General features: G+C 42.3%; 1 protein-coding gene and 1 pseudogene across 1 annotated transcript; one reads left to right on the top strand and one right to left on the bottom strand.

The window, feature by feature from the left end:
• Positions 1-28,604: 28,604 nt before the first annotated feature.
• LOC147433734 (oxysterol-binding protein-related protein 1A-like) lies at positions 28,605-83,691 on the bottom strand. The gene is made up of 10 exons (XM_086490363.1): positions 82,604-83,691; positions 82,016-82,375; positions 81,832-81,913; positions 81,315-81,748; positions 81,070-81,225; positions 45,595-45,762; positions 45,325-45,465; positions 29,291-29,521; positions 29,093-29,206; positions 28,605-29,016 (listed from the first exon to the last, which is right to left on the bottom strand). The coding sequence occupies exons 1-10, from the start codon at positions 83,258-83,260 to the stop codon at positions 28,849-28,851; spliced, it is 2,511 nt and encodes an 836-aa protein (XP_086346489.1). The 5' UTR covers positions 83,261-83,691; the 3' UTR covers positions 28,605-28,848.
• A 41,556-nt stretch (positions 83,692-125,247) lies between these two features.
• LOC147433733 (uncharacterized) lies at positions 125,248-125,739 on the top strand (annotated as a pseudogene).
• The last annotated feature ends 18,440 nt before the right edge of the window (positions 125,740-144,179 follow it).

Below are 144,179 nucleotides of genomic sequence, written 5' to 3'. Positions count from 1 at the left end.
GCACATACACACACACAGACATGTGTGGTAAAGAGAAATAGCTTGGATAGAAACCATTCGAACATTCGGTGCTCTCGCTAGTGAGCCTAGCCAGTGCTCACGTGGGCGATCCATCCTGCACGAGTCGAGCAAGCAATCCTAGGGGTGGGCAATGGGCGTTCACTCGTGTCGAGAGTGGCAGGGCTGGTCATCATACTGTAGGCTACCCTATTTGCTTGCTTGGCAGCGTGTAATAGGCTAAGTGGCATGTCATCATGTCGGCTCTCTTTGTTACCCATGAGATGCATCTCTTCACTTAGCTAGCTTGAATATGTAGCAAATTGCATTGCAAATTGAGTAGAGAGAGAGAGAGAGAGAGAGAGAGAGAGAGAGAGAGAGTTCTAAAAATGTGTATGAGGGTGTGTGTGTGTGTGTGTGTGTGTGTGTGTGTGTGTGTGTGTGATGAGGGAGAGAGAGAGGGAGATAGAGAGAAAATTTCACTAACGTGTGTGTGGGTTTGAGGGTCATGATGCTTCGCTCCTCTTCCATTTCCAGAGATGGGGATGTGTGACCTATTCTACAAGAGAGGTTAATTGTGTGCATTGTCTAACTTTTTTTTTCTCATGAAAATCTTGGCTAGATTCTGAGCTTGCAGTCAAGAAAATCAACAAATTGTACAAGTTTTAGTGTGAACATCGGCAAATGCTTCAAATTTGGACCAAATAATTAGAGTTCAAGCATGTCCTTATTTTAAAAATGCTTTTGGCAAGCATTGTTAGTACTTGATGTAGCAACAACACCAAGAAAAAGGTCAACGGTGATAAGTACAGAAGAGGTACACCTTTAACATGTAACGTCTTCAAGGAAGTCAATCGCTAGAATCACCACAAGTGTGCACAACACTCATCTTTAATGCCTTGAGAGCCCCTCAAGAGATTGTACCTTTTAGCTATCAATCAATTAATTTATTGTTTTTACTGATTCATACCCATTTTAACTATTTTGTAATGGTTTTTCTTGATTTTTGAAGGTGCTCACATACTTCACACCTCTCCCTTCTCCCATCACACTTGGGCAACGTCTCCTCTAGCAAATTGAAGAGCTAGGGATATGCTATTGAGAGACCCTTATTTACATGCCTAGAATGTCATTGAAGCCAAGCAGGATGCCCACACCCACCAGAACACCAAAAAAGAAAAAAGTAAAGGATAGAGTGAGAGGGGTTGGAGCGGCATAATAACACCATGGACAAACTTTACTCACCAAAGTTAGATATTTCACCAAATACCAAAATTTAAGCAAAAAAGAAAGAGCCTTGGAGAGGGTAAATATAAGTCCACGCACAGCCCTAGGAGAGAGATTAGAGAGACAAAGAAGGTTGAAGCTTTGTTTCACCAAAAGCTTTGGGAGGTGTATGTGGAACCAATGTATTAAGGGTTGTGAAGGGTTGGAAACACCATTCTCAAACCTTAGTGCTACACCTCCTTTTGTATTGAACTCTTCACACCTCCCATGGAATTTGCTAAAGGCTCTTTTACTGTACCTACAACAACAATACCATGCATTTTCCAGTACTATTATAGATTTTGAAAATCCATATTCATACCTCAACTCCAACTTGTTGTTCTACTGCAGAATCTGCTATCTAGAGTAGATCATTGTAGATATGATCACCACTTAGGATCTAAAAATTAAAGCCACCCAAAAAAAAGGCCAAGGATGATGACACTCCATTGTTCAAGAATCTTAGGCCTTTTGCCTCTTCTTTCTTTTTTTAATCATAGTTCAACATCCTAACTTTTTCACCAATGGACGCATAGTTCTACTGCATGGCCAAGCCACAAAAAGAGGGAGAAACAAAGAGAGAAGAGAGTTTTTCTCTTTCATAAAAACAATCCAAGAGACCCTTTATGTCCATCAACAACAAGTCCTCAAGTCAAGACGAGTAACTCAAAAGAAAATTGAGAGAACCAATCTATTGTACTTAGTTTAGAGAGAAAGAGAGAGAGATCATATTGTCTCTTCAAATATCAAATATGACCTATGGATCTAAATGAAACATGTCACATGCAATTTTGAGCTGATCAGAGACTCTCAAACTCGCAAGGGCATATTGTACATAGACTAAGGGGCTCAGCGCACTAATGCCATATCTCGCAAAAAAGAGTGTGGGAGATGAGCCAGATTGTTGCCATGATATGGATTACAAATAAGGAGATATATTTAAGCATGTATGGGTTGGGGGGGGAAGAGAGAGAGAGAGAGAGAGAGAGAGAGAGAGAGAGAGAGATTCCATACAGTAATAAGAGAAAAAAGAAGAAGAGGAAAATTTTTTAATGTCAAAAGAGCAATATAAAGAGACCTCAAAGCTTGAGGAGATACGATGTGAACTCAACACAGTGATACTCAATGTGGATATCAAAAAAGTGGATACTCTACGTGGATACCAAAAAGGTAGGTTTTCTCTTAAGCACTGTGACAATGCGCGGATCACATACTAGTACTATATATAATGGAGCCAAAAAATTTCAAGGAATGAGAGAACCTCCACATGTCATTCATCGGTTCACTTCAAAAAAAACCTTAGAGAACATCTAATCTAAAATTCAAACGTCAAGAGTAATATTATAAAATATAAAGCAAAGGTAAAATTGTATGAAATGAAAAGCTTTTTGATGTAAAGTCAAAAGATTTTATTTTTATTTTTTTGCAAAACTCACAATTGTGAGTGGATAGTATTAAGAACGTCAAAAATATACACCAACCTCGAGCCCCGATCGAGCCTTGAGAGTCAAAGGATTACAAGTTTTTTGCTTGACAGAGAAACCACAACTACTCCTAGGCTTTACTTATCATCATGACATGTATTGTTCATGAACAGTCCTCTAAAGCTTCTTTGCCTCCGATCCTGTGGATCGTCACTCTACTCTCTTGTATGATTTCACAAAAGCTTGCCACAACCGGATTCCCCTCAAAGACGCGGCGGTGCCTTGCTTGCCAAATATGGTGAAAGAAGTAGTACATGATTGTTTGAGTACAGACAAGAAGAGCAGGACTTCCCAACCTGTTACTACCAAAGAACAGATCAGTCTTAAATAACTTAATTTGCCATGTCCTTTGAATCCACTTGCATATTTTCCCAGCTATGCCATTGATTGTCTGGCATCCCATGAAAAGGTGGGCTAGGTCTTCACTAGATATTCTGCACCCCGAGCAATGATCGGACCCGATTCCTCTTTCTTGTATCTTTACGCCCGTCGACAGAGCACCCCACATAATTTTCCACAAAAATATCTTCATATACTGAGGCCACCTTGGCTTCTAGATGTTCTCCATGACTCCCTCCCACCATTTTTCCGTCCAGTGCCTCTTTCGTAATTTGTTGAGGGGGCTACACCAATTAGCCTCGTGCATTAATGCATGGTAAATGCCTTTAGAATGTGGTTTCCAAAAGAGGCTACTCCCGGGCCATCTCCAAGCATCCCATTCAAAGTTGGATTCACAAATTGTCATCACCACCTTATCAAGCTCTTTCATCACCCTGCAGACTAGTAGGATCTCAAAGCCATTCACTTGAAATTGGATGGCTAAAGAGTCAGCAGTTTTCTAGCATTTCCTTTTGCCATCCCAGAATTGCTCTAATCGAACGAGCCCCTTATTATTCACATCCCTAGCCATTTCTATCCAATAGGGGATTTGCGGCGGCCCCAATATTTTAGAGAGCCAAGGGGACCAGTGCAAAGTGGAGTTCTTAAAGTATCTGGTTGCTTCCCCCCATTCCAAAACCTCAGCTACTCTTTTGCACTTCCTCATTAGCTCCCTTGAGAGTCCACCAGATCTAAGATAAGACCACTTCGGGGCAAGAAATTTGTCGTGCATCACAACCCCCTTCCACTTTCCCCCTTTAGATCCCAGTTTTATTGCATCAAGCATTTCCTTGGTCATGTTAGCCCAAGCTTGGTCCTGTTTAGCCAATGAGACCATAAATTTGGCACAAAGGGCCTCAGCATGGGATACATGGTTAAGAATGTTGAGCCCTCCTTGGTCTACCAGGCGAGCAACTACCTCCCATCTAGCCCACTGCCATGGCTGGGAGGTTTTCGTGTTGTTCTTCCAAAGAAACCTTTTCATTGGTTTTAAGAATTCTTTCCAGTTACACTTAGCCATCTTGAGCACGGGGCTGAGAAAAGCAATATACAGGATCATAAAAGCATTAATCACTCTAATCCGGCTTTGGAAGGGGAGGAGAACAAACTCCCATCTTCTCATTTTTTAGCTTACTTTTTCAAGGACCCATTGAAATCTTTGCATGTGGGTTACGTCCACCCCTACGGGGGCTCCCAGGTGTTTGAATACACTCCCTTTTAAGATAATCTCTCCTGTCCAGACTGTAGGGTCAAAAGAAGCCAGTGTTGCGCGGAGAGAGATTCAAGGTCTAGCATTACCGAGCAACGACCAGCTATTGGCCAAAATGTTTGCAGATGATTGGCTCCTATTCTTGAAGTGTGCCCTCAAGTTGTCAAGAGAGCTCTAAAGATTGGGCCTCGGGATCCAAGCAATATAGAAAAGATTTTATATTTTACCTTACAAAACATATAATCTAAAATGCAAGAACCAATGAGTGACATATGGAAGTAGTCTCATTCCTTAATTTAAACTCCATTATATATAGTATAGATATACCACTTTAAATGCACATAACAAAAAAAGATAATTTTAGTGGAGATTTTGTTATTTAATGAAAATTTGATTTTGAAGATAAATTTGGGTTTGTTTTGTTGAGGGGAATTTTTCAAAATCAATACAATTGTGTAATTTTTATTCTTTTAAAGAGATTGAAAAAAGAGAGAAAGCTCTCATATTCATCCATCAACTTGGGGTTGTCTCGCTTTGAGGACATGTACGCGAATGAGGACATGTCTCGCTTTGAGGACATGCACATTATTGACCATGTGTGTGTGTGTGTGTGTGTGTGTGTGTGTGTGTGTGTGTGTGTGTGTGTGAGAGAGAGAGAGAGAGAGAGAGAGAGACCATCGCATTGTGTGTGTGTGTGTGTGTGTGTGCACGCGTGAGAGAGAGAGAGAGAGAGAGAGAGAGAGAGATCCTATTGTCGAACTTATAGGGACTTGGTCTCACCAAGTATACCCGTGTCTTTTAAATTTCCAAGATATTATGATTTCATGTCATTATAATGTGTTTTTGAAAGGTAGCTAATGTTTTTCACCCACAAAAAACAGACAAATTGCCTTCAAATGAGTAAAATACCCGAATTGGGGGAGGATTTCCTCAGTTGATTGTCTTTTATCAGTTTTGTGGAATTTTGTCCTTTTTATTTTTAAGAGTTGAATTGTGGGTCATGCTTGAAAATCTATAAATGCTTTGAATTTTGACAAACAAGGGTGCCTATCCAAAATTAATCCGACAGAGAGAGAGAGAGAGAGAGAGAGAGAGAGAGAGAGAGAGAGAGAGAGAGAGAGAAGAAGAAGAAGAAGAAGAATTTTTATAGGACAATTCTTCAACACTTGAATACCCACGAAAATGGGGAGAGAGAGAGAGAAAGAGAGAGACGAGGAGGAGAAAAGAAGAAGAAAAAGAGAATTTTTGATTCCATAGGAACTATCCCAAAAGATATATTTGATAGCTTGGTTGAAAATTAAGCTATTCATGTTTCATCTCCTAATTCTCTCTCTCTCTCTCTCTCTCTCTCTCTCTCTCTCTCTCTCTCTCTCTCTCTCTCTCTCTGTGTGTGTGTGTGTGTTTTTTCCTCTTATCAAGACGAGAGAGAGAGAGAGAGAGAGAGAGAGAGAGAGAGAGAGAGAGAGAGAGAAATCATAGCCCACTGTATTTTTCTCTAAATAAATTGAGAGAAAGAAGATTTCTCACCCTGTTCACACATCGAATTGGGGTCATGTCTTCAGCCGCAATGCCAATTTGTCAACTTACTTTGCCACAATGACAAGTTGTATGTGTATGCACACATGAGATTTAGACAAGCTGCTATCCATCCAACACATTTGTGTGTGTGTGTGTGTGTGTGTGTGTGTGTGTGTGTGTGTGTGTGTGTGTGTGTGTGTGTGTAGCAGTTCTAATTATATATACCTAAATATATACGCAAACGAACACTACAGTTCACAGACCAATAATTCTAGGATAATACAATGAATTTGTACAATAATTTATTTGCAGTTGAAAATAAATTTTGTACAAGGCAGTAAAGATATCAAAGTAAAACATGGGAAGCAGTCATCCCCAAATTTGGAGTAATGTTGCTTCAAGGTAAGCGAACATCCACCCATCATCAATAACATAGAACTGAATGCTTTTATCAAAGAAGGTAGCGCTCACCTGCACCCATAGCCACAAGAAAACAATTTGTTAGCACATGACTATACGCAGGTGATGCTGGGCATCCCAGTTGTTATCCATGTCACAATAAAAAAAGACACACGGTTCTTTAACATGTATTTTGTTCTTTTTCAAAAAAAGTTCCTTGGCTTTTGCCAATTTGAAAAGGAAAGTGAAATTCCCATATAGCAGCTACAAATCAAATTTTTTTTCGATAAAGTTTTTTTTTGCCTAATCTTAGTTTTAAGGAGTTTTAAGGAGATTTTCAAAACTATAAAAAAAAAATCCGATCGGAGAGAATTCACTCTATAGAAGTAGGCACAAGAAATCTCGAGCCAGATATCAGTTTATTACGGACTACCACCTCCTTAGTAATTTGAAGTATAGAAGAAGCAATCTTTTGGAACACATCCTACTTCAAGAAAGTTTTATAAAAAAGCTGAGATATCCCAAAAATATCCAGGTAAATTACCGATTTCCAAATACAAACCAGAATCGTTTTTTTGTTCAGTTATATTTACTGCTTTTATAAAAAAAAATAACTCGGTTATTATGTCAAGTATGACATATTTTGCCAAAGCCAGCCATAAACTATTTTTCTTACCATAATATCATAGATCACTCAGTCACAGAGCCAGCTCAGAGATAGCCCGAGAAAAATTTGAAGTAAGACTAACCAGCTAGGATCAGGTAAATAATTGCTTTTTTTTGTTGCACTCATGCCTTGCCTTTAACCGAAGTTATGTTAACCAGGGAAGGTCCTTTTTATAAAAAAAACTACGGCTGCGTTAGTACAGATAAAACACTTAGAGACCATGCCACTCTTCATAGGAGTGCCCCGCAACTAAAGGTTTAAACACCAAGTATGGTCCAATCTTAGTTAGACCAGTCGGGAAGGTTTACAAGCACGGGATAGGCAATCTGCCAAAAACAGGTGTAAAAAATCATCATAAGCTTTAAAAAATCAGCACATATTAGAGAGTACGAAATATATCGTTTGTATGACATTAAAGCCTAAACATGTTATTGACTTTTAAGATGTGAACCATCTGGCCTTCAATATCTGTAGGTAAAGAACATTCTATTTTTGTATCGAAACCCATTCAGAAGCTTATACCCAGTTCATCAAATTTTTTCTTATCTGGCTGTTTACACATTAACTTAATGTTGAAATAGTTTCGAGATTTCAGCATACCTTACCATCAAAAGAAAGCCCTTAATTTTTTTTAAATTAAACCAGCTGGGGTCACATCTCCAGAATTTAAACAAAACAACATATCAAATTTTCAGCAATTTCTTTTTTGCTAAACCATCCAGCATAACCTGTTTTTAAGCTTCAAGAAAGCTGAAAAAACTAACCCAGAAGACCAGTAGATACAGCAAATCAGCTAGCCCAGTCAAAAGATCAGGCTTTCACAATATCCAAGTTTGTAAGCGACCAAAAGCAAAGAACCATGCCCACTCTTTTCTATGAGTAGTTCATTAGGTAGGATCTGACCCAATCTCAGTAAGTCCTACAAGGAGGGTCTACTTCCCGCGAACAATAATCCAGCCAAAGACATACACCAAGGCATATCATGGCATGGAAAAAGTGACCTTTATGCATAAACTTGAGTCGAAATTTTTCCTTCAGTCAAAGTCTATATAGTAAGCTGGAGAGATTAGAAAAAATATATATATCACCTTGCAGGTAAGCACCCATACTCCCAAGTACAGATCGAAGACAGACGGTATAGGTCAACATTGAAATAGCCATCTCTAGGATTTCTTACAGTTGGTGACTTAATACTTTTTAAAGAAATGTGCATTTAGCCTCCAAGTTACAACCAGTAAGAAACAACCTCGGCAAAAAACATGTCTGCAAAAACTTTCAAGTTTATAAGCTTCTAATCAGAAACGTTTATTGATATGAACATCTTTAACAACCTCAGCAAATCAAATCCAACGTGGCTGTCCTGAAGTGAGACACCACTCTTTAGTCTCTAATTCTGGTAGCAATATGCCCCAGTCAGGATAACCAAATTACATCAAGTAACCAGTCGAATCCACTTCTCAAGCCATAGATCAAATTGAAAAAACAGTTAACGCCAATCAACTATTTGAAGCATCATCACCCATTTAGCAAAAGGCACTTCAGATTCACAATTTCCCCTTTTTTTTCAATATTTAGAAACCAGTAGTAATAGATGACCAGTAGATTTGATGCAGAAGCTTCCATCACAACTTTCTCAGTTTTTATCGGCATGATGAAGTCACCACAGCAAAGCAGGATTGAATGCAAAACAGAAGTCACAAAACACAGTGCTAAGTGAGCATAGGCGCTCAACTTATGAGGTATTTATAGGCGAGATATTGTCATGCTTCAGAAGGGCCCCGAAATCTGCACGTTTCCCCCGCCATCGAGGCCGGCCTTCAAGACCATCTATTCCGGGATTACACTCAACAGGAGATCATGGAATTTTGAAGCAAGTGCAGAGCTCAAATGCGTATCATCACAAGCAAGCTAAGGCAGTCCTTACAAGCGGCAGAGCGAAAGCGTGCGACAGGAACAACCAGAGAACGTACTGCAGAGGTGTTCTAATAACCTAATACAGGTATTAGGTTTTGTAAAAGGGATTTTTTTCAACTTATGTACAAGGCATCCCCCCTTTTTTTAATAAAAAAACTTCAAAAAAATAACAAAACATATTATGTGTCCTATGTGTTTAATTGAGAGTGGCAGTAGACAGCTAGTGTTTTTTTTGCCATCTGTCGAAATACCGATACTCGGTCTACATACGAACTAATGCTCCCAACCTTGGGTGGATATAAATCGACGATAAACCATAAAACCTACATCACACATGAGTCTATGGTCACATAGAGCATTACCCGCTCAAAGACCATGTATGCAAGCCACAACATTGCAGAAGAACCACTCAACTACAACTGGCAACACCTGTGGGAGTACTAGACTCAACCTGTACCTGTGAGTCAAACCCGATCTTGTAACATCTGCAAATGCTCACAATCGAGAAAATCAAACCAATCCACCTCATATGTGCCTGCTACCTGCAGTGTGGACGGGTAAGCTGTCTGCAGCAAAGAAACCAACAGAGCCCAAAAATGTCCTGAAAAACAGTCTCTGTGTTTTTAATTTCAGACCCACCTACACTCTGAATCAGAAAATGATTCCTTCTACAGAGTCGTAGAGCTTGAAGCCAGCTCCATTTTGAACCAAAAAGTTTTGGAATCGAAGCTTTGTAGCTCAAGTTATGAGCAAAACAGTAGACTGCTGTCAACAAACTGCCAAAAACTGAGCGACTTTCTTCTGTGCTTCTTTGAACTCATAGATAGGCTCAAACTCACTTCCCACCTCAATGCGTGAGCTGAATGTATCAATCTCACAATGCTTCCATGTCTATGGAAGCTCCAAGCTCCAATCTGTCACCGATATAGCCGTTGCAAACCTTGCCGAGAAGAGGGAAAATGCTGTACACAGTGGGCTGATCTGTAGAGGAGCTGTGGACTGATTTGTGAGCACTAGGAAGCTCTTGAGAGCTCTCCTGCAAGCCTCTGTATGGATGTCCACAATCCTCCTCTATTTCTTTGCTCAGATCTGTGACCTCTCCGCCATAGCCGACGAGTTCATCGCGAAGCCGTCCATCTACGCTCTCACACCTGTCGCTCTGATACCAATTGAAGGGGATCGGAGAGCACCACAGACGGAGAGTCAAAGAGAGAATGAGACACACGACACACAGATATGGGTGGGGAAACTCAAAGAGTGAGCAGCCCCCTATACACTTATGCTATGTACAAGGTATACAAGTCAGTGGACGCCCAGACTCTGGGCGGCCAGGCAAGGCACAGGCACCTATACCCCAACAACTTTGCCTTGTGTGTTGTGCACACAAGTCATCTCCTTCTCCAAGCTTGAGAAGTGGAGAGCCTACACCAACACCCCTTGGCTACGGAATGAAAATCCAACCAAGAGTTATGCTCAAAGCAATGCTTATCAATCTCTCCATCTTCATTATCACTATGCTAAGCTATGCTCTAAGAGTGATTATATGTGAAGAGACTACTTCTTTCTCGTAGAGATACATCTTCTTCTCTTCATCTTGCTCATTCCTAGCTAGCTCTCTCCACCTTTGAAGGTTTTTGAGGTCTTGGGATTGAGGGCGGGGACAAGTTGATGTTTTTGCAAGTTAGTTACGGGCATAATATGGGTGCATAAAGCTTACCATATTCATGTCATCAACAAGGTCTCAAGGAACACAAAGCATGTATTATACCAAGCCTCTCTTCAAGGGAGAATCTATAATACAAAATCTTTTTAAAGGGGGGACCAACTCCAAGTAAATCCGGTCCTCAATTGTTGTCAGTTTCTCTAATTTTATCTCTCTTTTGCAAGTATTGTTCATGCTTATGTGGTGAGCAGTAGATCTTGTGAGCAAGTGTAGAGGCTAGTTGTGGATGACATGTATGGTCACCTGTGGTACTCTTTGTGAGCATTTGTTGGACACAGGTTTGCAGAGCTTATGCATGTATGTTGAGTGTAGTTTGATGCGCATTGATTGCTCATTGTATTGAGCTTGCAGGACAATGGTTATTTTGTGTTGATAGCCACTGTGCATCGAAACTCTGGCGAAATTTTCCCAGGAGTTTTATGCGCATCATTTATGTGATCTAGGTAGAAATTGCGGGTTGCACTCAGCATTTGCGTGCGGTGTTCTTTGCAGGTGGGAGATTTGTATGTGTGTATGCATCGATACCGCACAGTGTGGGATTGGTGATTAGCTCACGGTTTGACAGGTGTATAGTTATCTTGGCACACTCACAGGAGTGAATATTGTGATGTATGCTTGTGTGGCCACGAGCTAGGTAGCCGGATTCGAGCACTAATGGCTTGAGGTTTTTCAGCAAGTTTCAGCTACAGGTTTACAAGTTCCAGGCAGGTTTGAGGGATTTTTTGGGTGTTGAATTTTCAGCCATTGTTTCCTCTTTGCAGGTGTCCATGTATGGCTCAGTTGTAGACTGACCTAGGACACGTTTGTGACTTGTTTATGCAGTTGTTTAAGAGCTTAATTTTGAGGCTGTTTTGGGGTTGATTTGCAGCCATATAGGAGCTTGGTTTACTCTACAGGAGCCTCGTACACTTAGCATTTGGGATTTGCATCATTGCCATTTGTGGAGCACAGTGTGGTTACACTACTACGAGAGATTTTATGTGTGGATTCGCATGAGCATTGTAGGTGCTGGTGAGCTCTTTTTTTGAGAGCATTTTCTCGTTGCAGGTTGCTTCTTTTGGATTAGTTGAGTGCATTTCATTGCTACCGTACCTAGAGTAGAGTTACAGCTCTTGGTTATTTTTGACATTCACTTATAGTAGTCAATATGTGTGAGACTTTCGAGTCTAGGTCAATGACTCATGACAGACGGCATTCTCGTTCGTGTCGACACTTGAGATGTTGGCATTGTGGTCACACAGGGCACATTAGACAGCGATGCTTTCATTGTATGAGACAGCACAGGAGACAGGCTAGTCTCAAGGGTGCAGTAGATGATATAGGCTCCGTTGACTTGACAGTTTGCAGGATCAGATACAGTGTCTGAGTACCCTAGTGACAGTGAGGTCACATTTGCTTCATGTATTACTCCTGATTTTTTGACGTCTGAGAATAGTGCACTTCTTTTGCAGTGGGTGCTAGATAGGGAAGCTACTTTTCATGTCACTCCGTATCGTGACTGGTTCAGTAGCTATTCTAGCAGAGTGCATGGTAGTGTGCAATTGGGAGATGGGTCACTGCATGAGATTGCTGGTTCAGGAGATGTGAGACTGTCATTACCGAGCGGTGCATCGTATGTGCTCAGAGATGTGCGTCATGTTCTAGATTTGACGATGAGTTTGATCTCCGTTGGTCAGCTCAGGGATAGTGGATGTCGGGTATCGCTGCTTGAGCGATCTTTTGCGTTGCATTTGGGTTCGCTACTAATTGCGAGAGGTGCTAGAGTTGGCAAATGGTACCCATTGCACGTAGTACTGGTGCGAGATGGTCGAGTCTCAATCTTGTTACAGCCATGCACAGAGCGAGAGACCCGGACAGTCTCTTTTGCTCATGGGTTGCAGGGTGCTTTGCATGGAGTGAAGAGTAGTGAGCTCGTTGTGCACATAGTTGGGGCACGACTTGAGCAGTCACACAAAGAGGTGACAGATTCAGACATGCATGCTTCGCTAGTGACTGAGCAAAGCAGAGAGTCAGTTGTGCGAGATACTTCTCTGCAGGATAGACAGGTAGAGAGGTCTTGCTCTAGTGAGTCACGACAGGAGGACGTTGTGCAAGAGTCTATGCATACAGAGTTAGAGCATGAGAGCTCTAGTGAGTCACAGCAGATTGAGTGGTCATGTTTGCAGTGGATGATTGCAGAGGAGACTGAGATGTCAGCGATTATGCAATCATTCCTTTCTATGCTCGACAGTGAGCATGGGGATATAGTTGTGCAGGATATGTCTTCCAGCAGACACCTAGAGCAGCTTGTTTTCTCTGAGACTGCACGACAGGTTGATGCGTCTTTTACGGACAGTCAGGAGATGCATGTGGCTGACACGCCTTGTCAGTCAGAGATGCCTATTTCCAGGGATATATATGTTGATGCATGCTCTATAGAGCAAGCAGGGCCCGCTAGCATTGCATCGGCATTCGGTGGTCTCATGTATGAGATGTTGATCTTGAGACCAGATATCGCAACTGCAGTGGGAGCATTTGCAGTTGGGATTATCAGTCGTTTGTTGACTGATGATGGCATAGTGCATGAGGGAGATATGCAGGTATTGCGTACATACTTGCAGTACGTGTGCGGTACGTCTGGTGGTATATGGACTTACACTGGAGCAGGACAGCCGGATGCACACGATCACAGCCAGGCATCGGTTGAGAGTGATTTTCTCTCACCTTTTGTAGCCTTTAGACTAGGTTCCCTTGCTTAAAGGCACAGTCGTCTTTAAGTGGGAGGTTGTTGGGGTATAGGCGCTTGTGCCTTGCCTGGCCGCCCAGAGTCTGGGCGCCCACTGACTTTTATACCTTATACATAGCATAAGTGTATAGGGGGTTGCTCACTCTTTGAGTCTCCCCACCCATATCTGTGTGTCATGTGTCTCCTTCTCTCTCTGACTCTCCGTCTGTGGTGCTCTCTGATCCTCTTCAAGAGTGTGTGTGTGTGGCTTGTGGAGTATATGAGAGAGAGAGAGAGAGAGAGAGAGAGAGAGAGAGAGAGAGAGAGAAAGAGCAAGGGGTGTAGCATTTGGACAAGTGTCCTCCTTTCCTCCTTTGAGAGAAAGATCTTAATTATTTAACTGTAGCATTCAAACAAGTTTTCTTATTTTCCCCTTTAAGAGAAAGATCTTAATTATTTAATTGAATCTAAATTCTCATTGGACCTTCCTATAGGTCATCCAATAGGATTCAGAAACATTATGAGGGCAATATCGCTAGGGACCTAACATGTGGCCTTAATACCTCTTGTCTTCGGATTTCCGAGAGAGAGAGAGAGAGAGAGAGAGAGAGAGAGAGAGAGAGAGAGAGAGAGAGTGGGGGGGGGGGGGGGGGGGGAGTGTTCTCTCTCTTGCCCCTACCTTTAGGGCTCATCTTTGACTTGAACACCTCAAGTCAAAGATGAGTGAGTGTGTGTGTGTGTGTGTGTGTGTGTGTGGGAGTTTTCTCTCTTGCCCCTACCTTTAGGGCTCATCTTTGACTTGAACACCTCAAGGACCTTGGTCATCAAGCACGACAAGCACCTAAAGCACCTTAGTCATTAAGCACGACAAGCACCTCAAGCATAGGCTTAGCTTGCCTAAGGTCTAAAGTACCTAAAGGTCCTAGGTCTAAGGACTTTTAACACTAACCCTAAGGTCTTTTAAGCTCCATTAGATGCACGTTGCTCTTTGATAAACTATCTCCTTTTGGACCCCTATTAAGATCTAACTATCTCTCCTCTTCGTCCCTTGCTTAGATAAGTCTAGAAGCACTTATTGCACATTTCTCTTTGGTAGAACATCTCCTTTTGGACCCCTATTGAGATGCACCATGTCTCCTTTTGGTCCCTTGCTAAGATAGGTTTAGAATCACATATCTATATCCTAACTCTTGTTCCTCTTTTATCTTCCCGTATTAAATGATCAGTTTAATATGAGAAAATCATTTGGTAAAGTTAGATATTAGATTTTATGACATTACCTCTCTCTTGAAATCATAGTCGTCCTCAAGTATGAGGTAGAGAAGATAAAGCCTAGTCATCAGTCCATGTTTCTTAGCGGGTAGAGGATCCCTTTTTACCCTACGACATCATTCTAGAATGGATGACTACTCCATTTGGTGCTCAAGAGACTTAGCTGCCACAAACATGTCTGCTCTTTAGTCCATATCATACTTCCAAAGTATAGTGACAAGTTTTACTTGGTGTTTGGGAGACGTCGTCGCCACAAACATGATCCTAAGCATGCATACTTCTTAAATTTTTTGCACAATAAAAGAAAGAGAGATTCTTATAGGACAAAAACATTGTTCATTTAAAATGCATTTTCATATGCTTACTCTAAGGCATCATTGTAAGCATTGACAAGGTTCATATTATCCTTAAGCTAGGTTCCTTGCATCCATCTAGCATCTTTAAAAGGACAATTCTTAATAAGATATCATCGAATAATTTTACCATGTCCTAGCACCTTGTTGTCATGTCAAAGGATGGATTTGGGTTGGATCACCTCTTCTTGATCTTCAGTTTTTGGAGGGTTTACAACTATTGCTTCTTTTGGTGGCGCTCCTTTGTAAGGCTTAAGTAGGCTCCCATGGAAAACATTGTGCATGAGCCAATGGTTGGGCAACTTTAATTGATAATCCATCTCATTGATTGGCTTAACAATTCAAAAAGGACCATGGTATCTTTTTGCTAGCTTAGCATAATACTCTTGGTAGCCCGTAGCATAGGCTTGCCCATAGTATGCCTTAGACGAGCCTTAAGAAACTTTAGCAAGACTCGTCATTTTCCTTAAAGGCTAATGCTCTTTTGTGCTTATTAGCAACAGCCCTTTTTGCTTTTGCTGTGAGATGGATATAACCTCTTTAATCTTTGGAAAAGATTCTTGTAAGTCTTGGGTATATTCAACAGCAACAGCAAAGATCTTCCCATGTACTTTAAGTAGTAAGGTATTTTTTTCCCAATATCTCTTATCATACTATAAAACTATTGAATATAGTGCTTCCCAAACATGTTCTTTATTGTTCTTGGTTGTTCCATCCGGTCCATGGTCCAAACCAAATATGCTTCTGTAACTGAACACTAAAATTCTTAGTATGTTTCCCATGTCTTGGATTTAATGCTCTTCTCATCAAGATTATTGACTCTCTCTCTCTCTCTCTCTCTCTCTCTCTCTCTCTCTCTCTCTCTCTCTCTCTCTCTCTCTCTCTAATTTTATATTCTTGATAATCTCACTCTCATCTAGTTTTATAACAAAACTAGCAATACCAATCACCTCAGAATGTTGATCATAAAACTTTATCATTGTTGTTTGAAGTGTCTTCAAATCAAAGAATATGTTGTGGAAGTAGTTGAATTTGAGGTATTTCTTCGTGCCATGATAGATTTTATTAATGTGGAAGGGTTGACCAAAGATTCCATCACCCTCTGATTGATCCTATGCTTTGCCTTTTGTACATGTGATGGCTTAGGAAGCAAAGATCCCTTCAAGTTTGATTACTTTAGCTTTGTTTTCATGACATTGAGAAGAGCATCTTTTAACTCTCCCTAGTAATTCCAACCTTGTCCATAGTGCATTGTCTATCCTCAATGTCCAAGGAAGAGACCTACAAGAATCCATTAATGCACTCATGTTTGGCCTTTCTAAATTTATTGTCATGTATCATGTTTCTGGCAATCACATGTGGAACCACATCACAAAAATATACAATTACTCCCTCTATGTTCCTTTTTTAATGATCTAGTAATCACACACAAAAAAGGCCTTATATAAATCAAATTACTAATAAAAATCTCTTTCATAATCATCAATTGAAAGATATAAGCAAAAGACTTTACATAGACATAAGCAAAGGCCTAATATAAGCACATGCATAAGCAAAAGTTCAAAGATATAAGCAAAGACCCTTCAAAAAACACATGCACAAGCAAAATTTTGAAGACATTAGCAAAAGACGTAATATAAACACAAGCATATGCATAAAAGAAGACAAGCAAATACACAGACATAAGGCATAAGCAAAAGACCTAACACATGCTTATGCAAAGATTCAAGGACATAAGCAAAGGCTTAACCACAAAAATAAAATGCAAGCAAAGACCAAACCAAGCACAGACATAAGCCCAAAAAAAAAAAAAAGATAAAGAAAGACATAAGCATAGGCACATTTTCCTTACCTTGTTGCCTTGATTCTTCTTTTGTAGCCTCCACCTCCTCGTTTAAGACTCTCAATGTTCAAGGCGTAAGCAAAAGACCTAACACATGCTTATGCAAAGAGTCAAGTACATAAGCAAAGGTTTAAAGACAAAAAAAATAATACAAGCAAAGATCAAACGAAGCACAGGCATAAGCCAAAAAAGAAAGAAAAAAAACCATAAGCATAAGCACATTTTCCTTACCTTGCTGCCTTGATTCTTCTATTGCAGTCTTCACCTCCTCGTTTAAAATTCTCAATGTTCTTAAGTCATCTCTCTCTTTGTCGAATCCCTAATTTGGTTTTCTTTCTTCTTGTTGTGTTTACTTGGTTTGCAATTTCTTTATGGCCTCCTTGTCTTCTTCAAGCTGCTTGTTCATAGAAGAACCTGTTGACATAGGAAATTGTTGAAGATGATGAAACAGGAAACAGAAGGAAGATAGCAACTCAGAGTAGGAAGAAGATGGAGAAGGAGAAGACACAGAGCTTGCGTAGGAGATCTCTGTAGTCTATCTCTCTGTATTAGAATAATAGAGTATATACAAAATCAGAGCTACAAAGCTTATATGAGACCCTAAGAGATAAGGTGTCCTTTCACACCAGATGTCCAAGGGGAAAAACCCAATGGGAGAAAAGTGCCCCTGGTGAAGCGCGTATACACACTAACACTACTACATGTCTACAAATCCCCCCTGTAGTGATAGTGTGAATCCGTACAAGGTAGCAGATCATCATGTGTATGAGAGTAAGCCCAAAGCTTTTCGGAAAGCTTCAAACTTTTCTCGTGATAACGCCTTCGTAAATAGATCTACAATGTTATCCTGTGTAGGACAGTAAGTTAGTGTGATCTTCCCTGCATGTAGCCTTTCCCTGACATAGTGGTAGTGAACCTCTATGTGCTTTGTTCTTGCATGAAATACTAGATTCCTTGCACCTGCCATAGCACTCTGACTGTCAGTGAAAATGGTAGTGGGTGCCTGTTGACACTCACAAAGATCTTTCAATAACCTGCGTATCCATACATAATCAACTATTGCCGTGAAAGCTGCCCTGTACTCAGCTTCACAAGTTGATGTAGCCACTGTGGGTTGCTTCTTGCTTAGCCAAGATATACATGCATTTCCCAAGAAAAAACAATTCCCACTTGTGGAATGTCGTGTGTCAAAATCACCAGCCCAATCTGAATTGTTGTAACCAAGAAGCTGCATAGAACTTTGCTTTCCATACATATCCCCCCTTGGAAAGAACATGGAAAGATTAGGGGTACCTGAAAGGTAACGAAGTATGCGCTTCATAGCCTGCCAATGATGCATACCTAGGCTGTGCATAAATCTGCTTGCTTGTGAAACCCCAAATTGAATGTCTGGACGAGTGTTGCCTGCCAAATATATCAAGCAACCAACCGCTGCTGCATAAGTATGTACATCAAAAGGTTCTCCAGCATCGTGCATACTCAACTTTGATCCAGTTTCTACGGGTCTAGAGATTGGTTTACAATTTTGCATACCAAACTTGTCCAAAATTTTATGCAATATTTTGCCTGCAACATGTATATGCCATCCTCTGATTGCACAAACTGAATACCCAAGTAATAATGTAGCAAACCAAGATCAGACATCTCAAAGGTTTTTCTCAAAGCATCGTTAAACGCTTCAATTTCATTTGCAGTATTGCCTGTAAGAAGCATATCATCCACATAAAGTGTTAGCATAACGAGAACTCCATCTCTCTTTTTGACATACAAAGTACTTTCTGTTGGACTATTTTGAAATCCCTGGCTAATCAAATAAGCATGTATCTTCTCATACCATGCTCTTGGAGCCTGTTTGAGACCATACAAAGCTTTACGCAATCTACATACCTTTTGCTCTTGACCTTTTACAACAAAACCACTTGGTTGACTTACATAAACTTCTTCCTGCAAATCACCATTCAAAAAAGCAGTTTTGATATCCAACTGATGCACTTTCCAACCATGATGAGCAGCAATTGCAACTAGTGATCTAACTGTGGACGCACGAGAAGTAGGAGCAAAGGTTTCATCATAATCTATGCCTTTCTGTTGCGCATAGCTTTTTGCCACAAGCCTTGCTTTGTACCTGTCAATAGTACCATCTTGTTTCCTTTTTACCTTAAAAACCCACTTTGTACCAATAGGCTTTTTACCTGTAGGCAAGTCCACTAGATCCCATGTATGATTCTTATGAATAGAATCAATTTCTTGCTGCATAGCATCTTTCCACTGAACACACTCTAAAGCTTGTTCAAATGAATCAGGCTCATCTGCATCACAAAGAGTGCTAAAGCAAGCCAAATCTACTTGCTCTCTGCCAAAAGTAGTACCAGCACGTGTTTTTCGTGGCAACGGTGCATCCAACTTGCTATCCTGCAAAGTTTTTTGAACCCATTTAGGCAAGGTTCTTTCTTCCCTGAGAACTTCTTGCTCTTCACGCACAATTTCCTCTACATCATGAGTTGTCACATGCTGATCAAAAGATTGATCAAGATTATCAACCTGTTGTGATTCTTGATTCTCCACAAAAGAAGGAAGCAAACCTTCAAATACATCATGTGGCTGCATATGAGGTACATCAAAAGCAACCATAGGTTGAGCAGTAGTTTCTGCAAAAGTTACATCACGACTTTCAAAAATCTTGTTTGTACCAGGATTGTAAAGTCTATAACCTTTACTTCCACTACTGTACCCCACAAATATACATTTGATTGCCTTATCATCAAGCTTCCCACGTAACTGCTGAGGGATGTGAGCATAAGCAAGACAACCAAAAACACGAAGATAACTAACTGAAGGTTTTCTGTCATACCAAGCTTCATATGGACTAATGGTCTTCAAGGCACGAGTAGAACACCTGTTCAAAACATGTGTTGCACAAGCAACTACCTCCATCCATAGCTTATGAGGCAAACTCTTAGCCTTGAGCATACATCTAGCCGTCTCCATTAAAGACCTGTTCTTCCTTTCTGCAAAACCATTCTATTGTGGTGTGTATGGCATAGTGCATTGGTGTTTAATGCCTTTCTTTCCCAAAAAATCCTTAAATGCACCTGACATGTATTCACCTCCTCGATCAGTACGAAGAGTCTGTACTTTGCAACCTATTTCATTTTCAACCATGGAGACATAATGTTGAAAAATTGCAAACACATCTGACTTTGCTTTGAGTCGATACATTCAACAAAACCTGAAAAAGTCATCAATGAAGGTCACAAAATAAAGGTTGTTTCCTATAGATGGCGTCCTCATAGGACCACATACATCACTGTGTACAAGCTGCAACTTTCGTGTCCCTCTAACTGAACCATCCTACGAAAATGCAAATCTGTGCATCTTTCCAAGAACGCAACCTTCACATACATATCTTGGTGGCATCTCCAATAAAGACAAATCATGCACCATATTATGACGTTGTAAAGTCATCAAACTGCCATAACCAACATGCACAAATCTAGCATGCCACAACTCAGCATCCTGCATGGCCTGAGTCTTTGTTTATGCAATACATACCTGAATCTGCTTTTCATAACGATCTAGCACAAATAGTCCATTTTCCAGCGTACCTGTAGTGATAAGAGAATAACCATTCTCTCGATCTCGTACAACACATCTGTCATCCTCAAAAATGACTCGAAGACCATTTTTTGCAAGAGAGGATACAGACAACAAATTCTTCTTGATCCCTGGAACATATAATACATCTGGCAAGCATAAATCAGAACCATCTGAAATGGTAATCAAAATCTTACCAACGCCTTTGATTGGATAAGAAGCATTATTTGCACATGTCACCTTCTTTCCTGCTGGAGCTGCATCCAATGAACAAAACAAATCCTTCCTTGAAGTAATATGCGTGGATGCACCACTATCAAAGTACCAAATCATTTGTGTCTCGTCAACACTATAAGCAGAAAAATCTGAACATACTAAGAAAGCATAAGAATCCTGCACAAAGTTTGCAGACTCTTCTTTAGCTATAAAAGAATCACCAGAAGCTGAAACAACCAAACTTGACTCTTTCTTCTTTTCTTTAGCAATTCGCTTTTTACACTCACTAATGTAGTGACCAGGTTTCTTGCAGTAGTGACATTTACCTTTCTTCTTGGACTTGTCGGAATCACCTTTAGACTTCTCTGAAGACTGTCCTGCACCAGACTTGGAGTGATGAGCACTCTCTTTACCCTTGTTTTTGTTATGTACAACAAGAGCATGATCCATACCATCCACCTGTAAAGACTTGTTCTTACGTGATTGATCATCCTGCAATAGCAAAGCCACTAACTCTTCAAAATGAAGAGGCTCAGGATTAGCTCGCAAAGACAGAGTCAAAGAAGTCTGAAAAGTCAAATAAGATGGTGGTAGTGAATTGAGTGTTTTGGAAACCAAGTCCTTCTCTGGAATTACTTCATCAATGCTAAGCAATTGCTCTTTAAGATCCCTGATTTTTGTAAGATGCTCGAAAATATCGTCACCTTCGTCCATCTGTATTTTGTCAAGTTGTTTCTTCAAAAACTCTATTCTGGCAGCGTTTCTTCCTCCAAACATAGCTTGCAGAGTGTTCCAAGCATCCTCAGAAATTCTACAAGATCTGATATGTGGTGTGATTGTCCTCTTTATGGTTAAGGCAATCACAGCCATAGCTTGTGCATCTTTAGTATCCCATTTCTTTTTCTCTGGAGTGACTTGTGAGGGTCCTGCACCAACAGTTGCACCATGACCAGGCGTGGCAGGTGCAATGCTACTTGGACGAACTTCATCTCCAGATACATAATCCCACAATCCTTTACCAACCAAAACATTTTTGGCCATAAAAGACCAAAGAGAATAGTTGGTACCATCCAATTTGTCTTCGGATGTAAACGCACCAAAAATCTCTTTCTCCGTAGATTGAGCCATACTGTGGATACACACAAGGGAGCAAAAGAACCTCCAAGAGATTCACAAATCTCCTCTCCAATGCAAGCAAAACTCTATACAAAATCTCAGCACAAAGCTAAGACAAGCTGCTTCCCAAAAGAACTGTTTACCTGAAGAAAATCTGTCAAAAAGCACACCCTCTTTATCTAAACGCCTCCGAAAAGTAACTTCTGCTACACTGCTCAGAACAAAATTCTGAGGGCTCGAACGGCTTCAAAAGGGGGGTAAAACAGCAGGTCACCTGCTTAGAATACTCCCGGAACGTCGAGGATGCTCCCACGAGCAAATGTTTCAAAAAATTGTCTGAAAACTGCGATTGCGCGCGCGGACGCGAAAACGCAAGTAGAGGCTCTGAAAATCACCTTGCTCTGATACCAATTGTTGAAGATGATGAAACAAGAAACAGAAGGAAGATAGCAACTCATAGTAGGAAGAAGATGGAGAAGGAGAAGACGCAGAGCTTGCGTACGAGATCTCTGTAGTCTATCTCTCTGTATTAGAATAATAGAGTATATACAAACTCAGAGCTACAAAGCTTATATGAAACCCTAAGAGATAAGGTGTCCTTTCACACCAGATGTCCAGGGGGGAAAACCCAGTGGGAGAAAAGTGCCCCTAGTGAAGCGCGTATACACACTAACACTACTACATGTCTACAGAAATGATTCTCAAGCTTTAGAATGTCTCGCTCTGTTGTGCAAGATTTTGGGTATACCCTAGTAGGACTCTCTGTTCTCCTACAAATTGGATCAAGGAAGAGCAGTTAGAAAATGCGAGAGTGCTTCTCTTGATAGGACCTAAAGGATACAATCTACCATTTGTCCATAAATCTAAATACTTTCTTCCCTCTGATCTCAATGAAGCACATGTTGAAGCCTTGCAAACTTTCCTTCTCTTTCAAACCGGTCCATATACTTCGTCCAACTTGATGTGCAGGTGGTAAAATCTTCTTTTAATAGAGTTCATGTCTAAATGCAAAGAAGGAAAGCTTGAAAATGATGAAGAAGCTCGGAAATAGTAAAGAAGGTGATGTGCTTGCAGAGAATCTGAAATTATTCTCTTTGAAGTGCAACGTGCAAAAAAAAAGCTTCCTTCTTTTCATGCAACATGTAAAGAGGAAAACTTTTGGATGATAACAATTTTGAAAGTGAAAAGAGATTCGAAAGCAACATTTCACATGATACTTTCTTCAAATCCTAGAAGCAAGGTAAAAAAGTAGATATTCACCCCAGCATTTTATTAATTTTTGGTATTTCAATTGATTTTCTCTCTCTATGAATTCTTACAGGAAAAAAAACTGACCTCAAACTTCTCCTAATGTGTACCCCGAACCATGCAAAGCAGGCACACCAACAAAGATAATAAATCTCAATCCCACTTACCTTTTGCAATAAACAAAACCTTTTGTAGATTACTCAAGGACATCTCTTCTTAGGCAAGAAAAGGAAAACCTTAGCTTTGATACTAATGTCAAAGTCTCTAGTATTTTTCATGCTATCACAACAAAACTAGTTAATGAAACGAGAGTTTTTCATTAAAAGGATTCTTTAGAGGAGAACCATAGTTAGTGCAGGATTGATTTTGAAGCAGCATTTATACATTGGAGCATCAAATCATGCAGCATAACTTGAAGAGAAAGACACATTAAGATGGACAACTTGTTGAGGACGGGATTCGCGTGGAGCCGATCCCTCCTCCAAAAGAACTTTTGTATTATGATTCTCTCAATAAGAGCTTAGATTACAATACAAGCTTGTACTCTTGTGCGGAGATTCCTTGAACCTATGAAGATGATGAGCTTAATGATTCCATTAATCACATGGTGTAATCCTCCTTCCCAAGCCCTAAACACCCCAACGGGGAGAAAGAATTGCAAGAATGGAGGTCGATGAAAGTGGAGAGAATTATACCTTAAGCAAACAAGTGATCTTTTCTAGTATGCTTACTCTATGCGCAAGCTTTTAGGATAACTAAGTAATAGAGAATAAGGAGAAGAACTGTCATGGATGTACTTGTTTGGATTTATAGCCATAGCCAAGTGCTTGAGTAAGGAGACCATCTCTTGAGCTCCCGTGTGTGTGTGTGTGTGTGTGTGTGTGTGTGTGTGTGTGTGTGTGTGTGTGTGTGTGTGTGTGTGTGTGTGTGTGTGAGAGAGAGAGAGAGAGAGAGAGAGTACTTTCTTGGACACTTTGTGTACATGAGAGTGAGAGAGTATGTCCAAAAACCCCACGAGCCCCCCCCAACACACACACACACACACTTGCCGAAAATGCTGGGTACATGGACCAATCAATGAAAGAGCTTAAAGAGAAGCTTGATGCATAAGCTAACACATGCCTACCACCTTGCCATTCTTGAAAAAATTCGGCCTTGCTTCCTCCTTATCTTTGAATAAAGAACACATGCACGCACTTGCCCTCTATCTATTAAGCAAAAGTGAGCTACTTTGGGCATCTAGCTTAGCTAAACTTGGAAGAGAAGGACTACAGTCAACTTTCAAAAATGGGTGTATATAATCTTAGCCTCTTTTTCTTCTCCCTTTCATTAATTAAAAACCATAGACTTACCTTCAATTTAACTAGCTCATGTGCAATGCCCTTGTACGTTCCTTTAGAGGCAGTCTAAGAAATGGACCAGAACTAAAGTCCACCTACTAATTTAGGACTTGCTAAATTACGACAAGCTCTTGTAAATATTAAACATGTAATCCTTAGGTTTTGGAGATTTACCTCTTGTGCAAAACCTTTGCACAATCCTTTGGAGGTACAATGAAGCTAGTCCCAAAACCTTCTAAATTTAGACTGACAGATAAGTTTTAATTTTACCCTAAAGCTTCATACTTAGAAGAGTCTAATGAGTAAATTTGATACTTAAAATTTAACATGTTTAGACTTCTACGATTGCTCTAATTAACTCCCTTTGTTCTATATCTATAATCAACGTTGTTGTGGATAGCCTTATCCTTCCTTTTGATATGTACCTTCAATCGATATAACTAGATAGCAAATTAACTTCACTTATTCTCTTTTTTTTTCTACACTTAAATGATCAATTTAAGTTGTAAAATACTTTTAGAAGGTTAGAAATTAATTTTCATGACATTTATAACCTATTTTAGAGTGGTTAATGACTAACCCACTTGCCAAATAGAAGGTATCTAAACAAGATAAAAAAGAAGAGATAGTAATCATCATTAATCATAATGGCATTTAGTATCATATGCAAATGTTGAAAACAAAGATATTTGACCACCTCGTATTTTAACCCCCTTGATTTCATCCTTTCTCATAGTATCCTTAATAAGCCAACCTAGAGCATCTAATACAATGGCAAAAAGAAGAGGAAGCAAAGAGCTTCCTTTTTAATGGAATAGAATTTGTGAGAAGACAATTCATTGCCACTTTGGCATGAGCATTACCAAAAAGAATTTGAGTAAACCTGTTGTAGCCTCTACAGAGACCCATGTACTGCATATATTGAAATATGATGTCGCATTCTACACGATCCTCGCTTTTACAATTAAATGATCTTCATTTGAAAGGAAGCTACCTACCAAGATTCTATTTACATTTTAGCACACTTAAATCGGGGTGTTTCTTCAAGGGGTCCTGGCGCGGACGGCACCGGCTCAGGAGGGCCCGGCTCGGACGAGACCGGCTCGAGTCGAGGTGTTGCTTCAAGGGGTCTTGGCGCGGACGGCACCGGCTCAGGAGGGCCCGGCTCGGGTCAAGTTGCCTTCACGGGGGCCCGGCTCGAACGGGACCGGCTCGGGCGTGGTTGCGTTCCATGGGTCGACGGTCGTTTGCGTTTCGCGGGTCTTCGCGGGTCTTGCGTTCCGGGTCCCTAGCCCCACGTAGCCTCAGGCTCCGCCGCACTGACGGAGGGTCATAGCGTGCCCCGGGGAACCTTGCGTGGAGTCCCCATGGTGCGCGAGTGCGTGGAGTGAGGCTATCGTGTCTAGGTGGGGGGTCCCCTTCCGTGGCCGTTCTCGGCAGGCTCATACCCCTTATATACACCCCCGGTTGAAGAGAGTTCGACGACCGCGTCGAACGTGGGAAAAGAGTGTTCGGCTATGCATGAGGCCGTGGGGACAAAGGGGTGCATATAAGTGCAAGTGATCAAAACTGTTCCCAAAATGCAAGTAAGTAGGCATGCTTTGTTTTTGTACTTTTGGAATGAGAGTGTGTGTATTTTTGGGGTTTTGGCAGAAGGCTGAAAAAGTATGCTTTGAACACCCAAGTAGAATTCCCCGTACTTGAGCGTTCCCCGAATAGGTAACCCAGTGTGCGCGGAGCCACCTGCTGCGTTGGCCCGCGCGGAGGCTTCTTGCAAGCCGAATCTGAAGTAGCGTTCCGTCGCAATGCAGCACTTGCGAGTTGGTCCCTGTTTGGACGTCATTTGGAGGGCAAGCTCGGGGCCCTGTGGTCACTTGAATGGGTCTTCAGCTCAGCATGGGCCACAAAAGTGACCGGGGCGCGACGAACACCGTTGGCTTGGTTCGTCGCGTTTTTGGTGGTTCTCTGTTTTTGTCATAAAGAGCCCTGTCTGGCTCGCATCTGCCTTTTCTTCATGTGGGGAGCCCTGTCTGGCTCACATCTTTGCTTTTTGGTGTCTGGAGGTGCCCGGCTCGGATCGGGGCCGGCGCGGGTCACGGGTGACGGCCCGATGTTTGGACGCGTCACGGGGAGCCCTGTCTGGCTCGCATCTTTCTTGTTTATCATGGAGGTGCCCGGCTCGGATCGGGGCCGGCGCGGGTCACGAGTGACGGCTCGGTGTTCAGGGAACGCGTCACGGGGACGGAGGGCGTGTGGTTGCTTTCTGGAGCTCTCTTCACCAAGATTTTGACGACCCGGGCCATTGCGGTTGGAGTCGTCGTGAAGATCGTGCGCGTCGGGCACGTCGGTCTTCGGCTTGTTTCTAGGAGCTCTGATACCAAGTGACGTCCCAGAATGTGGGCGCGTCGGGGAGGGACCGTTTTCCTTTGCTCTGATACCAAGTGTGACACCCCAGAATGTGGGCGCGTCGGGGAGGGACCGTTTTCCTTTGCTCTGATACCAAGTGTGACGCCCCAGAATAAGGGCAAAGGCTCTAGTGATGTATACTTTGTTTCCTAATCGGGAAAACCTCTTTCAAATTTCAAAAAGCTAAGTGATAGTGATCATTTGTTGACAAGCATAGTCTCGATATGTGAGATTCTCCATAAATACATGCTAGAAAAGATGAAAGAATATTGGAAATGATTTGGGGTATTTAGGCGTGGATTTGCCAGAAAATGATACTATTTCTTCCACTTTCAAATCAACTTTTCTCTAGTGAATAGAAAGGCCTTTTATACATTTTTGCCACAAAATGTGTAGACAATAGGAGATTTTTTACATTTGCTACTTCTATCATTTTCTTTCATTAGCTTTTGTAAATAGCATTCCCATTAACATACACACTTCCCTTTGACACTAGATTGATAACAAGACACTTTTACATTCTCTGACACTTATGACCTCTTAACCAAGCAATTTCCTAGAATTATTACAAGGGATGCCAATGAGGTAGTGTTTAATATCCAGAAGGATAGCCTATGAGTTGAACAGAACTCAGAAATTGTTTGGAGATTCCAACTCTAGAGTTGTCTTTCGTAAGCATTTTCCAACCTAAACTATGCCAAAACAAAACATGTGCGATTTTTGCACATTTTTCATAAAATTCATCATAAACCACCCTAAAAAGCCTCTTGGTGAGTTCTAGGGTGCTACATAAGTAGCATTGATCACTATGAATGTTTTCAAATGTTTTGAATGCATGGATACTCTATGTATTTGAAGTTATTGCCTATTTATAAAAATCAAGCCATGCAAATTTATGGGCGATTTTGAAACTTTGATCAATTTTCGACAATCTATATGCAATAGAAAGACAAGTTTGATTATGCATATAGACTCATCACTATGTATTGCATCTTTCTTGAATTTTGAGAACACAAAGGCAAGAAAAAAAATCCATTCAACAAAAATACAACCGGATTGTCCCCAAAGAGTTGGTCTAACGGTAAGGCTTTGGCCTCTCAACCTATGGGTTGTGGGTTCAAATCCCCCGTTGGATCACACTCTAGAGGGACAGCTTGTGCTCACCTGGTGTTCAGGTTGCTAGGGCTCTTGCCCTTGGACACTCGAGTGCATCCTCCTCCTGGGGTGGGTCACCCGAGGAGGAGGTTCCTAGCTGGTTGCTACGAGTTCTCTCCGCCGTTCCCAGCATGTGGTGCATCAATTAGGTGGCCATGGTGATGCCTACACGTGGCTCTTGCCCGATGGTACGCGGTCCTTGCCCGACCATGTAACATGGCTAATATTTGGAAGGGATAAGCACCTCCCCTGTGGGCCCTATGGTGTGTCAAAAAAAAAAAAATACAACCGGATTTTAGTTAGAAACGTAGAAAGAGAGAGAGAGAGAGAGAGAGAGAATTTCACCCACGTAGGAACAATCCCGGGAGATCTATCCAACGATACTTGGAAGACCTGCTTCAAAACCTATCCGACGAGTCTTAAACTCAAAGATAGGGATATTACCTTCCACACACGCGCACTAGAGACGCAGAATTGACGTCAAAGGAGAGACCTTCAAGATCTATCAGCATTTACTAGCTTGATGTAAATATAAGCACAGAGCAAGCCAAATGCTTTTGTACCCTTCGAGCAGATGTCTACTACTCAGTATCGACATTGGAGAACGCACAATGAAAAAGATCGTTCTGCGGAAATGGACAGCAAACCCATACCCTGACTTTTCAAGAAAAGGAAAACAGATAGATTTCCTTGACCAGTACGACAGACATTGCATAATTTCCAGCTGCTCATTAGTGGGACAAAACTCGTTAGTACACAAAAGACTCGAGAACACCAGCTGCTGTTAGCGAGTGCTTGATGTTTCTTTTGTCAAAGGCATGGGTTGATCCCAAGCTTCTTTTATTTGTATTGAGAAACACTGTATTCCATGTAGCACAAAGCTACCCCATATGTAACATTTCAGGAAGGGTAGTAATTTGCAGGTTTTCACGAGTTTCCTTTAATAAAGAATGCAACCAGATAAGATAGTGGTCTCTCACCTGACTCTTCTCTCTCCCCAATGATACACTAAATTAAGTTTATCACTAGCCTGACGCAAAACTCCTTATTCCTGTGGAAGCTCAGGTAGTCCTGGACCAAATATGTCTGGACAAGCGGTCCAATCACTCTTACTTCTAGCCTCCCAATAACCGCCTACATATTCATAAGTATCCATCCCCTTCTGTTTATGGAACCATCGAGGTCGCCATCCTCTTTCTTGCAGCTTTCGAGCCTGCAAATCAAGTCAAGTCAGATGCACATACGCTTCCCCCTTTTCAAACACATTTGCTGCAGCATAGACTTTGTACCATTCGTTGCTTCTCCTCCAGACGTAACTTCTCCGCAAAAGCTGAATCATATTCGCCATTCTCCAGGTGTCGCTGATCCGGTCTCAATCGTGAATCTGTTGGCGGTAACTTCTCCTGAAAAAATGTGGCCAAGCTCAATCACACCGGAAAATAAACACTTGTAACATCGTTTAAGGTGCAGTGATGCCAAACATGAACCTTCAGTCCAGGAGTAAGCTCATTCAAGGTAATTGCAAAGGAGGTTAAATTATATCTGGTCGTAAACTTCGATGGCTTGTTGCGCTCCCACAACAGCTCAGCATCTGCCATGGGATCGTAGCCTTTGGGTTTGAGAGCCAAATCCCCTGGTATGTAGTACATGCTCTCATCCCACTTTCCAAATAGGGATGCAAGCTTCTGTCCACTTTTATCATGCACAAAACCTTGGACCTGTATGGAGCTGCTTGTGTTAATATTCAGGTAAATCATGGAAGTATAGCAAAAGAGAAAAAACTTGTTCTGTTTAGGTGCTGTTTCAGCAAGTACATGCCTTCTCAGTGTGTTGTGCATTTTATCAGGGGGGGAAGGCAGTGTGCATGTGCACGTGTGCATGTGCGTGAAAAGAAATAGTGGACCAAAACAGAATACAATGGAACATATCTCTTACAACAGAAATATAACACAGTCTGAATTAAAAGGCGCAGGCGCAAAATTGCCTAGTTTAAAGTACATCCATACTCCAAAATACACAAAATTTCACTGAAAAGAGCTCTCTCTCAGCGAGGTCTCTCTCCCATTGGAAGATAAATCTCTATGTGAAATGCCTTAGCATCTTCCTCCTGTGCCCCTATATAATACTTCTGATCTGTCTATGATGTGGGTGTTAGAGTTGGGTGTGGGTTCTCTCACCCGGCTGACACCTCTTGAAGATGGAGCCCCTTGATGATGCATCACTGCTGATGTCAAAGAAGCTCGCATGGTGTCAGCAACCATCCTCGTATTTGGTGATGTAACAATGAAGAAGTCAGTAATTGCACTATGCATAGATTGACCTTGCTGATGAGGTCTCTTCTTTCATGGTATAGCTGTCCTGCTGCCCACGTCTTTGGAATTCCACTGGAAACAACCGACACAACTGAAATTAGAGGGAGAGACAAGAAGAGAGACGACATGACACGGCGGAGTTCCACACCCAGACGCACTGGTTCCAAAGACTAGCGCCCCTTCTGGGTATTCCTTTATTTATTATGCTTCTTAAGGCACAACGTCCGAGGGTCGTCCTCTCAACACGCCAACGCAAAAACTGAGCAGAAGTGAGACCCTGGGCATGCTTATAAAGGCCCTTGGCCAAACTCAAAAGCACTTACTTGAAAAGCTGCTTTTCTAAAAGCATCTGGTTCTCAAAAGCAAGTGCCTCATGGCTGAGCGTGAAACGCAGAAATCCATACGGTGCCACGTCAGCAGTCAGCGTTAAACGCAGAACGTCCGTACGGCAGTGCCATTGCAGCAAGGCTACGCAGATTTGGTCCCCTGCTTTATTTTTACAAGTTTTAGGCCCCTCAGCCAGGTTCCATAAGTTGGGATGGGTTAGGTTTTTTAGACCTAAACCCCCCCCCCCTTTTGGGTCACTCGGCCATAATCTGCAAGTTGGTAAAACTTCTTCTGCATGTTTCGCAAGGGTTTTGGCCCCTTCTGTCCGGGCTCAATGTCCTTTAGGCCATGCCATATCATCACTTTTTTTTTGTTGGGACCCCCCCGGGGGGGTTGGAAGACTCAACTATTGAGACTCAAACATATGGGACCACATTGTCAATACTTCCTTCTTTCCACTTGTCGTCCCCTCCGTGGAAGAATGCCATTTGTTTGTAAGAATTGAAACCATGTGATCGAGCAGAGATCAAACTCACACATGGCATGACTGTTGGGATAAACATAGAAACGTAAAATGCCCATTTCGGAACTGAGGAACCTCAAAACATTGGTCGCAATCCTGTGGTAATGGCATTTCATTCATTGTCTGCTTTGCCTTATTCAAACGAAGTGCCCGTCTCGACTCTCAAAGGCCCACTTTAACAAACTTGGACACCCCAAGTCAAGATTCTACTGCGACACAGTAAAGATTCACTTCAAAATAATTCACAGTTCACAAGAGGATCGACACGGCCCGGCATAGTTCCATGCCAAGAGATATTGGCCCCAAAGACTGGCGCCCCTTTCGGTATTTATTTTTATATTAATTTGTGAGCGAAGTACAATTGAGCCCGCGGGTGCTCCCTCTCAAACTCTGCGTCCAGATGCCCTGAGGAGTGAACCCCTAAGGCCACTTATAAACATTACATGGGATGCCAAAAGCAGAGCCCAAAAGCAGTTAACAACACAAAAGCTTTAATTTCCAAAAGCAACTGGACTTCAAAAACTGCCAAAAGCGGTCAACATAATTTACGGAAAATGCGTAGGACGACATTCAGTGCATTTTGCAGAGATCCGTACGCTACCACGTCAGCATGCCAGCACGAGAGACGGGCGTCCGTACTGTCTATCCGTACACTGCCACGTTAGCAATCAACGCATTTTCCGGTGGCTCTGCCACGTCAATAATTGTGTTTTGTGTCTGGGGGGTCTTTGCCACGTCACCAGTTTGTGACATATCCCCCTCTTGAAAGAATTGTAATCGTCCTCAATTATGACTGTAAAAAAGACAGAGGCCATAAGCTATCTTAGTAGGCACTGACTGTTAGTACCGACGCACTAGGCACGACACATCTAGCACTTCTACAAAAACGACAGTCACATCACAAGACATTAGCCACGTTCCATAAGTTGGGATGGGTTAGGTTTTTAAACCTAACCCCATTTTGGGCCACTCGACCATAATCTGCAAGTTAGTAAAACTTTTCTGCATGTTTCGCAAGGGTTTTGGCCCCTTCTGTCTGGGCTCAATGTCCTTTAGGCCATGCCATGTCATCACTTTTTTTTTTTTTGGGGGGGGGGGGGGGGGGGGGGGGGGGGGGGTGAAGAGTCAACTCTTAAGACTCAAACATATGGGACCACATTGTGAGCACTTCCTTCTTTCAACTTGTCATCCTCTCCGTGGAAGAATGCCAGTTGTTTGTAAGAATTGAAACCATGTTATCGAGCAGTGATCAAACTTACACATGGCACGACTGTTGGGATAAATGTAGAAACATAAAATGCCCATTTCGGAACTAAGAAACCTCAAAACATTCGTCACAATCATGTGGTAATGGCATTCCATTCATTGTCTGCTTTGCCTTATTCAAACGAAGTGCCCGTCTCGACTCTTAAACGCCCACTATAACCAACTTGGACACCACAAGTCAAGATTCTACAGTGACACAGTAGAGACTTACTTGAAAATAATTTACAGTTCACAAGAGACTTGACACGGCTCGACGTAGTTCCGTGCCAAGAGTTATTGGCCCCAAAGACCGACGCTCCTTTCGGTATTTATTTTTATATTAATCTGTGAGCGAAGAACAATTGAGCCCGCGGGTGCTCGCTCTCATACTGCGTCCAGATGCCCTGAAGAGTGAGCCTTTAAGGCCACTTATAAACATTACATGGGATACCAAAAGCCCCAAAAGCAACTGGTCTTCAAAAACTGCCAAAGCAGTCAGCATAATTTGCGAAAAATCCGTATGGCAGTTAGCGTGTTTTGCGGAGATCCGTACGCTGCCACGTCAGCATGTCAGCGCAAAAAACGGGCGTCCGTATTGTTTATCCGTACACTGCCATGTCAACAGTCAACGCATTTTCTGGTGGCTCTGCCATGTCAGCAATTGTGTGAGTTTGTGTCCGGGGGTCTCTGCCACATCACCAATTTGTGACATACCCCCCTCTTGAAAGAATTGTACTCGTCCTCAATTACACCTGCAAAGCAAACAAAGGCCATAAGCTGTCTTAGTAGACACTGACTGTTAGTATCGATGCACTAGGCACGACACGTCTAGCACTTGTACAAAAACGACAATCACATCGCAAGACATCACAGGAACATCACTTGACATCACAGGACAACACATGACAAATCACAAACAAATTCATTCCAAATCTCAGATGATGACCATCGGCAACATATTTAGTAATCGCATCTAGATCCATTCCGGACCGGATGCTTGATTACCTGATCCTTATTGCAATCATATCTATAGAGATTTATCATTTATGAGATCGAAATGCTACAGTCATTTCGTCTTTCAGTTCCTGTACTCAAACAAGTCAAGTACAAATCAATCATATTCATTTTCGGGAATTCCTATCATAAAGTCATACAGGAGAATACTCGTCAGCCCATTAGTATCCCTGAAACCCAAAGGGACAACAGTGACTCTATTCAAAATCGGGGTAATCCGTTGACAAAGGAGCGGTGTGACTCCCCTCTTGTGTAAATCCGCTGCATTAGATTCACCCTCGCTGAATTCGGGGTTCTATCGGAGTAGACTATGCTAAACCGAATGCTTCAAGGTAAAGTTCCAAAATTTGAGGAGTGTCTACTAGGTACTCCTCCATCCACTTCACATCCAATGCAGGATAGTTCTTGAATTTAACAAAGAACCGCCTAATCGCTTTGTCTTTTATCTTTTTGTCCTTGTGTGCCAAAATCTATTTTGGAACGAGTAACCCCTCGCTTTCCTCCACTTCGGGTTGCTCATCAAGCTCCCCATCAACAACTGGCACATCGCCGCCTTTAAAAGGCTTCAATAGACTCACATGAAAGGCATTGTGAATCTTCCAAGTATCGGGAAACTTGAGTCTAAAGGAGACATCATTTATCTTTTCTTTTATCTGGAAAGGGCCATAATACCTCATGCTGAGCTTTGGAAAAGCCGCTCCTTTCCTTTTCGTTTTCTTAGGCGTGCCTTCTTAAAAACTCGTCTTCCTTTAATTTCAAATCGAGTCGAGTCGATCTGCTGCCTTTTTATGTCGTTCCTTGAGATTTCACTAAAGCCTCCCGGACCTTGGTAAAAGCAATGTCCAAGTCCCTCGTATGCTGGTCGGCTTTAAAAATCTTATCCTTAGTGCTACGGAAGGGTGGAACCTTCGGAGCACCTTCAATGATCTCAAATGGCGCCTTCCCCGTCGAAGAGTGGATCGTGTTATTATAGGCAAATTCCACCAAGGGCAAAAAAAATTCCCATTGAGTCTTTTGATCAGAAATGTAAGACTTCAACAAATCCAGGACAACTGAATTTGCAATCTCAGATTGCCCATCTATCAGCGGGTGGAATGATGATGAGAACTGCAAACGTGTACAATTGTTCTCCCAAACAGTCCTCCAAAACAAACTCATGAATCAGGGATCTCAATCGGAAACTATTGTATCAGGCAGGCCATGTAGTCGGAAAATCTGTGCAATGAACAGTCTCGCTAAATGATCCGGCTTGATTGTTTTCTTCACTGGAATGAAGTGAACTTGCTTGCTAAATCTGTCGATGACAGTCCAAATGCCATCATGCCCACTCTGTGTCTTCGGGAGATCAAAAATGAAATCCATGGCAATACTTTCCCAGAGGCGGGTGGGAATGGGTAAAGGCTATAACAATCCCTGTGCCTTATGCCTGTCAAACTTGACCTTCTGGCAACTACGAACAAAGTCATCCATGTAACAGACTTGGACACTCCAAGTCAAGAATCAATCGCGACAGCACCAAATGTGATCTGTGAATTGTTTGAAGTGGTTATTTGGTGCTGTCGCGATTGATTCTTGACTTGGAGTGTCCAAGTCTGTTAGAATCCACATCTTTCTTAAGTCTCGGCCAAAAGAAGTAATACTCCATACCTTTCAAGGTGGTGTCTATGCCGCCGTGACCCTTAAAAAGTGGACAATGGCACTCAGTCGAAACCTTTTCCCTCAACGGCTGTGTGACGCACAACGTCGTTTTTCTTCATCAAGTAGCCATCCCACATAGACTATCCCGCTACTACCTCCCATTCTGTATTCGAGTGAATACATCGGAAAAATCCTGATATGTGGCGTACTGATCAACCATGTCCTCGAAGCTTCTGTGATGAATCGCAGAAATAGCCAAGACTAGGGCTTCCGAGACAAAGCATCTGCCACCAAGTTTTTTTATCCCTGAACATGGACAATCTGGAACTAAAACTATGACAAGATGTTAGCCCACCGCATCTGCTTTTCCGAAAGCTGCTTCTGTGACAAGAAGTAGCGTTAACTCTGATGATCAGTGAAGACCGTGAAATCGGCTCCAAGTAGGTAGTCTCGCCACTGAGTAAGAACATGGGTCACTGCCAAAAGCTCTTTCTCATGAATCTGTGCTGTCAATTCCGGCCTTGAAAACAATCGGCTTTCGTAGGCAATGACACGGCCTTCTTGCATCAAGACCGCTCCCAAACTACGACCACAAGCATCACAATATACTTCAAAGGACTTTTGCAAATCCGACAAAGTCAACACTGGTCCAGTAGTCAGTTTTTCTTTAAGTGTCTGAAAGGCAGTCACCTCTGTCAGTCCCCACGAGAAAGGGACTCCTTTCTGTGTCAATAAGTGCAAAGGGGAAGCTACCTTTGCAAACTTTCGAATGAACTATCGGTAGTAAGAACACAAGCCTAAGAAGCTTCTAACTTCATGAACGTTCTTCAAATCTGACCAGTCACGTATAATGTCAATCTTGGTCGGGACCATCTGTACTCATGTTGCTGACATGATGTATCCCAAAAAGTGTATCTCCGGCAAGAAAAATTCACTCTTTTTGGCATTGATAACTAATTTGTGATCCCTCAATGCATGAAAGACCTGTAGCACATGGTGTCAATGTTCAGCTTCACCCTTAGAGAAGACTATAATGTCATCAAAGAAAGTGCCGACAAAAGATGGAAACTCTCGGAAAATCCTATCCATCATTCGGTTGAAAGTCGCTAGAGCATTGGTAAGGCCAAAAGGCATCACCAAAAATTCATACAAACCGAAACTTGTCCAAAAGACTCTCTTGTAGACATCACCTGGAGCGATTCTAATCGGATGATATCCGTTGAAACAAAAGGATCCCTGAAGTCGTTCAAGAATATCAGCAATCCTTGGAATCGTTTGATAGTGATTTTATTGAAAGCTCTGTAATCAATGCACATTCTCCAAGATCCATCCTTTAATACCAAATACCCCGGAGAGCAATAGGGTGAAGTACTCGGTTGGATAAGACCCTTTTCCAGGAGGTCTTTCACTTGGTTCATGATCTCTTCACTATGGGCTTGGCTAACCCAGTAAGGTGGCCGGTTCGGTGGTGTGCTTCTAGGAATTAGATCAATGGTGTGATCCTCAGGACGAGATGGGGGTAACTCGCTTGGCAGGCCCTCAGAGAAACGATCAGCATGTGTGTGGAGAAAATCTTTGCGTTCTTTGTCAAGCTCAGACATGTTTGATTTGAGTTCATCATTTAACTCTTTCAAGTAGATCGAGTAAACAAAGAAACTGGATTTCATTAATTTGAAAATGGCCGAAGCCGATACAATAGGGACGACTTGCCCTTCAGTTTTACATCAAGTACAATTTGTTGGCCCTTTTCATTCGTCAAGGTTGCTTTGTTTGCCCGATAGTCGATCACGGAGTTGTTCTTATGGTACCAAGGTCCAAGGGACTCCTAGGAGGACATCACACCCTTCCAAAGGCATGATGTAGAAGTCCTCGTGCCCTAAATACCCCTGGCAATGCAAACGAAGTTTACCAATGATAGGTGTAATGGCTATGTTCCGTGCGGGCGCCGCTAGAACTGCCTTTGCTAGTCATCCCATCCTGTCGGGTGTAATCTCGAGCCGCGCCGCCAATTCAGGTGGAATGAAGTTGGCCTTGGCTCCTCCATCGAAGAAAATAAGGGCTTCTTGATCTTTCACTTTGCCCCAAGCTCTGCAAAGTTCTATACTTTCATCAATCAGGCTTGGGTCAGTACCCATGCAATTTGTATCAGTCCTGCTTTCATCTTGCCTTTTCTGCCACGTTCCTCTGCTGCTCTAGAACTCTGTGACATGTCTTCACTCTGTCCTTGTGCCTTTTTGGGGCACCTTACGGAGATGTGCCCTTGTTTCCCGCAATCAAAACACTTCCCTTCTTTGATATAGTTATCCCTTTCTCAAAGAGTCAGTCGGGGTCGTGTATCCTTATCCTTCTTTTCTTGGGAACTCTTCTTCTTTCTACTCTCATTGTCAGAGGTCTGTCAAGTTCTTGGAGTCACAATCTCATCAATGGGGTAAGTAAAATTTCCCGAATGTATCGAGAAACCCCGTGTCGCATGACCCATTAATTCTTGGATAGAATTTGACTTTTGTTCCAGGTAGTAGTCTCGAATCTTTGTAGGGAGTCCGCAGCAACACCGCTCAATTTGTTCCTTAAAAGTGACCTTCTTAAATGAAGAGGTTGGTAGAAAAGAGTCCCAAAACCTCTCGCAATAGCGTCCGAAGAATCTCCCTTGGTCATCCGAAGATGGTTTCAAGCAGTTCCTATATCCTGTTCGTACTCCCAAGTCAGCCAAGAAGAAATAAAGAGCCTTTTGAATTTTAACCACTTGCTGGAGCTTTTTCCCTCAAAAGAAGAGTGGACCACCATGTTCGAGCATTTCCTTTGAGAAAAGATGTTGCCCTCCTAATCTTGGAGTGTTCTGAGTAATGCCCTCCAGAGAAGGCTATGTCAAATTGTTGGATGAAGGCCAAAGCCCTAGGAGCATCTCGGACTCCAAAAAAGGATTCAAATTTTATCGATTGTCCACCTTTAAATTCTTTTGCTTTCATGCTCGTCTTTGAGAAAACCATATTGGTTGGCTCTATAGAAGTGCTTCTTCTTTGCATAAAACATATGGTCATCACATCCGAACTGTCAAAGAATGACTCCTCCGTAGAGCTAGCAGAAATTGGACGATATCTATGTTTCAGGATAGTCAGTCCTCTTCTTACACTTTTTCACTTTCTTTTTTATTTGATTTTTCGTGTCCAAAAGCTGACTGATCTGAGTCTGAACCACCTCTTGAAGTTCTTGTTCCGTAAACATCCTCAGAGGAGGAGGTTTCTTGAGTGCCAGTTTGATTGGTGGATCAGTGGCTTTCTACCACTGAGTGTGCACTTCAGCAATGGATTGCTGAGAAAAAAATTTGCAAACTGATGGTCTTTCGCAAAATTAATCATCTGCTTTGTGCACTCGTCAACCTGCTGTCAACGCTGTATCTCTTGAAGTTCATACTGAGTAGGCGGAGGCCCGTACTCTTCCTCTATTAATTCGTTTGAATCTTTTGCATAGTCTCTTCCCGCATCAACAGATGCAGAAGAAGTTGACTGATTCTTTTCGGAATCCATAAGTGTCGCGAAATAAGGGATCGGATTTCCCGGTAGAAGAAGAATCGGTCGTGCTATGATATCACTGTAACAAACTTGGGCACCCCAAGTCAAGATTCTACCACGACACAGCAGAGACTCACTTCAAAATAAATCACAGTTCACAAGAGAATCGACACGGCCCGACGTAGTTCCGTGCCAAGAGATATTGGCCCCAAATACTAGCGCCCCTTTCGGTATTTAATTTTATATTAATCTGTGAGCAAGGTACAATTGAGCATGCGCATGCTCGCTCTCAGACTCTGCGTCCAGATGCCTTGAAGAGTAAGCCCCTAAGGCCACTTATAAACATTACTTGGGATGCCAATAGCAGAGCCCGAACGCAGTTAAACTCAAAAGCTTTAATTCCCAAAAACAATTGGTCTTCAAAAACTACCAAAAGCGGTCAACGTAATCTGTAGAAAATCCGTACGACAGTCAGTGCGTTTTGCGGAGATCCGTACGCTGCCACGTCAGCATGTCAATGAGAAACGGACATCCGTACTGTTTGTCCGTACACTGCTACATCACCAGTTTGTGACACCCACGTTTAAGACTGAGCACTAGGTTTTATGTGGATTCTATAAGTCACATTCTATTTAGGTAGTTCTTGTGTAACAGACTTGGACACTCCTAGTCAAGAATCTACAGCGACAACACCAAATAACCACTTCAAAACAATTCACAGTTCACAATTGATTCAACATTGGCCCGACGGAGTTCCGTGCCTAGAGATATTTAGCAAGTGCCAAAAAGCTGTCCATATTTAGCTTTTAAAAATAAAGCAGAAAAAGCTCCCTCTCTCTCTTTCTCCCAACTTGCGTGGAAAAAGCAAGTCCAACTGCTGCCGCAAATCACGAGGGTCCATACAGCCTTCCACGTGGCAGCCTTTCCGCGTTTTACGCTGCAACCAGCCAGTCAGCATTTCAAGGTTAGGGTTTCAGCAGAATGAGAGTTTCTGATGGGTTTCAGCGGAATTAGGGTTTCTGATTTTAGGGCTAGGGTTTTCCGCAGAGCGGGCAGCCACGTCATCACTTTGTGACATACCCCCCTCCTAAAAGCATTGTAATCGCCCTCGATTACGCCTACAAAACAGACAAAGGCCATAAACCGTCTAAGCAGACACTGACTGTTAGTACCTACGTACTAGGAACACACATCTAGCACATGTACCTATCGACAGTCACATCACACGACATCACAGGACATCACTCGACATCACATGACATTTAACATTCATTCGGATCTTAGACCATAATTTATCGGCAATGTAGCTAGCAATCGTATCTAGATCCAATCGGAACCTCATCGATGCCCGATTGACTAACCCCTATTGCAACCATGTCTATTCGAGATCATTTAGACCAAAATGCTGCACTCATTTCGTCTATCAGTTCCTACACTTAAAAACAAGTCAAGAACAAATCAGTTTCATATTCAGGAATTCCATTTCATAAAGTCATACAGTAGAATACTGTAAGCTCTCAGTATCCCTGAAGGTCAAAGAGACATCAGTGACTCTAGTACTCTAAAATCTCTAGTACTCTAAAATCAAGGCATCTGTTGACAAAGGAGCGGAGTAACTCCCCTCTTGTGCATCCCACTGCACAAGATCTGCAGCCAAGCTGAATTCTGGGTTCCATTTGGAGTAGACTATGCTAAACCAAAAGCTTCAAGGTAAAGTTTCACAATCTGAGGAGTATCTGCTAGGTCCTCCTCCTCCATCCACTTCGCATCCAATACAAGATCTTGAATTTAACCAAGAACCGCCTTCTTACTTCACCCTTATTCTTCGTGTCCTTATGTGCCAAAATCTGTTCAGGAACAAGGATCTCCTCATTTTCCTCAGCTTTGGGTTGCTCACAGGCTCCCCATCGTCAGGCACATCACCTTTGAAAGGTTTCAAGAGACTCACATGGAATGCATTGTGAATCCTCCAAGGGTCAGGCAGTTTCAGTCGGAAGGAGACGTCGTTGATCTTTTCAGAGATCTGGAAAGGTCCGTAGTATCGCATACTAAGCTTTGGAAAAAGCCTCTCCTTTCCCTTTTTCTTTCTAAGGCGTGCCTTCTCAAAACGTAAGAGGACCCAATCATCCTCCTTCAATTTCAAATCGCGACGATGTCGATCCGCTGCCTTTTTCTATCGTTCTTGAGATTTCTGCAAAGCCTTGCAGACCTTGGCAAAAGCCGTGTCTAAGTCGCGCGTATACTCATCCGCTTCAAAAATCTTATCTTTCGTGCTTAGGAAGGGTGGAACCTTCACAACACCTTCAACAATCTCAAATGGCGCCTTCCCCGTCGAAGAGTGTATCGTGTTATTGTAGGCAAATTCCACCAAAGGTAGATACTTTTTCCATTGAGTCTTTTGATCCGAGATATAAGACTTCAATAAATCTAAAACCACTGAACTGGCAATCTCGGATTGCCCGTCAGTCTGCGGGTGACGATGAAGAGAACTACAACCGCGTACCAATGTTCTCCCAAATTGCCTTCCAAAACAAACTCGTAAATCTGGGGTCCCTGTCGGAGACAATCGTCTCAGGCATGCCATGTAATCTGAAAATCTGGGCCACAAACAGTCTGGCTAAGTGATCCGGCTTGACTGTTTTCTTCACTGGAATGAAAAGAGCATGCTTACTAAATCTGTCAATAACAGTTCAGATACCATCGTGACCACTCTGTGTTCTCGGGAGATCAAAAATGAAATCCATTGCAATACTTTCCCATGGGCGGGTGGGTATGGGCAAAGGTTGTAACAATCCCTGTGCTTTATGCCTGTCAAACTTGACCTTCTGGCATACCAAGCAACTGCGCACAAACTCTTTCACATCCTTCTTGAGTCTCGGCCAAGAGAAGTATCTCTCTACCCCTTTCATGGTGGTAGCAATGCCGTGGTGACCCGTAAAAGGCGGACAATGGCATTCATTCATAACCTTTTCCCTCAACGGTTGTGTAACGCACAACATGGTTTTCCTCATCAAGTAGCCATCCCGAATGTAATATCCTGCTATTGTCTCGCCATCCCGTATCCGTATGAAAACGTCTGCAAAATCTGTATCCGTAGCATATTGGTCGACCATATCTCTGGAAGTGAAACTGTGACAAGCTGTTCGTCCCCGCATCTGCTTTTCCGATAGCTGCTTCTGTGACAATAAGTAGCGCAAACTCTAATGGTCTGTAAAGACAGTAAAATCCACTCAGAGTAGGTGATGCCGCCACTGAGTAAGAGCATGGATAACCGCCAAAAGCTCTTTCTCATAAATCTCTGCTATCATTTCCGGCCTTGAGAACAATCGGCTCTCGTAAGCAATGACATGGCCTTCTTGCATTAAGACCGCACCCAGACTACGACCACAAGCATCACAATATACTTCAAATGACTTCTACAAGTCCGGCAAAGTCAAAAATGGTCCCGTGGTCAATTTATCTTTCAATGTCCGAAAGGCAGTCACCTCTGTGGGTCCCCACGAGAAAGGGACTCCTTTCTGTGTCAAGATATGCAAAGGGGAAGCAACCTCTGCAAACTTTTGAATGAACCGCCTATAGTACGAACACAATCCCAAGAAGCTTCTAACTTCAAGGACATTCTTCAAATTGGGCCAATCACGAATAGTCTCTACCTTGGTCGGATCCATCTATACTCCTGCTGCTGAGACAATGTGTCCCAAAAAGTGTATCTCTAGTAGGAAAAATTCACTTTTCTTTGCATTGATCACTAACTTGTGATCTCGTAATGCTTGAAAGACCTAAAGCAGATGATCTCTCTGTTCTGCCTTTTTCTTAGAGAAAACAATGATATCGTCAAAGAAAGTGCCAACAAATAGCCTATACTCTCAAAAAATCCTATCCATCATCCAATTAAATGTCGCAGGAGCATTGGTTGAGCCAAAAGGCATCACCAAAAACTCAAATAACCCAAAAGTCGTCCGAAAGGCTGTCATGTAGACATCTCCCGACGCGATTCTGATCTGATGATATCCACTCTTCAAATCAATCCTGCTAAAACACGAGAATCCCTGTAATTTGTCAAGTATGTCACCGATCCTAGGAATCGGAAATCTATTCTTGATGGTGATTTTATTGAGAGCTCTATAATCAATGCACATTCTCCAAGATCCGTCTTTCTTCAAAACCAACAACACTGGAGAGCAATACGGTGAAGTACTAGGCTGGACAAGACCCTTTTCCGAGAGGTCTTTCACTTGGTTCATAATCTCTTCATTCTGTGCTCGGCTCACACGATAAGGTGGCCGGTTCGGTGGTGTGCTTCCAAGAATCGGAACAATGGTATGATCTTCAGGACGAGCACGTGGTGACTCGCCTGGCAGGCCCTCTGAGAAGCAATCGGCATGAGAGTGGAGAAAATCTTGGCGTTCTTTATCAAGTTTAGACATATTTGTCCTATCCTCATCACTCAATTCTTACATAAAGATCAAGTAAACAAACAGACTGGATTTCATTAATTTAGAAATGACCGAAGCCGATACAATATGGACAGACTCGCCCTTCAATTTAATGTCAAGTACAATGGTTCTGCCCTTCTCTGTAGTTAATGTCGCTTTCCTTGCCCGATAGTCGACCACAACGTTGTTCTTGTGGTACCAAGGAATTCCCAAGAGAACATCAAAACCTTCCAAAGGCATTATGTAAAAGTCCTCATGCCCCAAATACCCCTGACAATGCAACCGAAGTTTGCCAATGAGACAGGTGTAATGGCTACGTCCGTGTCGGGTGCCGCTAGAACTGCCTCCGCAAGTGGTCCCATCCAATCGGGAGTGATCTCGAGCCGCGCCGCCAATTCTGGTGAAATGAAGTTGGCCTTGGCTCCTCCATCAAAGAAGATCAGGGCTTCTTGGTCTTTTACTTTGCCCCAAGCTCGGTAAAGTTTTGTACTCTCGTCCAACGTGCTAGGATCGGTACCCACGCAATCTGGGACCAGTCTTGATTTCATCTTGCCTTTTCTTCCACATTCCTCAGCTGCTCTCAAACTCTCAAACCTTTCGTCGTCCTTATCATTCTGTTCTTTCTGTGCCTTTTTAGGGCACTTCGCGGAGATATGTCCAAGTTCCCCACATCCAAAGCACTTCCCCTCCCTGATGAAGCAAGCTCTCCTGAGGAGTAAGCTTGGGTCGTGCATCTTTCTTTTCTGAGTTGCTCTTTCTCTTTCTACTTTCATTTGTTGAAGTCTGTTCAGCTCTTTGTGTCATGATCTCATCGGTGGGGTAAGTCAGACTGCCAGAGTGGATAGCAAAACCCCGTTTCGCATGACTCATCAACTCCTGAATAGAAGCTGACTTCTGTTCCAAGCAGTGATCTAGGATCACTCTAGGTAGACCCAAGGTAAACCGCTCAATCTGTTCCTTGAACGAGATCTTCTTAAATGAAGAGGCGGGTAGAAAAGAGCTCTAGAATCTCTCGCAATAAGCGCCCACTGTATCTTTCTTGGTCATCCAAAGATGGTTCCAAGCAGTTCGTATATCACGTTCATACTCTCGAGTCAGCCAAAAAGAAATAAAAAGCCTCTAAAATTTCAGCCATTTAACTGGCGCAATCTTGCTTAACAGAAGTGTGGACCACCAAGTTTGAGCATTCCCCTTAAAATAAGAGGCAGCAGTGCTCTGAGTAGCATCCTCCCGCGAAAGCGACGTCAAACTGCTGTAGAAAAGACAAAGCCTTCGAAGCATCTCTATATCCCGAAAACGTGTCAAATTTAATTGACTGTCAACCCTTCTTAAATTCTCAGACTTTCTTGCTTTTATCTTTCAGAAAGTCATACTAGTTGGCTTTGTAAAAATTCTTCTTCTTTGCATAAAAGTCGCTCTCATCAGAGTCTGAACTGTCTGTAGACAAGTCCTCTATAGAACTGTCACTCACTGGGCAAGATTTAGACTTCTTTGCCTTTTTCTTGCCCTTTCCAAAGCGTTGCTTAGAATAGGGTGTCTCTCATGCATGTAATTCATTATTGCCTTCTAAAGATAAAGTACAGCACTTTTGAGAGGAAGCATTAAACAACAAACATGCAGCCAGAATTCACAAAACTTGAAACCTTGCAGCAAGCTTAATTACCCTACTTGCTTGAGCATGAAGCATGAAATCTACCTAGATGAATCCAGGATAAGCCCAGATTCACCCTTGAAGGAAAGTGAAATCATCCATTCTGTAATACACAATCTGAAGCATGAAGCATGAAGCATGAAATCATCCATTCTGTAATACACAATCTGTGCAAGAGCTACTACATTTCTAATTGCCTCAACAGCACCCGATAATGCCCAATCTGAAGGTGAAGGGTAATCTCAGCAGTAATCAGGAGGCAAATGCTGTGAAGGATTCCATAATTAAGGAGGGTCAAGAAAGGCCAAATCTCTCAGCCTAAACATCAAGCGCTGGCATGTCTATTTTACTTAAAAAATGCAGGTTTCTCTCCCTACTGCTTTTCTGGCTGCTTTGCCCTAGGTGCCCAGCTTAAGACCGATATGATGCTTTGCTGTCCTTGAAGGCTACTGAGTACCGATAAAAGCAGGGCTTTGGAGCCACTTTCTGTCATCATATCTTCTGCACAACTGCACTCTGTGCTGCTCAGGCTGTGATATCACGAGTTGTAATCATCTTGTATTCAGCTGCTGTGTGATAGCAAAGAAATATTTTGAAAAGGGGGCTAATTGTAAATATTCAAGGGTACCAACTTTCACTTGTGCAGGAGCAATCAAGCTACCTCCCATACGTCAGATTCTGTAGCCCTTCTATCTTCTCTTTCAGTTCAATTTATTCAAAAGGTTGTGTTGTTCAAGTTGTCTATTCTAGATCTTGTATCTCACAGTCTTCACCAATGGAAGTTGGTAGAGGCTTGTTAAAAAAAGAGTAGTATTATTTGACAACCATGCAAGGAACATAATCAAATGTATAGCTGGCATAAGTACCTGGTGAGGGTTTCGGTCGATTATAGACTGTTCCTTGAACTTTAATCGGCATGAAAGTTCCCTGTTCCCTTGGATGCGCATAGTACCATAATGATCACAATAGAGCTTCCCAAGAATAAGATTGTATATGGAGGTTGTGACCTATTGATGACATGTGCTTTTCTTATTGATGCTTATCAAACAAAAATAGCAGCCTATTTTACCATCATAAAAGAACTTACCTTTAAATATTCAATTTTTCATGATTAGAAAGCTGAAAATGAACCTCACCTTACTCCATTGGAAAACTTCACCGTCCTCGAACTCCAAAGTTAGGATGCCGACAGGATCCAGTTGTATAGATCTTCCCCAAAATTTACTTTTAACAGTGCTGTCACCCCAGAACTTCCATCCCTTGCCATCACAATGGCAAGCAACAATCATTGGGTGATGACTAACCTGTAGCAGTTGAAAGCATTCGACATTAGGGCTTCCTTCCTCTTCAAATGCCTTGCTAGTCAAACAGACATAAAAGAAAGCCCTGCCCTCTTGCCAATTCAAGTATACACAAAAACACCATTCCCAAAGCCAATTTCATTAAGGAACGACCTTATAATCATCCAAAAAGTTCCAAGCTGCATGAATACCTAATACCTCCATTGTATGTAAATTATCACTGCTAACAAAAAAGAGGGGATGTCAGGTCAACGATCTTAGAGAGAGACTTCCTAAGATCAATCACTGGACTACAAAAACCCTCTGCCGTCATCTGTGATATACATAAGACTGGCAGAGGGGTTGTTTTTAAGTTAAGAGATTTAATTTTAAGGAGCAATCATCATAGGAAGAGAGGAAAAGGGGCGGGGAGGGGGTGTAGCAATGCTATAGGTTAAGAAATACAGGAAGCATCATTTGCATGGGTTAAAGTCACAAATGACAAAAGCCACCGATAATTGTTGATATCCAAAAAAGCAGAACATCTCACATAGGAAGGTTCAATAAGAGACCCTTTGATTTACTACCATTCGTCACAAAGGGCCATCAGCTTTTAATCACTCAAATAGTAGCTAGCTGCAAACTCTTCACAGCCTGTGAAGAGTTCGACAGAACTTGAATCGTTGAGAAGTGAAAGACCAACAGCCAAATAACCAACTGAAGTAGATATAATCAACTGCACATGACAGGCAGAGTTCCTGAGGAGAGTATCGGCCCCCAATATAGGCACCCCCTGCAGTAATCCTTTCATTATTGATTCAAGAGTCTTACAAAAGAGAGTGCGCCTCTGCAAAACTCTGTTGGTCTGCCTTACAACTGAACCCCTCCCTTGGGGTTACTTTCAAGGTGCTAAAGCACAATCAAAAAATTGGGCACACAAAATCTGGTTTAAAAAAATATGAACTAAATGTGCTTTTCTGACTAAAAAGCAGCCACCGAATGATCTCTAATGCTTGGAACATGGGAAGTCAGACAACAAGAAAAAAAGCATTAGTTCTCAGCCTACTCTTCGACTTGATACCCACGTTACTCTAGCTGCCACATCATCATTTGCCGCATCACTTGCTGGTGACAAACCCCTATAACTCACAAGCGGTCATGCACAGAGAGTTCTTCCCACACCATGATGGTTTTGCAGCATCAAGTCGATTTCTGGCACATCAATTTAGTGATGGCTTTTGCTTGAGTGATTCAGGCATTTGACAAAACAATCAAGGTTGGATTGTGCCAATAAAGTGCCAACACTGTAAAAATTTATACAACCAAGCCGCTAGGGCGAAATAATAAAACTAAAGGAAGGCCATGTCCCAAGTTTGTGACATGGCATACTCAGAGGGTTAGAGTTTAATAAACCTAACCCTTCCCAACTTAACAGATTGGTCGAAGGGGCTCAGAGGGTTAAGGTTTATTAAGCCTAACCTCCCAACTTATTGAAGATTGGTCGAAGGGGCTCAGAGGGTGAGTTTAATAAACCTAACCCTTCCCGACTTAAAAGATTGGTCGAAGGGGCTCGGAGGGTTAAGGTTTGATAAGCCTAACCCTCCCAACTTATAGAAGCTGACCAAGGGGCCTAAACCCATAAAATAAAGCAACTCGCAAATCCCGCACACATGGCCAGTCATGCAGAATTCAATGCAAATCACGGAAGCTGCTGACTTGGCAACCGTAGGGATTTCCGCATTTTATGGAGCAGCCCCCTAGGCGCTAGCTTTAGGAGTAATAGCAGTTGCTTTTAGGTCAAGGGCCTCACGTAAAACGTTTATAAGCAGAGCCAAGGCCTCTTCTCTGTCAGATTTTGTCACGTGCACATCTAACCCTATGTGCATGTGGACAAGCACTTCATGACAAGGGTTCAATCAACCTGGCTTAGGAAGTGTTCTGGCACCTTTGTGAATCTATTCGCAGACCCTGCATGTCCAGACATTTAGAGTAGATGCATACCCTCTAGTTGCACACAGCATGATCATCAGATTACACTTAGAACCCATCAGGGGAATTTTTACAGTGCATAGACCTATTTTCCCTATTTTAGCCATTTTTCACTTGTTATTTTTAAGTGACTTTTGTTGGGAAACTAGGTAGGGCAAACTTTGCAAGTCGGTATATAAGGAAACCTAGCGCTAGCACTTTCTGGCAGAAGAGGCAACAAGGACTTGTGTCCAACAGTGCACCTTCTCAAGCAAGACCCCCGACAATCAACCTAGCGTTTTTAGCCACCACCAAGAACCAACGTTTTCATGCAATTGCAGATCAACCCAGCGTTTTGCAACTTGCAGATCAACCTGGCGACAGCAAAGCATAGCAGTTCACCTAGTGTTTTTGCATCAAGACAGCAAGAGGCCTAGCGTTTCTGGATCAGCAGGACTTCCTAGCGTTTTGCCGATTCGTCGCGACAAAACAACTAGAAGCATCAGCGTTTTCAGTTTTCAGCAGTTAGACTCCGCAGTAGAACCCCCAAACCTCGCAGATCTCACCCTCCCGCAGCAGATCCTCGCCACACAATTGAATCAGCGGAAGTTTGCAGTTTCAGCCCGGAAAACGCAGATTTCAGCACGTCGTCGTCGCATCGTCGTCATCGACATAGAGTCTGAATTCAGCAGATAAAGATTTGCAGATTTCAGCCATTAGCGTTTTTAGATTTCAGCCCGTCTCGTCGACATCCTCATCGTCGTCGACATCGTCGCCAAGTCCAAAGCATTGTAGAGATTTGTGCAATCAATAGTAGACCACTCTCTCCATAGAGAGTGGGGCCTTCGGAGGAGGGTTTGACAACAGTCTGGTGTCGTATTCTTCTCTCTCTATCTCTCAGTCTCAGCACCTCATTCACAGTGTTTATCCACTTCGTTTGTGACCACTTGCACTCTCTCACTAAAGGAACAGAAGGCTCTCCCTTCCGTAAGTAAAAGAAACCTTGAGCACAGTTCGGAGCACTCATCTTGAGCAAAGTTCAACATTCACATCCGCTGCACCTTACAGATTTGCTTGGGAGCATTGCAAAGAGAAGACCCTCGGCCATTGTACCTTGTGTAGCATCAATAATAAAGAAATACCGGAAGGGGCGCCAGTCTTTGAGGCCAGTGCATCTAGAAAGAAACACCACCTCTCTCTCTCTCTCTCTCTCTCTCTCTCTCTCTCTCTCTCTCTCTCTCTCTCTCTCTCTCTCTCTCTCTAGCACTTTATGGCACTTGTCTTTCATAGCTCCATGAAGACTTTCTAGTGCGCTTCTGCATAGCTCCTACTGCACCTACACGCTACCCTGATGTTGCGTTGCTGCTGTTGCACCTACGTGCCGCCCAATATGCCTCTTATCCGGTCAAGGGAGTTGGAAAGATTATGCTAACTGCTGCGAATGGCGGTTCTTTCACACTTGTTGATGCACTTTATGTATCAAGGATTAAAAAAGAACCTTTTGTCTATGTCTACACTTGCGAGACTTTGTCTTGTTGTCAAATTTATGGATGACAGATGTAACAAGCTTGGACACTCCAAGCGAGACATCAATAGCAACACGCGCACAGAAACTTCAAAATCAATGAACTTTGAGAGAGAGAGAGAGAGAGAGAGAGAGAGAGAGAGAGATGATACGGCCCGGCGGAGTTCCGTGCCCAGAGGTATTGGTCCCAAAGTTTGGTGCCCCTTTCGGTATTTCTTTATCATTAATCATTGCAAAGTACAACTCCCGAGAGACCTTTGCTCTCAGACTCTGCGTCCAGATGCTCTGCAAAGTGAGACCCCAAGGGCTCTTATAAAGAGTACAAGGGATGCCCAAAAAGCATTCAGTTCAAAAGCACTAAACCCAAAAGCATCTACTCTCAAAAGCTGTCAACGTGAATTGCGGAAATCCGTACAACCTGCCATGTGGCACGGCTAGCGCAAAATGCGGGATTTCCATACAACTTGCACGTCAGCATGTCAATGACATTTACGGAACCTCTTTCAGAGTGCAAGGTTTTGGTCTTGAGGGTTTTAGGCCCCTCGACCGCGGTACCATAAGTTGGTACAATTTTGAGCTTCAAGTTCTTTAATTCTTTGTGTCCCTGGGCCCCATTGAATGGGGACCCTTTAAGTTAGAAACAACTTATAAAATCATTTTATTTGCCAGGGATTGTCCGGGTGGAAATGCCACGTCAACACTTTGTGACATACCCCCCTCTTGAAAGAATTGTCATCACCCTCGATTACGCCTGTAAAATCAAACACAAGCCAGTTCAGTAGACACTGACTCTTAAATACCAACACACTAGACGACACATATCGAGCACTTGCACAAAGACGACAGTCATTGAACATTCAAATCAAACCACATAAAGTCCATCGAGATATCGGACCATGATCTCTCGCCAGTGTGTTTAGCAATCACATCTAGATCTATCCCCAGATCTCACTGATGTCGGATTGACTACTTCTTATTGCTATCATGTCCATCTCATATGAATCTCAAGACCGAAATGTTGCAATCATTTTGTCTTTCAAACATGCACTCAGACACGACTCGCATGAGAGAGCACAGGTAAATCAGAGTCATTTTGGGAATTCTCATGTCGAAGTACTTCTTTCATAAAGTCGTCCAACAGAATATTGTAAGCCCATCAGTATCCCTGAAATCCAAAGGAAAATCAATGACTTTATTCCATCGGGATAACCTGTGACAAAGGAGCAGAGTGACTCCCCTCTTGTGCAGTCCTATCTACACCAGATTCAACCCTGCTAATCCACGGGAGATCTCGGAATAGTCAAAGCTAGACCAAAAGCCTCGAGGTAAAGTTCCAATATCTGAGGAGTATCTGCTAGGTCCTCCTCCTCCATCCACTTTGCATCCAATGCCGGATAGTTCTTGAAATTCAAGAACTAACCAATGCCGGATAGTTCTTGAATTTCACTAAGAACCACTGTATCACTTTACCTCACTTTCCTTTTCTTGTGAGCCAGTATCTGTTCAGGAACGAATATCTCCTCGCTCTCTTTCACTTCACATTGCTCTTCCGTCTCGGACTGGCACCTCTCCATTGAAAGGTTTCAAAAGACTCACATGAAAAGCATTGTAAATCTTCCAAGTATCAGGCAACTTCAGTCTGAAGGATACATCATTTATCTTTTCTTGAATCTGGAAGGGCCATAATATCGCATACTTAGCATTTGAAAAAGCTGCTCCTTTCCCTTTCGTTTCCTTAGGCATGCCTTCTCAAATCGTAAGAGCACCCAATTATCTTCCTTCAACTGCAAGTAACGTCGATGTCTATCAGTTGCCTTCTTATGCCATGCTTGAGACTTCTCAAGAGCCTCGCGAACCTTGGCAAAAGCAGTATCCAAATCTCTTGTATACTGATCCGCTTCAAAAATCTTGTCTTTGGTGCTTAGAAATGGGGGAACCTTCTTAGCACCCTTAATTATATCAAATGGCGTCTTCCCCGTCGATGAATGAACTGTGTTGTTGTAGTAAAACTCCACCAAGGGCAAGTAATTTTCCCATTGAGTCTTCTGATCAAAATGTAAGACGTCAATAAATCCAAAACCACTAAACTGGCTAATCTCAAATTGCCCATCTATCTGTGAGTGGAACAAGGACGAGAGCTGCAACCGCGTGCCAATGTTCTCCAAGATTGCCCTCCAAAACAAACTAGTAAATCGGGGGTCTCTGTACGAGACTATGGACTCAGGCATGCCATGTAATCGAAAATGTGTGAAACAAATAGTCTCACCAAATAATCAGATTTAATCGTCTTCTTACCGGAATACCTTTTGGCGTACTAAACAACTACGAACAAACTCGTCCACATCCTTTTTGAGCCTCGGCCAGTAAAAGTGAAGCTCAACAGCCTTCAAGGTGGTATCTATGCCGCGGTGGTCCGAAAAAGGTATACAATGGCACTCAATCAGAATCTTTTCCCTCAAAGGCTGTGTAACACAACATCGTTTCCGCATCAAATAGCCGGTCCCATATGGAATAGCCTGCAATTGTCTCTCCACTCTGTATCCGATGAAGATATCTGCAAAAATCAAGATCTGTGGCGTACTAATCTACCATATCCTAGAAGCTTCGATGATATATCGTAAAAATAGCCAGGACCAAGGGCTTTCTAGACAACGCATCTGCCACTAATTCTTATTTGTGACAAGAAGTAACATAAACTCTGATGGTCTGTAAAGACGGTAAAATCAGCTCCGAGTAGAAAGTGTCACCACTGTGTAAGAGCATGGGTAACTGCCAAGAGCTCTTTCTAGTAAATCTGTGCAACCATTTCAAGACGTGAAAACATCCTGCTCTCGTAAGCAATGACATGGCCTTCTTACATCAAAACTACTCCCAGACTGCAACCACAAGCATCGCATAAACCTTAAATGGCTTTTACAAGTCTGGCAAGGCCAATACTAGTCCCATAGTCAACTTTTCCTTGAGAGTCTAAAAGGCTGCAATCTCTATCAGGCACCATGTAAAAGGAACCCCTTTCTAAGTCAATACATGCAAAGGAGAAGCTAATTTTGAAAATTTTCAAATGAACCATCGATAATATGAGCACAAGCCCAGAATGTAAGGTGCAGCGGAAGTGAATGTTGAACTTTGCTCAAGATGAGTGCTCCGAATTGTGCTCAAGGTTCCTTTTAGGGAAGGGAGAGCCTTCCGTTCCTTTAGTGAGAAAGTGCAAGGGACACAAACATAGTGAATGGACATTGTGCGTGAAGGTGCATGAGACTGAGAGATAAAGAGAGAAGAGAATACAACACCGAGAAGTTTTCAAACCCTCCTCCAAGGGCCCCACTTTCGATGGCGAGAGTAGTCTACTATTGATTGCACAATCTGGTACAATGGCTTATGCAATGAGTCTAAATGCTTGCTATGTCTATGTCGACGATGTGGACGACGAGGGCTGAAAACTGAGTGCTGCGAATCTGCAATTGTCGAAGTGACGGGCTGATCTGCTATTGCAAAAAACGTTGTCCTTGCTGCTCTTCTAAGTGTTGATTGCTGGATCAAAAATGCTACTTAGGCTTATGAAGACGCTGAAGTGGATGGCTGAAAGTCTGCTTCAAGTCTTGACTGGAAACACTGGCTTATTGAAGCTGAATACGCTGGTTTAGGGGCTGCAAAAACGCTGTATCAATGGCTGAGTAAAACACTGTTATGCTGCCTGAAAAACGCTAGGAAGCTGGTGCTGAAATCGCCATGGTGCTGGCTGAAATGCTGGTGCAGAATCGCTTCTTGCAGGCTGGGAAAACACTGATGAGGCTGGCTGGAAACGCAGATTGCAGGAGCTCCAAAAACGTTGGCCTAGCTTTGGTAAAACGCTGATCAGGTGCTTCTTGTCTTGCTTGAGAGTCAGCCTGTTGAGCAATGCTCCTGTTGCCTCTTCTGCCAGAAAGTGCTAGCTCTGGTTTGCTTATATATTATCTTAGCAAAATTGCCCTACCTAGTTCCCAACAAAAGTCGCTTAATAAATAAGTTAAAAATGTCAAAAATAAGGAAAATAGGTTTTAATGCACTGAAAAATTTCCTGATGGATTCTGATGGGAATGCTTATGATCATGCTGTGTGCAACCGGAGGATATGCATCTATTCTACGTGACTGGTCATGCATAGTCTGCGAACAGACTCACAAAAGTGCCAGATCACTTCCTATTCTAGACTGACTTGACTGACTGAACCCTGGTCATGTTGTAGCTTGTCCACGGACACATAGGGTTGGATGTGTCACGTGGCATCCCCTCCTTTTCAAAGTGAGGTATCGATACCGAAGTGTATGGCGTCGAGGGAGATCGCCAACAAGGTCTCAAATCCTGGGAAGGACTCTTCGCCGGCCCACTTTGAGGTGTGGGTCGTACAATACTTGAACTTCATAAAGGTCTACAATGCTTGCTTCTTTTGGCCGCGCCGAAAGTGACACAAAGTCATCTCTGGCTCCTTCAATGCTTGAACTTTGTCTATGGACGTAGGTCCATCTTCTTCAAGAATCTCCAAGGCTGAAAATTATTGAAACCACTTCCAACACAAAAACATGAATATACCTATTCCATGTAAAGTGATTGGAAAAAATCTCGTCTTCTCAAAAGACTGTGCATGCAATGTGAATGAACAAATAGACGGAGTGCCAAACCGTTCATCCAAGACATGCAAACAATGAGATCGAATCTTTTATTTTTTATCTAAATCAATCCACTGTGGCAATTCACAACAGAAATACCCGTGCTTGGTGCTCATACTTTCATGTGCTCTTTCTACAATTGTGTCGTGCCAAGGAAGAGACGTGGAATGTGACTTGCTTGAATGCATACTTTTCAGCTTTTCATGAATAATCCGCATACATCCATGCTCATTTATAAGTGAAACGTGCTCAACGTACAATATGTCATGCCTAGGAAAAGGGATCACATAAAGACGCTGACTAAAATACAGAAAACGATCACGAATGAAACACTCGAATAATGCGTGCTGACGAATCATTCGAACACATAGTACTTCCTGTAAGAATTCTTTGGACCTAGGCTCGAGAGCCAAGGTCGATTCTTCGGGATCTATCGAATCTTCTTGTGGGGTTTTGTGGACCTCGACTCGAAAGCCAAGATCGATCCTCGTGATCGATAGAATCTGCAACGAGGTTAGCTTTGCTAGAAAAAGCATCAACTACCCCATCATCCTTGTGAACAATCACGTCTTGATCATACAAATCATCATGCTCGTGAGGAATAACATCGTGATCATGCAAATCATCATGCTTGTGAGAAAACACATCGTGATCATCATGCAAATCATCATGCTTGTGAGAAAACACATCTTGATCATCATACAAATCATCATGCTTGTTATTGTCATTCAAATCATCATGTGTATCATTATCATGTAATTCATCAAGCTTACCATCATGCAAATCCTGTGTGTCATGCTTTGGAGACGAAGAGGCTGAGAGAGTCTCCTGCTCGTGAATCCTTTCAATCTTCGCCTGCACATTAGAAATGAGAGATGGAGAATGAACAACTTGCTCTCCACAAATGACAATGGGAGAGTCACTTTTGGCATTGAAATTGAACGTATTTTCAGCCCAATCAATGAGAGGGTTATGCTCACGAAACCATCGAATGCCCAAAATCATATCACATCCTGAGAGAGGAGAGACTACAAATTTTCTATGGAAAACAACTTGTTGAACTGTAAACAACACATCAAGGCACTCTTTCGTGATGAGAGAATCCATACCGGGAGCGAAGCCAGAAACCTCGAGAGGAGATTTCGGACTAACCTCTAGGCGGGCTTTCTCAACAAGAGAGGGACTAATTACATCTTGCATATTGCCTGGGTCAAACAATATGACAAAACGCTACCCCGTCATATGACCATAACATTTAATGAGAGACTCATCAATGGGAGGGTCATGAGAAACTTGGGCCACACTCGTGTTGTCTTGATTGCATTAACAGAGGAGAGAAAGGGGGTTCAGTGGATTCTTAAGATTCATTCGATTCAAGCTTAGGACATGTTCTTTTTACGTGACCCTTAATGTGACAATGAAAACAACGACCTTCCTTAGAATAAGTGCTTTGCTCTTCCGACGTGATGTATCCCCCTAAAATTCCTTGTGCTACTGTCACGAGGACGTGGCAGTTATTAACCATGTCACAGAGATGTGGCAACTGCTAACCTTGGTTGTTGGTTTCTTTCCAATGGGGTTTATTTTATTTGTTTAAGACCCTCTTTTTGAAGTAGCAAACGGTCGGACATTGTATGGCCAATGTGAACGGTAGATTCACCCGCAGACGGGAAGGGGTCGGCACTCGAATTCGTATGGTAAGAGGATGTCTAGGCTCAGAGCAAGATCATATAGGTCCCCCCGTCGCACTTAGCAAGTTGGTGGATACTAGGAAGTGAACTCAATTAAGGCGTAAAGTCAAGGTGGGACTACCAACCAAAAGTATCCGACACTTGGGCCACATTGCATTTTTTGGATGCGGTCCCAATGAGGATAGATGGTCAGAAGACCAGTGGGAGCCCAACGGAAGCATCTCCTAAAATTTAGGGAACTGCTATTTTGGGCCACGAAATGTGTTCGCGTCATTACCTTCGGTATGACTAGGGGAACACTTTACAACTCTGCCGCGAAGTCAACTGACGCACCAGTTGAGATATTTTTAGCAGGGAAAGCCCAAACTCGGAAACTGGGCGACGTGTCATCTTGTGAGCGATTCTGCCACTCTGGGAGGCAAAAACGAGCTGCATATCATCAAAGGGGGCGCCATTTTCAGCCACAGGTGGATTGCAACAGGTACAGAAGCTATGGAATGCTTACCTTGCCCTCTATGTACAGTATGGTGACGGGAGTGATGCCCCGCACGCTACATACTGCTCTCTTTCTCCCCTACGTGCAGTTATGTGATGCCCCACAAGAGGGCTACTCATTTGACTGATGTACAGTTGTGTGGGTTCATGCTTTTGTGCTGAGGCAAGAGCCTCCTTGAGCAGGAACAGGGGTAGCTAACTGCTGCTCCAAAGCAGGCACTGGTGAGGGTCATAACCTCACCGTACAGGTGCAAAATCAGCGCTGTGTATGCGCTGTAAATTCACTGTTTTTCAGCCATATGGACGCCAAGATCATTGGGAATCGTGCCCCACTGGCAAAGGACAGTTAGGGGACTGTTTGGGACTGAAAACAGGGCAAAAACCAGTAAATACAGCGTGCTGAATTTACTGTTTTTGGACAGGAATCAGAGGGTATACGACAGTGCAAGCGAGTTCCAGCAGGGGAATTGGTTTCGCGCAAGTTTTGGGGCTGTTATGCTGCCGAAATTTGGCCAAATCAAATGGTATCTAGGTGGATACACGTGAAGGATTCCCAGGACCTTACCTTGTAATTTACCCTCCTAAAGAATAAAGAAATACCGAAAGGGGCGCCAATTTTGGGGCCTACAGGTTGTCGGCGTCTGCTCGGAGCATTCTAGCTTCCGAGCCGTGTGTGTGTTCAAGTGTTAACTCCCGTCGCAAGTTCTCTTTGCATAGTGCTCTGTGTGTGTGCATAAAGTAAAGAATTTCGGGTGAAAGCCAACGCCTACCGCCCTACGGGCCGGTTTCATGGTTCCATTGCCGGGATATCAATCACTTTTTCCTCAAAGAGTGAGCCTGGATTGTTCAGGGTAAAGACACACATTGCAAGAACGCGGGGATTACACTATGACCGACAAGGGGAAGGGAATTATGGAAGAGGGTTCCTCTCCAAAGGACAGGCAGGAGATTCCTATGGTTTTTGAGATTGGCGAGAGCTCACGGCCACGTCAGTCTGTACCTCCTGTCAACGTGAATGTCCCTCCAGTAGTACAGGGCTTTATGACAGGGCAACTTGAGGATGATGCGTTTAAGACTCAGTTAGTTGCCGCGGTGAATGTCTTTTCGCAGCTGGTGCAAAATCCGAGGTTTATGGAATTCTTGCAAGCGCCACCAGTGCAACATCAAAATAGGCAACCTACGCCGCGTACAGAGCTTGTTGAAGCTCAAGCCCAGGTACTTCATGAGGCGCAGGAGGAAAGGGAACACTCGCATGTTGCGGAGTCGGGGGCTCCAAAGCAGGTTCCTCCCGTGCTTGAACAGGTGGCTAGAACGCCTATTCCACAGGTTATGCCAGTTCAGCCCGCCACCTTTCAGAGCCAGCATGCTGTCTTGAATGGACAGGGAGCTGGATACCAGGCTATGCACTCAGTTTTTCCACCACCCACGGTACATCCTGGGTATTTCGGGGGTGGATCAGTGTTCCAAAGTATGGCTGGTTATGCGTCTGGAAGTCAGCCGTACATGCCAGGAACAGTGTTCGGGGGTATGCAAGGCATCATGCCAAACCCCATGTATGGTACTATCGGCATGCAGCAAGGTTTCCACGGCAACCAAGGCCAGTTTGGGGTGCCACAGGGTCATTTTGGCATGGCTGGTTTTTCTGGACAGCAGCCAGATATCGCACCTCTGACGCAAAATGTGAATGGCCAACACGTGCCGATCATGCCTAGTACAGTGCCCATGTTGCAGACCATCCCGTATGACAACTTGGGGGCACTAGAGAAGCCGAAGGCTTACAAAGAAGGTGGTGCAGCAGTAAAGTTCAGTACCTTCAGTGGTTTCGAGGATAAGACAAAGGCACTCACTTTCCTCCAGCAGTTTGATACAGCTTATGCGGGAGGGAATTTTACAGAGGCCTCGAAGGTCGGAAAGCTGCCACTTTCTTAAAGGACAATGCGCTTACATGGTGGACCACATTGTTAATGCAAGGACAGGCACCCGCCACTTGGGTTTACTTCAAGCAAATGTTTGCATCTGCTTGGCTATCAAATGAATTTGAAGCCGATGTCCTGACAGATTGGCACCAGCTTACTTCAGCTTCGTGCAAGAGCTTGCTGGAGTACAATAGGAGGTTTTGTAAAGCGTTACTCTCAGTGACCTCCTACAGATTTGTGCCACTGACAGAGCAGATAGAGAAGTATTGTTGTGGGCTGCCTAAAGGGCTTCGTGATTACTGTACAAAGAACAGAGTGGCTACCCTTACTCAGCTTATGGAAGTTGCGAACACTGGTCTTGCCCTGTTGAAAGGAGAGGACAGTGGATTTCCGAGCAATGATAAAGGAGGGCAGCAAAAGAAAAATTCAGCGAAGAAGCCCTTTGTGAAAACGGCTCCTGATGCGTCACAGGGGTCTGAACAGGCCACCAAAGACAAGGATTCAGCTGGGACTTCTGGAGCGCAGGCAAAGAAACAGAAAAGGAAGGCTTTTGTGCGCAAGTCGCTCGAGGAAAAGAAGGTCCTAATGGCTGAGAACAAATGCTTTATATGCGAGCAGCCTGGTCACTTTTCTATCAATTGTCCACAAAGGAAAAGGCCAGCTGACTCAGAGGATAAAGAAGACCAGAAAGGCAAGAAGCCTAAACCCACGGCAGGTTTAGTGCCAGACATGGTGGGTGACAGGCCCAGCACAGATGCCAGTGAGTTATGCAGGGCATGGGGTAAAGTTAGGGATCAAACGGCACTCATCTTCTTTGATCCAGGTGCCAAAGCCAACTTTATCTCACCAGAGTTAGCTATGAAGCTCGGCATCAAAGCTGAAGAGATGGGGTACACAGCAGAGGCAGGGTTGGCATGTCCTGGCCACTCAGAGTGTGTTACTCCCATCATTGGAAAACTGCGTCTGCATATTCAGTCGTATGTGGACACTGAAGAGTTTTACATCATGCCGCTGGAAGGTTGTGACGCCTTGTTGGGGATCCCGTGGATGTTCCGAGTGCATGGAGTCTTGGATGCCTACAACAAAAAGATCACTGTACAACATAGGGGCAAAACTCACATCTTGGATGTAAAGCTTAAAGGAGAGTCAGTCCCTATTGTATCTGCTTCTGCTATCACTTCTGTAATAAAGAATCATCTTTCTGTGTACTTGATTTTTGCACGTGATGTCTCAGATAGGGATCAGTCAAATTTATCTGTGTTAGATAAAGAAAGGTCAGCATTTTTGCAAAAGTTTAGTGACTGTTTTTCTGATTCATTACCGTCGCAATTACCGCCAGAGAGACCTGAGGACCATCGGATAGATTTGGTGCCAGGGTGTAGCCCACCAAATAGACCTCCCTACAGGGTTAGTGCGGCACAGCAGAAAGAGATTATGGGCCAGGTTGAGGAGTTATTAGAGAAGGGGCTGATTCAGCCTAGTTCTTCACCCTTTTGCTCCCCAGTGCTCCTAGTGCAGAAGAAGGACGGCTCATGGCGCATGTGTATTGATTACCGTGCGTTGAATAAGAATACCATCAAGAATAGGTTTCCTATTCCTCGCATTGATGATATTCTCGATCGTTTAGAGGGTGCTGCAATTTTCAGCAGGATAGACCTGAAGAGTGGGTACCATCAGATTCGTATAAGCCCAGAGGATGTGCACAAGACTGCGTTTAGAACGACATTTGATCTTTATGAGTTTCTAGTGATGCCGTTTGGGCTAACAAATGCTCCAGCCACGTTCAACAGAATGATGGACCGGATTTTCCGCTCGCATCAACAGTTTGTTGGAACATTCTTCGATGACATGATTGTGTATTCGAAGAATGAAGAGGAGCATAGGCGTCACTTGACCATTGTGTTCGAAGAGCTGCGCAGTCACAGGTTACTTGTCAATCCTAAGAAAAGTGAATTCTTCCTGGAAGAGATCCACTTTCTGGGCCACATAGTCTCAAAGGATGGTGTTAGAATGGATCCCGCAAAGGTCGAAGCTATCAAGACATGGCCAGGCTTGAAGACTGTGCACGATGTCAGAAGCTTCTTGGGATTGTGTTCCTACTATAGAAGGTTTATCAGAAATTTTGCAGAGATAGCATCGCCTCTTCACGCATTGCAAAAGAAAGAGGTCACTTTCAGATGGACCCAAAAAGAGATTTCAGCTTTTAGTCTCTTAAAGGAAAAGTTGACTTCAGATCCAGTTATTGTTTTGCCAGATCTCAAGAAGTCATTTGTGGTCCAATGTGACGCGTGTGGCAGTAGCATCGGAGCAGTGCTAATGCAAGATGGACGGGTAGTAGCATATGAAAGCCGAATTTTGCAAGGGCCAGAGAGGACTATGCAAGTCTATGAGAAAGAACTCTTGGCCGTTATTCATGCGCTTTCTAGCTGGAAGCACTACCTCTTAGGTGCTGATTTTGTTGTCCAAACAGATCATCAGACCTTGCGATACTTCTTGACACAGTCAAAGTTATCCGAAAAGCATATGCGATGGGCAAACATTCTTTCCATGTTCCACTTCCAGATTATGCATGTGGAAGGCAAGAAGAATGTTGTGGCTGATGCGTTATCAAGAAAGCCACAAATTTCAGCTGTGTCAATTCCTTATCATCATGAGTTAGATGACATGAAGGAACAGTATACTGCTGATGAAGATTTTGCAAGGATCTTTGAACAGTTACAAGAGGGGCAACATCACGAGCACTACCTCCTCAGAGACGGTTTTATGATGATGCATGGCAGACTTTGTGTCACTAGGCCACTGCGACATAAGGTCATGGAAGAGAGTCATGTCCCACCGTATGCAGGGCATCGTGGCATTGATGCAACAGTTAAAGCGGTAGAGACGTTCTTCTATTGGCCTACCTTGAGGAGAGATGTGGATGCCTTTGTGCGAGCATGCATAGTTTGCCAAAAGGTCAAGTTTGACAGGCAAAAGGCACCAGGGTTGTTACAACCACTGCCGATTCCGGATAAGCCATGGGAAAGCATTGCTATGGACTTTATCTTTGATCTTCCAAGGACGCCAACAGGGAATGATGGTATATGGACCATTATCTGCAGGTTCAGCAAGCAGGCCCATTTTATCCCTGTCAGGAAGAAGATAAAATCTGATCAGATGGCACGCTTGTTCATGTACAATGTGTTTAAGTACCATGGTATGCCACAATCGATTATCAGTGATCGTGATCCTCGCATGACCAGTTTGTTCTGGAGAGGATTGTTTGAGAACATGGGTACTACGCTCAAGTTCTCGTCTTCGTTTCATCCACAAACTGATGGACAGTCAGAAGAGGCCAATTCTACTGTCTTAGATCTGCTGAAATGCTATGTGTCAGATAATAAGGGCAAGTGGGAACAGTATTTGCCTATGCTTGAGTATGCGTACAATAATACGGTGCATTCGTCTACTGGCAAAGCACCTTTTGAAATTGTTGAAGGCGGCAAAAAGGTTCCTCCCATTTTGCACACAAAGGACAAGATCTTTGAGGCAGATCGATATGTTGAGAACATGGATGAGATGTATAAGAAGATTAAAGTTGCCTTGGAGAAAACTCAGGCAAAACAGAAAAAGGCTGCTGATCGTCACCGTCGTGAATTGTTACTATCACTTGGTGATTGGGTTCTCTTAAAGTTCGAAAAGGCAAGGTTAAAGAAGATGAAGGGCAAGGAACGGCTGTTTCCTAAGCTCAGCATGCGTTACTATGGGCCTTTTCAAGTGCTTGACAAGATCAACGATGTGGCTTACAGGCTGAAATTGCCTGATGCATGGAAGATTCATAATGCGTTTCACGTGAGTCTTCTAAGACCCTTCGTGGGTGATGTGCCAGAAGATATGCCAGTTGAGGATCAGCCAGAAGTTGAGGAACTTGATGAGATCCTGGTACCTGAGCAAGTTTTGGCACATAAGGACAGAAAAGTTAAAGGACAAGTTGCAAGACGCTATTTGGTGAAGTTCAAGAACTATCCACCTATGGATGCAAAGTGGATGGAAGAGCATGAACTGTCAGAGTCACCAAATGTATTGCAGCTTTACCTTGAAGCCTTTGGGTTACAGCCTACTTATGCCCCAACCCAACGTGTGCAAAGGAGGGGTAATGATAGAGCTAGTACATCAAATGTACATATGAATTCAGTGCCATAGATGGAAATGGCAAAAGTATGAAGGCCTCATTAAGTCATTTGTATCTATGTATGTTACGACCTTTCTTGCGGATACATGCGATGATAAAAGAGTGTTAATAGCACAAGATCATCAGTGGCGTGTATTTATGGTATGCAATCGAGGACGTTTGCGATTTCAAGAGGGGGGTATGTCACGAGGACGTGGCAGTTATTAACCATGTCACAGAGATGTGGCAACTGCTAACCTTGGTTGTTGGTTTCTTTCCAATGGGGTTTATTTTATTTGTTTAAGACCCTCTTTTTGAAGTAGCAAACGGTCGGACATTGTATGGCCAATGTGAACGGTAGATTCACCCGCAGACGGGAAGGGGTCGGCACTCGAATTCGTATGATAAGAGGATGTCTAGGCTCAGAGCAAGATCATATAGGTCCCCCCGTCGCACTTAGCAAGTTGGTGGATACTAGGAAGTGAACTCAATTAAGGCGTAAAGTCAAGGTGGGACTACCAACCAAAAGTATCCGACAGTTGGGCCACATTGCATTTTTTGGATGCGGTCCCAATGAGGATAGATGGTCAGAAGACCAGTGGGAGCCCAACGGAAGCATCTCCTAAAATTTAGGGAACTGCTATTTTGGGCCACGAAATGTGTTCGCGTCATTACCTTCGGTATGACTAGGGGAACACTTTACAACTCTGCCGCGAAGTCAACTGACGCACCAGTTGAGATATTTTTAGCAGGGAAAGCCCAAACTCGGAAACTGGGCGACGTGTCATCTTGTGAGCGATTCTGCCACTCTGGGAGGCAAAAACGAGCTGCATATCATCAAAGGGGGCGCCATTTTCAGCCACAGGCGGATTGCAACAGGTACAGAAGCTATGGAATGCTTACCTTGCCCTCTATGTACAGTATGGTGACGGGAGTGATGCCCCGCACGCTACATACTGCTCTCTTTCTCCCCTACGTGCAGTTATGTGATGCCCCACAAGAGGGCTACTCATTTGACTGATGTACAGTTGTGTGGGTTCATGCTTTTGTGCTGAGGCAAGAGCCTCCTTGAGCAGGAACAGGGGTAGCTAACTGCTGCTCCAAAGCAGGCACTGGTGAGGGTCATAACCTCACCGTACAGGTGCAAAATCAGCGCTGTGTATGCGCTGTAAATTCACTGTTTTTCAGCCATATGGACGCCAGGATCATTGGGAATCGTGCCCCACTGGCAAAGGACAGTTAGGGGACTGTTTGGGGCTGAAAACATGGCAAAAACCAGTAAATACAGCGTGCTGAATTTACTGTTTTTGGACAGGAATCAGAGGGTATACGACAGTGCAAGCGAGTTCCAGCAGGGGAATTGGTTTCGCGCAAGTTTTGGGGCTGTTATGCTGCCGAAATTTGGCCAAATCAAATGGTATCTAGGTGGATACACGTGAAGGATTCCCAGGACCTTACCTTGTAATTTACCCTCCTAAAGAATAAAGAAATACCGAAAGGGGCGCCAATTTTGGGGCCTACAGGTTGTCGGCGTCTGCTCGGAGCATTCTAGCTTCCGAGCCGTGTGTGTGTTCAAGTGTTAACTCCCGTCGCAGGTTCTCTTTGCATAGTGCTCTGTGTGTGTGCATAAAGTAAAGAATTTCGGGTGAAAGCCAACGCCTACCGCCCTACGGGCCGGTTTCAGCTACCTTTTCATCTGGAGTGAGCTTAGGTTTAACAATTGTGTTAGCCTTACCCTTATGTTCATTTTGAGAGTTCTTTTCTGAGAGACTATTGGAAAATTGGTTAGAAGAGTTACCGGTCTTACCATTCTTAACACTCTTACCATTCTGAGGTATCTGAGAAGTCTGAGAGGTACTTGTTTTACTTGGGCTTTCCCTTGTTGTGCTTCACCTCCTGTGCGAGAGCAATCGCTACCGCCTTGTTGAGATCGAATGGATCCAGCACCTCGACATCATACTTGATATACTCGTCCAATCCATAAAGGAATGCCTCCTTGCGCTCCGCATCCGATTTGCGTAATTGAGTGCCGAGCTGCAAAACACGATTAGAGAAAGACATAATTGGCATACCATTTTGCTTGAGACCGCGCCAATCGTCCTTCAATCGTGCGAGGTACTGGGGTGGCATAAACCGCGCCTTGAGCTTGTCTTGGAAATCAACCCAACCGAAGGAAAGGCGCGTGAATTCGTCGGCTTCCTCTAGGTGCGCAGCTAACTATGCCTCTTGCCATGCGTGGTACCAATTGATGGCATCAACGGCAAGGTACATAGCTGCCGTCAAAACCTTGCTATTTCCTGTCTTCTTAGTTGTCGCAAAATAAGCATTAAATTGATGCAACCAAGAATGAATGACCGTAGCATCCATCTTACCATCATACTTACTCAACTGGATCTTCTCTGTGACTGGGTTGTTGGAGTCCGAATCTCGCCTTGCGCCACTGGAGGAACTACCAACATCTTTGGTTGGTTCTGACTTCGAGGCGAGAACATATCGTACAAACTCTTGCATGCGTTGTTCACTCTGTGCCGCATGCTCTACATGTCTTTCTTCAGCCGCCAAGCGCGCTTGATCACGCTCACGCTCAAAGGTATCTTGTCTGAGCTGACGTTCACGCTCCAAGGTTTCTTGTCTGTCTTGGCGTTCACGCTCCAAGGCTTCCTGTCGTTCTGCTTTTCTTTCTAGTTGTGCCATCGCAACGCGAGTCATTTCTTGTTGCGTTGTGCCATCATCTCTATCATCGACTTAACCATCGCCTCCATAGGATTTGGTACAATCCGTGGCGTAGATGGGGAAGGGGGAGGGTTGGGAAAACCTCCTGGTAGGGAAAACGCTTCTTCGCCACTCCCATGCTCACCGCCTCCATGCGAAGTATCCATTCCGCTTAGGGTGATGACCATACACTGTGATCTTTGGTTCTTAAGTTCACGAGGAACTTGGGTTCTTGTGGGTCTAGGGTTTTTGAGGGTCTTGAGGTTCTTGGGGGTCTTGAGGTTCTTGGGTTCTTGCGTTCTTGAGGATCTTCTTTTGCTTGCAATCTGTGTTAGAGAAGGATCTTCTCTTCACCCGAGTTCTGCTCTTTTCCGCAGGCGCACCCCTTGGCGGCCTTACGCTCACACCAAGGTTGCTTTTTCCCACCTCACGTCGATTGGCCGGCCGCTAAGTGCACGGTCTCAATGAGTGAAAAGAGGCACAAGGGGAGACTGGGCAAGCCCTTCTTTCTTGGGATTCCTGTCACTCTTCAAAAACACGATTAGGAATAGACACGCCCAAGTGAACTTGGGTTACGTGCGACCGCAACAAGCAAAAAAATTCTTGTGGTTCTTGTGGTTCTTTCCTTGAGTGATACAGAACATTGCCAAACCTCTGATACCAATGTAAGGTGCAGCGGAAGTGAATGTTGAACTTTGCTCAAGATGAGTGCTCCGAATTGTGCTCAAGGTTTCTTTTACTTAGGGAAGGGAGAGCCTTCCGTTCCTTTAGTGAGAAAGTGCAAGGGACACAAACATAGTGAATGGACATTGTGCGTGAAGGTGCATGAGACTGAGAGATAGAGAGAGAAGAGAATACGACACCGGGAAGTTGTCAAACCCTCCTCCAAGGGCCCCACTCTCAATGGCGAGAGTGGTCTACTATTGATTGCACAATCTGGTACAATGGCTTATGCAATGAGTCTAAATGCTTGCTATGTCGATGTCGACGGTGTGGACGACGAGGACTAGACTAGGCTGAAAACTGAGTGCTACGAATCTGCAATTGTTGAAGTGACGGCCTGATCTACTATTGCAAAAAACAATGTCCTTGCTGCTCTTCTAAGCGTTGATTGCTGGATCAAAAACGCTGCTTAGGCTGATGAAGACGCTGAAGTGGATGGCTGAAAGTCTGCTTCAAGTCTTGACTGGAAACACTGGCTTATTGAAGCTGAAAACGCTGGTTTAGGGCTGCAAAAACGCTGTATCAATGGCTGAGTAAAACGCTGTTATGCTGCCTGAAAAACGCTAGGAAGCTGGTGCTGAAATCGCCATGGTGCTCGCTGAAATGCTGGTGCAGAATCGCTTCTTGCAGGCTGGGAAAACGCTGATGAGGCTGGCTGAAAACGCAGATTGCAGGAGCTCCAAAAACGCTGGCCTAGCTGTGGTAAAACGCTGATCAAGTTCTTCTTGTCTTGCTTGAGAGTCGGCCTGTTGAGCAATGCTCCTGTTGCTTCTTCTCTTGCAGTTCTGATTCCGTCATCCACTGAGCATCTAGAGGAGAGTAATTCGTGAACTTTACTAAGTACTTACGATGAGTTCTTCCAGACTTTAATTGGCGTTCCTGATGATGAATGATCTGTTCTGGAAGAAGTATCTTCAGTTTCATCTACCTCCGGAGGATCTTCTGTAACTGGTTCTGCAGGAAGTTCGCCAACGAAAAGGTCAAAGAAGGCTCGTGTGAAAAGCATTATGGATTTTCCAATTCTCTAGAAGATCCAATCTAAATGTACGTCATTTATCTGTTTGTAATCTTAAATGGGCCATAATATCTACTGAAAAGTTTTACAATCTTCCCTTTTCGATTGGCCTGTTTCTTAAGTCGCACTTTCTCAAACTTAAGAAGAACAAATTGTCCTTCAGTTAGCTTGAGATCAAGACGATGCTTAATTGCTACTTTCTTATGCTTTTCTTGAGATCTAAGGATAGTGCGTTTCACTTGCGTGTAAGCGGTATCCAGATCTCGAACAAATTCATCAACTGTAAATATCTATTCCTTAGTGAGAAGGATTGAGGGAAGATGTGGTTTGCCATAAATAACCTCAAACGGAGCTTTTCTTGTAGAGGAATGTATGGTGTTATTATAGGCAAATTCTGCAAGAGGTAGATACTTCTCCCATTCTCTTTGGTTATCTGAGACATAGCACTTCAAAATGTCTAGGACTATGGAGTTAGCGATTTCGCTTTGTTTATCTGTCTGAGGATGATAGCTTGCTAGAAATTACTGGTCATTCATAGGTCGCGATCATTGATAATCGTTTCAAGCATACCATGATACTTAAAAATCTAGACGAGAAAGATCTTGGCCATGTGATCAGCTTTAATGATTTTTCTTTACTCGAATGAAATGAGCTTGCTTACTGAATCTGTATATAATAGTCCAGATTGCATCATTTCCATTCGGAGTGCGTGGTAAATCCGTTATAAAATCCATGGCACTACTTTCCTAGGGTACCTATGGTACCGGAAGGGGCTGAAGCAAGCCAAGGGTCTTATTATGTAACCGGCCCGTGGTGGGGCGGTAGGCGTTGGCTTTCACCCGAAATTCTTTACTTTAGACACACACACAGAGCACTTTGCAAAGGAAACCTGCGACGGGAATTAACACTTAATCACACACACGGCTCGAAAGCTAGAATGCCCAAGCAGACACCGACAACCTGTAGGCCCCAAAATTGGCGCCCCTTTCGGTATTTCTTTATACTTTGAGAGGGTAAATTTACAAACTGGGAATCCTTTGTCTATATCCAACTAGATACCACTTGATTTGGCCAAATTTCGATAGCATAACAACCCCAAAACTTGCGCGAAACCAATTCCCCTGTTGGAACTCACTTCCACTGGCATAAACCCTCTGATTCCTGCCCAAAAACAGTAAATTCAGCACGCTGTATTTACTGGTTTTTGCCCTGTTTTCAGCCCCAAACAGTCCCCTAATTGTCCTTTGCCACCAGTGGGGTACTATTCCCAATGGTTCTGGCGTCCGTATGGCTGAAAAACAGTCAATTTTCTGCGCATACATAGCGCTGAATTTGCACCTGTACGGTGAGGTTATGACCCTCACCGGTGCCTGCTTTGGAGTAGCAGTTAGCTACACCTGTTCCTGCTCAAGGAGGCTCTTGCCTCAGCACAAAAGCATGAACCCACACAACTATACATCAGTCAAATGAAGAGCCCTCTTGTGGGGCATCACATAATTGCACGTAGTGGGGAGAGAGAGCAGTGTGTAGTGTGCAGGGCATCACTCCTAGCACCACACTGTACATGAGAGGGAAAGAAAGCACTCCATAGCTCTTAACCTGTGATGACAGGTTCTCAATGAAGTATCCCCCAAGCATAAATCGAGCGCCCCCTCTATTGCCCTTGACCTGTAATGCATCTGTAAACAAATAGATGCAAAAAGGGGAAGATTTCCATGGCTGCCAAAACTTGCGTATCGCTAAAAACGCAGCAAAACAGCCCTGTAAACACGCATCTAATGCCTTCCAATGCTGAAAATGAGCTCCTTAGACTTAGGTAAAGTCATGGGAAGCTCAAAAATGGAGAGAAATGGCTGAAAATCACAGTTATCAACCTCCAAAACTGCTCCAAAAAGTCAGTTACGGGTTCTGTTCTCCCAAACTTGGTAAATTGACCAAAAAGTGCCACTTGGCACTCATACATGCAATTTCCCCGCATTGGGCTTCCTGCTTAAAAATCTCTCAACTAGTGCATCAATTGACTTTGCAGCAGAGTAATAAAATGTTCCCCTTGTCATTCCGAAGGTAATGACGCGAACACCTTTCACGGCCCAAAATAGCAGTTCCCTAAATTTTAGGAGATGCTTCCGTTGGGCTCCCATTGGTCATCTGACCATCTATCCTCATTGGGACCGCATCCAAAAGTACAATGTGGCCCAACTGTTGGATACTTTCTGTTGGTAGTCCCACCTTGACTTTATGCCTTTATTGAGTTCACTTCCTAGTATCCACCAACTTGCTAAGTGCGACGGGGATACCTACATGATCTTGAACTGAGCCTAGACATCCTTTTACTTTACGAGTTCCAGTGCCGACCAACTTTTCGTCTGCGGATGAAACTACCGTTCACATTGGCCATACAATGTCCGACCATTTGCAACTTCAAAAAGAGGGTCTCAAAAATTAAACAAAAATCATTGGAAAGAAACCAACAACTAAGGTTAGCAGTTGCCAAGTCCTCGTGACATCTTATGGCGATCATACTTAGCTTTTTGGCATGGTACACGTTCTCTGACATATTTATCTATGTCAGTTTGTAGTGTTGGCCAATAAAAATATATTTCTAGGACTTGTGTCGTAGACATTATGCCTCTATGGCCTGCGTAAGGAGAAGCATGTGCTTCATCCATTACCTTTGTTCTAAGTGGACGCGCCACACAAAGAGTTTGATGGAAATAAAGGTAATCATCCTTAATAGAGTAGGAAAAGAGTTCGGTACCAATCTGTAGCTTGGAGAGAAAATTGGCCTACCTCATCTGTTTCTCAGACAACTTGCGTTCAGAGAGAGAATATCGAAGGCTCTGATGGTCTATCTTGATCGTAAAATCTGCTCCCAGAAGATAAGGGAATGCACGGACATAGTGGTCCACGCTGTTATTAAGGAAACAAGCCCCGACAAAGTGGTTGAAATTTAAGAAACTCTTTATTTCTTCATGGCTCACACAAGAATACGAATGAGACATGATTACTAACTGGAACCATGTTCGAATGGTCAAGACAGAATCTTTGGATTCTTATCGTGAAAGATTCTGGGAAATTTTTCTATCTGTTTCATCCTTTAAGAAGATCAGTTTTAAGTAGCAGATTGAACGATTTTGTTGTGGACTTCCCAAAGAAATTCGAGACTACTGTCTCGAAAGGAAGTCTGAGTCTATACAACTATTGATGAGACGCGAAGCGGAGATTTGCAATACATACGGGTAAATTGACTTACCCATCAGATGAATGTCACGTTTGTGACTTAACTACATTACAATACTTACTCATTGATGCAAATACGCGAAGTGCCATGCCAAGGAGGACCCCTGCGCTTGGATGGTCACACCCCTTCGCCCAAGAGACATGCCTCTTCGCCAAAAGCCACACTCCTTCGACGACTGGTCACACCCCTTCGGTGTACGAGTGCGACTCTTCGCCCAATGGTTGCAGCTCTTCGCCGAAAGGATGTGTCTTTACGTCTAAAGTCATGTCTCTTCACCAGGAGACATGTCTTTTCATTTATGTCTCTTCGTCTCCTATATAAGGAGCCTATTGTACTCAGTTTTAAACAGATCAATCAATCAAACACAGAGTCTTCTAAGTCTTGTCTCGAGTACAGTTCAAGTTTCTTAAGTCTTAATCATGAGTTTAAGTACTTAATAAAGGATTAGTACCTAGAATCCTCACAGTGGTATCAAAGCAAAAATTTTCCGAGGACCCTACGATTGTGAGCCTCTCACCCTTGACGCTACACTCTATCCCTTTCCCGGCGTTGTATGGAAAAAACTTCTTCGCCGATGGTCTGAGGTACCTGATTTAATTCTACGCATATAAAAGAAGCATAAACAGAACGGGATAGCAGTGTGTGCGAGTGTGTGGTGTACCTAGAGTATGTGTATCGCGTACCCAATTGTGCACGGCGTATACCCGAAGGCTCGTGTATACAACCGGTACATGGAGTGTTGCGCATTTTCACCACACCTTTTCCCTAGCAGTAGAGCACATCACCAAGTGGTACATCACCAAGGGTCACCTCTCCAAGCGGCACGCTGAAACGCTGGCCTGGCTGCGCTACTGGAAACCTTACACTGGCTGCATTTAACACTTTATCGCTGGATGAAATTAACTGGCTGAAACGTCACCCTACTGCTGAAACATCAACTTGCTGGGCTGAATTCAATGCAAAATACCCAGCGCTGGTTCCTTTCTTACGCTGATGATATTTTTTTACGCTGGCAGCAACTTACGTTAGCACTTAACTTTATCATAAGTTCCAAAAACACTTTGGCTGGCCCAATTGTCATCAGCCAAAGGGTTTTTTTAAAAATTGGCCGGTCAGCCTCATATAATAAACCCCATGTGAACACCCTTATTATACATCAAAAAAAGTGCCAAAAAAAAGGCAGCAATTTAAACTACCGCACGCTGCTCTTATCCCCTCACTCAGTGTTGGCCTCTTCTCTCCCTCTTGCCTATGTACTGTACACGGCCATGGAAGATGCCCATACCTGAGTGCCCATTCCGCATCTCCGGAACACAACTGAGATTGCTGATGAAATCTTACCGGAGAATTTCCCTATACACGAAGTGATTGTGATTCCAGATTCGCCGTACTCAAAGCCAGCAGTGATAATTATTCCTAATTCCCCGACTCCGGAGCGCCAACTTATTCCAGACGCAGTTTCCGCTCACGAAGTACCCGTCCCAGAACCTGTTCCCGACCTAGAACTTGCACCTGTTCGAGTTCCTTTTAAGGCGTAACCATGCCGAATTCTCAGGATGGAGGTGGTCAGTCTGACGATGCCCTTACTATTATAAAGGAGCATATGGCCACACTTTCCACAAGCCTCGCATCACTTCACACTGGCTTGGATGAGATGCACACGGAAAACACTTCTCGAAGTCGACCTGTTGTTTCTCGAACTACTAATGCAGCATCTTCAACACCTTCCGAAGCTTCAGTGGACGAACAAACCGAACCAGATCCAACTGAAGAGGTAGACAATCATGAACTTCAATCACTTTATAAAAATTTTAATGCTGCACAGAAGAAAAAGCTGGATGTTAAACTGCCCGAACCATACAATGGTCGCCGCGACAAGCGCATGCTGGACCAATGGCTATTCAAAATGGAGGTCTACTTGTCCAACACGAACTTGGTCGAGAGTAAAAAAGTTGCACTTGCAAGTTCTCTGCTCAAGGACACCGCATTTCTTTGGTGGCAATGACGGGTAAACACACACCTTCTTGGAATAAATTCCGGCGTGCTATTCGCAAGGCGTTCGAACCTGCCAATGCGGATTTTCATGCCCGGTCCTCTCTTCGCCGCCTGAGCAGCCAGACAGGTTCCTTGGCCGCGTACATTACAGAGTTCCAAAGGTTAACTCTGGAGATAGAGACCCTTAGTCCCTCTGATAAACTTCACAACTTTATCGACGGACTCGAACCCAACCTGAAGGACGATGTGCACAAATACAACCATACCACCTTGAATGCTGCAATTGCCTGTGGAGCGTCTAGGCGATAATAAGCGCCCTACACGGAATTTTCTCCCTGGTGACAGATCTTCAAACAGCGCTCGCTTTTCACAGCGCGATCGCAGAGACAGCTATAGCCAAAGTCAGCAACATCAGTCTCAGTTCAGACAGCAAGCAACGCAACCTTATTCAACTTCAAGGTTCTATTCTCAAGATCGATAATCTGAAAGCAAATCTTCTTCACATGTTCCTCCACTTGATCGTGGTAAAGGATGTGATTTTTCTCAAGATCGGCATACCAATACTCAGCAAGGCTCTTAGTCAAATGCATCTTCGACTTCAAAGAAGGAAGGATTATGTACAATTTGCGGTGGTGACCACAAATGGTATCAATGTCCAAAGAGACCAAATCCGTCTAATTCGAAAAGAAATTCCAACGCGGAAACATCATCGAATGATGAACAACCAACCAGATTCTGCTAAGGATAAAGGAAAATTTGTGGTCAATACGATTCGTGTCTCAGAGGATACGAGTATTCTTATGAAGCATGCTCAGTGCAATTCTTTAGTTTTGGAGCCTCTCTCAAAGCAAGTTTTGAGCCTTCTTGGAACACTCAATGGTCGCTCCATCAATATTTTGGTGGAGAGCGGATGCTCGAATAATTTCGTCAACACTCAAATAGTTCAACAGCTTCGTTTACCAACTCCAAAGACATCTCACTTATATGATGTGGAATTAGCAGATGGATCAATTTTGACTTGTGATCAGACAGTTCGACAGTTGCGGTTCGAGATTCAAACTTATGCATATCAACTGGATTTAGGAGTCATGCCTTTAACTTATTACGACATGATTCTTGGTCAGCATTGGTTATTCCAATATGATCCAGCAATTAGCTTTCGAGGACATACTATCAATTTGTTCAAAGATGGACATGAATTGACTTTACACGGGCTTTCTCATGCAGAAAGAGCGATTCAAGCCTCACGTATACCAGTCAAGCGACATGATACAGTGGATTATGAAGAGAATATAATTTCCGATGCAGATGCAGATATTATTATTGATGAATTTTTGAATTCATTAACTTCTCCTGACTCAATTGATGAAGACAAAGATAAGAAGATAGTTGCAAATTCCGAGTCTGAAGACGACTTGCTTTCTTTAATTCTTTGCTGGATAATGATATGCCAATTGCAAGTCATGAAATGACAGTTTCTGAAGATGATTCTGAAGAATTTTGGGATTCGTTATTGGAAGATGATTACAGTCTCAAGCCAAAATCCTCTCCAGTGATTACTAAAGTTGAAATTATCCCATCTGAAGAGTACCTTGAGAAGATTTCCTCTTCCCCAAATATTTCGAAGTTATTGGAAGATTTTGAACGAGAAATCTTACATCACGTGAAGAATTTTGAAGATCAACCTCTTGTTGCAGTTAACCTCATTATGCCAGATTCCTCTAAAAAGTCTTTGAACAATGCAATGATATGGGACTTAGCAGTCAAAGCAAAAAGGTTTCGCAAGAAGCAAAGGTTCAAGACAAAGGTTTCCGATAACTCAAAGATTGAAGATTTTCGAGAGTTTTATCAACATCAGAAGTCATTTCTTTGACACGGGCTCTCATTTTAAATGGGAAAGAATGTCATGTTTGTGACTTAACTACAATGCAATACTTACTCATTGATGCAGATACGCGAAGTGCCATGCCAAGGAGGACCCCTGCGCTTGGATGGTCACACCCCTTCGCCCAAGAGACATGTCTCTTCGCCAAAAGCCACATTCCTTCAACGACTGGTCACACCCCTTCGCTTTACGGGTGCGACTGGTCGCCCAATTGTTGCAGCTCTTCGCCGAAAGGATGTGTCTTTACGTCTAAAGTCATGTCTCTTCACCAAGAGACATGTCTTTTCATTTATGTCTCTTCGTCTCCTATATAAGCAGCCAATTGTACTCAGTTTTAAACAGTTCAATAAATCAAACACAGAGTCTTCTAAGTCTTGTCTCGAGTACAGTTCAAGTTTCTTAAGTCTTAATCATGAGTTTAAGTACTTAATAAAGGATTAGTACCTAGAATCCTCACAATGAACCTTCAACAAGTCATAACAGAAACAATCAACCAAGAGATAGACGACCTTCTCTCACAGAAGACCAAAGAGATGAATATTTCGCAGGAAAGTGTTTTGAATGTGGAGAACAAGGACATATCGCTACACGGTGCCCCAAAAGGGCACAAGAATCAGGATGACTGCCAGATTAAAAGAACAGCATGACCAGGCGATACTCGTTCCAAAACAGATTTTTGAATTGGCATTATTTTGCTTTATGAATTTATGAAACAAGACTTTTTAAAAGATGATTTTAAATTTTGAATAAAACTAATGTTTTATGAAAGAATCCGTTAATTCTGGAAAAAGAGCAAAATTAAGAATGAGATGGAGCAGCGACAGCTCCCGAATGAACTTGATAACGAATCAATGGCTAGACCACTCTGTTCAGTATGAACTTAGTGATAAATTGGAATCCCCGGAAATGATTCTCGCACATGACAGTGCTTGAGGCGACAGATTCTCGCACACGACAGTGCTTGAGACGAATGACTACTTGCACACGACAGTGCTTAAGTCAAAAAATCTTTATAGACATAATCGCAATATGCGATTAGTTAACCCGATATCAATGAGGTTACTAAATACGTTGCTAGCAATCATGGTCTGAGATTTGGAATGAATGTTTCTGTGATTGATTGTCATGTGATGTCATGTGCAGTGATGTGACTTTCGTCTTTGTACAAGTGCTAGATGTGTCATGTCTAGTGCGTCGGTACTAACAGTCAGTGTCTACTAAGACAGTTTATGACCTCTGTCCGTTTTGCAAGCGTAATCGAGGGCGATTACAATTCTTTCAAGAGGGAGGTATGTCACAACCCGGTGACATGGCAGCCCCCCGAACAAACACACACACATGCGCGCTGACTGCTGAAGTGGCAAGCCGAAAATTATGCTGACTAGCCGATGACGTGGCAGCTGTACAAACGCTCGCAATTCGCGCTGACATGCTAACATGACAGCTGTACGGAATTCCGTAATTTGCGTTGGCAGCTTTTTGCCAGTTTTTAAGAACTAGTTGCTTTTGGAGCTTTGCTTTTAAGGTTGAAGCTTTTGGAACCTTTGCTTTTGAGTTTAACTGATTTTGGGGCTCTGCTTTTGGCATCCCTTGTAAGAATAAAAGAGTCCTAAGGGCCTCACATATAAAAGAAATACCGAAAGGGGTGCCAGTCTTTGGGTCCAATCTCTCTGGGCACGGAACTACGACGGGTCGTGTCCACCAAATTGACATGTGACTTTAAAGTTGTGAAGTATTTCAAGTGAATCTCTCTCGTGTCGCGACAGATTCTAGACTTGGGGTGCCCAAGTTTGTTACATGATCTGCATCGAACAACATGCCAAATGATACAAGAGAAGGAGGGGGGGGGGGCTATAAAGGGCATTGCCCTACTCAGCTTGGAAACCCCACGACCCCACAAAATGGCTAAAAAGGCTAATAAATATGTAAGCTCACAAAAAGTGACTTGGGATACACATTTAGTAGCATAACTGCAGAAGACTCGAGATTCTAACCCCGAGAAACCCTAGGAACGGGGGTCGTGTCTCATGCCAGCCTACTAGGTGGGCATCACAGTGAAGTGCACCGCCGAGAACAGGTACGTCTATCTAAAGTACGGCCGGGCACAGCCACAAAACAGCCCTCACTCCTAATCTCCTCCCGGGAGATACCGGAGCTACCATCGGACAGGAAGATGAACTCTAACAAATGTATAGTCAAGAGTCAAGCTTTGCCACATTTGTTTTGGCTTGAGGCTATTATGTGTGCTACCTATGTACTTAACAGGTGCCCTGCCAAAGCCTTGCAGTCTATGACTCCTTATGAAGTTGGCATAATAAAAAACCATTTATTGATCACATGCACGTTTTTAGTTGTTTAGCTTACGTTTTGGTACCACAAACACGGTGGAAAAAATTGGATGATAAGGCTCTTAAATGCATTGTTGTTGGTTATAGTACTAAAAGCAAAGATTACAGGTTATACTATCCACAAACAAAACGTATCTTGGTTTCACGAGGAGATGTTTTTGTGGAAGGTTTTGTTCAACCTTTGTTATCATGTGCCAAAGACAGTAATATAAGCTCACATAACATTTATAACATATACCTAGATGAATCCAAGATAAGCCTTGAAGGAAAGTGCATTCCAATGAGGCAAATATACAGCCTATGGGGGTTTTTGAAACTGTTACGGATCAACCTATTACTGATGCAGATGTACATGACGTACCTGATGTGTAAAGGGTTGAGAATGAGAGGTATGCCAAAATGGTTGGTTGGTGCATGCTTTGAGTGATAGTAAATTGGATGCACCTATGTCTAGTCGTACTCGTTCAGGTTCTCGCCATGCATCTTATGCGTCAAATAGTTATGCTTTGGCTATTTCTAGTTTATGTGATGAGAATGAACCTCGATGAAGCACAGAATTTAGAAAATTGCATGGTAGAATATGATGCACTTATAGAAAATGACACATGGATTTTATGTGATTTATCTCCGGGCAAAAACGGCATTGGTATGAATTAGGTTTACAAGTTGAAACGTAAGCAGGATGGTGAGATTGTTCGCTACAAGGCTAGACTTGTTTCAAAAGGTTATGCACAGTCAAAAGGCATTGATTATGAAGAGACTTTTGCTCCCACTTGTCGTATGACTACTATTCGTTTTCTATGTACATTGACAGCTCATTTTGGATAGAATGTATTGTTACTGCTTTCTTGAATGGTGATATATTTCATTGTTACTGCTTTCTTGAATGGTAATATATTTCATTGCTACTGCTTTCTTGAATGGTGATACATTTGAGGAAGTTTATGTAACGTACCCTTGCGGTTTGTCAAGAAAGGACAAGAAGATAAAGTGTGTAAATGTAACAAAGCTTTGTATGGGTTGAAGCAATCTCCTCATGCTTGGTATGAGAAAGCTGACACTCATTTGGTTAAACGAGGCTTTCGTAAATGTCCAACAGAAAGCACTTTGTATGTCAAGCGTGAGGATGATATATTTCTCATTGTCATTCTATATGTAGATGATTTGTTGATTATTGATCCGAATGAAACACACATTGCTGAATTCAAGGCTTATTTGAATGCTACTTTCAAGATGAAAGACTTGGGCTTTTGCATCCTTACTTAGGCATACAGTTTAAGCAGTGTGATGGGGGTATTGCCTTGTGTCAAGCAAGCTACATAGAGACATTACTATGTAAGTTTTGACTTGAGGACTGCAAACCTATTGCTACACCAATGGAAACAGGTTTTAAATTGAGTCTTCATGATGCTGATAATCTTGCCGATGTCAACTATTGTTGGATGCCTTGTTTATGTATGCAATATGAAGCCAGATATTCAGTTTGTAGTCTCACAAGTTGGCAGATTTATGCATAGCCCAAGGTCTAAGCATCGGCAAGCTGTTAAGAGAATCTTCCGCTACTTGAGTAGCCCTTTACATCTTGGGTTGTTTTATCCCAAGGAGGAATCATTGCCACTAAATTTGCATGCTTTTTCAGACTCAAGTTGGACTAGTTGTTATGATACGCGAGTGTCTTAAACCGGCCCGTAGGGCGATAGACTTAGGCTTTCACCCGAAACTTTACTATAAACTCTAGGACACACAGCAACTTTGCAAATAAAAACCTGTAACGGGAATTGATACTTCAAACACACACAGCTCGGAAGCTAGAATGCTCCGAGCAAAGCCGACAACCTGTAGGCCCCAAAAATGGTGTCCCTTTCTATTCCTTTAGAGGGTAAAGTTACAAAACTAGAGTCCTGGGGATCTTCACCTGTATCCAACTAGATCAAACCTGTTCTGGTAAAATTTCGGCAACATAACGGTCCCAAAACTCGCCCTGAACAAATCCCCTCTTGGAACTCACTTCCAAAGACATAAACCCTCTGTTTTCACCCAAAAAACAGCAATCACAGCTAGCTGTATTTACTGGTTTTTACCTTATTTTCGGCCCTAAACAATCCCAAAACTGTCCTCTAGCAATGGGGCACTGTTCCCAATGATTTTGGCATCCATACGACTGCAAAATAGTCCAAAAACAACGCATAACCAACACCAAAAATACACCTGTAAGGTGAGGTTATCACCCTCACCGGTGCCTGCCTTTGGAGTAGCAGTTAGCTACTCCTGTTCCTGTTCAAAGAGGCTCTTGCCTCGGCACAAAAGCATAAAATCACACAATTGTACATAGGTCAAATGAAGAGCCTTGTGGGGCATCACGCTACTACACGTAGGAGAGAGAGAGAGAGAGAGCAATGTAGAGTGTGCAAGACATCGCTTCTTGCACTACACTGTACATGAGAGGGAAAGCTTGCACACGTAGCTCTTAACCTGTGACAATCCACCATACGGCTGAAAAATGCAGCCCATGTTTTATTTTAACGCTTCTCTCTCTCTTAAGTTGGAAAATGCCCAAAAAACGTGCCAAGTGGCACTCGTGCATTAATTCCCCGCTTCGGACCTTTTGGTCTAAAAATATTTCAACCGGTTGCTCAGTTGACTTAGTGGCAGAGTAATGAAATGTTCCTCTTGTCATTCCGGAGCTAATGACGCGAACAGATTTCATGGCCCAAAATAGCAATTTCCTAAATTTTAGGAGATGCTTCCATTGGACTCTCACTGGTCATCTGACCATCTTTCACCACTGGGACCACGTCCAAAAATGTAACGTAGCCCAGTTCTCGAGTGATTTTCTCTAGGTGACCCCACCTTGTCACTATGCCTCTATGGAGTTAATTTCCTAGTATCCACCAACTTATAAGTGCGGCGAGGGGACCTAGATGACTTTGAACTGAGCCTGGACATCTTAATACTACTAGAATTCCAGTGCCGACCAACTTCTCGTTTGCGGATGAAACTACCATTTCACACTGGCCATACAATGTCCGGCCATTTGCAACTTCAACAAGAGGGTCCCAAAAATTAAACAAAAATCATCGGAAAGAAACCAACAACTAAGGTTAGCAGTTGCCACGTCCTCGAGACAGTGTCCACAAGTGGTTTTTGTTTCATGCTTGGCAGGTCATGCATATCATGGTTGAGCAAGAAGCAACCTACTGTGGCAACTTCCAGTTGTGAAGCCGAGTACAAAGCAGTCTTCACATCTACAGTTGAGTGTGAATGGCTCAAATGCCTTATGGCTGATTTGGGTGTCGGACATGACACTGCCAACATCATCTACACCCGACAGATAGAGCACATTGGCAGTTGTGAGGAATCCAGTTTTTCAGGCTCACACAAAGCACATTGAGGTGCATTATCACTATGTCAGAGAGAGACTCAGCAAGAGAAATCAGCTTGGTTGATATGTTGACACGCGAAACTTGCAAATCTATTCACAAAGACATTGCCTCGTGAGAAGTGAGAAGCTTTCTGCAAAGCTTTGGGCTTGCTTCTCTTTATGGATTCATCATGGCACTTCCCTATGCACTATGTGCCAGATCTTGTTCACTGCATCACTCCCGGCCTCCAAGGGGGATTTGTTACCATATATGTGGTAGAGACATGTGAACACACTTACGACCGCCGGGACGTTTTTTCCCTCACTAGGAGGCTTTTTCCCGTGCATTGTATATACCCCCATCATTCTAGGGCTAACTTATTTTTCTATTGTGCACTAAGCAATACACTCTATTGTGTACCTTGAGCTTCTTCATCTTCTCCAAGCTGTGTGCGCATCCCTGCAACCCTAATTCCAACATGCGCTGGCTGTTCTAGGCAGCTATTTGTGTGAGCTTTTGTTAGCAGATGCTTTTTGGGGTGTGTGCTTTTAGAACCAATGCTTTTGGGGCTCTGCTTCTGGGCATCCTTGTAAGTTTAAAAGTGTCCTTCGGATCACTCTTCTAGAGCATTTGGATTAAGAGTCTCAGAGAGAGTTGGATCCTCGAGAGTTGTACTTTGCGAGCATAATAATAAAGAAATACCAAAAGGGACGCCAATCTTTGTAGCTAGTGCATCTTGGCTCGGAACTCCGCCATGCTCTCTCTCTCTCTCTCTCTCTCTCTCTCTCTCTCTCTCTCTCTCTCTCTCTCTCGTCAAGTTCAATGATTTTGCAGTTTTTGTTGATGTGCTGTTATTGGTTTCTTGCTTGGAGTGTCCCAAGGCTATAACGGAGCAATCCCTTGGTAGGCCGGAGGTCGTGGGGGCTTAAGAGTTTGCCTTGAGAAATCGGGATAAGAGGCCCTTGGAGTCTAACCTGAGGCGGCAGACCACGGGAAAGAGGTTCCACAAGCACAGATCCGAAAGGGCCTTTAAAAGCAGCTTACCACACAGGCAAGGTCCGCTGGACCCGAAAGGGCCTTGAAGAGCATTCATAGTGTGTGTGATTGCATTTGATTGGATTATTGAGTGTATACAAGCTCAATTTATAGCCTTGAGCTAGGTATCTTTGCACACACAGTAGGTGACATCACAGATAAACCAACTACGATAATCAACTCGTCTTTCCACACATGGCCTTCAAAAGTTCTATCACATGGCTTTTTGACACATCACTGTCTTAGGTAGAGAGGTTCTCACAAGAAATGCAACCAAAGCACGCATCCAAATAATCAAGAACATGCACATCTAGTCTTCCAGATAATCCACAAAGTAATACAGCATTTTGTGACGAAGACAATGCCATGGGGATGGGGTCAAGGCAGCATGTCCAATGTGCCCCACCCGTCTCCCAAGTCCTTGGCTTAAAAAAATTCGCATAGAATTTGCTTTCATGTGATACTTTGGATTTCAAATTTTTGGTGAAATTAGAAAGGTAGAATTTTAGGGTTTTGGCTTGCCTTTCAACATAGAATTTTTTCTCATAGAAGCGATCAATTTTTCTTATAGAAGCAATACATCTAGCCATACTTAAACACACAAGAGAATGTAGTTTAGACAAACCTTTTCTGAGAAGAACCGTACACCTTTATCAGGAAAGTCTGCCTCATATGTCTCACCCAAAAGAGGATTAAAAGGTTTGCAATTGCGGTCTTCTGTAGATGAATAACCAGATACTGCAAACGCTGCAACGTGCAGGAGTCTCATGAGAGAATTACCCTGCATTCACAAACAGAATGTTATCTTTCTTGCCAACTATATTCTGACAAACCAATCTAGTAACCTTGCACCACCAAAACGATATTTACCCGCCTTCCCCACTCATAAGCACGATCCAGAAGATAGGAATACTCTAGATCTTCAAAACATTTCTGCAATGAGGAGATCGGTTCATTAAAGTACACTGGAAGGCAAACTCTTGTTAGGTCCTTGCCAATGTTGTCTTTGATCAACGACCACAAACTAACTCCTCTCTCCTTCTCCTTTGGCTCAGGAAGCATTTTCCTTCTCTTCACGTGAGGATAGTTAAACCCAACAAGTTCCATTGTAGGGTCTCCACCGCTCACAGCCTTTGGAGACATGTCATCTGAATCAGATGCACTGCCAAGCGAATCTGTAAAACTATGCTTACGATAAGCAAGAACCTCTTTCGTATCAAAATACACGTCATCATCTTCATCTGTCTCAGCATCTGCACCATCAGGTTTTACAATGTCCTCATCTGTCTCACTTGCACTTGCCTCTGCAAACACTAAAAGAGGATTATGAGCCCATGAAGAGCACACAAAGCTTCACACAAAACAGGTCAGTAAAAAAATGACTTGCCATAGTCTTTTCCTTCTCCGTGACCTCTTAAGTTATCACCCTGCTGATCAACAACTGTCGTCTCCAACTCTACCTTCTCTGCCTACATAGATAAGAAAAGATGATGACAAAACCCTCTTATCGGGAGGTAACTTTTCAATGTAAAACTAGAAATTCATGAAAGGGCCAAAGGTAGCACGTCTACCTCAAGTAATCTCAACCTGTCAATCAAACTAACATGATTCTGCTGCAGTGCCTTCAACTGGTCCTGAAGCTCCATAAATTCTGCCATCATTATCTTCTCACAGTCTGCAACTACATGAGACTCTAAGCCTTCTTGCAAAAGCCGCTCTTTCAGCTTACTCGTAGATATGGTAATCTCTTCAAATGGTAAGGTAAGCCCATGTGTAATTGGAATTTTTGGAAACATATCCTTCGCAGCCTGGAGAGAATCAAGCCAAACTGCTCGATCATCTCTTGTCTCTGCTCGCAAATGTAAAGTTTTTGTACCAGTAAAAATGTAAAACTTCTTGTCATCTGAATTGCTTTTGCGGATAGAAGAGACCTGGAGAGATGTCAATGTGGCCTTACAGAGTTACAAGACATGAAAACGCATAGTTAAAAGGATCTTTACCAATTTGAAGGTAGTGACAAGTTTTAAATGTGCTGAAAATAGAACATTATTTCTTTCCAAAAACTTGTGAGAAATGCACAAGTTCTAACGGCTGAAAATTGTAAGCAAAAGCACACGACAAAAGGCTCTAAACAAGATAAGATTTTGGTAAAAAGTCACCTTTAAATGTAGCTCTCCAGAGGTTTTTCTCTCCAACGAGTCATCAGCATTTATATTTCTACGCTTTTTTAAAAATCTGTTGGATTCAACACCAACAACACGAAAGCCCTTCTGCCCTTCTCGGTTTACAGTGATCTTATCAGGTCCATGCACCTTGTAATAGGAAAGCACTCCATCTTGCAAAACAAACCATCTGGGTCTCCAACCTTTCCCAAAATTGACCCATTTGTGCAAAATGCCTGCCACATTAGACCCAACTGTGCAGGTAACTCTGGAATCTTTAGCAGCCATTAAATTCTCTTTAGTATCGTGAAAATCATGGGTTGTCCGGAAGGATGCCTCAGATGCCGAGCTACTCTTGTGCTTACCGTTAGATGAATGACTAGGAGATCTGCGAAGTATTTGTTCTAGCCCTAGTTCTTGAAGAGCAGTGAAAGATTGCTTGCGATGATTAGACGAAGGGGGGACAGGAGGTAGGTTTCTACTGGACGTAGAGCTCCTTCCATTCTTAGCAGCACCATCCGATTCGACAGCCATGAGTATCCTGCTGCCCTCTGTAACAGATTGTGAGGGTAATGACGCTGCTGGGGAAGGCGAGGGGATGCTGGAGCCCTCACCCTCGAATGAAACAGGAGCAATGCAGCAGAGAGGATGCATTCAAACGAAAAGGAAGAAATGAGATAGGGTTTGTGCAAAGCCTAACCACGTCATGTTGATAGAGACGAGCTCTGGAAAGATCGAACAATCACGATCTGGTTTGAAATCATTGGCAAGAAGAATGTCAATTTCGGAGCCTGTTAAAAGCTGAAGTTCGAGCTTTGGAGGACAAGGACACAATGCGCAGATCAAAGCCTGCGAAATCGTGCGTTCCACACCTCAAGATCTGGTAGTTATTGGGGCTGTTGAGTATGAAGCTAGGGTTACATCAAGCAGTGAATACGCTCGGTACAATTAAGGAGGAAGCCGCTTTCCGTCCTGCTCGCTCCTTCGGCACGAACCCAAGAGGCGAGCTCTCATGGCGATGGTTTTCTTGACCGGAGGCGAATTAAAGAGAGGAGGGAGTCAAGCGACTCACAGAAAGCTTCTCAGCAGCGCCCACATGCTCGTGTTTAATGTATGCCACGTAGGACATCTACCAAGTAAGCATGCCACGGTGCCACTCTAGCTGACGTGGCAACTTTGTATACAAAGTGTCTGTTTTTTGTTGATGGATTCTTCTTAACAACTCTCCATCTTTGAAGAGTCAGCCGCTCCTGGGCCTGGGTCTCACCTGTGGGGGTTGGGTGTGTGTGTTGTAATTTCAAAGTTGTAGGTAATTCTCCAAAAAAAAAAAACGTGAGGAGGGATAGGGAGGGAAGACAAGGGTGGGGCTTGTATCCAAAATGGACTTTACCTTCATCGAGGGGAGGGGAGCAGAGAGTGGGCTGGGATCCAAAATTGATTGTATACAATACTTAAGCCCCTATTGCAATGCTCTTCAACTTGCTTTAGGTGTAGTAGTTCTTCATGTAAAACCTATTGGGTCATATTGGCCTTCTTTTTCTAACACCTCTGTTAATAGTCCATTTACAATTGTTGCAACCCATACTTCTTTTTAACATTCCTACTGGCTCTACATGCCAAAAAACATCATAATATCTTCAAAGATTCTCCAACATGTTCTAAGGTAATAACAGAGCACGCTTTGCATGTCAATGACAACAAGGGTGTTGAGGAGGGCGCAAGAAGAGGCTTGGCCCTCCTCGCAATAAGGGCAATTACCCACCCGAACACCTTTCACTTCTAGCTTGCGACTCGACAAGGAAGACGTCAACACAATAGTGTCGTGAACAGGCCTCAATCATAAAGTCTTGCTGCTTGGGGTTGGCCAGAGAGAGAGAGAGAGAGAGAGAGAGAGAGAGTTATCAGAAAGATGAGAGAAAATTTAGCCCTACATATCGTGCATCTGCAAAATGATGGCAAGGTGGTTTGTGGGGTTAATGGGCTGCCTTGGGAAGAGAGCGAGAGACGGGGAGAAGGAGAGCGTGTGTGCATGCATGCTTTCCCTCATGAAGACTTCAATTCCAAGGAGACTTTTGTTTGTACCTTTACCTTTGATTGGAATCTCTCTTGATTCCACTTAAAGATGTTTTCCAAAACGGTGTCACCTACTTGTAAGGCTAAAATAAATTCGTTAGCACGCTCGATTCCTCTTCCCCCTCCCCCCCAAAATGCCTAGTTGGTTTTTGTCCCTGCTTTGCAAGTGGGCTTGCAAGCTACACGGTGCGGCTCTCTCCCCCTCTCCCCTATTCCTCTATCCAACTCAATCATTAAATATTCTTCTATTGCCTTGGATCTCAAGAAAGGGGCATGACGACCTGTCAATAGCCTTGTTGATGACCCCATTTGGTGTTTTGTCCTGGTCTACAATGCATCATGTGTCAACCGCCCGTGCTCAGGCTTGTACCCATGCAACCATCTTAGTCCCACCACATTCTAGATTCCTCTTCCACCTCCCCTCCAAATGCCTAGTTGGTTTTCCTCCCCACTTGGAGGCCACAGAGTGCGGCCCTCTCCCCTTCTTCCTCTATCTGTCTCGATCTACCCTCAATCTCAGACCTTGTGCACGATGACCTGTGGGCAACCCCTTGCCGGTCCCATTTGTCGTGCTTTGGTTTGCAATGCATCGTCACTACTCCATCTACCATCCGAGGCACATACCCACGCAGCCATGTCCAACCCACCACATCTTGGATCCCTATGTCTCCTAACGTTCTTCACTACCTTTCTTTCACAGAGAGAGAGAGAGAGAGAGAGAGAGAGAGAGAGAGAGAGAGTCTTCCACCTGCACTCAAGCCCATACCCACACAACCATCTCTACCCCACCACATCTTAGATCCCTATGTCTCCTGACACTACATTGCCAATATTTCACACACACACACACACACACACACACACACACGTGGTTGTCTCTCCTTTCTAAACATCTTGGAAACAACACCAAAACTTAGACATAACCCGTCAGGTCTCCACAATCTTGAAAAAACCAAAAATACATGAATAGATAAAGAATTGGAAAATTAAAAAACTTTGATCTTAGGGAGCTTTTTACCATAAAGAACTCTTGTGTTGCATTAAAGGGGTCTCTCTCTCTCTCTCTCTCTCTCTCTCTCTCTCTCTCTCTCTCTCTCTCTCTCTCTCTCTCTCTCTCTCAGAAAGCACAAGCATGTAGTAAAGTTTGGAGAAATGTTAGGGTAAGCATGTTGAGAATTTCGATGACTTGACTCTTATGGACATTGCAAGAATCTATATGAGCAACCAAACATGGAAAAGATATCATGTCATGATTCTGTTTAATGTATGCCTTCCTTCTTTACCATTGTAGAAGTCGAGGCTATGAAATCCAACCCTCGCTCCACAAAGGGGATGTGACTAATGGCCTTGGCTTTCCAGTCTTACACATTGTTGGGTATGTGATATGTTTCACTTTACACTTTAGCATGGCACACGTCATAATTGGAGTACAACGGGCGTAATTTTTGGCAAGCATTTTTTCGACAAGCCTTTTTTGGAATCAGGTGAGCAAATTTTAAAAAAGGTTCGCTCTCGCTCAATCCTTGAGAGCCGAGGATCCGCTCACTTTTTTCTCTTTTCTTATCCCCGCCCTCTCTCTCTCTCTCTACAATGATTGTGAGAAATTAACAAAATTAAGATACCCTCTTACTCTCTTATGCCATTCCTCTTTTGCTCTCTCTCTCTCTCTCTCTCAATATACAGTGATTGTGAAAAAACATATTCATACATCATCCAGTGCTAGGTATAGAGTTTTGCCTCGATAGAGAGCGTAGTACTCTCTCTCTCTCTCTCTCTCTCTCTCTCTCTCTCTCTCTCTCTCTCTCTCTCTCTCTCTCTCTCTCTCTCTCTCTCTCCCCCAAAAGACATCCATAGTTGACCATGAAAAGAGAAGTGATGAGCAAGAGAAACTTACATTACATTCAAAATCATGTTTACAATGGCGTACTCCCTCTCTCTCTCTCTCTCTCTCTCTCTCTCTCTCTCTCTCTCTCTCTCTCTCTCTCTCTCTCTCTCTCTCTCTCTCTCTCTCTCTCTCTCCACAAAGACATCCATAGTTGACCATGAAGGAAGACAAAGTGATGAGCAAAAGAAAACTTTCATTGCATTCAAAAACAGGTTTACAACGGCCTCAACAGGGAGGTGGATAGGGGTTAGGGAACGGTGGAAACATCTATAATGAAATGCCATATGGTCATTGATATGGGACAAAACCTCCGTATCCATGCAAAGAAGGAAGGGAGAAAACACCCATTGTTGGAGTCGAGAAGGGACGTCCACCCATGTGGTGTTGAGATGCAAGTGAAGGATCCAATGAAACATTGGGTGGCATGGTGGATATGGAGTGTGTGGAACTCATGGCAGGAGTGCTAGTAGGAAACACATGTAGATGTGGAGTGTGTGGGACTCATGGCAGGATTGTTAGTAGGAAACATGGGTGGATGGGCGGGACTCGTGGTAGGAATGGTGTTGAGATGCAAGTGTAGGATCCATTGGAACATCGAGTGGCATGGTGAATGTGGAGTGTGGGGGAATCTTAGCATGTGTGCTAGTAGGAAACACGGGTGGATGTGGAGTGTGGGGGACTCATGGTAGGGGTGCTAGTAGGAAACACGGGTGGATGTTGAGTGTGTGGGAATCATGACAGGAGCACTAGTAGACAACACAGGTGGATGGACATATAGGTGTAGAATCCAATGGTGATTGCATTGATGCGGATTAGGAAGCCTCACTGATATGAAATGGCTGCCCCAAAGTAGGGTCGTGCATGATGGGAGCAATGTAGTTTTGGAAGCACCCCTCTTCCATCTCTATGCTAATGCAATGTTGGTTGAGAGTTTTACATGCCCTGCCATAGTGCTTGCCCCAACAAAATAATCAAACACTGCATCTCCCTCTTGAGTGAAAGTGCCAAGCATCCACCTGTATATTGATCCACGTAACACATGTCACAATATAGCATAAAGATAATCTAACGTTTTTTATATCTTTAAGCGAATGGTTGTGTTAGCCAAAAATGCCTTGCAAAAATCTCGCTACACTTGGCTATGTAATGAATCGGATTTCCTACATTGTCTATGTTGTATGGTTGTGTCCCAACAAAAGGTTTTGACTCCCTGAGTATATTCTTCTCTACTTCAAAACCCTCAACGTTGGTAGCGATGTTCCTAGCTTCTCGACGGTAGTGAGGGTGCACATAGCTATCACTATTGGATCAAGTAAAAACGCCCATGGTGAGAAGGGACATCTACAAAAATCAATGAAATATTTGCGCGCACACACACATAACATACACAATAGCAACTCAAAGCACAAACATAAATTAAAATACTTGCTCATGTCCATCATCGTGCATCAAAAAATAAGGATGTGGCAATTCTAAGCATGTGGTGCGACAAAGCTTAAGTCCACATTGATCCGCATCTACATTTGCAATGTCGAGATGCTCTGTTGAACAACCACAATGCTACGTAGTAGAAGATACTCTGTTGCTAAAGTGAATGCCAACTCTAGTGATCCCTAGAGAAAATTTTCCATCTAATGACTACCAAATTTAGTGGTGAGATTGCACAATGAGTTGGAAAATATGACCATACCAACCGCACTCCCCCAATGCAAGCAGTAGGATCCATTTGTCCACATTGGAAGTCAAGGAGCCCAAAAATCATTGAATAGCACTCATTTGTCTATAGAGTGTGGTAAACGTATAAATTCTAATGCAATTGCGATGTGTTTATGTTACTCAAATTCAGAGGTGAAATATACCTGCTTCTAGACCTCCTCTCCTACAACTCTAATCTCATGTAGTTGATATTGCAACACAATTCAAGGAGTGGTGGATCAATCTCCTTGTGTGTATCATCTACATCAAAACAACCATGTAAGTGTTTGTCAATCAAATTTGCTAATTCGTGCAAAAAGTCAAATTCTGTGTTCCAAAAAAAAAAAACATTTACCTAACCCAAACATCTCCTCAATGTTATCGTTTGAGAGTGGACTACAAACGTGTTGATCATCGTGCTTAGATTGGCAATGGGCATCGTGCTCTAACTGTGATCCATGCGATTGAGATCTCTCTGTATGCGACGTCATATGGATACCACCCTCCTCATCCTAAGACTCTTCTCCACCATCATGATCAGTGTCTGCATGTGAGCATGTAATGTGGTGGATACTCTCTTTGTTGCCTTCTCCACGGCCCACCACTGAATTCTCATCGCTCTCCCTATCTCATTTTTGTCTCACCTTCTTTTTTCACTTTTCACTAGATGGTTCACCTTCTTGGTTATCTTCACTCCGTTGCTTTTTTTGGGGCTGGGGGTGGTCATTGCAAAGATTTATTTTTGTGTAGTGAGAAAATTGACTCAAGATAATAAAGCCAACTGTCTCTAAGTGTAGTTATTAACCATTATACTTGATGGCATCTTTTGTTGGTAGTTGTCCATCGGGGTAATGGACAACTCCTCCACAAAGCTTTATTTTGAAGCTTTTTGATCCAATCCTTTGGATAAAGTTTGGCCTCCTCCCTCTACGACTCAATCCATGCATCAGATGGATGTTTTGGGTGGAGCAACTAGTTCTTTGTGCACTTTTTCCACCATCTATATGGTTTACAAATCAACTTGAGAAAGAAGTAGAAAAAGTTCACATTACGATAATAGCATTTCATTTGCAATTTCCCTATAAAAAAGATGGTGTGATGTGCATGCCATGTGGGGTTGTTCGTGTGGTTCATTGGTGGCATGCATTTGACTTTTCCACTCGTTGAAGGTCTTCTCAAAGTGGCATGTGCGATAGGCTTGCAAGGTGGATGCTAAAATAATCCTTGATTTCTCTATAGCTTATCTATGTGCTTTTTCCACCTCAAGAGATGAGCTCTTAAGCTTCTTAGTGAGTTCAAGAGTAAACTCTTGTAGCTTCCACCAATATCTATGGTATTAGAGCCATAATACTAAATTCTTGTCTACTAGGGGGATTCTAGCATCCTTAAGCGCTTCCTCACCTTCAGACGGAATATCAAGCAATTGACACTTCCTGCATTTCAATATTTCAACTATTAGACAAATAAATGTTGTATAATGCACACAATGTAATGAGTTGTGAAAACTTACTCGTTGTTGAATATACGTGGTCACATGACCTCTGCAAGCTTTGGTAGGGTGAACTTGTTTCGCTTTTCATTCCAGCCTATGGAAGAAATTGCTTTGTGAAAAAACCCTTTACCATTGTTAGGGTTGGCAATTTGTACAAACTTGTAACCTCGTTTACAAAGTGGGCATCAGTATCCTTAGTGCATTGTCAGAATTTTTGGTGTAGTCAACTGAGGCCAATTTTTCAAACGAGTCTTTCTTTGGCAATGAACTAACCTTTGCATTGTATGCCAAGTCAAACTGCAACTACCAATGCATGAGCAAAACATTATAGTGTTCTTGAGCTCAAAGTTCTTTTCAAACAAAAAAGATGATCTATCTTCACCTACTTTTTCTTGTCATTCACTTAGCTTGAAAACAAATTGTGACAATAGAGCCATTGGAAGATTAAGCCACTTGGATTTTTTGGCATCTTTATGCTTCAATGCCTTTTTAGTCCACTCGCAGCATCAACGAATTTTGGAATAAGTGAACGTGCATCGGCCAAGCCACCTTCTACGTCATGAAAATATTGTGCCTAGGGGTATTCAGTACGTGCATGGAGGTCACTCTATGCACATGCAAAAGTCCTTAATCATTAGAATAAATGCAGAAACACCTCTTATTAATATCAAATCAATAAATAAAAACACCTAAGTATTGATAGTGTGCAACACAATTAGAAACTCCGCTTCTCATTCTTTTCAAACTTGACGCATGTGCACTCAATTTTAGGTATGAATGCCTTAGGCACTTATTCCTGCTTGGTTCACTCATGACAGGCATAGAGACTGTGGTTACCATCCCAAATTACGAACATCTTCTTCACCATGTGGCTCAATTTTATGATGGCCTCCAATTGCACATCCAAGTCATAAGAGAGTTGCACGTCCCAACTATATGTGACTCGTCACGATCAAAAGATATGGGCTCCTTTTCAAAAAGGCTCTCTGCAATGATGAATCGTGCCATAGTTGGTTGATACGACTTGTCACACATTTTTTGCATTGATGTGCAATGGGTCTCTAGAACTACTTTCTCTAGTGCTGATGGAAGGCACTTGCTTGCTAGCATACACTGTGGACTCAATGTTGGATGTATGGTGGACCTCGCTCTCGTTATATTGTTAGATATGTTGGTTGATCCTACGTTATCTGAATATCATCGTTAGTGTTAGTCCCGCGGACTTTCATTTGCACACAAATGAGGTGCCAAAGCCAATGGTGATACACACACACACACACACACACACACACACACACAGAGTTTTACTGTTTGTAAATGTGTGGAGAGATGGGGATTTTGCTTGTATGTGGTGTGTGCATGAGAGGGATAGTGATATAGAGAGAGAGGGGGGATAATCATATGTTTGTGTGTGTGCTTGTAGATAGAGGATGAATTTATGTGATAGGAATACATATATATATATATATATATATATATATATATATATAGAGAGAGAGAGAGAGAGAGAGAGAGAGAGGGAGGGGGATGTAACTAAATTAGGCTAATAAAATTGATTGTACCGAAATTAAAGTGACAATAGTGAGCATTTCATTAAGAGAATTGCTGATGAAGATAGAGAAAGTGCTTGATTGAAGATAGCAATACAAACACTACACCTAGTTAGCTTGGCATGAACAATACTTGTAAAAGAGAGAGAGATAGAGAGATTGACAACAATTCAGAACCGGATTTATTTGGAGTCAGTCCCCCTCCAAAACGATTTTGTATTATATGTTCTCCCATAAAGAGAGATTTGGTACAATACAATCTTTGTGTTACTTAAGGCCTTTTTGATGCCATGAAGATTGAAAGCTTCATGTACCAAAATTATGTCCAAAACAACAATTAACTTACTTGCAATAGACAAGAACTCGTCCCCAGCCTCAATCCCAATACCTCAACCACCTTCAAAGGTGGAGAGAGCTGGAAAGGAGTGAGGGAAGTGAAGAGGAAGAAGATGTAGCATACGAGAAAAAAGTGTTTTCCTCACATATCATCACTCTTAGAGCATAACCTAGCATAATAATGAAGATGGAGAGGAAGATGAGCATGCTTGGAGCTTGGATTTGCATTCATGGTCAAGAGTTGTTGCTGTAGGCTTCTCCATTGGTCCCCCTTGAGATGGAGACTTGATTTGCGTTGCACACAATGTGTGAGAGTGGGGCTCGTGAGCTCCAAGTGTATGAGAGAGAGAGAGAGAGAGAGAGAGAGAGAGAGAGAGAGAGAGAGAGAGAGAGAGAGTCGACCTAGCTTGAATACACTAGCTTGAAGCTCAGTGGCTCAAGCCTGGGGCTAGCCAATGGAAGACCTAGATCATATCAAGCAAGGGGTGTAGCATTTAGACAAGTGTCTTTCTTTCCCCCTTTGAGAGAGAGCTTAATTTACTAATTAATTAAAGCTAAATTCTTATTGGATCTCTAGGTCAACTGGCCAATAGGAGTTAAGCTTGCACATGGTTTGCTCAATTCTCATTGGACCCCTTGATCAACTATCCAATAGGAATAAAGGGAGTTGTAATTCTTATTGGTCATTTTTATGGGCTTTTCCGTAATGTGTAAGCTTAATTCCCATTGGTTCTTTCCATAGGCCATCCAATAGGATTCAAGCTTAATTGGGAGCAACTTGACTAGGGGGATGACATGTGTCATTTATGCCCCATGAGGAAGGCTCTCTTGGAGTGAGTGTGTGTGTTCTCTCTAATCCTCCTAGATGTAGGGTTCGCTCCCTCCTTTGTTGGAGTTGTGTTGACTTTTGGCTCAAGCACCTAATGTTGGCCATAGTCTTACCTAATGGTCCTAGAGCTAAGGAATTTTAACACTAACCTTTGAAGGCTTTAATAAAGCTCGACCTAAGGTCTTTTAAAGCTCCATTAAGTGTACATTGCTCTTTGGTAGACCTCTCTCCATTTGGACCCTTATTGAGATAAGCTTATCTCTCCTCTTGGTCCCCTACTGAGAATAGATCTAGCAGCACATATCCATATCCTAACTCCTGTTCCCTTTTATCTTACCATATTATATGATCAGTTCAGTATGAGAAAGTCATATGGGATAGGTAGATATTAGATTTTATGACATTACCTCTCTCTTGAAATCATAGTCATTCTCGATTATGAGGTAGAGAAGATAAAGCTTAGTCATTAGTCCATGGTTTCCTAGCGGGTAAAGGATCCCTTTCTACCCTACGGAATCATTCCAAAATGGATGACTAATCCATTTGGTGCTTGAGAGACTCAGTTTCCACAAGCATGTATGCTCTTTAGTCCATATCATACTTCCAAAGTACTCTGACAAATTCTACTTGGTGTTTGGGAGACGTCGTCACCACAAACATGATCCCAAGCATGCATACTTCTTAAATCTAGGCACAATAAAAGTAAAAGAGAGAGTCTTATAAGACAAAAATATTGTTTATTTAAAATGTGTTTACATTTTCTTACTCTACTGAAGCATTGTAAGCATTGACAAGGTTCATATTATCCTTCAGTTGTGTTCATTACATACATCTAACACTCTTGAAAATGATAATATTTGAATTTAATAAGATATCATCGGATAATCTTACCATGTCTTAGCACCTTGTCTTCATGTCGAAGGATGGATTCGGGTTGGAGCACCTCTTCTTGATCCTTGAACTTTGGAGGGTCTTCAATTATTGCTTCTTTGGTGGCTCTCCTTTGTAAGGCTTGAGTAGGCTCACATGATAATCATTGTGTATGGGCCAATGATTGGGAAACTTTGATTGATACACCATCTCAGTGATTGGCTTAAGAATTTGAAAAGGACTGTAGCATCTTTTTGCTAACTTAGCATAATACTTTTGGTGGCCCATAGGATTCTTGCCCGTAGTTTACCTTAGACGAGCCTTGGGGAATTTTAGCAAGACCCAATCATTTCTCTTAGAAGCTAAGGCTCTTCTGTGCTTGTTAGCAGCAGCTTTTTGCCTTTATTGTGAGATGGACATAACCTCTTTAATCTTTTGAAAAGATTCTTGTAGATCTCGGCTATACTCATCAGCAGGTGAAGATCTTCCCATAGACCTTAAGTAGCAAGGGACTTTTAGATCTTCCCTCTATGACCTTGAAAGGTGCCTTTTCTATAGAAATATGTACATTGTTAATGAACGCATACTCTACAAGGGGTAAGTACTTCTCCCATTGTGAGCGTTGATCTACTTTCGTAACATAGGCTTTTAGTAGATCTAGAATCGTAAGGTTAGCTATCTCACTTTGGCGATCCGTTTGTGGGTGATAGGCCGAAGATAAGGCCGAAGATAAATTTAACATTGTACCTAAATTCTAAAAGAGACCCTTCCAAAAATTATCGGTCATTCTAGGATCTCTGTCCGACACTATGGATGTTGGCAAGCCATGGTATTTGAAAATCTTGGCTATGAATAGGGTTGCCATTTGATGTGTCTTCATAGTCTTTTTGACAGGTATAAAGTATGCTTGTTTGCTAAACCTATCGACTATTGTCCATATTTTTGTATTCCCATGGATAGATTTGGGCAATCCAAAGATAAAATCCATGGATATGCTCTCCCATGGTGAATTAGTAATGGGCAATGGCTGAAGCAATCCATGTTGCTTCCCTGTATCATACTTCATCTTTTGGCATACCACACATTTTGAAACATACTCTTGTATGTCTATTTTAATGGTAGGCCAATAAAAGTACGTCTCTACTCCTCGAAGAGTAGGTTGAATCCCTCTATGCCCTACATAAGGAGGTGCATGGGATTCATACATTACTTTCTCGTGGAGTGAGTTAGTAACACATAGCCTATTGCCATAGAGAAGGTAACATTTTGTAAGGTGAATGGTTCCTCTTTCTTCCCTAATGCAATGACTAAAATCATATCTTTGAAATCAGGATATGTGAGCAATATGAAAATTAAATAATAAAAGAGAAATTTCCCACCTCATTCGTTTGTCGGAGAGCTTGGTTTGTGTCATGAAGTACTTGAGGCTTTGGTGATCCGTTTGTAGGATGAATGGAGTCCCCAAAAAGATAGTGCTTCCATCCATCTAGGGCATGTAGAACAGCTAGTGGTTCTTTTTTGTATATGCCCAATACTCGCTCATCGGAGTCGAGTCTTCGACTCTCGTAAGCTATGGCATGCCCTTCTTGAAGCAAAATTGCTCCAAGGCAATCACCACAAGCATCACATTGGACCTCAAATGGCTTTGAGAGATCCGATAGTGTAAGCACATGTTGAGAGATAAGCTTCTCAAGAGCATCTTGCTCTTTTGTAGTCTGTGTATACTTAACGTTCTTTTTCGTTATGTAATGGTGACAAGATATTCATAAAGACCAAATGTCATGCAAAAAGCGATCTTTACACTATCTTCATTGACTACCCTTATATGATGATAGCCACTTTTAAGGTCAATCCTACTAAAGTAGGTGTACCCTTGTAACTTATCAAATAGATCTTCTACCTGTGGCACTGGAAATCTATTTTTGATAGTGGTCCTATTTAGTGCTCTATAGTCGATACACATATGATATGTGCCGTCTTTCTTTTGTACTAAAAGGATTCGTGAACAAAATGGTGAAGAGCTAGGCTTCGCCATCCCTTTTTCTACCAGTTCATGGACTTGCCTCATGATCTTCTCTTGTTGAGCTTGTGAAACTTGATAAGGGGGCTTATTAGGTGGTGAGCTTCCTAGTAGAAGCTCTATTGCATGATCATCATCCCCTCGTTTTGAGGGTATCTCTCTAGGTATATCATCAATAAATACATCTTGGAATTCATTTAGGAAAATTAGACAACTCTAATTCCTCTTGATTCCCATCATTTTTATATGGTAAAATAAAACGTAAAACTGAGCTTTTCATTGACTTATCAAAAGCATACGTATTTACAAGGGGTGTGGTGTTACTCGACTCATTAGAGTCTATGTACATGTTCTTTTCCTTGTATTTGAAATATATTCTCCTTTTAGGGAACTTTTATTGACAGCCATGCGATTGAACCATGGTGCCTCTAAGATAACATCCTCGTGCTAGAGAGGGGAGATGAAGAAGTCCTCTTTGTCAATGTAGCTTTGGACATGAAGCCTCAATTTCCCAATCAAGGGAGTAACGGAGGCGTTTTGCCCCTTGAAAGCCCCATCGGCCATCAGAGTGTCTCCCGTTTCATGAGCTTGTATGCCTAATTTGATAGCCAGCTCTGTTTGATATAAAGTTGTGAGTTGAGCCAGGGTCAAAAAGGATAAACGCATCATTCTCTCTCACCTTTCCCCAAGCATAGGAAAGGGGAGATCCTTTGCAATGAGCATCCCCTTTTGGAGTTTCAACCATAGAAGCTCTAGGCGGCTCATTATGTGCATTTCTTTGGGGGCAAGTGCGATAGCCATGTCCTTGCTCCCCGCACTTGAAGCACTTGTTGTCTATGCGTAAACGCTCTAGCTCTTCAGGAGAGAATCTGTTCTTACCTTTGTAGACTCCTTTCTTCTTAGCTTTGTTGTTGTTGTTACTAGAGTTTGCCTTTAGAAGAAGGGGAGAGTCAATGAGAGAGAAAGGGAGGGTCTGTGTGTGGTAGAGAGAGAGAAAGAGGGTGCACTCTCTGTCTCTGCCACCTGTATTGCGTCTATGAGGGAGGGTGTGTGTGGTAGAGAGAGCGGACCCCCTCTCTCTACCACACACACATCCTCCCTCTCTCTCACATCGACTTCCCTTCACACATACCTCCCTAACACACACCCGCTCCCCCTCTCCCACATGCGCATGCACACACACACACACACCCTCCCTCCCTCTATTTACCTCCCCAATCTACTGGCACCATGTGTCACGCCACATGGTGCCAGTAGATTGGGGGAGTTAGAGAGAGGGTGTGTGACTAGGAGAGAGAGTGTGTAGAGAGACAGTGTGCATGTAGAGAGAGATAGATGGAGCATGTGTGCATAGAGAGAGAGGGGTAGAGAGACAAAGAGTGAATGAGAGAGAGTATGTGTGTAGAGAGATAGAGAGTGTATGTGCGTAGAGAGAGGTGTGTGTGCATAGAATGTGTGTGTATGTAGAGAGATAGATAGATAGAGAGAGAGTGCATAGAGAGGTAGAGAGTGCATGTGTGTGCATAGAGAGAGATAGGGAGAGTGAGTGAGAGTGTACATGTGTATAAAGAGAGTGTGTATGTGTAGAGAGAGAGGGGGTAGAGAGATAGAGAGTGAGAAAATGTATGAGAGAGAGAGAGAAGAGATAGAGAGGGGTAGAGAGAGAGTGAGTGTGCATAGAGAGAGAGCGACTGTGCGTGTGTAGAGAGAGAGTGAAAGAGTGTGTGAGTAGAGAGGGGAGGAGATAGAGAGAGATTGCTTGTGTGTGTAGAGAGAGAGATAGGAAGAGAGAAAGTGAGAAAGAGGGTAAAGAGAGATAGGGACAGAGTGAGTGAGAAAGGGAGTGCATGTGTAGAGGGACATAGGAAGACAGAAAGTGAGAGAGAGGTAGGGAGAGAGTGAGTGAGAAAGGGAGTGCATGTGCAGAGAGAGAGAGAGATAGATAGAGAGAGAGAGAGAGAGAGCGCGTGTGGGTATAGAGAGAGAGCGTGTGGATATATATATATATATATATATATATATATATATATATAGAGAGAGAGAGAGAGAGAGAGAGAGAGAGAGAGAGAGAGTGATTGTGTGTAGGGAGAAAGGTAGAGAGTGCATGTGTATGCGTAGAGAGGGGGGGATAGAAAGATAGATAGATAGATTTTAATATCATCCTCGGAGGTCAAATATATTCTATGGGACCAAAGTTACATGTGATGTAGTATGTCTAGGCTATTAAGTGATTCTCAATGCTCAAAAATTGTGGTGATGAGAGTCACAATGGAGAGCCCACACCATGGATGGGAGAGGAAAGTGTGTAGGTCTAAGTACTCATGGCTAAAAATGTGAGGGAAGCAAGTTCGGATGTGGCCAAAACCTGAGCACTCTAGTAGTGTGTGGTACTCAAACTCGAACTTGCAGTGAGCATAATGTGCACTCTAGTAGTGTGTGATACTCAAACTTGAACTTGCAGTGAGCATAATGTGGACAATCGATTTGACTCTTCTTCATTGCCCCAATGCTTCAAATGGTCAAATGGAGTGGGAGCTAAGCCAAATGGTTGTGATAGTGCGTATCACTGACAAGGGGATAGGCTCAAGCATATAAGGGTGAGTATGGTCTTCTCTTTCAACAAAGAACACAATTTTGTAGTTGGGAGCAATATGGGTGGTGTAATGTATGAAGAATGACCCACCAAAGTTGTAACACATTGGCAATGTAGAAAAACTTCATTCACTTGGGAGTCTATTGAGGCATCATGTAGCAAGTGTAATGCATCCCATCTCCCAAACCACTTCTTTATGTCTTAAATCCATCCCATGCTCAAGATCTTTCTTTTATGCATCTTTTGAACTTTTTTGCTTGCTTCCCATGCAGTTGTAGGAAGTCAATGTGAGGGGTTTTGGTGCTTCTTAATCATGTACTACACAATCCTTTCCATGCCCATAACTTAAGTTGGAAGAAATCCCCACTCAAGAAGTAGGAGCAAATATGGTATTTGTGTCTTAACTTGGAGAAAGTTTATAAAAAAACACTTTTGGACATTCTCAAACTCTTTCCAAGTAGACTTTGAGATGCTCATGTCCCACACTTCAACTCCTTAAAGAAGAACCGGTGTCACCAATGTGTCAAAAAGGTACTTCTTGAGAATCCAACATTTGACATTTCTTGCATTACGCATGTCCTCAAATGTATAGTACGCTCTCTTCTCAGCTTCCTAATGATGCATATGTTTGAAATACGGTTGCAAGGAAACACACAGCTTGGATAAGACGAAGGAAGCTCAAGGCACACAACAAAGAGTGTATTCCTTAGTGTGCAATGGAAAAGTAAGTTAGCCCTAGAGTGATGGGCGTGTATACAATGCACTGGTGAAAAAACCTCCTAGTGAGGGGAAAAATGCCATGGCGGTCCTAAATGTGTTCACACACATCACTACCACATGTATATGGTAATAAATCCCCTATGGGAGTGATGTGGTGAACAAGAGCTCGCACATAGAGTATAGGGAAATGACATGTCCCAAGGACATGATCAGTCCACAAAGGAGAGTAAGCCGAAATTTTTGCGAAAAGCATCGAACTTCTCATGAGACAATGCCTTTGTGAAAAGATCTGTGATGTTGTCCTGTGTTGGCACATAAGCCAAGCATCTCTTCTGCTGAGAGCCTCTCCTTGACATAGTGGTAATGCACCTCAATGTGCTTTGTGCGAGCATGTAAAAATGAGTTCCTTGCAAGTGCCAATGCACTCTAACTATCAGTGTGGATGGTGTTGGCAGTGTCCAGTCCAACATCTAGATCAACCATAAGGCGTCTAAGCCATACACACTCAACTGTAGCTGTGAAGACTGCCTTGTACTCAGCCTCACAACTACAAGTGGCCGAATACGTTGCTTCTTGATCGTGATATGCATGAACTGCCAAGCATGAAACAAAAACCACTCGTGGACACTCGCGTGTCGTAACAACTAGGCCAATCTAAGTCAAAAAAGCATGTAAATCTGGTGGCAGTGATTCCCCCTTGGGATAAAACAACCCAAGATGCAAAGCGCCACTCAAGTAGGGAAAGATCCACTTGACAACTTGCCAATGCTTAAACCATGGGCTATGCATAAATCTGTTGACCTGTGAGATTGCAAATTGAATATCCGGCCTCCTATTGCATACATAGATAATGCATTGGTAAAGAGTGACACGGGCAAGATCACCAACATTATGAAGACTCAATTTCAAACTTGTTTCCATGGGAGACTTAAATAGCAATGTCTCTATGTAACTTGTCTCACACAAGGAAATACCACCATCACACTCTTTGTATACCCAAGTAATGATGCAACAGCCCCAAATATTTCATCTTGAAAGTAGCATTCAAATCAACCTTAAATTCAACAATATATGCCTCATTGGGGCGAGTGATCAACAAATCATCCACATATAGAACAACGATGAGAAGAACATCACCCTCATACTTTACATACAAGGTGCTTTCTGTTGGACTATTACAAAGCCTCCTAACCAAATGAGTGTAAGATTTCTCATACCAATCACAAGGAGATTGCTTCAACCCATACAAATCTTTCTTACATTTGCACACTTTATCTTCCTACCCTTCAATGAAAAAATCATGAGGCTGTGTATATAAACTTCCTCAAATATAACACCATTCAAGAAAGCAGTAACAATATCCGATTGATGTACATCCGATCCAAATTGAGTTGCCAATGCACATAAAAAATGCACAGTAGTCATATGATAAGTGGGAGCAAAAGTCTCTTTATAATCTATGCCTTTGTGTTGTGCATACCCTTTTGCAACAAGTCAAGCATTATGGTGATCAATCTCACCATCCGGCTTGCATTTTAGCTTACGTTTCAACTTGTAAACCCACTTTGTACAAATGGCCTTTTTGCTAGGAGGCAAATCACATAGAGTCCATGTGTCATTTTTTATGAGTGCATCATATTTTGATTGCATGGCAGCCATCCAATTTTCTGGGAAACCAAGATACGCTTTGTTTGCTAATGGTACAACTTGTAACCTTTTCTTTTAGCACTATAACTAGCAAAAATGTATTTGATAGCCTTATCATCCAATTTTATGTGTTGCGTTTGTGGCATCAAAGTATAAGCCAAACAACCAAAAATGCGCATGTGATCAATAGATGGCTTTCTATCATGCCATGCTTCATATGGAGTCATAGACTTCAAAGCTTTCATAGGACGCCTGTTAAGTACAAAAGTGGCACACATGAAAGACTCAAGCCAAAACGAATGTGGCAAAGCTTGACTTTTGACCATACATCATGCCATTTCCGTAAGCGGCGTGTTTTTCCTCTTAGCAACACCATTTGTTGAGGTATATACATCTGTTTACATTGGTTTTTTTATCCCATTATCCCTTGTGTGCAAGGGTGGTGCCACCCCCCCCCCGACTTCCAACCCCGTTCTTCCTCACCCCGACTCTCCACTACGACTTGAGAGTAGCTTGAGAGATAGTGAGAGCCAGCGAGTGAGAGAGACTACATTAGAGAGATTGAGAGTGAGTGTCAGAGAGATAGAGAGCGTGAGACAGAGATAACAACTGAGGAAGTGAGAGGTGAGATAGAGGTCGTCATTTTATGTGCACTCAAGCAGAAAGAGGGAGAATATGTAAGGAAGGCAACCCTACGATTGAAACAATATGTAAAATTTTATCCGATGGAAGAATTACCTACTCAATTCAGACTCATGTTGATATTTATCCAAGGATTGAGAAATGTAGACCTTCAAAAGGATTTGCACATGAAGAAAAGCCCCACTCTGAATGAGTTAACCAAAGAGGCTTTATTCCTGGTAGATAATTGTGTGATCTACAAGGATGGAGATCAAAGAGACAGAGATGATGATTCATCATCTCAACAAAGTGGAACTAAATCCATGAAATCAACACAACGAAACGAACCGGCGATAAATCAAGAGAGACTCATAGAGGAGGTCTTGAAGAGGATTAGCCCATTTGCTAAGCCACATGCTAAGCAACTAAAATGGTGTGCCATCGAACAGAAATGGATGAATCACTTGATTGAAGAGTGCTACTACAACAAGGGTTATGTGTGAGAACGATAGTATGTTCCCCAAGTGTTAGTAACACCAACTCAAATACCACCAATGCCTAGATATATGACATGGAATTTGCCAAGACTAGTTGGGGTTGAAAGACCACAACCAGTTTTGGGGCAACAACCACCTCTCCCAGGAGCAAGACCGATAGGTGTGAGGTATACGCCCATTGTGGAAGTACTGGAGGAACAAGCCTTAGTGCCTGTGCCTGTATATCATGAAGAGCCAAGTGGAACTATGGCTTGTCTTGCATACTACCCACTAGAAGAGCTGAGAGCACCAGAACCATGGTGCATGATCGGAAATGTTGGACCACCAACATCGGCACATGCTACAGGAGAAAGTAGATATAGTTTGGACGAGATTACATCGCTATTCATAGCCAATGGGGACTTCAATGGACTGAGACCTGCTTACCAACAATGGGGAGTTCAAGGAGCACCATGACAAACATTGGGACCATGCCATAAGTGTGGGGGCGACCACCTCATGAAAGACTGCCCTCATACAAAGAGTGTCCGAGTCAATGCGTATTGTCCAGATTGCAGCATCAATCATTTGATCACTGATTGTCCAAAAAATTCCAAAAAAGGCGGTTAGAACAACTTTAAACATCTTGGAGGCAATTCCTTCAAGTAGTGGTTTAGAAAACAAAACAATAATACCTATACAGATTATCACACTAGCTCAAGCTCAAAAAGAGAAAGGGGAACCCATAATCAAAGAACCAAGATTGAAAGCACCTAGCATCAAACAAAAAAGCCAATGAAACACATGGAAGGCTAGGAAATCAAGCATGAAAGCTAGGAAAGAAAGAGAACAAACTGCCCTAGCGGAAGAATTCAAACAAATCAAAGATAGATTGGAAAAACTTGAAAGGCAAATTGTTCAAAAACCAAAAACTCTAGAAGACACAGAGCCTGAGAAGAAAAGGGAATTAAAAAGTGTGGGATCAGGAGGATCTGTGCTAGTCGAGAAATTAAACAAACATCTAGACACACTCTTGAAGACCTATGAATCAAGGTTTAAAATCAACCAAACGCAAGAACAAAGATGGATAACATATCCCTATGCAGAGCTATAAAAACAAAGACTGGAAATGTGTCAAAAGATGATCCAAACAACCCAAACCCTACTAGAGCCAACTGCAAGAAAATAAGAGGAGTGGGTAGAACTTCCATTATTGATATCGAGAACCCTCCCAATAGATGAATCTGAAAGGACAACTGTTACTCCAGAAACTGAATTGAAACTGGAAAAATCAATTGAAAAACCTGGGATAGTGATGACACAATAGATCAGAAGTCTGAAGGTTTTCAACCTATAATGTCGGAAATGTACAAAGGGGATGAAGGCTTGAATGATATTTGGAGGCAAATAAGAGAGGCCAATGAGGCTAATGAATTAAGCCAAATGGTTAACAAAACCAGTATGGGAGGAGATGTATTTCTTCCTCCTATGAAGAATTTGAGGCAAGACCTCAAGCAGATCTAGAGATGCGCTCGTATTGGGGAGACAAGGGGTCCGTGAGATCTTGGATAGCTAACCTATATCTCTGAGAACTTTGCCCTCTTATATGGAAGAGTATGAAGCAAAGTCGGAAGTGAAAGTTGTACCATCACAGAAACTCTCAGCAAGGAAGCGGATGGACTCCCAGGGGTTGATTACCATCTTGTCTACTCCAGTGACTTGTACCATTACTCTCACCGAGCTTCTCATAATAAGATCTCATATGTGCACTACAATAGGAAATTGTCTAGAAAAGTTTGGGTTAACGGATCCAAATTCACAAATGTAGGAAGGAATCAAAGAATTAGAGAAATCTCAACTAAACATGCAACTAGTACCCTTAAACAAGGTAGGAGAATATTGTGAAGGGAAAGATGGCAATACCGCACTCTTAGTTGAATTAGAAGGTGTCACCACCATGGCAATTTTTGACAATGGAGCTGGCGTAGCCATCACGACAAAGGACATATGGAAGAAATGGGGGAAACCAACTTTGAGAACCACCGGGATGAAGTTGCAATGTGTTGATGGTTACATGGAGAGATCCATAGGGCTCCTAGAAAAGGTAGCTGTTACCTCTTGCAGAATTGAGTACGAGCATACCTTTGCAATAGTGGATTTTGGTAAGAAGAATAACTACGACATAATACTTGGACGACCATTCATGCGACAATTAAAGATGGTCCAAGATTGGGGCTATAATCATATATATCTCAAACACATGGAAACCACTACGAGAATAAACCTCAAAGACCAAGGCTACAAAGATGTGGACCGAACCCTGACAGAGGATTTTGATTCTGCTACGTTAACAGGGTCAAAACTTCCAGCTGGCTAGGTAAACCAAAGGAGTTATGGATGTGTGGGACATCCAATTGTGGAAGCTTAAAACGGGAAGAATGTATTCTAAAAAGAGTACATAATACATTTTGGAACCTTTTCTAGAAGAGTCCTTAGAACCTTTAGAATAGACGCATATTCTAGCAACATTAGATGTGCGTGCTATTACGGAGGAACCGACGACTAAGTTTTGTGACCAGGACGGTTATGATGTGATTCCATACTACATGGTTGATTTAATAAACAATGAAGAGGATAAGAGAATCTCAGGACAACTAAGAAAAACTAACACGAGGAAGAGGTTGATGGGGAGTTGTTCTACGATTCTCCAGAGCATCTTGAACGAGACGACGATGTAGATAATGAATGCTCTAACAACTCCAGTGAGCAAGAGAAAATGATACCGGACGTAAGGTTTTATGATTTCCCAAATAAAAAACCTAGACGTCAAGCACACTTTAGGAAAAAGAAGGTAGCACACAAAGCAAGAGATAACCCAATGCCAAAAATGAGGAGTGAAACAAAAATTTTATCTCTGGTAAAGCTGAAGACTGCATTAAAAACATGCGATCAGGCCAATTCTCTCGAGATCGAGACTCTAGGACAAAAGACAATGCTAGGGACGTGAGAAAACGAACTTAGAAGCTGAACTCAAAAACTAAATAAAAAAAAACGGAAACAAGACCGAACAAAATAGGAGAACCAAAATGGACGAAAGTTGAGCATAAAAAGAAGTACCAAGAGCTAAGAAATTAAAAGATGCCCTCGTATCAGCTCCAAAACTAAAAGCACCTGATTGGGAAAAATCTTTCATGTTCATATTGATGCCTTTGCGTTTGCTATAGGATGTATTTTGGCTCAACAAGGAGATGGAACTACGGACTTCCCAGTCTATTATTTCAGTCGACAACTCAACAGTGCTGAAAAGAACTACACCACCACCGAAAGAGGGGGCTTGGAATGATTTATGCTGTTAAGAAATTTCGGCATTATCTCTTCACAAATAAGTTTGTGTTTTTCATGGACCATCAAGCCCTCTTATACCTTGTCAACAAACCATGCAATATAGGAAAAATTGTAAGATGGTTCATCATATTGCTTGAGTTTGACTTTACTGCACTAATTAAAAAGGGGAAGACACATCTCCAAGCAGATTACCTTTCTTGATTGCCAAATGGAGAGGCTCCAAAGGGGGTGCATGATGATCTCCCAAATGCATATCTCTTCAATATAGAAATGGTACCTGAGTGGTCCCAAGAGATCGCGAGGAATTTGCCAAAACTGACGAAAATTGTAAACGACGAACGATTCAGCAAGCTAAGAACTTTCAATTGATTGGCAAATGTTTATATAATCTAGGCTCCGATGGTATCCTACGCGTGTGCATAAACACTGAGGAATACAAAGCTTATTCGCTAGAAGCGCATAATCAAGATTTGACATTTCATTGCTCATCCACAAAAACTTTCCAGCGCTTTCGACAATTGGGAGTGTATTGGCCAACTATGCGTGTAGTTGTTCATGATTATGTAAATAGATGTGCCAAATGTAGAGCAAGCCCACCAGTAGAACATGCAAACTATTTCAAATAACAAATATGCCAGAATGGAGTCAATATATTGTTGACTTCTTGGAGACGTAAACATTTTCTAAAAATACCACCAGAGCATGGCAAAGAGCGATAGAAATAGAAGCTCGTGATTTCCCTTTGATTAAAAATCAACTTTATAAAAGAGGAAAGGATAACCAGCTTAGGCTGTGCACAACGGAGAGCATGAACATTCCAATCCTGGAACAAGCACATGAAGGAATAATTGGAGGCCATTTCTCAGGGGAAAAGACAACCAAAATTTTTATCACCTCTGGAATATGGTGGCCAACATTACATATGGACGCGAACAAAGTTACAAGACGATGTGACTCTTGTCAATGCATTAAAGTGCCAATAACGAGATGAGATGCCCTCACGGCCAATGATGGGAGCTAGAGCTTTTGCTAAGTGGGGAATAGACTTTGTGGGACCAATTTCACCCCCCGCTTATAAGACACATGCCCAATATATCATTGTGGCCACGAATTATCTCACTAAATGGGTCAAAGCCAAAGCTACACAAAAAGCTAATGCCAGAACTACTGCACAATTTCTATATGAAAATGTTTTTGTTAGATATGGTCTACTATAGAAATGTCAGTGATCGGGGCCCACATTTTATAAAAGAGATGATCAAAAATCTTCTTGAAGAATTCATGGTAGTTCATAATAAGTTTGCTCCTACCACCCACAAGCTAATGGGTAGGCAGAAGCTATGAATAAGACTTTATGTACGATCTTAACCAAAATAGCCTTAGAGTCAAGAACGGATTGGGATGAGAAGTTACATTTGACATTATGGGTATATAGGATTGCTTATAAAACCTCGATAGGAACAACACCGTACAACATGGTGTTCGGCCTTAATTCTATATTGCCTATAGAGTTCTTAATCCCAACACTAAGAGTAGCCAAAAAACTAGAGTGGATAGCCCATGAAATGTCTTCACGAATAGATGACCTAGAAAGATAGATGAGCTTCGCTTGAAAGCAATCACTTCCATCTATGTGCAAAAACAAAGGCAAAGAGAGTATTTTGATAAGCATGTACAATCAAAGGAATTCAAAATAGGCGATTATGTCTTGATTTACACCTTGAAACAACATGCTAATAAACTTAAAAAGCGAGGGACAAGACCCTTTGTGATCAAAGACTTACCACCGAGTGGGGCCATCAAGCTTGCTATATTGGATGGTGAAGAAATGCCCAACTGGATTAGTGGATGTGGACTAAAAAAATTTCATCTACCACTAACCGGCCCAAGTATGCTTCTAAAAATCCACAAGGAAAAGAAATGGACACAAGAGAAATAACAGATTGTTGCAGAAGCACAAGTAGAGGCCAAGGAATGAATAGCAAAATGTCGGCTTCTTTGACATCGACAACAACATGGACCATCACTAAAGATTAATGCCATTCAAGTAACAGACTTTGAAATAGAGAACATGCAGGATCCCAAAATTGCTGTCAAACTAGGACACAATCAAGTGAAGATGGTAGCAATGCTTGATTCAGGTGCTCAAGGTAACCTGATCTCCTATATCCTTTACAAGCAACTTCAACTTGACAATCAGTTACATGAGACGACACAAAATCTCCACAGTTATTCATAACACTCGATCAAGGTAATGGGATGGACAATGCTCATGGTCAGGTTAACCAATATGTTTATCCACATAAATGTTATGTGGTAGAAGATAAGAACACACAACATGCCTTATTGCTAGGGCAACCTTGGCAGAGAAGGTATAATGTACAACTTGACTGGAGCTACAATGCACATTATCCAATTCGCTTCAGGAAAACAACAACTTGCTTTTGCTAAAATAGCTACAGACAAGCCATCAGTAATGCCTGCGGTTAATAAAGGTAAGCAACCCTTACAAATGCTTATTGTCCAACAATGGGTTCCAAAGAGACCTCAACGTAGGAAAAGAAAGCGAGTATGGCAAATAGTCTTACCCACGACGTGAGTTCGATGAGTCATAAGCAATCAGTGGGAATGCGCGACAACATGCCACGACGAATCCTCTACCTTGCACAACAAATCTATCAAACAAATATGGATCAGAAAGGATCAGGTGGCAAGGTTTGAGCAAGGTCAATTCATAGACACCTCTCCAAAGACCTTTACTACAAACCACAAGCAGAAACCAAAGTTTCTCCTCAAGAAAATATGGGTACCAAAGCAGTTACTTATGGCCCAAAGTAAGCTTGCAAAAATATGGATTCCAAAAAAAAAATCTAAGGAACTCCTTGAAGTACACGCCTTCGACATACAACCAAAAGCATGTTCTAGTCCAACCATACCCATAGTTTAGATTTGGATACCTAAACAGCAACAACCACAACTACAAAGTTGATAAACAGCCACATGGTTTCACCAGCTCTGTTGTCTATCAAAAAAAGAGAAAACATAGTGGAGAGCTTATTGTTTCACCGCTATCACACCAGGGTCATACTTTCACAAGAAGCTTAAACATCGAATGCCAATAAGCATCATGCTTATACCTTCCTCTTGCATTGCATTAAATTTTTCATGCATTGCTTGAGTATTCATATAGGGCGTCATTACATGGCGTGCATTAGCACCTTCTTAATTCCCATGAAGAGCACATACCCTCGGACGAAACACCGTCGTCCAGGAGGACTTCGACTAGGAAGAGAGGAGGCATTCTCAATGCGGACCCAAGTGTAAAAAAGGGCACTATTTTCCATGACTTTACGGGTTTTTGTGCTTGATTACGAGAATTTTGGTAAACTCAAGTATATATGCCCTTAATTAGTGTTACAACAGGAGACAGAGGACCAACACCAAAGATGAGCCTCTAGGTGTGTGTATATATGTAAAAATCACAGTTTTCATGCTTAAAAAAAGAGAAAACATAGCAATCTTGCCAAAAATACCATAAATAGATGTATATAGTGGTTTATTATGCTATTACCTAATTATTTTGATTTATGGATATTTTTCGGGTTAACACTAGAATGGTAACCTAACAGGACATAAAAGTGTCCTTTCAGGGTTTTGGGAAAAAAATTCCAAAACCATAGTAGATCCACTCATTTTGAAAAATCCTTTCATGAGCTTATAGTTCAATAACTACTACATATGGAAAAAATGAGAAACTTGTAATTTTTCTCATCCCTTGGTCACTACAAGCCTCCAAAGTTGATGGACCAGTGCATTTTGCCCAAAACAACAATTTCTTACGGTTGATTGCATATAAATAAGAGTGGGTATTTTTGTAGGACATGAGATAAAATGCCCCGTTAACTTCAGTGGGTTGGTGACCAAAACATATGGTTGCTTTGACCTCACCAATTTTTTTTTGGGCAAAAAAATAGGTACAAAAAAGTTGCATTTTTGCCATTCTGCGGACCTATCACCAAAGTTTCTATAGTCACGCTCAATACAGATACTATATACATGTTTTCTTAGTTTCCTTTGGGCCTTTGGATTCAAAAGGAGCCATGGAGCATGTCAAAAGGATAATGAATCTCTTACAATTGGAACTTTGGGGGCAATGATAAAGTGCTAAATACAGCAAACATGAAAAAACTGGGTTTAGCATTATGACCTCTAGAAACCCATAGAAACTACTCAATATCTAGCCAAGTTTGTAGTCTATGATTAGATATGGTTACTACCTACAAAATACACACAATTTGCCTAAGAAACTAGCAATATTGAGAAAGTTATACTTGCTACTCTAAAATGTATCGTATTCTTCAGCAATCAAAAAACTCAACCATCATCATATACTATGCTATATAGCATATTAGGTCCCCCAAAACTCAAGGAAGATTAGCTTTATGTTATACATTACACTTACACAATCAAAATTGAATTTGGATATCAAGAAAGCCACCAAAAAATCATAAAAGTGCTAATTTTGGCCAAAAAACAGGATTATGCAATTCTTGTAAATTGGTCATAACTTTCAATTTTAACACTTAGCTCTCCCTACAAGCATCAAAACATGTTGAGAACTATGAAGGCCTAACCTCTAGCCATCTAAACCTCACAAACATGAAGTTTAGAGTGGTATAGTTGCCAAACATTGAAAAAAAGCCAAAAACAGGACCCGTTTTTTCACATAGTTTAGGTTCAAAAATGTTGTGCAAGAGTAAGGTTAATGGTGAGATTGATACTTTAAAAAAAATGCTAAGTTTTTTTCAGCTCATAAGGCAACTTTGTGGATATATAGCACCTAGAAATTCATTTTCATACTCTTCAAATAATTCAAGCAAAATGGTCACTTAACAGGACACAAAAGTGTCCAAGGACATAAAAGTGTCCTGTTACCATAAAAGTGAAATGGCGACATGTAACAAAAGAAAAATATGGAGTGATTAGTAAGTGAACAACAGCTTATGGTGAAGACGGGGTGCAAGTATGAGAAAAGTTGCGGAAAGCCGATTTGACACATTTTTGGATGAAATGACAAATTTTTCGAAACAAGAGCAAATGAAGTCCAAATGAAGATATTTGTGAACCTAAAGTACATTTTGAAACAAGATAGAAGCACATGTCAAGTTTGGTAGCAAGTGGTTCGCCAAAGTAGACATTATACACGTGTAATGTCTAAAGGTCTTGAATTGACAGGCTGTTGTGATTTTGGAAACTCTAACTCTTTATACACATCATTATGAGCTCCCTTACACATTTTCATCACTTTTGGATATCTTTTGACCTTCAATCACTCAAAAAAGCGGAATTCTATATGCAGAAACCTCTTCAAGCTCTTTGACACCAATTCACAAGCTCAAATTCAAATCAGAGATAATGGACATCACGCACAAGCTTTATACAACCTACCTATGGAGTCTCAAGCTGTTTTGCATCAGTAGACATTATACGTGTATAATGTCTCATCTCTTATACACATGCCAAACTCCACAATTTTCATCAGAAGCATGTTCATCATATTATATAAAAGCCATGCATTCAATTTGGACAAATTTGGGCAAGGTTGTGACCACTTGAAACCCAAAAGTCAGAAAATCCCGACAAAAGAAACATTCTATGGCCTCCACACACATGACTCATCTCCAAATCAAAATATGAGATAATCAAAGGATTTCCAATCACCTGGGGATGCTACAAATGAAGTCTGGGCCAAAAATCTCAAAAGAGACATTATACGCGTATAATGTCTACAGAGGGCCAAATGATAATTCTGGGAAAATTTCTCTCCCAATGCCTTTACCCCATTAATCTTAGCCCAAAACCGAAGTCTCATCAAGTTTTGTATTTGTATACCATCTAAACCCAAATTTTGGAATCCAAAAACTCTCTACTTGATTATTGGCTCCAATCACACAAGAAGAAACCTAAATTAGATTCTAACATCACAAGAGTTCTTACCATGCTAAGGCCCAACTGCACTACAGGTTTGAGCCATTTTGAACAAAGATGAACCTGGAGGCTAACTTGACCCCTTCTAAGCCTTTACCACATGATTATGAGAGCATCTACCTAGTTTCACCCCATTTGAGTCTCATTTGCTCAAAACTAAGCCATAATCTAGATTTAGAGCTTGTAAGGAGTTCTAATGGTCACAACTTGTCCAAATGACATCCAAATTGAAATTCAGGCATATACCCATGATGTACATGATAAGAGCTATGCACATATGAAATATCACTCAGTTCTAAGCACCTAGAAATTATATGCGTATGATGTCTCACATCATAAATCTGCACCCAAAATGCAATTATGACCACATGCATTGCACCCTTAGGCCCTAATTAGCTTGTGTTTCAACTTTGAAGTCATTTGGATAGCTAAAAACTGTGAAAATGCAAAATTTTGTAAGACAACACTAACTTTTGCACTTAGAGTGCCCGTAGGATCGATGGAAGCCAGTAAATCACCACCAAAGAAGAGGGTGTCCTTGAAGAACATTATTGCAGCCAGTGAGCCTTACACACTACCAGAAGAGACACTAAAGCCAGCCAAGGCTTGGGTAGATGAGGCCACAGTAGAAAGGGAAGGATTGGCAGTGTACTAAGGTACATTCAGAGACCCATAAGGAAACATAGTGGATATCCCAATGAATCCAAGAGAAATGTTGGAATATGAAAACAAGGAAGAAACCCTCACCCAACTAGAAAGAGCACATTTATACAACTTCTTCACAGCACCACAATGGGTGTGGATATGTAGAGAGTCTACGAGCTAGCCAGCTCAATCCAGAAAGATGGCAAGGTAGTGATTACTGCTTTGGACGGATAGAAGATAGAGACTTTGATTACCCCTCAAACCATAGCAGATGCATTGGGGCTCCACAATAAGGGTAGCTTCATTAGAGAAAGAAGAGACAAAGAAAAGGTCTACTCTCAAAAGAAGCCCAATTAGATGTTTGAAGACCTGGTGGACCTAGGAGCTGCAAAGATCTGCGAGCTTTACAACCAATACTTCCATGTTTGGAGCAAGCGACCCCAAAAGTACACAATGCCTCCCCATGTAGTGGCTACTACCATAACTTGGGCTTTGAAGAGCATTATGTCCAAAGAAGTGAATTACGCCCAATATATGCATGAGCAAGTGGTCAGCATGGGCATAGAAAAGCCAAAGTACATTGGAGGGGGAGAAACATTGACAAAGATGCATATGAAGCCATTGGCGCGAGAGGACAGTGGCACAATCCACCAACACTGAGTGAGTGGTTCAAGTTAAAGCAAGATACAAAAGATGAACTCGTAATTGCAGTAGCCCCACCAGTCACCACATGACTTCGGAGAAGGCTAGAGACAATATCAGAGGAAGAGCCCGAGGAACCTCCAAAGAAGAAGAGTAAAATGGCAATGACCAAAGAAACAAGGCCCAAAGAGACACACAACCAAAAAGCTGCTCGGATCGAGAGGTTGATTGAGCAATTCAGGGTAGAACGAGCACTCAAAAGAGACTTTGAGGAGTATTGGGTACCAAATCCAACAAAAGTCGGTGGAAGCTCCTCGAGACCTCTAGAGGATAATTTTGATCACTACATCCGAGCATAAAGAAACAAAAAAGGTGCTCAAACAACAAAATTTAGAGCCCTTCACAATGGAGGAGGTACAAGACATTAAAAAGAAGCTGAAAGAAACACTAGAGCCTCCAGCTAAGAAGGGTTAAGAAGGTGACCAAGCAAAAAATGAAACCCCACCACCTTCACCACTAGGCTCCTCTACTCCTCCTCTAGGTCCAAAACCCTCTACATCCCAACCACAACCCTCACTAGAAAGGATAGAAGAGGTAGCACCTCCACCAAGAGACAAGGAAAAAGAAGAAAGGGACACCTATCAAGACCTCCTCCAAGCCAGATACACAATGGTAGAGGCTTCAAAAGTAGTTATGGCACTCCAATTCCACCATGGGCTGTCAGACAAGAACTAGAGAGACAAGAAATCCCTACTGAGCAGATAAGAGCTGATAGATCTCAAGGACCACAATTAGACTAAGAAACACAAAGAAGAGCTCAAGAAAGGCATTCGCCATAGCCTAGAGTGCCAGGGTTGGTCCAAATCCCACAAGCGCCACAATGGAGACCATTGGCCAACCCGTGGAGAGCACCTCCATCAAGGATCATGTTGAGTATGAGACATCAGGTTCCCTTTTCTGGCCCGATCCCTAGACCATTGACCAGAAACCTGGTTGCAGCAAATGAAGATGATGTAAGAGCCACATATCAGATACTTGACAGAGTCAGAACATGATCTCTAACACTTGCTGATGAAAACAGTATGCTGTGTACCAAAGAAGAAAATATGAAAATGGAACATGATAACCTTTCAAGCATGATCCAAATTACCCACCAGAAAGCTGATGAAGCAGAAAAAGAGCTTGAGACTCTCAATGAAACACTAAGAGAGGCCGAGAGCAAACGAGAAGGTCTAACACTGGAAATGGAAGAGGTTTCAAGAGGTCAAGAATGTCCAAAAAGAAAAAGAAATAGTAGAAGATGAGCTGGGGGCAGTGAAAGATGAAGTGATGGAGCTGAAAGAAAAATTAGAGCTCTAAGACTTGACAATCAAGAGACTAAGGGCAACCCCGAGGGCTGCACGGGCAGTTGCAGGGGCAAATAGTCAAGCTGTCCAAGCCTTGGAAGCACAAATCACTACCCTCCAAAAGGAATTACGGCTAAAACAAAGACAAAGAATGCATATGGCAAAAGGGTCTCTAGTCACAGAGGAAAGACTGAAGGTTGAACACCAAGAGCTTCAAAAAGAACATGAAGAGCTCCACCAACAATTAGCGATGCTACAAGATATGTTGGTGGACCAAGCAGAAGAAGCAACAAAGAAGGATATACTTGCTCGACAATAGATAACAAAACTACAGAAAGAGATAGCCAAAGCAAGGACACAAGAAACAGAATCAGGGCCCAGTGATCTAGGGACTAACACCAGAGATGAGCCGTTGGAAGTTCCCGAAGATGCAGAAGATCTGCAACACCAAGAAGAACAACTAGAGACATAGAAGAAGCAGAGCAATCATTAACTGTAGAGGAGGAGACACGCCTCCAAATTTTGATAGAAGAATCCACAGCGGAAGACCACAAGGTAGCCTTGGAATGGGAGGCAAGAACGTTTTAGTCTGTAGGAGTCCAAGGGCTTGCCACAAATGTGCTTAGGGAGGAATGGATGCAACCTTCACTCCCATATCCTCTCCTAAAGTATGAAGTGCTAGTGATCAAGAAGAGAGTTGAAGCAGAAGCAATAGAGCCAGTATATGAGGGAGATGTCAAAGATACAAAGACTGCAAAGCAAATAGTGGACTCACAACCAAAGCGGAGAAAAGCGTGGCTCCTCAAGTACCCAGGATTTCTAAAGTACTTGGTGGAAGCCCCCAAAATTATCAGGGATGACACTCTATTTTGCCTAGTCCCTCGTGTACGCACATGGGCAAACCACTTTAGAATCTTGAAGAGACATCCCACCTGGCTCAATTACCCATCTATGCCACCACCCAAGGAAGGAGAGAGAATAAGTGTCTCTTATATGGTGAAAACCCTAAAGGGCACCATTAAGATTTTCACTGGCTCCCTGACTTGACGTGTGTGATGATTAGGAAAATATGCAAAACCCTCGTGGCTTGCATTGAAGTGTTTGCACCGTCCAAAGCTACGGACTCAACCCTCCTATCAACAGGCAACACTGTCACCACCCATAATGACATTTGATTTGTCAAAGCAGCCATCTCCGTAAAGGGTAATGTTCTTACCAAGATACCACATGCAAGATTTTGAGGAAGCCTTCTACATTAGCTTCTTTACTTATGATATCAAAACATTTGGCCCCATAGTCACCTTGGGCAATATAAGATAGGAGTCATACTTGAAGCTGCTAAAGCCCCAAGGGTTCCATTGACACAAAGATAGCTTTTACGAGAAGCAAAATATCAAGACCTATCATGTCAGGGATGACACGAATGCGGAAGGGAAGAGTGTTGACGACCAAACACGGAAGGATATTTTCCCAAACTTTTGTATCACTAATTTTGAAGCGGAATGAATTTTTTGTAATTTTTGAACGGCCAATATTCTTTGTGGGAACAAGCCTATAAGGAGGAATTGTATATAAGCCAATACTTGTAACTGTAAGCCAACTTTTTGAATTAATCAAACCTCAAGTTTACTGTGCGCTGTGTCTGAGAGAGAGAGAGAGAGAGAGAGAGAGAGAGAGAGAGAGAGAGAGAGAGAGAGAGAGAGAGAGAGAGAGAGAGAGAGAGAGAGAGAGAGAGAGAGAGAGAGAGAGATATTTCTTCTCCTCCCTACATGCTCTATGGAACCTTCATGGCGAAAGCGACTCCACAAATGCGTTAGCAACAACTAGGGCTTTGATCCAATGCCAAGCGTGCACAATTCCGGTGTCGTGCGAAGCAAGCTCCTACGAGCTTCAGGGTGAGTTCCCTTGCAAACCGTGTGTCCGTTTGGTTATTTCTTCATACCTATGGATTCACGGTGAGTAGAGCTATAGATTAGGACCATACGAAATGAAAAGTGGTGACCTGCATTTTGCTCCCTATCTGTATATGTGATTGTTGCATGAGGTGGTTTGAGGTAGGATATCAAGTCAGAGTCCATAGGGTAATGATCTCTTGATGAGGAGAGCGTTTCCTATGATTTTCATGAATTTTTAAATGCGTTTGGTCTAGTTTCGAATAGCATGAACATCGTAAGTTGAGTTGCTTTTACTAGTGCATAGAACGTTTAGATTTGATTTCCTTGAGTAGAGATTGTCTTAGAAGGTCGAGAAGGTGATTCCATCTCCTTGTTTCCATGCACCTACAGGTTAAGCTTCGTCCTTGGCTGACATAGAGTTGTTGGATTTGTTCTCGCTATGCTAGTGTTTGCTCACGGTGTATTTGCCAACAGAGATGCCAATCAAACTAACACACAAAAGTACAACAACAATCCTAGCTAGCACACTGTAGCTCTGATACCACTTGATGGGAATGTGATCATGCTAGCTAGGGTGGATGAAAGAGAAACATCGTGCACGCAAGTGAGTGTGTGTTGGCTAAAAAATCCCTCAAGCAAATCAGGTTCCAAGATTAATTAACTTGGAGTCATAAACACGATCTCGAGTATTTGATAAGCCATCACAAGATCACTATAAACAAGGGCTTATTCATTCATGAAATGAGCTTTAAGTAGCTTTACAACATTGCACCACAGCATGTGGGATACTTCCACTCTTCTCTCCTTAACTCACACTTTAGGACAAAGCTCACACTTTACATTTAAAGGCATGCATCACAACGCTTGCCAAGAGAGTAAATGACATCCTTTTATTTTATGGTTCAAAAGACATATACATTGAACCAAAGAAGAGAAAGCATGCATCACAATGGGAAGAACAAGAGAGAAAGAGACAAAGTAGGTTTAGCAATGGCTTAGCTTGCTTGAGCTCTCCCATACCTATCTGTATGGGCAGGATGGTTTCTTCAACATTTCCCAAACGCCCCCCTCTCCACTCACATGTAGCCTCTTCAAACGCATGGGACACCACAAACCCCCTTCCGCATTGAGTGTCCCTTCTACTCTCAAATGTCCCATCTAGACAGCTTGCTCCCATAGGCCCCCCACAGGTCTTGTCAAGCATCGATCCCCTCATAGCGAAAGTTTTACCCCCCGAGCTTGCTGAGAAGCTTCAGCAAGCACTTTCTCCACGTTGTGAGCGGGATGAAAACACACACAGCGCCTCTATAACGACCCGACACACACTCTTGGGAAGATACACACACACACTATGGGGCACCACTCGGCTTAGACAACACACCTGGCCGAGACAGGGAACACACCTCTGGAGTGAGAGGAGAGAGACTATCCACTTGCCCACTCCACACAGACACACACACACACACACACACCCAAAAAACTCAGCTCAAAAGAGGAGAATTTCTGATGTTTAGATACAATTGAGCTTGGGCCAACACCAATGGGACAAATAGCTCACAATATGGGTAAAATAAGCCAGATACAATCACAAACTAGAGCAGAAACTTCGCTCATAGGAGAAACTTACACAGAAAAACAACAGGAAAAGAGTGAGGAATTTGGCAAAATGGATAGCGCCATCACGTCCGGAACGGCCCAAAACCCCAGTCTACAATGTCAAAGTGCTCAAATCCGACCTCGGATGAGCAGTTTACAGCCAAAACAGGCTCCAAAAACCCCAAAAACACACCTGCGGCTGTTCCTCCTCTCTTCTCCACGTTTTTTCTGGTCTTCTCTCAGTTTTTTCAGTTCCCACACTTAGCTTTATTAGTTGGGCACCCTTGGCCTTTAAGATGACCTCAAACGGACCCCGAACAGGCCAAAAACTGACCTCGCAGTGCATAGTTGTCACCTTTTTGCATCATCCGCACACCTGGCACTCAGCTTTTTCCAATAATGCGTCTCGCAACCACGTGAAGTGGCCCCAAAAAGTAGTCCTAATGATGACCTTTCTGCATAACTCTCACAAGAAAACACCCACGTTGTGTCCGTATTCATCCACGTGCAAATATTGACCCCGTTCGACCTCCTGACGCCACTAGATGCCATATGACGCACCTGCTTACCTCATGTTGTCAGCCCGCAGATAGCTTCCTCGAGAAGTTTTACGCGCTATAAACTCCTCATTATTGTAGAAAAAACATACTGGTTTGGTGATAGTGAAAATCGATGCACTATGTACATGTTGTCCTACCTGTACACATGTGGGCCCCACGTAACCACCTGGCTCTGGAAAATGGGCAATCCTTTATTCGATGCACCATGCATGTGTATATACATATGTGCAATCCCTTGCTCCAAAAAACTCCTGACATAATTTGCCCACCCCCTAGCCTGCTAGAGCATTCATGCTCAGCAACAGCACTAGTAGATGCTCATTCCACCTGGATCAAAAGGCCAAAGGCATATTGCTTGATTCACAAGAAGCATCATAACACCACACCTACATTTGTCAACAATCAACCAAAATGCACCATAGGCATATCCAACTAACACATCCGCCCTTTCTGGAGTTCCAAAAGCATAAATATTGCATGCCACATTCAACCCAACCGATAGAGAGAACTCAAGTGACTCATCACTTGGCATCTTGGCTTCACTAGCCATAGCAACAACCTGCAAATCATGCACCCAAGTAGCTAAAATCATTGTGTGAAGGTAAAGTTGTTGATATCCAAAGCACAAAAGTATCCCCGCAGCACACATATCCCTAGCATAGGCATCCACATAGCTGAGATTGGACTCATATATGCCAAACCCCTTCTCATCATCACACATCACTTTATCCACATCATAATCATGGCTAGCACCAATATCCATAGCTTCTAGCATGGGTTCATCAGTCTCCAAGAATACAGATCCCTGCTCTAAACCACAATCATGCTCACAAATCGGTTCAATCACTGCACATACATCAAAGTATGGCTTCAAAACAGGCTCCACATCCAACAAATCCACAAAATGGCTCTCAACCTTGCCCTCTTTCCTAATTTCCAAGGAACTGGTATCCAAAGATATGTGCTCATCATCAATGACCTCAAACTCACACTCACACACAGAATCACAAGGTACACAAGTAGCCAATGCATCCTCTTCAAGACTTTTCAATCCTGTATCCAAAGCATTACTCACCTCTTTAGGCTCTTCCATAAACCTGTCAACCTGCAAGACCTCTTTACGCTTCACAATAGACCTTGGGAAGAAACGAGAAACATCATAGGATAGGCTACTTTTCACCTGCTTAGGCTTAACTTCATCTTCCATGTCAAATCCATCTTGCACATGCATAGCTGTACTGATACCATGTTCCTCAAGACGCTTAAACTTCCATTCCTTGTGCTTTGCAATGCATACCGCATCTTCAAAAGACTCGGGCCTCTTCAACTCAACCTCGAACCGCAACCAAGGTCACAAACCATCAACAAAAAAACTTTTCTTCAATGAACAAGGGGGGGTCTCATCCTTAAGAGCAACACACCAACGAGTCCATAAATCTGTAAAACCGTGTACATAGGCATCAACACCTTGACAAGAACCTTGCTTAAGAGCATTGAGCTCATTCCATACTGCATTTGCATCTTCAAAAACTTGGAAACGCTCTAAAAAAGCTTCTATAAACTTGTCAAGACTCAAACCATAAGAAGAAGCCACTGCTTCTTTAGCTTCCAAATCCATGAACCAAACACGGGCCTCATCTTTCAAAAGCAATCCAAATAGCCTCAAAATCTTATCCTCATCACACATTTTGTTGCTTATGCATGCCACCTCGACTTGCTCCAGAAAGTCTTCCGCATCTTCACCACTTCTTCCATGAAATTCCGGATAAGAGAAATCCATGGCTACCCAAGCTACTATGCTTTGAGAACCCCTTCAAACACACGTGCAAGAACCCAAGACTTTTGACTACCCAATCCCCAGAAACTTCAATGGAACTCAGCTTTAGATAAGGACAAACACATGCACATCAAATGAGTTTTCATAGTTGATCATCAGAATTACAACAGGCAAAGGACATTCCAATATCTCCCTTAATCTTCTTGGCCCGAACATAAAGACTATGCGCTGCTGGAAAAAAATCTTCCTGGATACATGAACATTTATCTGGATTCTTTGAGTTAAATGAAATGGAGTGAATTGAGGGCTATTTTGATCATCCATTAAAGCCAACCATGAAACTCCCAAGAAAGCACACCTGACTTAACCTCTGATTTTGCCAAAATTTCAGCAGCATAACAGCATAAATGGCTCAAAATACCAAAAAACCAGCCATCATAACTTGGGAAAATTTCGACAGAGTTTCCCCAGAAGTAGAGCAGTAGGAACCCAAAATATAGACTGTCTATGTATGCATAAACTGTCAACAATAGAACCCGAGCATCAAGTAGGAATCAGTAGTACATAGCCTATGGCGAGGTCACGAAAAGGGTGCTCCAGCTACCTGTATCACCGAAAGGATCTCCACATTTGAGAATCCCCCAGCTCAATAAAAACCTCACGCTATCGACCCTCACACGAAGGCTAATGCAAATCGCATATAGTCAAGTCTCAGAAATGACTATCTTCCAGACCAAGTCTCAGAAATGGCTGGGACTGCCAAATACAACCAAGTATGGCTCCACAAATGCGTACAATGGCAGTTTCCACAAGTAACGTACAATCCAGCAGACAATGCGCTCAAATAGGCGCCAAGTGATGCATTCCCACAACAACTGCAAGTGACATCACTGCTAGTATATCACTGTACTCCAGCTACCTGTACCTGTGTGAATCACCTGTACCTGTACCTGTCCCTGTAACCTGTAACCTGTAACCTGTAATCTGCAACCTGCAACCTGTAATCCCGAAGCTCGAAGCTCGAAGCTCGAAGCAGAAGGTACTCGAAGAAGATCCTCCGTGGGGGCACCAAAAGAATGTGAGCGGGATGAAAACACACATAGCGCCTCTATAACGACCCGACACACACTCTTGGGAAGATACACACACACACTATGGGGCACCACTCGGCTTAGACAACACACCTGGCCGAGACAGGGAACACACCTTTGGAGTGAGAGGAGAGAGACTATCCACTTGCCCACTCCACACAGACACACACACACACACACACACACACACACACACACACACACACACACCCAAAAAACTCAGCTCAAAAGAGGAGAATTTCTGATGTTTAGATACAATTGAGCTTGGGCCAACACCAATGGGACAAATAGCTCACACAATATGGGTAAAATAAGCCAGATACAATCACAAACTAGAGCAGAAACTTCGCTCATAGGAGAAACTTACACAGAAAAACAATAGGAAAAGAGTGAGGAATTTGGCAAAATGGACAGTGCCATCGCGTCCGGAACGGCCCAAAACCCCAGTCTACAATGTCAAAGTGCTCAAATCCGACCTCGGATGAGCAGTTTACAGCCAAAACAGGCTCCAAAAAACCCCAAAAACACACCTGCGGCTGTTCCTCCTCTCTTCTCCACGTTTTTTTCTGGTCTTCTCTCAGTTTTTTCAGTTCTCACACTTAGCTTTATTAGTTGGGCACCCTTGGCCTTTAAGATGACCTCAAACGGACCCCGAACAGGCCAAAAACTGACCTCGCAGTGCATAGTTGTCACCTTTTTGCATCATCCGCACACCTGGCACTCAGCTTTTTCCAATAATGCGTCTCGCAACCACGTGAAGTGGCCCCAAAAAGTAGTCCTAATGATGAACTTTCTGCATAACTCTCACAAGAAAACACCCACGTTGTGTCCGTATTCATCCACGTGCAAATATTGACCCCGTTCGACCTCCTGACGCCACTAGATGCCATCTGACGCACCTGCTTACCTCATGTTGTCGGCCCGCGGATAGCTTCCTCGAGAAGTTTTACGCGCTATAAACTCCTCATTATTGTAGAAAAAACATACTGGTACAGGTGATAGTGAAAATCGATGCACTATGTACATGTTGTCCTACCTGTACACATGTGGGCCCCACGTAACCACCTGGCTCTGGAAAATGGGCAATCCTTTATTCGATGCACCATGCATGTGTATATACATATGCGCAATCCCTTGCTCCAAAAAACTCTTGACAACGTCAGCAGCTCCTGCAAAGCAAAGCTTCTCGTCCCGATGGCTTATGATTTTTTTCAACACCCATCAGGAGATCGAGCTCATGCCGAAGGAAGTCTACATCTGTCCCCCCATACTTTCAACCTGGAGACCGCCAAGGACATCCTCAACTTGGCAAAGGACAAACTTCTGAAGGTAAGCCTTTGGTTCTTTTTCCGTCTGCCCAAGACAGGAAAGTTGAAAAAGATTTGGAAAGCAGAGCACTTGTAGGCCTCCTGGCTAGTCCTCACCCTCCAGTTGACCTTTTGAAAGCTTGGATTAAACAATAGTGGACAATTCATGGACTCAAGGTGGAGTCCATTCACAGTGTCTACCCAAGAATCACTTTCTCTTTGTGTTCAGAGAATCAGTGATGGGATTTCAAGCTCGAAGCTGTGGGCAATGGGTTATCCATAACTCCCCCTTGTGCCTGTTTAGGTGGAATAAATAATTCAACCCAAAAGTTTATGCCTTTAGGAATTACCCTATGTGGGTAGAGTTTTATAACCTATTATTGCATCTCTAAAGTCACCTCGCGACCATTGCAGGACAACTAGGAAAAGTGTTAGGAGGTCAAAAAAGATAGAACTTCTACAATCCGGCTTGGCACCCCCAAGTCCTAGCGGAGATGGGAATCTCCAACCCTGACAAACTCGCCTCTTCCATTGAAATCATGATTGACAATGGGAAAGTCTTTGACCAACCCCTCGAGTACAAGTATTTTCCCGATACCTGTTTCTTGTGTAGAAAAAGGGGTCACTTTGTTAGGGAGTTCCCCATCTAGGCTCCTTCCTTTGCCACCCCAACTAGCTCTCTAGCCCCAATCAACGCAGCTCGCAAAGATGCCGCACCTGCTTAGCCAGGCACCTCCCAGTCTAAGAACAAAGGAAGAGAAAATCAGGCAGCTAGCAAGTCCAACACTGCCAATAAGTCTGACCCCAAGGGCAAGTATCCCAACATATTTGCAATCCTAGCCCGTGTTCAGGAATACGTGGACTCAGACTCAGGAGATTCAGGAGAATTTGCCCTCCCTACCCAAACTCAGGAACCTCCTGCCGTGTCCAGACTGGAAGTAGAAGTTAAGGCCTTGGATAGCCAGGCCGCCCTGCCTGATCTTAACAAAGAGAATATTCCCGTTGGGGAGACCACCTTGATTCTTGTCCCAAAGGGCCCCTCTCCCATGGAGGTGCTAAAGGATGACAAATACAATCATGCCAGTGTGGCTTAGACCTCACCAATGCATTCTGGTAAAAACAAAAACAAAAGGGTTATTGAATGAAGTTACTGTCATGGAATGTTAAGGGTATTTCAGACCCTAGCAAAGTCAGGAAGATAGCATCATAGCTTAGGAGCAATTCATTCAACTTCCTAGTTCTTCAGGAGGTCAAGATTATGAGTCAAGAGCTGGTTGTAGCTTTGAAAGGAATTTCAGAGCAGCACTACTGGGCCCAGGACATGCACACTCATGGTTTGGGTGGGTGTGTTCTCCATGTTCTTGAGGAATTCAGAAGTCCTAACCTTTCTCCTCACTTTGGTCATAACTGATGCTCTGTCTTCCTCTTGCATCCCTTCAATGCAAGGATGGTAGGGGTATATGCAAGAGGTTCTATGTTTGACCATACTAAGATCTGGAAAGCTCTGGCCAATCTCCAAGAACCCTTTATTGTAGTTGGGGACTTCAACATGGTGAGTCCTTGGAGGACAGGTTCCTCTCCAAAGGCCTCACTGTCAAAGGGGCTCAACAGGAAGCCTAGGATACTCTCAAACTTGAGTGCCGATTGTGGGATGTTGGGACTATAGGTGAATTTACCTAGCAAAATTATGGGAAAGGGGACCTTGCAAGGAAAACACAACTGGACATGTGCTACTTGGATGTCTCACTAGCCAACTCTTTTGCAAGAGTTAAAGCCAAGCCTAGATACAACACATGCATTTTTGATCACTATCCCTTGTCCTTACCATGGATGACAAAGACTCCAAGATAAGAAACAATTGGTTTCATATAGACCCATCATTGTTCAAGATTCCAGTAGTGCAGGACACCATTATGCTTATTTGATCATAGGCCTTCAAAATTAACCATTCTCCAGCAAGAGCCTGGACTCATGCAATCCAGGATACCCATAACACACTTGTCCAATTCAAAAAAAAGTTCACCTTAATCCGCAGGAAGAGAAGGGATAAATTGTATGAAGACCTGACTGGCACGGTGTTGGGAATTGAGGCCATGGGGGGTGAAGGCTAGGGGGAGGAGCATCCATGGTGAGCGAGAAGGTGCAAAAAGAGAGAGAGAGAGAGAGAGAGTGAGAGAACGACATGGCAAGGGAAAAAACATGCTATGCTTATTATACTCCTTTGTAAAACTTTACAATATATAGCAAAAGTTTCCATGCAAACTGGCTCTCCTAACTGCATGCCTTTGGGGCATTTCCCACGGACTGACACAAAAAACTGAAGAAGGGCTTGAACCCAACAATCCCCCCTCAAGCCCGAACTAGACAGACCACTCTCATGATACCTTGAGTTTTTGGTGTACTCATCAACCGTGAGTTTTAGGTTCTCTCACAACCAAGGATTTTAGTGTATCCATAACCTGGTGCTATGCTGGTGAACCCCCCCTTGAATAGATAGGGTATAGGTTGAAAAATCAGCTACCAACAAATGGAGTTTTTGGTTCACTGCCAAACCTTGGGTTTAAGGTGTACCCATTAACCTCATGAGAAGCAGGACAAAAATGGACTTGAACAAAAATTGGTATTTTTGGGAGGTCTTACCACTTATGTATGTGTGGTAGTGTCTATTTGCACTGTGATCATGAAATGGATTTCTAAGGAACAGAAAGTATCCATTAAGGAAGGAAACTTGTTGAGGTAGTCATCCCTTTATGGGAAGGGTTTGATCATGCAACAGAATCTGGTCATCAATTTGTTTTTGTCATGGTTGACTTTGATAAAGCCTAGGATAGGTTGGAATGGTAATTTATTCTCAGATGTATGGAAGCCCTGGGATTTGGAAATAGGATGATTCTGTTCATCCAAACTCTCATGGGAATGCAAGAGCTAGAGTGTCATTGAATGGCAGCTTGTCTGATGTGTTTGAGCTGGCAAGGTCGAGGATGCCCGTTGGCTCCTCTCTTGTTTGCAATAGCAGTCGACGACTCCCTCAATTGCTTGGTAAAAGATAGGATGTCTAGGGGATTTATCAAGGGGATCTCAATTCCACGCTTCGAAGCTCAAGAATGGCTGTCCAACGCGCTTCTAGCTAGCGATGAATCCACACTCTCTGAATTCTGGTCAGTCATGCAAATCTTTTTCCTAGCCTCAGGATCACTTCTGAATCATAGTAAAGCATGAGTTTTCTCCCACTACTCTCTCTTGGATTGGATTTCTTGAGCTAGATGTAAGATTCTTAAGGAAAGAAAGATTTTCAGGCTCTTGGGAATCTCGATGGATTTTGTTGTTGCCCTAAAGGCGTATTGGGATTCGGTGTGTAACAAATTCCAAACCAAGCTCAATAGGTGGATTGTCTTTCAACACTCCCTGGCAGGTAGATTCCTTGTCATCAATCACTTCCTAAATGCATATGTATTGTTTTCCTTTGGTTGTTGGAGACCTGCAAATTTCCACTTGCTAAGGATAACCAAAATCTATAGAAACTTCCTTCGGGCAGGTGATCCATTTGCCAAGAAGTATGCCAAAGTCTCATGGGACGTCTGTACCCTTCCAAAAGACAAAGGAGATTTGGGAATTCAAAATCTCAATCACATTGCTGATAAGATGGGGATCAAACTGGTTGTTGCATCTCTCTAGCAACTTGATGAGGAATGGACACGACTCTAATTTAGAAAACTAACCAGGTTCCGCATCTCCGAGCTCAAAGGCTGGACACATCTTCCGCTCTCTGTAATTTTCTTTGGGAAAAAACTTATTTCCCCAGTAGGTTCTGATTTGCTGAGATCCATCATGCAAGCATGGAATAGGCACAGGGATAGTATTCACCTGAATACCTTTTCCAAGCACAAGTTTTCTGTCCCTCCTAATGACTCTATTTGGTGTCCCTGCACAGACATCCCCCCAGTCCCCTCCTCCTCATTAAGGAAAGCCCTTGTTCTCTACAAAAAGGGTCTCAAAACTTGGTCCCAACTTTGGGACACCGGTGCGCGTGACTGGCTGGGTGACATAGAGCTGTCTCTTAGATTTAGGGTCAAACCTTGGGACCTACATTTCATCAAATCCAGAATTAGACTCTTTCCTACTGAGCTGGTCTAGATGCTTCGGAACCCCCTCCCATTAGACATTAGAGCCTTCACTTGGTTAGGGAGATTCAAGCTTCACAATCCTGTCTGGCACAATAACAACTCGGCCTCCTCCCTCCCCGCCACCCTTAACAAAAGGTGGAAAGTCAACTACTCCCACCTGCAGTCGGGATTCAAAATTGCTAATGTATGGTCCATTGCCATTGAATTGAAAAGTCAGTGCTCCTCTGGCTGATTTTTCACAAAGCACTATGGACCGGCAAAAAGGCCCGCCAAGCTAATGTCAGCTCACGGGCTGTTGTAGGTGCAATAAGGTGGTACAAGACATAAGTCACTTGTTTTTTGCTTGTCCCAAGAACAAGCAACTTCTTGATCCTTTGACCCGTACCTTGGGCTTCTCTCCCTCATGCAAACAATTTCTAGGGGATTTTGCAGGACTTCTCACTATCTTTTGGAACAAGGCTAGAGATGAATTTTTATGGCTTATCTAAAGCCAGTGGAACTGCAAAATGTATGAAGCTGCTTACTAGACTCCTAGTCTGAAAACATTTTTCTCTTTTATCAATGTGCAGGATATGAGCCAAAGATCAATTCACTCTGTATTGGATAAAGAAGGAGATTTTTGAAGAACTCCAAATACATTTATGATCGGGCTCAATCATGGGGATCTGGAACCAGCAACTTGGTTGATAAAACGTTGACGCGGGATGATCAAGAGAACGAGCTTGACATCAAGTTAGCCCAATTGGAGGACAAAGTCAATGAAGGTTACTTCCTTGAGAGGCTCCAAACCGAGCTGGACAATTGTGATGGTCTATAATGTATACTAGAGTGGTTCCTTTGCTTGCATGCCCCTTGCGTTTTGCCCGCTTTGTATCCAAGATGTATGATCCTTTGTTCAAGCCCAGTTTACAAATAATTGCATATGCATCTCTTCTCTTTCTTTCCCTCTTTATTGTAGTAGCTTGCATTCTGTGTTATGATTGTGATGCATGAAGCTTTCCATTTTCATTGCATCACCTAGGTCTTAAGGAACACAAAGATTGTATTGTACCAAGTCTCCCTTTATCAAAGAATCTATAATACAAAAGCCTATTGGAGGGGGGACCACCGGCTCTGAGTAAATCATGTCCTCAACTTTGTCAAACTCTCACTCTCTCTCTCTCTCTCTCTCTCTCTCTCTCTCTCTCTCTCTCTCTCTCACAAGTATTGTTTATGCCAAGCTAACTAGACATAATGGTTATGTTGCTATCTCTAATCAAAATACTCTTCTTATACTCATATTGAACTCTCTTAAAGAAATTCTCACTTAAGTTATTTTATTTCCGCTCTACTCTCAAATGCTACAAGTCCAATTCCGTTGCATGATATGTGTGTTTAAGCTTCTAAGGGCTCTTGGGTGGAGATCCATTTAGCTTGTACTTGTAGGCAATGCAATTCTTCTAAAACGGTTTGGTCAACTTTGATATGGCCCGGGAAGGTTGTATTCTTTCAACGAGAAGGTATAGGTTAGTTGGGTCTCAAATATGAGATAATGATGTGTATGCAAGACCATGTGTTCTTGGGTTCAAGGCTAGCGTTTTCAACGCAAGACCTTGCAAACGATGAATTGTTTGAGCACTAGCTGCTTATAATGGGAATTGTGATCTAGAAATGATAGTTAAGTAGTTTTTTTCAACTTTATATTCACAAACTACACGTTCTATCGGAGTCCATTCTTTGATAATGGTTGGTGAATATAGTGTTTGATTTTCATAGTGTTTTCTCTTTCCAGTGATAGGGTTAATGAAATAAACCCAGAGTATAGTTTTTTTCATTGTTTTTATGAATTTTTTGTACTCTCCTTCTCCTCATTAACTAATCCGCCAAGAATATCCAAATTTCCTGCACATAGCTCAACAATAATGCGTGTTTTTAAGTTTAGTGTGGAATGCGCTCCTCCAGCTAATTTGGGATCTGTGGGAATGTTAATTGTTTTGCTACTTGATATTTTTCTTTTATCATTAGAGATGAAAGTGTGGGGTGTTCCCCCCATTTGATTGAAAACATTAAGATTATGAGTGTCCTTTCTTTGTTGGAGTAAAATAGATGAGAAACCTGATGACTATTTGAAATAGATCCATAGTAATTGTTGTTAAGGTATTCTAAATCGTTGAAGCTATGTTGGAAACCTCGAAGTCTATTGAGGATCTCTATGAATATTTGGATCATTTTGTCTCATTGTTAGTGTAAGTTTGTAGCATTGTGGATGAGTCTGCCAATATGAAGGAGAAATTGTTTTTAAAAATGCATGTTTTTTGTGAGGATCAAGCTATCCTTGATAGGGGTTGCTTGACACAAATCACCACACAAAATGACATCCAATACACCAAATGGTTTATCATGGACTTGTTCGATTGCACGCAGATATGAGTCACCTATGGAGATAGATATTGTCAAGCAATACAATCCTGCTAATTTTGGTTTTGATTTTTTAAAGCCTGATGACAACGTTTGCATCTTTTCTCTACCTTCTTTTACACTTTCTCTTCAATTCCCCTTCATTGTTTTTTTCTCTTGAGTTTGTATCATTTGTCTCATTCTTTTTTGGATTCTTTGGATGGTTTGCTTGGTATGTCCGACCCACTTGCATTTTTTTATTTTTTCCCCCTTAGCATGTGCCCTAGTCACTACCCAAATCGGAAATGTGGGTTCTCTCTCTAACGAGTTGCTTGGTACAACTTGGATTACATTCATGGCGGTCTTATCTTTGTTGGCTAGATTCCTAGGACAATCTTCAAGAAAATGTCCATCCTTGCGTCCACACGCCAGTACAACATTATTCCCTGGTAGTGGTGGCAACTAGCCTAATACTCATTGTGGTCTCTCCATATTCATGGGTGGTCTTTGAATTAGTGCCACGTTTGGTGGATATCTATACATGGGTTGTCCTTGTGCTCTCGTTAGAACATAGTGGAAATTTCCATCATATTTGGGCTTATAATAGCACTCATTTGTCTCACGGTTTGTCCATTTTTCTTCGAAAGCACACCATTTCAATGGTTTGTGTTGTTCCATAGGTTGTCCTTGAGGTGGCCCCTATCCTAGCCCTCTCATAGGCATCCTTTGTATGCTAGTCATCATCTCGTTCATGTGCTTAAGCATGTCTTCTATAGTGTTGACAGGAACTACCAGAGTTGGCCCTACTTGTGCTCGCACAGTAGATGTGGTTCACTAACTTTGTGCATCCTTAACAATGCTTTCCTTGTTGAACATCTCACAATTGTTTGTGAACCAATCAAAAACACCTCATCAAAAACTATAATTCTTAAGTCTTTATATAGAAAAGAAAGTGCATCCAACTTTTCAGCACTCAAAGTTGTTTGTGTAGAAGTAACTAGAGGTAAGTGAAGCGAAGAGTGGATTGTGGTGCCAGCAATACTAAAAGTTTCCTTCCCTGTGTATGCCATCAGTAGTGTTGTTGGAGATTTCAGATTGTGTGGGACTTTTATGGTTGTAGAATCTTTGTAATCCTTCTACTAACAATAGCAAGGTGAACGTTTTTTCTGTTCTTGCTCCTCCTGTAAGGAAGAGGTGTATTGCTTTGTTGGGTTGAATCCATTTTTTTAACATTATATCATCAATGTGTGTCTGTTGGTGGTTTAATTTTTCAATGCCTGCATAGAAATCGTCATTTGTCATAGAAAGGTACTTAAAATTTTGCAAGTGCATAGGCTTTTTAGAGTGCATAATTATGTTAAAGACGTTCAAAATATATGCTTGATGTGATTCATATGAGTCATTGTTTGTTGTACTAATCATGCTTGGGGAGGAAATGTAGTGCTTTGCAAATTTTTCTATTGGATTTTTGCTATTATTGAACTTGTTTTGATTTGATTTTATGACTTGCAAATTTTGATCATATATATCCCTCCATGTAGGGGATTCTTCCAAATACTGGTTCTCATTATTGATCCAAAAGAGGTATAGTAAGCATTGTTCACTATAGTGGTTTTCTAGATTTTTATGAATGTTATATTTCACAAATTGTATGATCTTACCTTTAAGCAATTTTTTGCATGTTGCTCCCTCTTGGTAAATTGTTGATGCATACTCAGCCAAGCATAGATGATGGAGACTTTCTAGTCTTTCGATATATTTATCAATAATATTTTGGAATAATATGTTTACGTCAGATGAGTCAAGTTTTTGCAAAGCTTTTGAGAACTAATGCACGTTGATCAAGAGGGTTAGTGTTTATGTATACAAAGTCATGAGTTGTACTATAGAGTGGTAATGATAGCGCTATGTAAGATGCTTGTTGCACACTAATTTGTTTTGTGTTGAGAGTAGTGTTGCCTACCTTGCATAGTCGCTCATTTGTTGTTGCATTATTGACTACACAAAAATCAAATTGAGATTTTATCGCACCAATCAGTGTTGTCCATTTTTGTCATGTATGATGTGCAATAACTTGTTGCACCATGTGCATTCAAGACGAATTGAATATCAATGTACTCATCCCATAGTCCTGTAATCATGGCATTAGAATTGTTTGTGTAAATTTCCTTTATATTTCGTTTCAAGAATATAGTTGTAGTGGATAGTGTGTCGCTTATTTCCAAAGCATATTCTTCGAAAGTCAAATGCAAGCTTTGTAGCCATTCTTCAAAAGAATTGGCAGTTTTAGTGCCAATTGTATCAAGGTTGTTTTTATTGCATTTAAACGTTTTCTTATTTTTCGTTCGATTTTGGTAGTCATTGTTAGTGGGGTCTCAAAACAACTATGAATGGCATGGGAAACCTTGGAAAACCAAAACAATAAGATTTTCCTTTCTTTATGTAAGTAGTTCTATGACGATGTCTCTCTATTTCATGAAGGTCTGATGGAAGTTTGGAGTTGTTTGTACTTATGTATTTATCCACAAATGCAATAATGGTGTCATATTCTTCAACCCATAAAAGACCATGATCATGTTGATTACCACAGCTTTGGAACTTTGTGACAAAGAAATAATCAAGAATTTTTCCACATATTGTGGTGTCGTTAAAAGGTACTCTTTTCATGGATGTGAAGTGGTTAAGGTACAAGCAAGCTGTTGTTATTGGATCTGCTCAGATCAAACATTTATGGAAGGAGATATCATTTTCATTGCTATCTTGTTTGAGTGGGACTATTTATTGCAATGCATTAACAAGGTTTCTCCAATGATTTTCAGATGAAGAGACTGTAACAAACAAAGATGGTGGCCCTAGCTGTCGAACCATACCAAACATATTTTTTAAAAACTTTTCTTTATAGTCAAGGGAGGTATGAACCGCTTCAAAATCCTTGTGGCCTAGTCATGCTAAGACTAATTTTTTGATGTTTGTGTCTTGACAAACTTCTCTAGCACACAATGTTGTTCCCTCAAGTTTTGCTTTGTGGAGGCGTATCCAAATGGAGGTTAGTATTTTTGTGTCATGATTTTTATTGACTTAAAAAATAAATTTTCAATATTGAGAGTAAAATGTCTATCTTTCTGCATTAGCTCCCACTTTTCTATTCTTTGGTAATTTTTTTATATGTGTTGATGGTATTTCTTAGGCTCTCCAAAGAAGATTGTGGGAAAACTAATATCCTCACAAAAATCATCAGCAAATAAACCAAGTGGGGTGTTTCCCTTTGATGGTGAAACATGCAAAATTTTATCGTTGTAATCTACAACTTTCTCAGTGGTAGTGATGATGTGTAGCATAACATCAATATGAATACTTTCCTCGTCCTCCATCTCACCTATGCTTGTATCTAGGGAAACTGATGATTGTAAGATTTCTTGTAAGTGTACAAGCCATTTATCATTTATGGTTATGTTTTCCTTTTTATGTAGAGAGTTGTTAAAAAAGAGCATATGTGGCCTTTAGTGTCAATAATGGTCTCACAAGCCCTAATAAGTAGCAATGTGTATACTCGAGGTTGCATTTAATTCGTACCAAGACTGAAGCCTCATCCTGGATAAAGTGAGGAAGAACTAAGAACTTGTTGTCCTTTTCCAATGTTTGCAAGAACATTAGCTACACTCCCACGCAAACCATATTGGCCATCATAAGTTCGTTCTTGAATCTTTCCAAATGGTATACGAACAAAAACTAGACGTGCTTCAATATTATTTAGTTACATGACTGGTATCAAAGGCTTGTTAAAGCCTAATCTATGCAAGCTCTCGAATGGCACCTTGGATTTGTTTGTTTTGCATGCACGGCAACAGAATAGGGAGCAACATCTCTACCGATTATCTACCTTCATTACGTAAGTGCATTGGAGGATCCAGTTGTGTAACTTGTGAGCAGAAAAAAAAATCGATCATATTTTTCACATGGATATGTAGGCGTGTCATTCAGCCTCTTCACAAATTTGTTTTCAACCTTGGATCTCTGATGTAGATGAATAAAGGGATGTTGCTTCAATGAGGCAATTTCTCTCGAGTTTGTATTTCTTAGTCGTTTTAATTTTGTTGTGATTGCAAAGTGTGTATGGACACAAATCGGTTGCTTTTCAATGAATAGATCCGTGATTTGAATGGCTGGTTTATTCATGTTTTCTCTCCACTAGTGGGATAATGCATCACATTCTTCGATTGTCCAATGGACATGCTTACAACATGATTGCAAACTCATGAAAGCATAATATATTAAGCCCGTGCTACATGCATTTATAATTAGAAGTCCTTTTTGGGATTGTTGAAGTGATCTTCCAACTACTTGTTGTTTGCTTTTTCCAATTGTAGCATTATGAAGGATCATGACAAGGCTTTTTTCAAATTTGTGAGAAAAAATATTAATGACCTCCATTGTGAGACTCATTGATGGCTTGCAAGTTTCATATAAATCATTAAATTGTGTAGTGCTTTCAGTTGATGAATCCAATTGTGATGCAAAGAATAATGAAGCGAAAGACTGCATGACAAAATTTGTTAAATAATTCTCAAATAGGCATTTTGACATGATAAACCTAAATGATTCATAACTTAAGTTTGTTTGCAGTATATTATGGAGCGCTAGAAATAAATCTTGATTAGAAGGATGTGGCTCGATAAATATTATGTCAATGTCTATCTCTTTTGGAATACTCAAATTAGCATGATTCTCCATAACTATGGAAAATGGGGTGTGTGTCTTTGTTTGTTTCTATTTGTGTGTATGTGTGCATGTATGGATGTGTGTGTGTGTGTGTGTGTGTGTGTGTGTGTGGCTGTTTTAACTTATATAATAAGACATAAATGGACTTTTACATTCAAAAGATAGCTGGCTTCGGAGAAAAGGCAAAAATTAGTACAAGAACAACTCAGTCTTAGAATTATCTTTGTACATGGCAAGTTAATGAGAAAAAAACACACTAAATGAGCCCAAGCTAGGAAGATTAGTAAAAAGCACCTATTGATAACTTGTATATCAAAAAGAAAAAAAACCCATATATGTTACCGGCACTGTCAGCATCATGCTATATAAGCTAACAAGCGAGATCCTTTGCAAGTATAACAATCCCAAAAATGGCATAAGGGAAGAAAACACCCCATTACACGACGCAGTAGTATGCAGATGTTTCCATGCATCAGATAAAGAGTAAAACAACCCGAACTTTAGGCTACGTTTATCAAGAGATACCAGACAAACGACAGTATCAAGTATAAGATCCTCCATTTCTCATTGTCCAGATATTGCCACATCAAGCACCACTACTCTGGTTGTCAATGGGTTACCAAAAATCCTCATCCAAAATGAATTAAAGGCGTTGTACAAGCTATCAAAGAAACCTTTTGTCACAAGAAACTAATCACCCTAAAATAACCAAAAAGAACCCAACAGTAATCAGCGTGATTAGTTCCAACAATATGTATTGCAAGCCATAAATTTTTTTCACCATCCATATACAATTAATTCCAGAAGAGTTATGCAATCGCGGCAAAATATCCAAAAAACTAGGTACAACTAGTCAGTGACTATGCGATTTAGCAAAAAATAACATAACTTCCTTTTAGTACCATGAAGAAAAAAACCATTATTGCATGTCATCAAGGTACTATTATCAAGGTGAGTACCGACCTGAGATGGTAGCTCAACAACCTCCATAGCTGCTCAGTATCAAAAAGCCCACGGAACACAAAGATTGAATTGTATCAAGTCTCTGTTGATGGGAGAATCTATAATACAAATGCCTTTTGGAGGGGGGACCCGCTCCAAGTAAATCCAAACCTCAACACTTGTCTTATTCTCTAATATTCTATGTCTTGCAAAAGTATTATTTATGCCAAGTTATTTAAGTACTCTGTTTATGTTGCTACCATCAATTAAGTTCACCCACTATGTTCTCAAAGTAATCTCACAAAAATGCTCACTCTAAATCTCTTATTTCCGCTATTCTCAAAGTCCATAGGCCATTTCCATCTCTCTCTCTCTCTCTCTCTCTCTCTCACACACACACACACACACACACACACACACACACACACACACACACACACACACACACACACAGACATAGACATTTACACAGTCCCCTACCACGAGAGCATTGGTCATTCCCATCTAATTACTTATCTTTATGTAACCATAGGCCTTTTAATATCCAAACCTTTTAATATCCAAGAAGTCATCATGCAAAAAAGTTGTGTGGAACTTTTTGTATGAAAACTAATTGCACGTGTTTAGAATAGTCTTGTAGAATTTTCTAGCTTCTAAGCCTTTTAATATCCAAGAAGTCATCATGCAAAAAAGTTGTGTGGAACTCTTTGTATGAAAACTAATTGCATGTGTTTACAATAGTCTTGTAGAATTTTCCATTATATGTGGAAGACACTAACTCCTCACAATTAGTGTTTTATAGAGCTCAAAAAGTTCATAGAACATTCTCCTAACTCAAGTGGTAAATGTATTGGTCGGTCCTCAATTGCAATGAAGATGGAAAGCTTCATGCATCACAAGCATAACATAAAATCTACAAAAAACATTAACTATCCCAAGCCTCAGTCCCAAGGCTTCAAACACCTTTGAAGGTGGAGAGAGCTAGTGGGGAATGAGGGTAGGGAAGAGGAAGAAGAATCATCCATTGGAGAAAGAAATAGTTCATCACTTATCATCACTCTTCTTGCTTAGCATAGCATAATAGCATAGTAATGAAGATGAAGAAGATGGCAAACTTAAGCATTGAAGCATGGCTCTTGGTTGGATTTGCATTCCATAGCCAAGAGTGTTGGTGTAGACTCTCAACTTCTCAACAAGCTTGGAGAAGGAGATGGAGCTCTTACACTTTCCACTTTACTCAATCAGAGAGAGAGAGAGAGAGAGAGAGAGTGTGTGTGTGTGTGTGTGTGTGTGTGTGTGTTGGGGGAGGGGGGGAGGGGGGGGGAGAGTATACCCCCTCTCATGCTTGATCCACACCTCTCTCTCTCTCTCTCTCTCTCTCTCTCTCTCTCTCTCTCTCTCTATCGTTTTATTTAATTATATCATTTGGACATGTGTCCCTTTTTTCTCTTTGAGAGAAAGAAGGTAATTATTTATTTTTATGCATCTAAATTCTCATTGGACCTCTTAAAGCCTCTCCAATAGGATTCAAGCACATCATGAGGGCCACATGGGGAGGATCTTAACATGTGTCTTTCATGCTTCTTAAGATATCATGTTTGAATTGAACACTTCAAACACCTAGTCACCGTTTATGCCTCTTGAGAGTTTATGTTTGAATTGAACACTTCAAGAACCTTAGTCATTTAAGCATGAGAAGCACTTCAAGTTTGGAAAAGGTTCCCACAAACACTTTAAGCACTTTATTTGACAAGCACCTCATGTTTGGGTAGGATTCCCACTTCAAGGTTAGCTCTAGCTTGCCTAAGGTCAAAGGACTTTTTAACACTAACCTTTGGAAGTCTATAATGAAGTTAATCCTAAGGTCTTTTAAGCTCCATTACATACACATTTCTCTTTGATAGACTACCTCCTTTTGGACCCCTATTGAGATGTAACCATCTCTCCTCCTGGTCCCTTGTTGAGGTAAATCTAGAAGCACTTCTTGCACATTGCTCTTTGGTAGACCGTCTCCTTCTCAACAAGCTTGGAGAAGGAGATGGAGTTCTTGCACTTTTCCCCCAAGTAAGAATGAGAGCATGAGAGTGTGTGTGAGAGAGGGTATACCCCCAAGCACATGGCCAACTTGCTTTGCTTGACTCCTCCTTGTAGCTCAAGAAAGAATTTGATTGGACCCCTTTAGGGCTAGCCAATCACATGCTTAGTACATATCAAGTAACAATGCTAGCATTAGGACAAGTGTCCTTCTTACCCCTTAGAGAGAGAGAGAGAGAGATTGATAATATCAAGATATTTGATTAATTAATCTAAATGCTTATTGGACCCCTCTTTAGCCTAGCCAATAGGATTCAAGCACACCATGTGGCTAAGCATAGGGAGAACCTGACATGTGTCCTTGTGCCCCTTGAGGAAGGGGTGCCCTCTGGGTGAGTGAGAGGTTGAGTCAAACATTCCTCTAGCTTTGGGGCTCACCCCCTCCTTTGTAGGGCATATCTCTGAATCAAGCCCCTCAAGAACCTTACCCTCCAAGCATGAGAAGCTTCTCAAGCACCTTAGTTAGCAATTATAGGCTTAGTATGAGCATGGCTTCTCTCTCTCTCTCTCTCTCTCTCTCTCTCTCTCTCTCTCTCTCTCATGCCCCTAGCTTGTAGGCTCCCCCCCCCCCCCCTCCTCCCCCACTTGTGGGGTTGCTTGTTGACTTTGGAACACCTCAAGCAGAGGACCAACTTGGCCAAGGACCTTAGCTGTCAAGCATGCCTAGCATCTTTACTATTAAACACCAAAAGCATGGGCCTAGGTTAACCTAAGGCCCTAGGTCTAAGGAATTTTAACACTAACCATTGGACATCTTTAATGAAGCTAACCCTAAGGTCTTTTAAGCTCTATTAGCTAGCATTGCTCTTTACTAGACCATCTCCCATTTGGACCCATTGCCTTTGGTCTTGTGCTGAGATAAATCTAAAAGCACATGTCTATATTCTAACTATTGTTCTTGTTTATTCTCCCACATTAAAAGATCAGTTTAATATGAGAAAATCATTTGGATATAGTTAGATGTTAGATTTCATGACATTACCTCTCTCTTGAAAGCATAGCCATCCCTCGACTATGAGGTAGAGAAGATAAAGCCGTAGCCAATAGTCCATTTTTCATAGCGGGTAGAGGATCCCTTTTTACTCTATGACATCATTCCTAAATGGATGACTAATCCATTTGGTGCTTGAGCGACATAGTTTCAGCAAGCATGTCTGCTCTTTAGTCCATATCATAATTCCAGAGTAGAGTGACAAATTCTACTTGGTGTTTGAGAGATGTCGTCACCACAAGCATGATCTTAAGCATGAATACTACTTAAATTCGTGCACCATAAAAAGAGAACTAATCTTATAAGACAAAAACAATGACTATGTATAAAAAGCGTCTAAATTTGCTTACCCTAGTGTAACATTGTAACTATTGACAAGGTTCATATTATCCTTAAGCTGTGTTCCTTGCATCCATCTAGCATCTTCAAAAGGATAATTTTTGAACTTAATAAGATATCATCGAATAATCTTACCATGACTTAGCACCTTGTCTTCATGCCAAAGAATAGCTTCGGGGTGTAGCACCTCTTCTTGATCTTCAATTTTTGGAGGGTCTTCAATAAGTGGTTCTCTTGGTGGCTCTCCTTTGTAGAGCTTAAGTAGGCTCACATGAAAATAATTGTGTATGAGCCAATGCTTGGGTTACTTGAGTTGATAAGCCTCATCATTGATTGGCTTTAAGACTTGAAAGGGACCATAGTATCATTTTGCTAGTTTAGCATAATACTTTTGATGGCACGTTGGATTTTTGGCCGTCGTTTGCCTCAATCTAGCCTTGGGAAACTTGAGTAAGACCCAATCATTTTCTTTGAAATTTAAGGCCCTTCTGTGCTTATCAACAACATCTTTTTGCGTTTCTTGAGATATGGATATAGCCTCCTTAATCTTTTGGAAAGATTCTTGTAGGTCACGGCTATACTCATCGGCAAAGTGAAGATCTTCCCATGTACTTTAAGTACCAAGGGAATTTTGGTCTTCCCTCTATGATCTCAAAAGGTGCCTTTCCCATAGTAGTATGGACACTATTATTATATGCATACTCTACACGGGGTAAGTACTTCTCTCATTGTGAGCATTGATGTACATCTATCAGATAAGTCTTTAGTAGATCGAGAATTGTAAGATTGGCTATCTCACTATAACCATCGTTTGTGGGTGATAGGCCGAAGAGAAATTCAATCTTGTACCTAAATTTTCAAAGAGACCCTTCCAAAAATTACTGGTCATTCTAGGATCTTTATCTGACACGATGGATGTGGGCAATCCATGATGTTTAAAAATATGAGATATGAAGAAGGTTTCCATTTGGTGTGCCTTAATAGTCTTTTTGACAGGAATAAAGTGTGCTTGCTTGCTAAACATGTTGACTATTGTCCATATTTTTGTAATCCCATGGATAGACTTGGGGAATCAAAAGATAAAATCCATAGATATACTCTCCCATGGCCAATTAGGGATGGGCAATGGTTGGAGTAATCCAGGTTGCTTCCCTCTATCATACTTGGTCTTTTGGCATACAACACATTTTGAAACATACTCTTGAATGTCTAATTTCATGGTAGGCCAATAGAAGTACATTTCTACTCCTCCAAGAGTAGGTTGAATGCCTCGATGCCCCGCATAGGGAGGAGCATGGGATTCATACACATGACTTTCTCACAAAGGGAGTGAATAACACATAGCCTATTGCCATGGAGAAGATAACCATCCTGCAAGGTGAATGATTCTTCTTTCTTCCCCAAGGCAAGGGCTGACATTACGTCTCTAAAGTCAGAGCATCATAGAAGATAGATCATCGTGAGTTGCAATAGACACTGCATTGACTCTTGGTTGTCATGATAGTGCATCGGCCACTTGATTATGCTTACCAACAATGAGCAATATGAAAATTAAATTGCGAATGAAAATTTGCCCACCTCATTTGCTTGTCGAAAAGCTTCATTTGTGTCAATGAAGTACTTGAGACTTTGGTGGTCCGTTCACAAAATAAATGGAGTCCCCAATAGATAATGCTTCCACGTGTCTAGGGCATGTAGAACAGCTAAAAGCTCTTCTTCATATATGCCTAAGACCTGTTGATCAGCATTGAGCCTTTGGCTCTCATATGCTATGGCATGCCCTTCGTGAAGAAAGACTGCTCCAAGGAAATAACCATAAGCATCACATTGGACCCCAAAAAGGCTTTGAGAGATCCGGAAGCATAAGTACTAGTTGGGAGGTATGCTTCTCTTTGAGCTTGTCAAAAGCATTTTGTTCTTTAGCCGTCCATGAGTACTTAACGTTCTTCTTTGTTAAGTCATGTAACGGTCTTGCTATTTGAGAGAATTTTTCTATGAAGTGTCTATAGTATGTACACATACCGATAAAGCTTCTTAGTTCATGGACATTCCTTGGATTAGACCATGCTTTTATTACCTCCAACTTTGATGAATCCATACAGATACCATCTTGAGAGATAATACGATCCCTAAGTATTGAATCTCTTGAAGGAAAAATTCACTCTTTTTTTGATTGATAAAAAGCTTGTTCATCCTCAAGGCTTGGAAAATTACCTGGAGATGTTGCTTGTGCTCCTCCAAAGACTTGGAGAAGATGATAATATCATCAAAGAACAATTCTGTAAACTTGCAATGGGGTCTAGTTTTTTTTCCCATTAAACGATTGAATGTGGTTGGCACACTAGTCAAGGCAAAAGATATGATTAGATATTCATAAAGACCAAACGTTGTGTAACATTTAATGGCCTAAAAACTTGTGTGTAGCGGAAATTAGAACATAGTGGGCATTTCATTAGAATAGATTCCTAATGAGAATTACAAGAGTGCTTGGGTGGAGAGAGCAACAAAAAGCATAACACCTAGTTAGATAGCATGAACAATACTTTCAAAAGAGAGAGAAATTAAGCTATTGACAACAGTTGAGGACCGGATTTGCATGGAGCCGGTCCCCTTTCCAAAAGGCTTTGTATTATGGTTTCTCCCATCAAGAGAGACATTGTACAATGCAATTCTTTGTGTACCTTCAAGACTAGCTAGTGCAATGACGATGAAAGCTTCATGCACTAAGCAAAACACTTAGCAAACACAACTTAAATTATCCCCGGTCTTAGACCCAAGACCTCACACACCTTCGAAGATGGTGAGAGCTAGCAGGGTATGAGAGTAGATTGAGAAGAAGAAGGAGTATCTTACGAGAAAGATGTACATCTCCTCACATAATCATCATATTAGCATAGCTTAGCTTAGTAATTAGCTTGTAGAGGAGATGAGCATGCATTGAAACTTGGCTCTTGGTTGGATTTGCATCCACATGCCAAGAGTGTGTCGATGTAGGCTTCTATCTCACAAGCTTGGAGTAGGTGATGAGATCTCCATTAAAGCTTGGGAAGAGATAGTCTTCTTTACTTCTCACATAGACTGTGTGCGAGTGTGTGTGTGATAATGCATTGCAAAAATCAACCCCCTCTCTCTCTTGGGCGAGCCCTCTTGCTATTTGCTGAAGGAGTACGAGTGGAAGTGCGACGCGAGAGAGAGAGAGAGAGAGAGAGAGAGAGAGAGAGAGAGAGAGAGAGAGAGAGAGAGAGAGAGAGAGAGAGAGAGAGAGAGAGAGAGAGAGTGCGAGATGAAGAGCACGACGATATGGTGAACTCGCTCTACTGTAATGTGTAGAGCATAGTGAGTTCTTATTAGGTTTTTACAAAAGAATATGTGTACATACCTGGCGGCCCGCCCACTTACCTGGGCGACCACATTGGGCTTTATACCCCAACAACCTCCCACTTAAAGTCCAATGTGGTACTTTAAGTGTGAGAGAAGCTACTATACAAGCTAATATACAAGAGATGGAGAGAAGTGATGTACTACCCTACACCTAACTGCTTGCGAAAATGCGCAAAGCTCTCTGAGGGAAGTCCTTTTGTAAGTAGATCAGCAGGATTTTCTGTGGTGTGAACTTTGACAAGCTGAAGTTGCTTATCCTCGAGCATTTCCCTGATGAAATGATACTTCACATCCACATGCTTTGTCTTTGAGTGATAAACTGGATTGCGAGCCAATTGTATAGCACTTTGACTATCACAATATAACACAGGCATCTCTTCTTTGATTCCCAAATCTGTTACTAGTCGATTAAGCCAAATTGATTCTTTGCATGCCTCTGATGCTGCAACATATTCAGCCTCTGTAGTAGACTGAGTAACACAATCTTGTAATCTAGAACACCTGATACTGCTCCACCAGCCAATGTAAAGACATACCCTGACGTAGACCTTCGGTTGTCTAAGTCACCTGCATAATCTGAGTCTGTAAAACCCTTTACACTTAGCTCCTGACTCCCATAGCATATACGCATACTCTTTGTAGCTTTCAGGTATCTCAATATTCCTTTCACTGCCTCCCAATGTTTCTTGCCTGGGTTTGACATGTATCGACTTACTACTCCCACTGCAAATGCAATGTCTGGGCGAGTAGCAATCATTGCATACATCAAACTACCCACTGCAGACCCATATGGAATCTTATCCATTTCAGCCTGTTCTTCCTCAGACACAGGACAATCTTGTTTGCTAAGTTTCACATATGGTGGCAATGGAACACTCAGTGCCGTTCCCTTCTCCATATTGAAACGTTGCAAAACCTTGTCAATATACTCTATTTGAGATAACCAAATCAACTTCTTTGATCTGTCTCTCTCAATGCGCATACCAAGTATATGACTTGCCTCACCCATGTCTTTCATGTCAAACAATTTTGCCATCTTTGACTTCAAAGCTGAAATTTCTTCCAAGTGCTTGCCAGCAATCAACATGTCATCCACATACAAAATAAGGATCAGCCAACTACCATCCTTAGCCTTCTTTGTATATAGACAATGATCGAACTCACTACGTTTGTAGCCTTGAGAAAGCATAAACTTGTGGAATTTATGGTACCATGCCCTCGGTGATTGTTTTAAGCCATAAAGACTCTTTAACAACTGGCATACCCAATCTTCCTTGCCTTTCTCAACAAACCCTTCTGGCTGCTGCATGTAAATTTCCACATCTAAATCACCATGCAAGAACGTTGTCTTGACATCCATTTGGTGCAACACCAAATCTAATATGGCAACCAATGCAAGAAAGCATCTCAATGTAGTCATCTTGACCACCGGAGAGAAGACTTCATCAAAGTCAATGCCTTGTTCTTGCTTAAAGCCCTTGGCAACAAGCCTTGCTTTGTACTTTGGCTGACTATCATGAGCGGTGATCGTATACATGTAAACCCATTTACAAGGTAGAGCCTTTTTGCCCCGTGGTAATTTAACTAGCTTCCATGTCTGGTTTTTATGCAGAGCTGTCATCTGTGACTTCATGGCCAATTGCCAATTCCCGGAGTCCTTCATTTGCATTGCTTCCTTGTAACATGAAGGCTCATTGCAATCAATCAACATGACATAGTTCATAGATGGAACAAACCTATCAGGAGGTCGCGTGACACGTCCAGATCTACGCACAATAGGTGGCTCAGGCTCAGCCACAACCTGTGGTTCCACTCTATCCTGTCCTTGCTCCTCTTGAGCCCTGACATTTTGTCTTGCACGTGCAGGTCCATCTTCTTGGAAGACAACTCTTCTAATCTCCTCAACCCTCTCTGGTTTAGAATGATATTTGGATTCATTAAAGTGAACATCATTGCTGCGGACAACCTTTCTAGATTCGGGATCCCAAAGTCTGTACCCCATCTCACCAGAATTACCATAGGCTAGAAAGATGCACTTTCTACTCTTTGGCTCAAGTTTGTTCCTAAATTCCTTTGGAACGTGAGTATATGCCTCATAGCCAAAGACTCTGAGATGCTTGTATGAGGGCATTTTGCCTGACCATACCATCTCTGGCATTGAATCCTTCTGCAAAACCTTGCTAGGAGATTGATTTACAAGATGAACAACTGTTGATACAGCTTCAGCCCAAAACAGTAAGCAGACTTCCTTCTACACCTGCTATGTTCAAACCATCTGGAGGTGCAAAATTACTCAAAGCTGTGCGAAAAGTGTCCCAAATTTCCGGCAATGTGATCAACAGGAACATAGCTCTAACAGGTTCATCAAACTTGACACCTTGAGCTGACAACTGACTATAGATTGTGTTGAATTCATTCAGATGATTGGACATAGGTGTCCCTTCTTTCATCTTCAAGTCAACAAGCTTCTTAAGCCAGTATACTTGTGAAGCTGCACTCTGCTTCTCATAAAGATCACTCAGCTTTAACCATGCTTGATAAGCCGACATCTCGTCTGCTACATTGAAGTAAACGCTTTCTGCCAAAGTCAGCATAATGGTAGAAAGTGCCAATTCATCCATTTCGCTCCATTCATCTTCGTCCATATCTTCTGGTTTTATCCCTTTGAGCTTTATAGGTTTTATCTGCTTCTTTTGTACCAACACGTGCCAAATCTGCTTCTTCCACAATGGGAAATTGGTTCCATCTAGCTTCTTGATATTGTAAAGAGCAGTGTCCTGTGATCCAGCCATAGCTACGCTTCACAGTGGTTTACTTTCCTGGGAAAAATTCGGCAGAGTTTCCCCTGTAAACTGACCTCTGAACCAATATCAACCTGTCAAATGAACCAAAAAAGCTTCAGATTCTGCATAAATTTTGGCAGAGTCTCCTTTCTAAAATGGCTCTGGTGTACTAAAAAAAACAGACCAAAAAACAGCTCAAAAAACACTGTCTCTCTGACACTGTAAGCTGCGGGTAAACTTGTCCTGCACCTGTACTGTCTCTCACAGTCCTGTCACTGTCCTATAAGCATAGACTGCGACAATGCCTCAACGGAAGTAAAGCAAAGATGCAATCCCAACTGTCTAACTCACAGTCAATACATCCTAGCTGCCTATCTAAGGGTGCTCGAGGGATCGCTCCAAGACCTGTATCACCGAAAGGATCTCAACATTCGAGAATCCCCCAGCTCAATAAAACCTCACTCGACCCTCAACAAAGGCTGCAGTAAATTTGACAGTACATAGACTTCCCACAAAGTCATACATCCACAAATTTCCCACTATATGCTGTAACCGCTGCGGCGGTTGTTTGCTGCGTGACTCACAGCCAGCAAACCCTCAACAGACATACATCATCTCTGACAATACATCCCATGTGGAAGTACCTGCAATGTCAGGATGAAATCTGGAATATCAAGCAGCAAACACAAGCTACCTGATGAACTAGTGGATGTCGCCTACAGTCTGTGTGAAGATGCGCCTGTGTCATATGTGACACGCCTCCAAGAATTGTGAGCCGTCCTACGATGTGTAGACAGCCACAAATCAACACTCTGGGAGTGTCGA

The sequence above is a fragment of the Adiantum capillus-veneris genome, chromosome 19 (assembly GCF_014529385.1).
Source record: "Adiantum capillus-veneris isolate H3 chromosome 19, ASM1452938v2, whole genome shotgun sequence".
NCBI classification, from domain to species: domain Eukaryota; kingdom Viridiplantae; phylum Streptophyta; class Polypodiopsida; order Polypodiales; family Pteridaceae; genus Adiantum; species Adiantum capillus-veneris.
This window is presented reverse-complemented; position numbering and strand designations above follow the sequence as displayed.

Coding starts and splice junctions, on each gene's coding strand:
- LOC147433734 (XM_086490363.1), bottom strand. CDS start 83,260: ATGCATCCTCTCTGCTGCATTGCTCCTGTTTCATTCGAGGGTGAGGGC. Junction 81,749..81,831: donor CGGAGAAGGAAAAGACTATG/GCAAGTCATTTT, acceptor TAGTGTTTGCAG/AGGCAAGTGCAAGTGAGACA. Junction 29,522..45,324: donor TCGACCGAAACCCTCACCAG/GTACTTATGCCA, acceptor AGCTCCATACAG/GTCCAAGGTTTTGTGCATGA.